At 38.0% G+C, this 144,179-nt stretch overlaps 1 protein-coding gene across 1 annotated transcript; it reads left to right on the top strand.

Annotated features, from left to right (window-relative positions):
- Positions 1 to 58,769: 58,769 nt before the first annotated feature.
- On the top strand, positions 58,770 to 142,635 carry UNC45B (unc-45 myosin chaperone B). Its single transcript, XM_053707426.1, has 20 exons — positions 58,770 to 58,921; positions 62,127 to 62,288; positions 62,993 to 63,029; positions 87,102 to 87,277; positions 88,702 to 88,791; positions 90,885 to 91,052; positions 92,282 to 92,447; positions 95,096 to 95,269; positions 96,315 to 96,486; positions 97,159 to 97,459; positions 98,917 to 99,011; positions 99,173 to 99,314; positions 99,453 to 99,593; positions 114,956 to 115,083; positions 116,991 to 117,057; positions 117,196 to 117,309; positions 130,949 to 131,064; positions 135,888 to 136,005; positions 138,410 to 138,568; positions 141,819 to 142,635. Exons 2-20 carry the CDS (start codon positions 62,127 to 62,129, stop codon positions 142,077 to 142,079), a joined length of 2,787 nt encoding a protein of 928 aa, XP_053563401.1. The 5' UTR covers positions 58,770 to 58,921; the 3' UTR covers positions 142,080 to 142,635.
- The last annotated feature ends 1,544 nt before the right edge of the window (positions 142,636 to 144,179 follow it).

The raw sequence follows: 144,179 nt of genomic DNA, 5'->3' as shown, positions 1-144,179 counted from the left end.
AAAATGTATTCATCCTTTTTAGATTTAAATCAGGGGTTTTAACCAAATTCATGATCTTGGGATGGACAAGGGCATTTCAGGTAGTAAACATATTCAGCAGCAGGCTTACTAGGGATTAATTCAGAAGATCTAGGATGATGGGTATCATCCAGGATCAAATAGGGCTTTTCCACCAAATCTTTAAATAGTAAATTATTAGAATGTTTTGTATTTAGAAAGTATTTTATGTTTTTCGATTCAATTTTATGATCATATTTTGCAAAATAATATGAGAAATTTATGATGTATTAGAATATTAGTCTGTCTACCAATAAATCTTCAATATTTAGCTTTTTTGAAAGCCTTTCAGGTTCTTGTCAAAGTAGGAATAAGGGTATCAGAATGTGAATGATGTATAAAGCTATTATCATTAAAACAGTATTTAAAAATATGTTAGAAGGAAGTAATAAAAGCCTTTTGCAAATGTTTTTTTTTGTGCAGCTGTACTTTAGAAAACTTAGAAGCCACAGACATAAATTAATTCTATTTATTGTCTAAATGAGATAAAATTGTAGAGTTGTCTATCATACTCAGTACCACCTGCTCAGAATTTGTATTTGTTTCTTGTTGAAACATAATATTAAAAATAAATTAAAGTAACCAAGAATAAAGTCAACTGACAGAAGAGGACACATTAAATTCAACTCACTGTCCTTTAAATCTGACAAATCAAAGACTTTGTGGTGTTAAGTATAGAGCAGTTTTGTTCATCCAGTGGAGACACATGGGTCAGAACTTCCTCACAAAGGAAAAAAATGATAAAAGTTGATGACAATAGATTCCAGATAAGTGGGAAAATATAGGTAACATTTATTGATAACCCCATTATACTCTTGTGGGTCTCTAGCCTACTTGTATTGTAGAGGCAACTTGAGCGCAGACTTAAGTAGTTTGGCCTTCATAATATCACAGCGGAGAAGCTTTGTTTATCTTTATAGCATGGATCAGCTTGGTGAATGAATTGATTTTCTGGGTAAGATCACACAAGCTATTAGCTTGTGTTGCTATGTTTTGTTTCCCCAGATCTTGAAGTTCTACTTTTGCTGAATCCATAGTATGTCCTTTGCAATCTCTGAGGCCTAGTTTACTTGTGCTTGCAGATAATAGAGTTAAATAGTTCATGGAACCTTAATGAATAGGAAGATAGAGTACATATGGTTAGGATTATGCTGATCACAATCGGTTTGAAGACTGCACTTCTGTTTAAGAGAAATTCAATTCAAATCCTAGAAAATACAAATAGATATCAGTACCAAGCCATACAGGGAGCCACGTTCCTAAACCTCACATGCCAGCCTGATTACAGCAATATAATAGCAGTGGGTTTACAGAAATGTGATATCTGAGAAATGTGTGACTGCATTTCTATAGTTCAAAGGAGAAAGCAACACGTCACCTTTAGAAGCATGAAGCGCAAAGCAGGGAAAGCACAAGCACATACACCAGACCCCATCAATTGAAGCATTGGAATACAAGACCCTCCTGAAGATTATTGGCATCATAGCCCTTCCTTGTTTCATCTCACTTATGGATGGCAGAGTTTTGTCAAATATGGGTCCATAACCCAGATTCTGAATAGGGGACTGTATAGAATACAATGTATATGCCAGTGTACAGTGTAACAAAATGTGGCATGTTGGGTGCTACAATCAAATAAGTTTCCACTGCAAAAAAGAAGCTAAGAGCCACAAAATAAATAGTTTGGAGCTGGAACAGTGATAAAATCTAGGCATAGGTAGAAACCACACACTAAGATATCAGCTTCTGGGAGAAGTATGTAGCAAACATCTGACTCCCCTATATACCTTCCCTATGCCAGTTCGCCAGATAAACTTCCAAAAGCAACATGAAAGGCCACTAAATGTTTGTACTACTCGCTGTGGAACTCTGTGTTTTTAACCCTTGCAAAGGAAGAACCTTGGTACTGTAAGTAGTAACTGGGGTATACTTGCTATATTTGTAGGACAATCATATCGGCTATAGTAATTAGCAAAATTAGTTATGTAAAATTATACTGGCGTTAAAGGGACATGAAACACAATTTTTATTTCATGATTCAGATAGAGCATGCAGTTTTATACAACCTTTTAATTTACTTCTATTGTCTAATTTGTTTCAATCTCTTGCATTGGTGAAATGCATACCTAGGTAGGCTTATGAGCAGCAATGCACTACTGGGAGCTAGCTGCTGATTGGTAGCTGCACATATATGACTCTTATTATTGGCTCATCCAATGTGGTCCCTGTAGAGCATTGCTGCTCCTTCAACAAAGGATATCAAGAGAATTAATCAAATAAGCTAATATAAGTAAAATAGATTATATAAAAGCAGTGTAGTGCATTGTTACAACACAAGAACAATGGCACCACTGGGGCTATTTCCCTATTATAATCGGTCAAGAGAATAATACTTTATAACTTATCACAAGTATGATTCAAAGGGAATGGTGCTAATGCATACAATATAATATATAATATATAATAATGCATATGTTCTCAATGTAGTGCATTGTGTTGTGTGTGCATATAAAGGGGCATATTTATTAAAGGACTGTCCGACATGATCCAATCAGCGGATCATGTCCGACAGACCTCGCTGAATGCGTAGAGCAATATGCTCTCCGTATTCAGCATTGCACCAGCAGAGTGCAACGCCGCCCCCTGCAGATTCGCGGCAGCAGGGGGTTGTCAATCAACCCGATCGTACTCGATCGGGTTGATTTGTGGCAATGTTTGTCCGCCACCTCAGAGCAGGCAGACAGGTTATGGAGCAGCTGCTCCATAACTTGTGTTTCTAGCGAGTCTGAAGGCTCGCCAGAAACACGGGGCTTCAAGCTCCATACGGAGCTTGATAGATATACCCCAAAATATAAATAAAATATGTGACCCATCAGTTGTGCACTTTCTGTTTGTTTCAGAGTCTAAATAAAAAGCTTTAACAATCTTTTTTCTAAAAAATAAACAAACAAAACAAACCTGTTGTAATGTAAAAATAGTGCTATTTCATATACGTTACAGAATTGTGTTCATCTTAAAGGGATTTTATACACTAGATTTTTCTTTGCATAAATGTTTTGTAGATGATCCATTTATATAGCCTATACAGCTTTTTTTTTTTTTTGAAGATATATAGTTTTGCTTATTTTTAAATAATATTGATTTGATTTTCAGACTCCTAACCAAGCCCTAAAGTTTTAGGAGAATACTGCTGTATACCTACTCCAGCTTGCTCCTGTTTGTGTAAAGAGTCTTTTCATATGCAGAGGAAGGGGGAAGGGGGAAGTGTCTGCTTTTTTTGCTATACAATCACTTGCAGTGGGTGTTCCAGGTAACATTTTCAACAGAGTTAAACTGGGAGCTTCTAAGTAAGTTCTTATACTGGATTTGTAGATCAGTATCTGAGCATATTATTCTTTATAGTAGTGTCTATTACATGCAGTTATATGAAAATTGGTGTATACTGTCCCTTTAATGTTTTATTTTAATTTATTTATTAGGCCTATAATTTACTCATTATGTCTTTGGATGACTCAGGCTGCCTCCCTGATGGTAAGTTTCAAAACATTTTATGTTAAAGTGACATTGTTATCAATGAGTATGTGCAACATCTTTTCTGGGGAATGAGGGCAGGGGCTAATATTCCCAAGCTGTAGACAGTAATAGCTAAGGATTTTAAGAATGGTTTATAACTAAAGCAAACTTAGTAAAGCCTATTTATAAAGATAATGGTAAACGATATTGTGCCTTATATAGAAAGTACAGAATGTTCATTTTCTTTGTTTAGTATATTTCTATATAGGAGGAAATGAGAGTGAGGATGAAGATGAAGGCTTTGAAAATGAAAAGTAAGTGATGCTACTGTAGCAATGAAAACATACAATCTTGTGTCAGGTTATTGCTTATTTAAAAGGACATTCTAATGCTGATTTTTTATTTAAATGCCCACAATGTCAATTTGGGAGCTACAACGTATGGCAGCTCCAGAGCAGGATGCTGCTTTGTGATTGGTGGCTGCTTATATACAGAGCATCGAACTGGATCACTAGCTGTGAGATTAAAACATAGTTAAATAAGGTACATTAGTACAAACACTTTTGCTCTAATGAATGTATTTTGTATTACTATGTTTCTTTAAAGGGACAGTTTACAATATAATTATTATGGTTTTAATATATAGATAATCCCTATATTACCCATTCCCCAGTTTTGCACAGCCAGCATGGTTATAGTAATACACTGTTTACCTCTGTGACTACCTTGTATCTAAGCATCTTCTGACAGCCCCCTGATCACATGACTTTGTATTTATTATCTATTGACTTGCATTTAGTACTGTGTTGTGCTGACTCAAATAACTCCTCAGGCATGAACACAATGTTATCTTTATGGCCCACTAGCGGTCTCTTGTTGTGAAAAGCTAATAAAAAAAGCATGTGATTAAGAGGCTGTCTGTCTATAGTGGCTTAGAAACAGGCAGACATTTAGAGGTTTCAATGTTATAAAGTATATTTAATATAACAATGTTGGTTGTGCAAAGCTGGATAATGTGTAGTAAAGGCGTTATCTATCTTTTTAAACAATAACAATTTTAGTGTAGACTGTCCCTTTAAGTTAAATATAAGTTATGTATTAGATTCAGGTTACATTAAACACAGGCAATCAATTCAGCAACAGAAAAATGCAAGGGAAATTGGCTAATTTTGCCGTACTTATGTAGATATTTTACATCTGAATGCACCATCACTTTTGTCCCAACAATCATGTTTATTAAACAATGCTTCTAGTGATACAGCACTAGCTTATTTTGCAGACAGAGAGTTTTTTGCAATCTGCCCTGTCTGAGAGAACTTTGTAAATGCTCCTTCTGTCCCTTTAAGTGATTTCTGACGTCACCCTATCTGGTAACATAGGGGACGTCTAGGCTCTGATGGTCTTCTTGCCTACCATTGAAGGCAACACCAGTGTGGTTCCTACCTCCTTTGTGAAAAAAATCAGTCACTTCTGAAGGGTAAGGTCAATTCCTTTCACCTTTTTAAGGACCAGAGAACTAAATTTGTTCCTAAAACTAAGTAGCTAGGTATTATTACCTCAGGTATTTTCCATTTCCGATACGAGTACAGAAACATGAGCAGGCCTTTTTCTTACTGTTAATTTTATTCATTTGGGACCATGTAATCAGGCTTCTCATTTCTGTGGCTTTTAAAATGTCACAAAGACAAAGTGCCACCATGTATAATAAGATTCATGGACCGCCACAAACATGCAAAATACCAATTCCTTTCTGTGCACAAGGCAATCTCTTTGTGGTATAAAGTTAGATGTCATGTGAGGCTCACTCTAATACCAATCAGTGGTCTCTCATAAAAAAATAATGTACTGTGGAAATGCATGTAAGCAGCTGTTGTGGTGCCTCATTCGCAAAATTCAGGTTTTAAATGTAACTGTTCTTTATGAGACATTTATTTATACAGCTTTGCTGAAAAACACATTTAAATCTAATTTTGGAACCTTTCCGGAAAAGTGATTTTAGCTTTAATTAAAATGTGAATTCTAATGCATTATGTTAAAGGGACAGTCAACACCAGAATTTTTGTTGTTTAAAAAGAAAGATAATCCCTTTATTACCCATTCCCCAGATTTGCATATCCAACACAGTTATAATAATACATGTTTTACCTCTGTAATTATCTTGTATCTGAGCCTCTGCTGACTGCCCCCTTATTTCAGTTCTTTTGACAGACATGCAGTTTAGGCAATCAGTGCTCACTCCTCGGTCACTTTACGTGCATGAGCTCAATGTTATCTATATGAAACATGTGAACTAATGCCCTCTAGTGGTCAAAATGTATTCAGATTAGAGGCAGTCTTCAAGGTCTAAGAAATTAGCATATGAACCTCCTAAATTTAGCTTTTAACTAAGAATACCAAGAGAACAAAGCAAAATTGGTGATAAAAGTAAATTGCTAAGTTGTTTAAAATTGCATGCCCTATTTAAATCATGAAAGTTTTTTTTGGACTTGAATGTCCCTTTAAGGATTTAAAAGGGTATGAAACCCAAAAAATGACTTTCATGATTCAGATAGAACATACAGTTTTAAGCATAACATTTGCTTCATTCTCTTGGTATCCTTTTTTGAAGGAGCAGCAATGCACTACAGGGATATAGCTGAACACATCTAGTAAGCCAATGACAAAAAGCAAATATGTATAGCTGCTTATCAGAAGCTAGCTCCCAGTAGTGCATTGCTACCTACCTAGGTATGATTTTAAACAAAGGATACCAAGAGAACAAAGCAAATTAGATAATAGAAGTAAATTTTAACGTTATTTAAAATTGCATACTCTATCTGATCTGTAAAAGCTTAATTTGACTTATATTGTCCCTTTAACATATATATTTATATTTTGTTATGTCACCGTTCATGTTTTAACCCACTGCACCTTGCAAACATATATATATATATATATATATATATATATATATATATATATATATATATATATATATATATATATATATATACATACTGTATATATAAAATCGTGTGTACCTTTTTTTAAAAAAACAAACAAAAAGCATGACTAGAGTACAATGGTTTAAATGCGCAGACCCATCTGACTGATGGGCTTTAATAAAGGGGTGTGGTCTAGTGCCCCACCATCTTTAAAATTCACCACCACTACCACCACTGCCTCTTACTTGTATAGCATTGTTATACATGTGTATGTATATTATTTCATGTAAGTGGCAAGAGTCCATGAGCTAGTGACGTATCGGATATACCTTCCTATCAGGAGGGGGCAAAGTCTCCCAAACCTCAAAATGCCTATAAATACACCTCCCACCTCACTCATACCTTAGTTTGAACAAACTTTGCCTTCATTGGAGGATGGTGAAGCAAGTCGTGCTTGATTTCTTCTGTGAAAGGCGCTTCTAAGCATTTTGAAGCCCAATTTCTCTCAAAGTACAGTGTTTGTCTGAGGGATGTGAAGGGAGTATTGCCTGATGATACCACGTTTTCACCTATGGGGAATCTATTCTAAGGCTCTCTGTAAATTCGGTCATGGGGATTCATCTGCCACCTCCCTTTACAGATCGACATTATACTCCTCTACCATTACCACTGCTGATATGTCTCAGTACTGGTTTGGCTGTCTGCTATATGTGGATGGGTGTCTTCAGGTAAGTATATATCTTTTTTAAGACACTCTCAGCTATGTTTGGCACTTTATATTTTAAAGTTGTAATATATATTGCATATATTTGCCATGAGTCAGGTCTATGTTTATTTCCCTTTGCAGACTAACAGTTTCAGCACGGAAATTATATTTTTGGTAGAAATGTAGTAATTTGTTCTTTCCTGGGGTTCCAGCTAGTTGTAACTTCAGATTTGTTTTTTTCAAATTTGGCTCCCGATTACGCAAAATGCTTCTATTTATTGCGTCATTCTAGGCATGAATATTTTTGGCGCGGAGGTTGTGTTTGTTGTGACGTGAGTCACGTCATTTCTTGCGTCTTTGATGACGCAATTTTTTTTGGTGCAGTCGCGCCTGTTATGAATTGAGTCGTGTCATTTCTTGTTAACTTTGAGATTTGGGAAACTTTGCCCCCTCCTGGTAGGAATGTATATCCCATACATCACTAGCTTATGGAATCTTGCCACTATGAAAGAAATGAATTTATCAGGTAAGTACTTACATAAATTATGTTATATATATATATATATATACACACACACTTTTGAGCCCTTCCAGCATATATTTAGACATCAATATACAGTACATATATATGTGTGTGTGGGAAATACTTTATTTTATTATATTATACATGTTTTGTTATACTTTATTCTAAACCTAACACTTCAGATCTCCAGATGCACTAAATTTTTCAGTGCTATTATATGTTGCACTTGCGCGCTACACATAACTCACCACTTGCAATATGAGCAATGTTAGCGCATTGAAAGTAAAGGGTATGCTGAAAAATGTGGTCCACACTAAAATTCTCTGGTTAATATCTTTGACTTATAATATTAGCTTGTGAGCTATTCTTAGTGCAGAGTTGCTGTATGGATAGCGCCAGTGGTGAGATTCTGAAATTTTATCAACAGGTTCTGGTGGAACCTTTATAGTTTCTACATGCGAGGAACAAGTTCTTAAGAACTGGTGAGAACTGTCTGAATCCCTCCACTGAACAGCGCACCCCGCTCTATCTAGCATTTGTAATCTTTCTCAGTATGGGAGAATTTATTTCACAAAAAGCAAACAAAATTCTCATACATTTTAAAACCTACAAGTTTTGCTGCAATAAAATAAAATTGCTTTTCTGTCCCTATACGTAACATACCCTTCTTTCTTGCCACAAGACCTTTCGCCACATGCCGCAGTCCTTTGCTGGCCAACATCTGGAGTATCATTGATAAATCAGAGGTGCAGGATATGCCACTTGAGCTTGCCATGGAAATGCTGAGAATCCTACAGGGAATGGGAAAAATGCCTCCCAAAAGCAAAGAAAGTCTAGCACATTACAACATGCACCTGGTAAGGATATAATTAGGTAAAAAGCACCAGTAGTGTGAAACAAATAGATAGATAGATAGATAGAAAGATAGAAAGATAGATAGATAGATAGATAGATAGATAAATAGATTAACAAAAAACTGTAATACATTTCAGTTATGACAAATTAAAAAAATTGCTTTAATGAATCTTCATTTATAGGTGAAAAATAATAAAATAATTTTAAAAGTGTTAATTATATTGACGTTTCTTAATTATTCCAGTTAAAAAATATAGGACACAAATTTTAGTGTTGGTAAATACATAGGGGCATATGTATCAAGCTCTGATTGGAGCTTGATGCCCCGTGTTTCTGGCGAGCCTGCAGGCTCGCCAGAAACAGCAGTTATGAAGCAGCGGTCACAAAGACCGCTGCTCCATAACCTGTCCGTCTGCTCTGAGCACACAATTCAACCCGATCGAGTACGATCGGGTTGATGACACCCCCCTGCTGGCGGCCTATTGGCCGCGAGTCTGCAGGGGGCGGCGTTGCACCAGCAGCTCTTGTGAGCTGCTGGTGCAATGCAAAATACGGTGAGCGTATTGCTCACCGTATTCAGCGAGGTCTGGCGGACCTGATCCGCACTGTCGGATCAGGTCCGCCAGACCTTGATAAATAGGGGCCATAGCATTTTTTCTGGTTATTTCTGTAAAACGTGTTTTCTATTTTTATTAATTTAATTATTGAATTATTTATTTTGTAGAAACAGAGAATCGTGAAAACTTCAGCTGCACTGCAAGATTATTTAGAGAAAATATGTACACAGGTACAGCATATATAATATTATTATATTATATTTGTCATTCATGATCCCTAGATAGAGCAAAATAATGTAATGAGATTTTCTGTTTCTATTTATTTATTTATTTTTCTTCTTCTCTAATTGGCTGTGACTCCCATAGACTAGGTTTGAGGGGAAAAAAGAAACTGCATGGGTAGAGTCAACAGAAGTAAATTGGATTTTTGTTAAATTTCCACGCTCTGGGAATGACCATTTCATTTCTATGAATCCTTTTCTGTGAATTTGCAGAACCTACCGGTGCAGCTTTAATAAATCTGACCCAATGACATTTGTCTCAGTTGAGATAATATTTTTCAGGTTATTTCCTAAAATTATGTTAACATTGGACAAGCACTGAAAAATAATTATTTTCCTGTATTTGATGAAGGTAGATTCCATTTTAGAGAAAACAGGACAGAATGATCTTAATGAGATGAGAGAAGAAATCCAAGTAATTAAGGTAAAGCATTTTTTAATATTTGTGTAGTTTGTATATAAATACTCTGTTTCAATGTTTGATACGCAGGAGATAAATCAGTGATATTGGCCCCAAGTTATCAAGGTCTGGCGGACCTGATCCGACACTGTGGATCAGGTCCGCCAGACCTGGCTGAATACGCGAGCAATATGCTCGCCGTATTCAGCATTGCACCAGCAGCTCACAAGAGCTGCTGGTGCAATTCCGCCCCCTGCTGACTCGCGGCCAATGGGCCGCCAGCAGGGGGTTGTCAATCAACCCGATCGTACTTGATTGGGTTGATTTCCGGCGATGTCTGTCCGCCTGCTCTGAGTCTTTGTGACCTGCTCTGAGTCTTTGTGACCGCTGCTTCATAACTGCTGTTTCTGGCGAGCCTGCAGGCTCGCCAGAAACACGGGGCATCAATGCCCCATTGTCTCCTCTTTACATATTTTTTCTACAGAGAAAATGTTTGTTATTCATATTTTCAGTGCAGGTGGTAGTTTCTACAGGCACAAACAGCTATTTTAAATGAAAAAGTGAAGGTAAAGGAACTGTTTGCAAACAATTCAATACACTCCAACAGGTAAAATGGACCATTAGGAACACATTAAAGTGAAGAAATGTCTCTTTAAACAGGTCCATGTAGGAGCAGGGGGTGCATGTTGGGGGGGGATGTGGAGAGGTAGGCAACATGACACATTTGGTGGAGGTGCGTGAAGTTGAAACCTCTATGGAATAAACTGAAAATATTAGGTACCACACTATTTAGTGTAGATTTTCACCCTTATAGCAGTAAATAACCAAAAACCCAAATCAAAATCCCAGCTTCAAACCCACCTTTAGGTTGGTGATAGCTCGAACTAGCAAAGCCCCAACAGTCCATGATTGGAGGCTATGGACTAACAAACTGATGACCCTGGAGGAATATGGGTTCTATCTCCAAAATAAGACTCAACACTTCCACATGTTGTCCTTTTACTGAGAACAATATACACAAACACCCTCCTTACCACACTAGGGGACATATTTAGGGTCTACTCTGCCTCAAACCCCTGACAACGGTCACTCTCTACTGCATTTCTGAAGGTGCTTCTCCTCTATTTCACTACATCCCTTAGTGTGCACTCCCTATAGTAATTTTGCAAGCCTTTTTAATTGTGCTGATATAACAAGTTAAGCAAAATTGCGCCAGTGCAATCGCGATTTATGCTTCAGTTCTTACCGTGATCTGTGGTTAACTGTTTTCCGAAACTAAAAAGTGTCACAAAACACATCAAAAATACATTACAGTTACACTCTTAATAACACTGTCTAATATAAATTACTAGTCCTAAAGCCCGTGTACACGGGCCAATTTTTGCAGTACAGCGGTTCCACCCCTTGCTCTCTCTCTCTCTATCCCCCCTCTCTTTTGCTCTCTCTCTCCCCCCTCTCTTTTGCTCTCTCTTTTCCTCCCTCTCTTTTCCTCCCTCTTTTGCACTCTCTCTCCCCCTCTCTTTGCACTCTCCCCCCTCTCTTTTGCTCTCTCTCTCCCCCTCCCTTTTGCTCTCTCTCTTCCTCTCTTTTGCTTTCTCTATCCCCCCCTCTTTTGCTCTCTCTCTCCCTCTCTTTTGCTCTCACTATCCCCCCTCTTTTGCTCTCTCTCTCCCCCTTTCTTTTGCTCTCTCCTCCCTCGCTTTTGCTGTCTCTCCTCCTCTCTTTTTCTGTCTCTATTCCCCCTATTGTGCTATCTCTCTCCCCCCCTCTTTTGCTCTCTCTCTCCTCTTTATTTTGCTCTCTTTCCCTCCTCTCTTTTGCTGTCTCTCTCTCCCCTTTCTTTTGCTCTCTTTCCCCCTCTCTTTTCCTCTTTCTCTCCACCCTCTCTTATGCTCTCTCTCTCCCCCTCTCCTTTGCTCTCTCTCTCCCTCCCTCTCTTTTGCTCTCTCTCACCCCTCTCTTTTGCTCTCTCTCCCCCTCTCTTTTGCTCTCTCTCCCCTCTCTTTTGCTCTCTCTCCCCTCTTTTGCTCTCTCTCTACCCCCTCTCTTTTGCTCTCTCTCCCCTCTCTTTTGCTGTCTCTCTCCCCTTTCTTTTGCTGTCTCCCCTTTTCTTTTGCTCTCTCTCTCCCTCTATTTTGCTCTCTCTCCCTCTATTTTGCTCTCTCTATCCCCCCTCTTTCGCTTTCTCTATCCCCCTCTTTTGCTCACTCTCTCCCCCTCTTTTGCTCTCTCTCCCCCTCCCTTTTGCTCTCTCTATCCCCCCTCTTTTTCTTTCTCTCTCCCCGCTCTTTTGCTCTCTCTCCCCCTCTCTTTTGCTCTCTCTATCCCCCCTCTCTTTTGCTCTCTCTCCCCTTTCTTTAACTCTCTTTCCCTCCTCTCTTTTGCTGTCTCTCTTTCCCCTTTATTTTGCTCTCTTTCCCCCCTCTCTTTGCTGTGCCTCTCTCCCTCTCTCTTTTGCTCTTTCTCTCCCCCCTCTCTTATGCTTTCTCTCTTCCCTCTTTCGCACTCTCCCCCTCTCTTTTGCTCTCTCTCTCCACTTTCTGCCCCCTCTCTTTTGCTGTCTCTCTCCCTCTCTTTTGCTATCTCTATCTCCCCTCTTTTGAGCTCTCTCTCCCTTTTCTTTGCTCTCCCTCCCCCTCTCTTTTGCTGTCTCTATCTCCCCTCTTTTGATCTCTCTCTCCCCTTGCTTTTGTTCTACCTCCCCCTCTCTTTTGCTCTCTCTATCTCCCCTCTTTGATCTCTTTCTCCCCTTTCTTTTGCTCTCCCTCCCCCTCTCTTTTGTTCTCTCTATCTCCCTCTTGATCTCTCGCTCCCCTTTCTCATGTTTACCCTACCCCCTCTCTCCACTCTTTTGAGCTCTCCACACGGCCTTTCACGGCTCCGCCTGGCCCCGCCCACACCCCACCCGGCACTGTCCACATCACATCCATGCCCCGCCCAGCAACGCCCGGTGGCCCGGCACGCTACTCAGTCACTCTGAGTCTGAAGTTCAGAAGGCCAGGTGTGTTTGTCCTCACGCGCAGTCTCTACTGTGCATGACAGCTTCGGACAAACACACTTGGTCTTTTATAGTACAGGATTCCCCCAAAAAATTGCACAAAAAAGTTAAAGGGTGGTTTAAAGATATGAGATCTCAGGTGTTTAAGGCTTTAAAATGAAGACACAGATACATGTCTAGTGATGTTTATGTATATATAGTATATATATATATATATATATATATATATATATATATATATATATATATATATATATATATATATATATATATTGATTGGAGTACCCGTGTTAGTCCAGAGACATGATACTTTTTTATTGGACTAACTATACATTTATAAGATGACAAGCTTTCGGAGGAGTGTCTTCATTTTTCAAGTCTGAAGTAATACTCATATATATATATGTGTGCGTACAATACATATGTATTTATATGTTTATATATGTATGTACAGACATATATAGACATATTTATAAGTGCATTGGAGCCTTTTGAAGTTAAGTAGATGAACACATGTAAAATAATATTTATGCAATATTCATGTTTAATAGAGGTTTTAACTATGTATTTACTGTAAATATTTCAGATTCTAATGTTCTGTACATAGGGAAATATGGTCTAAGTATTTCTAAATAGATATTCCTATATGAAGGTGCAAGTAGAATGTGTCCACTCAGTAAGCTGAGTGGATACAAGCGTTACTCTATAGTAGGCGCTAGTCAGGTGGTGTAGGGTATACAGGCAGCTATATAAGGCAGATACTGGATGAGGTGTGTACCCCAGGCAGTAGGAGTAAATGTGGGTACAAGGGTTATAACAGCGCCTATATATCCACTAAAGCATAGAGTATGTACAGCAAAGTGGGTAAAAAATAAAAATAAAAATAAACCATAAAAAATATATATATATGAAAAATAAAATAAAAAATATAAAATAAAGAACTTGGTAGTTCAATTTGAGTCTTTAGGATATATATAGTCCTTAGTGTGTGTCCAACATACAGATGATATGTAGTAATGGATGGTATATAATACCCTTACCAGATATTACCCCAATCTAATGAGGTAAGTATGCCGCACTGGGGGTATGTGTTGGTAGTTCAATCTTCTCCTTGTATCCAGTGAGATGGCTGTATCAGTTTTCGTTAGCCTCCTGGAGTATGCAGGGATGTGCTTCTGATGGTAGATGTATCCCTTGAGCTTCCTGGGGATTAGTGGTTGGCCTCTTGGAGTACTTTTTCTGTCTTGGTATGAACTTTCTCCGTCGTGAGTAATACCCAGGGAGACAAAAAAGTATATATAGTGTAATACAGTTTTATTTATAGTATAGAACAGTAATGCAATTCACATAGCACTCACATTTAGCATCCTCAAACAGTATGAGGTATGTAATTGGCATATAGGACCTAAGTTGGTCTCTCCACAGGTTAGTGTCAATTAAAATGCCCCAATCTTTGCTGAGAACTCCGTAATGAAGTTTCTCACAGATGTTGTTACATCCAGAATGGGGTTAATACAGTCACAGTTAATTGTAAAAATGGTGCTAGATATCTAGCCACAAGGAGGTATAATATCTAAAAGCAATATAAGAGTATAGCAATAAAAAAAAATATATATTAAAAGTATTTTAATATATATTTTTACCCACTTTGCTGTACATACTCTATGCTTTAGTGGATATATAGGCGCTGTTATAACCCTTGTACCCACAGATATTCCTATATATCTGTATACAGGTAGCCCTCAATTTACGCCGGGGTTAGGTTCCAGAAGGAATGGTTGTAAATTGAAACCGTTGTAAATTGAAACACAGTTTATAATGTAAGTCAATGGGAAGTGTGAGAGAGAGGTTCCAGGCCCCTCTCAAAATTGTCATAAGTAACACCTAATACATTATTTTAAAAGCTTTGAAATGAAGACGTTAAATGCTAGGCAGCATTATAAACCTAATAAAATAATCACACAACACAGAATATATAATTAAAAGAAGTTAAATGAACAAAAACATTTGCTAAACAGCATTATAAACCTAATAAAATAATCACACAACACAGACTTCACTTGCATTTTTCTGCAAACAGTTATTTCTATGCATTCCAATCTTGACTGAGTTATAGACAGGAAGATCTTGTTCCTTTGAAATCTGCTCGATAGCTCAGGTCTGGTTAAACTGATTAATTTCAGATTGCTTGGCTTTGCTGCAAACCAAGTGAACAGCTCCACCTACTGGCTATTTTAATAAATGCACTGCTTCTCACTGCTTCTCAATAGCAGTCACATGACTGGAAAAAAAGGTTTTTATTCTGAAATGGTGTAAATTGAACCGTTGTAAAACGAGGGCCACCTGTATATCTTTACCTATATATAATCATGTGTATATATAATAATAATATATATTTGTTTAATAAACCATCAGATATATGTAGAAATATTGTGGGGTGTTAAGTTATGGGTGAATGCATAAACGCAATCATGATTTTGATTACTGCTAGAGAAAAAACTGTTTACTTTCAACTTGTAATACAAGCGCAACCAGAGAAGCGCACAAATTAAAATCCTAGTGGAGATTTCGCTATAGCGAAAACGCAAAGTACCGCTCCACTTCTAATCTAGCCCTAAATGTGTTTGTTTAACTAGCAGAACATAACATGTAATAGCACATTATTCACAAACTATCAGCAAGAAGTATCTTTTTCGCTAATTATTAATAGGAGGTAAAAAAAAAAATCATACAGCTGTTTTAGTTTCAGTTGAAATTGTAAACATATTTTTCTTTACATTTCTTTTTACAGGCAAAAAACATTTGAACATATTTTAACAATGCTTCTTTCCTATGAATGCCAGTGGGATCTACTGGCTTATTGGTGTTTTTGTGGGTGGGACTGTGATGGAGCTAAGTTGGGAGGGTCAGTGTGTTGGCAGATCGATGTGTTCTGTAGGTGGGGTCAAGCGGAACTGTGAGGAACCTGGGCAAATTGATTGTTGGCAAATAAGGGCAGATTACTGTTGAGCGGGGACATACAGTGGGTATTGAAAATAATCAGCCCCCTTGAAAATAATCACATGTTGTTGATTTGCAGCCTGAAATAAAGACCGACACAAGTTTTGTTTATCCAGTTGTAATTACTCAGTGCAACTTATAAGATCCAAGTGAAAGATATAACACCAACATGTCAGACAAAAATAAAGACCATTAAAAAAACAGAATCACTGAGTTGGAAAAAGGATCACCCCCTTGTGACAGTATTCTGTTGAACCACCTTTTGCTTTAATTACAGCCTTTAGTCTGTTGGGATATGTCTCTACTAACTGTGCATATCTAGACTGTGCAATATTTGCACACTTTTCTTTGCAGAACTGCTCCAGTTCCATTACATTTGATGGTGACCGTTTGTGGACTGCAGTCTTCAAGTCATGCTACAGATATTCAGTGGGGTTTAAGTCTGGGCTCTGACTAGGCCATGCAAGGACATTCACCTTTTTCCTCCTTCAACCAGTGTGTGGTCATTTTTGCTGTGTGCTTTGGGTCATTGTCATGTTGGAAGGTAACCTTTTTTATCATTGACAACTTCCTGGCAGAGGGCAGCAGATTTTCCTCAAGAATTTGATGGTATTTTGTCCCATCCATTATTCCTTCTATCCTGACAAGTGCTTCAGTGCCTGCTGCAGAGAAACATCCCTATAACAGGATATTACCACCTCCATGCTTTACTGTAGGTATGGTGTTATTTGGATGGTGAGCTGTATTGGATTTCTTCCAAACATATTGTTTGGTGTTGAGGCCAAATAATTCAATTTTAGTCTCATCTGACCATAACACCTTTTTCCATGTGGCCTCAGAATCTCCTAGGTGTGTTATGGCAAAGCTCAGTCATTGCTGCATGTGGCCTATCTTGAGGAGTGGCTTTTTTTCTTGCAACCCTCCCATACAAGCTAAATTTGTGGAGAATTTGTAATATTGTTGTCACATGCACACAATGACCACTCTTTGTCATACATTTCTGGAACTGCTTCAGAGTTGCTGTGGGCCTCTTGGTAACCTCTCCGACAAGTTTCCTCCTGGCTCTTTCATCCAGTTTGGAGTGACTTCCTGATCCAGAGAGGGTCTGTGTTGTATCAAATACCTTCCACTTCTTAATAATAGACTTCACTGTGCTTCTAGGCATTGATAAAGCCTTTGATATTTTCTTGTATCTATCTCCTGACGTGCCTGTCCACAACTTTATCCTGGAAATCGTTTGACAGTGCCTTGCCACCCATAATTGATTGTTTGCTTCAGTTGCTCTACCAGGGACTGAGATGCTCCAGGAAAGCTCTTTTCATGCTAAGCTAATCAATATGCCCACAGCTGATCACAGTTGAAGGTCAAATGGCTTTGTGTGTGCCATTGAGAAGGTTATTAGCTACACCTGATTGAGTTTACAAGTAATTTTAGGAGGGGGTGATCCTTTTTCCAACTCAGTGATTCTGTTTTTTAATGGTCTTTATTTTTGCCTGACTTGTTGGTGTTATATCTTTCACTTGGATGTTATACGTTACACTGAGTAATTACAACTGGATAAACAAAAACTGTGTCTGTCTTTATTTCAGGCTGCAAAGCAACAAAATTTGATTATTTTCAAGGGGGGTGAGTCTTTTCAATACCCACTGTAGAGGGAATGACAGAAAATTTCCGAGTACAATATTCATTTAAAGGGACAATGTACACTAGATTTTTCTTTACATAAATGTTTTGTAGATGATTCATTTATATAGCTCATCTGGAAGTGTTTTTTGTAAAGGTGTAAAGTTTTACTTATTTTTAAATAACATTGTGCTGATTTTCAAACTCCTAACCAAACCCCAAAGTTTTAGATGTATACTGATTTCTAGCATTTTCCTGTTTGTATAATGAGTTTTTTTCATATGCAGGGGAGGGGGGGAAGTGTCTGCAATTCCTGCTTTCTCCGCCCATTTTAGTGGGTATCCCAGCCTAACCTCATCAACAGTGCTAAATTGGGAGCTTCTAAGTAAGTTGTTATATGAAAATAGGTGTGTACTTTCCCTTTAATAGAGTTTTTATATACACTTCATATAGCTCAGTTGTGCACTTGCCACAGAGAATTGGCAAACATTAAGATTGCGAGTGGAGCGCTATCTGAACGTGCGCCCATAAAGGGGCAAATTTGCCCCTTTACAGGTGCACTTTAATTAACCAGCCATTACAAGTGGCTGGGTAATGCTCCCGGGAGCTTGCAGTTTCACTTTGTGCTTAGCGCAATTAACCAGAGGTCAGACCTCTGGTTAAAAATAGAAAAAAGGCCCCAGTTGCCCCCAAAATAAAGAGGACAGTCCATTACCATTCAAAATAAAGATGAACATTTTTATTTTTTTAAAACAAAAACTGCACAAAGCAGTTATAAGAGGTTAAAGTGATGGGATGTTGGGTGTTTGAAAGGAGGTCAATGGGGGCTTGAGTTTTCACTATAAATACTGTATATATGTGTATGCTTATTTACATATATATTTACAGTGGGGCAAAAAGGTATTTAGTCAGCCACCAATTGTGCAAGTTCTCCCACTTAAGAAGATGAGAGAGGCCTGTAATTTTCATCATAGGTATACCTCAACTATGAGAGACAAAATGTGGAAACAAATCCAGACAATCACATTGTCTGATTTGGAAAGAATTTATTTGCAAATTATGGTGGAAAATAAGTATTTGGTCACTTACAAACAAGCAAGATTTCTGGCTCTCACAGACCTGTATCTTCTTCTTTAAGAGGCTCCTCTGTCCTCCACTCATTACCTGTATTAATGGCACCTGTTTGAACTTGTTATCAGTATAAAAAACACCTGTCCACAACCTCAAACAGTCACACGCCAAACTCCACTATGGTGAAGACCAAAGAGCTGTCGAAGGACACCAAAAACAAAATTGTAGACCTGCACCAGGCTGGGAAGACTGAATCTGCAATAGGCAAGCAGCTTGGTGTGAAGAAATCAACTGTGGGAGCATTAATTAGAAAATGGAAGACATACAAGACCACTGATAATCTCCCTCGATCTGGGGCTCCACGCAAGATTTCACCCCATGGGGTCAAAATGATCACAAGAACGGTGAGCAAACATTCCAGAACCACACGGGGGGACCTAGTGAATGACCTGCAGAGAGCTGGGATCAACGTAACAAAGGCTACCATCAGTAACACACTACGCCGCCAGGGACTCAGATCCTGCAGTGCCAGACGCGTCCCCCTGCTTAAGCCAGTACATGTCCGGGCCCGTCTGAAGTATGCTAAAAAGCATTTGGATGATCCAGAAGTGGATTGGGAGAATGTCATATGGTCAGATGAAACCAAAGTAGAACTGTTTGGTAGAAACACAACTCATCGTGTTTGGAGGAGAGAGAATGCTGAGTTGCAACCAAAGAACACCATACCTACTGTGAAGCATGGGGGTAACAACATCATGCTTTGGGGCTGTTTCTCTGCAAAGGGAACAGGATTACTGATCCATGTACATGAAAGAATGAATGGGGCCATGTATCGTGAGATTTTGAGTACAAACCTCCTTCCATCAGCAAGGGCATTGAAGATGCAACGTGGCTGGGTCTTTCAGCATGACAATGATCCCAAACACACCGCCGGGCAACGGAGTGGCTTTGTAAGAAGCATTTCAAGGTCCTGGAGTGGCCTAGCCAGTCTCCAGATCTCAACCCCATAAAAAACCTTTGGAGGGAGTTGAAAGTCCGTGTTTCCCAGCGACAGCCCCAAAACATCACTGCTCTAGAGGAGATCTGCATGCAGGAATGGGCCAACATACCAGCAACAGAGTGTGACGACCTTGTGAAGACTTACAGAAAACGTTTTACCTCTGTCATTGCCAACAAAGGATATATAACAAAGTATTGAGATGAACTTTTGATATTGACCAAATACTTATTTTCCATCATAATTTGCAAATAAATTCTTTCCAAATCGGACAATGTGATTGTCTGGATTTGTTTCTACATTTTGTCTCTCATAGTTGAGGTATACCTATGATGAAAATTACAGGCCTCTCTCATCTTCTGGGAGAGTGGGAGAACTTGCATAATTGGTGGCTGGCTAAATACTTTTTTGCCCCACTGTATTTTTTAATATGTGTATATAAGCATATACATATATATTTATTTATTGCTGCCCAAGGGCGCGATCCGATATAGATCGTAGTTTGCGGCGCAAGCGATGGAACCCCCGCCGCCCGTAGTTTCAGCTTGCAACTCGAGCTATCACATATACGGCGCCGTCAGAGGCTAAAGTGCCGTAAGTCGGATAAACCAGCGATGTCCAGAAATCTGCGTAAGTACAAATTTCTGGAATCGCCAGTGACTTACGGCACTTTAGAAACTGCCGGCGCCTACAAAACCTGACTAAGTTATAAAATCACCCGTACTGTCTAATACGCCTCTCAAACATAGCCCGACACGTCTAACCCTCTATCCTCTATCTCCCCTCACTATCCTAACAATAAAAAATGTATTAACCCCTAAACCGCCGCTCCCAGACCCCGCCGCCACCTACATTATCTATATTACCCCCTAATGTGAGCTCCTACCCCGCCACCACCTACATTAACTACCCCCTAATGTGAGCCCCTTACACCGCCGCAAGCTATATTAAAATTATTAACCCCTAATCTAATCCCCCTACCCCGCCGACAGCTATATTAAAATTATTAACTCCTAATTTAATCCCCTACCCCACCGCCAGCTATATTAAATTAATTAACCCCTAATCTAATCCCCCTATACCGCCGCCAGCTATATTAAATACATTAACCCCTAATCTAATCCCCCTATACTGCCGCCAGCTATATTAAATACATTAACCCCTAATCTAATCCCCCTACACCGCCGCCAGCTATATTAACTCTCGCCTAGATTTAGAGTTCTGCGTTAGCCGTCAAAACCAGCGTTAGGGGGTCCTAACGCTGGTTTTGTCCTACCGCTGGTATTTAGAGTCTTGTAGGTAAGGGTCTAATGCTCACTTTCCAGCCGCGACTTTTCCATACCACAGATCCCCTTACGTCAATTGCGTATCCTATATTTTCAATGGGATCTTTCTAACGCTGGTATTTAGAGTCTTGGCTGAAGTGAGCGTTAGAAATCTAACGACAAGACTCCAGCCGCAGAAAAAAGCCAGGAGTTAAGAGCTTTCTGGGCTAACGCTGGTTCATAAAGCTCTTAACTACTGTGCTCTAAAGTACACTAACACCCATAAACTACCTATGTACCAGTAAACCGAGGCCCCCCCACATCGCCGCCACTCTATAAAAAATTTTTAACCCCTAATCTGCCGACCGCACGCCGCCGCAACCTACATTATCCATATGTACCCCTAATCTGCTGCCCCTAATATCGCTGACCCCTACATAATATTTATTACCCCCTAATCTGCCCCCCCCCAACGTCGCCGCTACCTACCTACAATTATTAACCCCTAATCTGCCGACCGGACCTCACCGCTACTCTAATAAATGTATTAACCCCTAAAGCTAAGTCTAACCCTAACACTAACATCCCCCTAAATTAAATATAATTTTATTCTAACGAAATAAAATAATTCTTATTAAATAAATTAATCCTATTTAAAGCTAAATACTTACCTGTAAAATAAACCCTAATATAGCTACAATATAAATAATAATTATATTGTAGCTATTTTAGGATTAATATTTATTTTACAGGCAACTTTGTATTTATTTTAACCAGGTACAATAGCTATTAAATAGTTAATAACTATTTAATAGTTACCTAGTTAAATTAATTACAAAATTACCTGTAAAATAAATCCTAACCTAAGTTACAATTAAACCTAACACTACACTATCAATAAATTAATTAAATAAACTATCTACAATTATCTACAATTAAATCAACTAAACTAAATTACAAAAAAACAAACACTAAATTACAAAAAAAACAAACACTAAATTACAAAAAATAAAAAAAGATTACAAGATTTTTAAACTAATTACACCTAATCTAAGCCCCCCAAAATAAAAAAATGCCCTACCCTATTCTAAAATAAAAATTTTACAGCTCTTTTACCTTACCAGCCCTTAAAAGGGCATTTTGCGGGGCATGCCCCAAAGAAAACAGCTCTTTTGCCTGTAAAAAAACATACAATACCCCCCCAACATTACAACCCGCCACCACCCACATACCCCTAATCTAACCCAAACCCCCCTTAAAAAACCTAACACTAAGCCCCTGAAGATCTTCCTACCTTATCTTCACCACGCCGGGTATCACCGATCCGTCCAGAAGAGGGTCCGAAGTCTTCATCCTCTCCGGCAAGAAGAGGTCCAGAAGGGGGTCCAAAGTCTTCATCCTATCCGGCAAGAAGAGGGCATCCGGACCGGTAGACATCTTCATCCAGGCGGCATCTTCTATCTTCTTCCATCTGGCGCGGAGCGGGACCATCTTGAAGCAGCCGACGCGGATCCATCCTCTTCTAACGACGTCCTAAGTCCGAATGAAAGTTCCTTTAAATGACGTCATCCAAGATGGCGTTTCTCGAATTCCGATTGGCTGATAGGATTCTATCAGCCAATCAGATTGAGCTCGCATTCTATTGGCTATTCCGATCAGCCAATAGAATGCAAGCTCAATCTGATTGGCTGATTGGATCAGCCAATCGGATTGAACTTTAATCTGATTGGCTGATTCAATCAGCCAATCAGATTTTTCCTACCTTAATTCGAGGGACGCCATCTTGGATGACGTCATTTAAAGGAACCTTCATTTGGACTTAGGACGTTGTTAGAAGAGGATGGATCCACGTCGGCTGCTTCAAGATGGTCCCGCTCCGCGCCGGATGGAAGAAGATATAAGATGCCGCCTGGATGAAGATGTCTACCGGTCCGGATGCCCTCTTCTTGCTGGATAGGATGAAGACTTCGGACCCTCTTCTGGACCTCTTCTTGCCAGATAGGATGAAATCTTCGGACCCTCTTCTGGACGGATCGGTGATACCCGGCGTGGTGAAGATAAGGTAGGAAGATCTTCAGGGGCTTAGTGTTAGGTTTTTTAAGGGGGTTTGGGTTAGTTTAGGGGTATGTGGGTTGTAATGTTGGGGGGGGCGGGTATTGTATGTTTTTTTACAGGCAAAAGAGCTGTTTTCTTTGGGGCATGCCCCGCAAAAGGCAATTTTAAGGGCTGGTAAGGTAAAGAGCTGTAAAATTTTTATTTTAGAATAGGGTAGGGCATTTTTTTTTATTTTGGGGGGCTTTGTTATTTTTTTAGGGGGCTTAGAGTAGGTGTAATTAGTTTAAAAATCTTCTCCATTTTCGCCACGTAAGTCCTTACGTTGTATATTGGATACCAAACTGCGCGGGTTTGGTATACCTGTCTATGGCCCTAAAAACTACGGGCGAAGGCAGAAATATACGAGCGTAACTTCTAGGTTACGCCGTATATAGGATACCAAACCCGCGCAAATTTTGGCGTTGTCGGCTTCTGCGGGCGACGCTGCATATCGGATCGAGGCCCAATGCTGCCCAATTTGCCCACTGCACTAGGTGGTTTGCCATGTTTGTCGGCATGAAAACGAGACTCCCATTGAAGCCTATAGAAGTGTGCTCTCAACACATTGTGCCGCACTTGTAATACCAGCACACATTTACGTGCTCTGGTATTAATGAGTCAGAATGCATAGAAATATATAGAGCTGTGTTAATATTTATTATTATTAGCTTAACAAGAAACACTGCGTATTATTCTTAAACTTCTAGTTACTAATATGTTTCTTTACATAATGTGCATTTTTGTTTTTTAACAGAAGCAGATTCTAAATGGTGATAAACGTCCCTTTACACAGAAGGTTAGTACATTATTATTTGCTATGTAATTATTGAGACTATATTCCAGTATTCTGGTGTGGTGGATAGATTCTCACAAACAACACAGAGATTTGCACAAAATGTAAACATATTTCTTAGACAAGCAGCAAACATTTCCAATCTCAGGAATGGAAGTGTGACTGAGCTGAGGAGTTTTATATGGAGAAAATAACAGGGATGTGTTTTATGTAAGGGAACAAGTATATGTGCTGTGAGATACATTTTCTGCAGTTGACAGGGAGAGCTACAGGGAAATTTCCGAGAGTTACCAACTGCTGAGCTCAAAATTATCTGCATATTATATTCTAAATCAGAAAGGTTGTAGACTATAAAATTTAGCAGTGCAAAAGATGAGCACAATGCTTAATACTAAATACTAAGGGGATGATTTATCAAATGCCGGACGGACATAATTAACTGCAGCGAATCATGTACATCCGGCATCGCTAAATGCGGACAGCATACGCTGTCGGGATTTAACATTGCACAAGCATTTCTAGTGAAATGCTTGTGCAATTCTGCCCCCTGCACATTAACGGCCAAGGCCACTAGCAGGGGGAGTCAATCATCCCGATCGTATCTTATCGGGATGATTGCAGTCCGCCACCTGAGAGGGGGCGGACGAGTTAAGGAGCAGCAGTCTTACGACCGCAGCTTTTTAACTCTTGTTTCCAGCGAGCCGGAAACATCGGGGGTAGATTGCAGCATCCGCTGCTTGGTAAATCTACCCCTTAGTGTGGAAGGGGAGACCTTTTTATCGCATATTTTTATTTTTTATTTTCTTTTGTATAAATTGGACATTCCAACCAAAATTGATATGTGCATGAAATTTGTTTTATGCAGGAAGCTGTTTCAATGAGAGTCTTTACTGAGCAAAGCACATGAAACATATCTATATGATCTCCTTATACCAATATTGTATACAGCAAGTCTGCTCAGGGAGCTCATATTGAATTAGAATAGCTCAGACACAATTTACATGATATAAGCTACCACCAGCTCTCTGAGCAAACATGTTGTTACAAATATTTGTGCACAGAACATATCTAGATATGCTCCACATGCCTGTGCACAGTAAAATCACTCACTGAAGCAGTGTTATCATTTACAAGAAGCATTGTGTTAATAAAAATGTACTGCAAAAATGCTCCTATTCAAAATTAAAATTCCATTTTGTCTGGAATGCCCTTTTTCTCCTTGATTTAGCAGTATCTTTGCTCTGATTAGACTACTGGCCATGTAAACAATGATTTATCTTGTACAGGGCACCTGAGATTTGGGGGTACTATAGAAATTAATGAGGGTGCATAGAGCATTGCTAGATCTGCCCACTGTTCTGTTTTCACCAGAAACTTTCTTTTTTATTTAATCTAGGATATGTGGTTGTGAAAAATCAATGGAAAAGGGTAAGTGTGTTTGTAGATAAAAATGTTATAACCTAGAATCAGAACATCTCACAGATGAAACTAGAGTGTTGGATGCCATAACAATTATTCACTTCCTCTCTTAAAATTCCATCCACTGTATGCCATCCATTGCAAGCAAGAACTGTCTTGATCTACAATCTAGGTCATTTTTTTTTTTTGGCTAACAGCTACGCACAAGCCAAAAAGGGATTTATTGCGGGTGTTTTTGCGTGCATCGGGTGTAGCGCTCGTATTACAGGTTGAAAGTAAAAGCGATCGCAATTAAAGTTAATGCGCCTCGGGATAGCATGACTTTAGAGCTCTGGTTAACTGTTTCGTGGAACAAAAAATTGTCACAAAACACACAAAAAATACATTACAAAGTACAGTTACACTCATAATAATACCATTTAATAAGTTATTAAAAAAAATATTGCACAAAAAAGTTATAAGGGCTCAAAGATATGAGGTATTCAGGTGTTAGAAAAAAAGGAATGCGAAGGGCTTTAACATAGAGATACATACTGTACATACATACACGTCTATATATGTATATATGTGTGTACATATTTATGTATTTATATATATATATATACACACACACACATATAAACACATAAATACATATGTTTACATATATTATAGACATATATAAAAGTGCATTGGAGCCCTTTGCAATTAAGTTGATAAAAACATGTAAAAGCATATTTATACAATATTCATGTTTATTAAAATGTGTTATACTATGTACGGTATTTACTGTAAATACTTCACATTCCAATGTTCTGCACATAGCAGAATATGTTCTATGTATTTATAAATATATATTCCTATATATATATATATATATATATATATATATATATATACAGGGAGTGCAGAATTATTAGGCAAATTAGTATTTTGACCACATCATCCTCTTTATGCATGTTGTCTTACTCCAAGCTGTATAGGCTCGAAAGCCTACTACCAATTAAGCATATTAGGTGATGTGCATCTCTGTAATGAGAAGGGGTGTGGTCTAATGACATCAACACCCTATATCAGGTGTGCATAATTATTAGGCAACTTCCTTTCCTTTGGCAAAATGGGTCAAAAGAAGGACTTGACAGGCTCAGAAAAGTCAAAAATAGTGAGATATCTTGCAGAGGGATGCAGCACTCTTAAAATTGCAAAGCTTCTGAAGCGTGATCATTGAACAATCAAGCGTTTCATTCAAAATAGTCAACAGGGTCGCAAGAAGCGTGTGGAAAAACCAAGGCGCAAAATAACTGCCTATGAACTGAGAAAGGTCAAGCGTGCAGCTGCCAAGATGCCACTTGCCACCAGTTTGGCCATATTTCAGAGCTGCAACATCACTGGAGTGCCCAAAAGCACAAGGTGTGCAATACTCAGAGACATGGCCAAGGTAAGAAAGGCTGAAAGACGACCACCACTGAACAAGACACACAAGCTGAAACGTCAAGACTGGGCCAAGAAATATCTCAAGACTGATTTTTCTAAGGTTTTATGGACTGATGAAATGAGAGTGAGTCTTGATGGGCCAGATGGATGGGCCCGTGGCTGGATTGGTAAAGGGCAGAGAGCTCCAGTCCGACTCAGACGCCAGCAAGGTGGAGGTGGAGTACTGGCTTGGGCTGGTATCATCAAAGATGAACCTGTGGGGCCTTTTCGGGTTGAGGATGGAGTCAAGCTCAACTCCCAGTCCTACTGCCAGTTTCTGGAAGACACCTTCTTCAACAGTGGTACAGGAAGAAGTCTGCATCCTTCAAGAAAACATGATTTTCATGCAGGAAAAAGCTCCATCACACGCGTCCAAGTACTCCACAGCGTGGCTGGCAAGAAAGGGTATAAAAGAAGAAAATCTAATGACATGGCCTCCTTGTTCACCTGATCTGAACCCCATTGAGAACCTGTGGTCCATCATCAAATGTGAGATTTACAAGGAGGGAAAACAGTACACCTCTCTGAACAGTGTCTGGGAGGCTGTGGTTGCTGCTGCACGCAATGTTGATGGTGAACAGATCAAAACACTGACAGAATCCATGGATGGCAGGCTTTTGAGTGTCCTTGCAAAGAAAGGTGGCTATATTGGTCACTGATTTGTTTTTGTTTTGTTTTTGAATGTCAGAAATGTATATTTGTGAATGTTGAGATGTTATATTGGTTTCACTGGTAAAAATAAATAATTGAAATGGGTATATATTTGTTTTTTGTTAAGTTGCCTAATAATTATGCACAGTAATAGTCACCTGCACACACAGATATCCCCCTAAATTAGCTATAACTAAAAACAAACTAAAAACTACTTCCAAAACTATTCAGCTTTGATATTAATTAGTTTTTTGGGTTCATTGAGAACATGGTTGTTGTTCAATAATAAAATGAATCCTCAAAAATACAACTTGCCTAATAATTCTGCACTCCCTGTATATATATATCTATACCTATAGGTATTAGGTTTGATCCACTTTTTTTTGCTCCATTGACTTTGATTGGGCAAATATATTAACACGCTCGATTTCCTAACTTCGGCTTTTTGTGCGCATCAGGTTAGCGTGTAAGCGAAAACTTTTTACTTTCAACTTGTAATAGGAGCACTACCCGACGCACACAAAAAGCTTACTCCTAGCAAAGTTAGTGAGCGAGCTGGGTTCGTGAAAAACTGCCCCACTTGTAATATGGTCCTAAATAAATCGTAAATATTATAATGAAGTAATGATTGGCCTGAGAGTAATATACAGACGTATCTTTAAAATTATATTAGTTGTATAAATATTGAAGAAATATGTGTAAAGTTTTAGTCTTTATCAAGTATTGGGCACAACCATGGTATAATTAGACTTGTTAACCTCGCTGCCAGCAGTGCAATGCTGTTCCTTAAGCAAAGGATAACATGAGAATGAAGCAAATTGATCATGGAAATAAATTGGAGAGTTGTTTAAAATTGTATCTTTTATCCAAATTATGAAAGAAAATGTTGGGGTTTCCTGTTCCTTAAATGTTATATACTCTACTGAAGCCTGTTAAGGAAGGTTATAAATGAGCTGATAAAGTAACCATTTCACATTGTTTAGTATCTTTTAAAACATATATATATATATTTTTTTTCTTTGTTCCACACTCACTAGAGAGGCCAAAAAGCATAATTGGCACCCCTTAAAGGGATACGAAACACTGCTCCTTTAGTTAAAAAAGAGAATGTTAAATTGAAATAAACATAAAAAACAGCAAACAACCTACTTGTTTTTTCGCAAAATTTGCACTTGTATATTTTCAGTGTAGCCACTGCCTTCTTCTAGATAACAGAGCAGAGATGCTGACACATAAGTTGAATTCTGACTCTTCTGTAATAGCCAAGAAACTGATTACCTGTTTCTCTAGCATTCACTGAACAGTAATCTAGCTCTAATTGCTCTAGAAGATTTATGAATTCAAGCTATAAATACCTTCCTGTAGAAAACATAGCCCACTTGTGGGGCTGTGACAGGAAGTAATGTACCCTGCACACATGAAGTTTTTTTTTTTTAAAAATGAGATAAAAGGTAAATTCTTTAACCCCTTAAGGACCAAGGCCATTTTTCAATTTCTTTCCCTGAAGGACCAGGGCTATTTTTAAATTTCTGTGGTGTTTGTGTTTAGCTGTAATTTTCCTCTTACTCATTTACTGTACCCATACATATTATATACCGTTTTTCTCGCCATTAAATGGACTTTCTAAAGATACCATTATTTTCATCATATCTTATCATTTACTTTAAAAAAATGATAAAATATTAGGAAAAAATGGAAAAAAACACACTTTTTCTAACTTTGATCCCCACAATCTGTTACACATCTACAATCACCAAAAAACACCCATGCTAAATAGTTTCTAAATTTTGTCCTGAGTTTAGAAATACCCAATGTTTACATGTTCTTTGTTTTTTTTAAAAGTTATAGGGCCATAAATACAAGTAGCACTTTGCTATTTCCAAACCACTTTTTTTCAAAATTAGCGCTAGTTACATTGGAACACTGATATCTTTCAGGAATCCCTGATTAACCCTTGACATGTATATATTTTTTTTTTAGAAGACATCCCAAAGTATTGATGTAGGCCCATTTTGGTATATTTCATGCCACCATTTCACCACCCAATGCAATCAAATAAAAAAAATTGTTCACTTTTTCCCAAATATTTTCACAAACTTTAGGTTTCTCACTGAAATTATTTACAAACAACTTGTGCAATTATGGCATAAATGGTTGTAAATGCTTCTCTGGGATCCCCTTTGTTCAGAAATAGCAGACATATATGACTTTGACGTTGCTTTTTGGTAATTAGAAGGCCGCTAAATGCCACTGCGCATCACACGTGTATTATGCCCAGCAGTGAAGGGGTTAATTAGGGAGCATGTAGGGAGCGTCTAGGGTTAATTTTAGCTTTAGTGTAGTGTAGTGTAGTAGACAACCCCAAGTATTGATCTAGGCCCATCTTGGTATAGTTCATGCTACCATTTCACCGCTAAATGCGATCAAATAAAAAAAAACGTAACATTTTTCACAATTTTAGGTTTCTCACTGAAATTATTTACAAACAACTTTTGCAAGTATGGCATAAATGATTGTAAATGCTTCTCTGGGATCCCCTTTGTTCAGAAATAGCAGACATATATGGCTTTGGCATTGCTTTTTGGTAATTATAAGGCCGCTAAATGCCGCTACGCACCACACGTGTATTATGCCATCAGTGCAGGGGTTAATTAGGTCAATTGTAGGGAGCTTGCAGGGTTAATTTTAGCTTTACCGTAGAGATCAGCCTCCCACCTGACACATCACACCCCAGGATCCCTCCCAAACAGCTCTCTTCCCTCCCCCATCCCACAATTGTCCCCGCCATCTTAAGTACTGGCAGAAAGTCTGCCAGTACTAAAATAAAAGGTATATTTAAAAAAAAAAAATTAAAAAATTGTATAGCATATTTACATATGCAGCTGTGTAGGATCCCCCCTTAGCCCCCAAACTCCCTGATCCCCCCCCCCCCCCCAACAGCTCTCTAACCCTCCACCTCTACCTTACTGGGAACCATCTTGGGTATTGGTAGCTGCAAATAAACATTTTTTTTTCTCCTTTTTTTCTGTAGTGTAGCTTCCCACCCCCCCACAGACCAATCCCCCACCCGCTCCCAGATCCCTTAGATTTACTTTTGTTAGGGATTTTATCCCCCCTTACTGCCACATATATCAAATGTTTTTTCTGTAGTGTAGTGGTCCCCACCCGCTCCCTCGCACGCTCCCGACAACCCCGCCCCCCTCTCTCTTCAGTCTTTCATCGATGGCTGCCCACCCACCTCCCACGGTCAGCTCCCACCCACCAACGATTGCGGCCATCGATGCCGGTGCAGAGAGGGCCACAGAGTGGCTCTCTATGCATCGGATAGGGGAAAAATGTTATTGCAGGATGCCTCGATATCGAGGCATCACTGCAATAACCGTAAAGCGGCTGTAAGCGATCAGGATCGCTTCCAGCCGCTTTAATCCCCAAAGTCGTACAGGGTACGTCGCTGGTCTTTAAAGACTAGGTTGTGTGCGATGTACCCTGTACGACTCGTGTCGTTAAGGGGTTAAAAATAAATAATACGTAACATATTGTAATGATTTATATAAAGTATAACCCACTGCTTAGTGCTTTCTTTTCAAAGCCAGGGAGAGTCCACAACTTCATTAATTACTGTGGGGAATATCAAACATGGCCACCAGGAGGAGGCAAAGACACCCCAGCCAAAGGCTATAAATATCCCTCCCACTTCCCCCATCTCCTTTCGTCACTATAGGAGGATGGCAGAGAAGGTGCTAAGAAGAAAATCTGATTTAGTCCTTTAATGGATATTTTCCCTTTAAGACAGGACTGGGGTTAATTCAGTAACCATGTAAGTCTCTCAGTGAGAGTTATAGTGAAAGTTAGCTACTCGATGTCGCAGGGAATGTTCTCTGTTCTCCTTCTAGTACATAGGTGCTAACACCCCTTCAGGCAACCAGTGTTAAGTTTTTATACTGCTTTCCTTTATTCTCAGGTCCCTGTCAGATGTGGAATGGAGACGCTGTCAAACCTAGAGGTGCTGTGACTGCTCCACAGCACAGATCCTGGAGGGTAAGTCCTTTATTTTATTTTCTTTAGTGGGCAATCAGCCTAGTTGGGCTAAAGGGGCTCCTTTAGAGATTATCAGGACGTCTTTGGGTCACAGTGTGACTCCTTTCAGACCTCTAATGGATCTGCGGACATGCTTATACCTCAGTAGTTGAGGTTAAGAGCATTCTGAGCAGATGGGGCTGTAATAAGCTGCTTAGCTCCTTATGTAGTTGGAATATCCAACCATAGAGCTTTTTATGTGTGAATCTGTGTGAAACCTTGTTCAGAGATAGCGGTTATTGAGGGAAACTTTTTTGGAACTGTTAAGTGCTACGCTGCTGATAATTCAGCGTTGTGCGCATTCTTTGTGCATGGGGGCGGTCTTTTGCTTGCTTGCAGCATCTGTTCTGGCAGGCTCTCTAGACATCGGAAGCTTCCACTGCTCTCACGCTTCTGATTTCTCCTCAGCGTGACATTTCCTCCATCTCTGTTAGTTTTCTAAGAGGGGGTAAATGCCACAGCTAAGGCTGTAGGGTGGAGGTGCCACTTCAGGAGAGCAAAAAAAATGGAATAAAAACATCTTGTTTTTGTTTAGTCTATATTACTATTGTAATCATTCCGTTATGGAGGACAATATTATTAACCCCATGGAGGGTTCTAATTCTCCTATAATGATATGTAATAAGTGTTTATTCTGTGAAGAGTGCATTGTATGCCCCCCTGCACAATTCCAGTGGATTTTGCTTATTAGCTTCAGTCCGCTGTCTCTGCTGCGCTAAATGCTATTCCCATCTCTGGTAAATCCAAGAGAAAGGCTAAGCATATTTCTACTGATTCAGGAGTTAACCCAATTATTCAGTCTGAGTTGACGAGTTTATCTCATCCCTCTGAGAATGAACTGACATCTTTAGCATCTGAGGGAGAGCTCTCAGATGAAGACTCTTCTGAAGTTAAGTCTGTCATTCCTGAGCAATCTAGCTTCAGATTTAAGCTAGAACATCTCTGCGTCTTACTGAAGGAGGCTTTATCGACCTTGGATGTTCCTGATCCTAAGCAGCCTGAGGAACCCAAGATTCCTAAGTTAGATAACGTTTATGAAGTTGAAAAAACTCATGAGATCTTTCCAGTTCCTGCATGAATGGCAGATATTATTTCTAAAGAATGGGAGAAGCTTTGAAATCCTTTCTCCCCTTCTGCTACTTTTAAAAGGATGTTTCCAGTCCCTGAATCTCACTTAGAGTTATGGAGCACTATTCCCAAGGTGGATGGGGCTATCTCCACTCTTGCTAAACGTACTACTATTTTGTTAGAGGATAGTACCTCTTTTAAGGACCCCCATGGACAGAAAGTTAGAGGGTTATTTAAGGAGGATGTTCCATCAAATGGGTCTTCTTTTTCAACCAGTGGCAGCAGTCGCTGCTGTCGTAGGTGCTGCCACTTTTTGGTGCAACACTTTATCAGAGTTTATTGAAGTTGAATCTCGGTTAAAGGAGATCCAGGATTGGATAAAGACTCTCAAAATAGCCAATTCCTTTATTTGTGACGCAAACATGCAGATAATCCGCTTGAATGCCAAATCTTCAGGTTTTGCGGTTCTGTCATGCAGAGCCCTTTGGTTAAAGTCTTGCTCCGCAGATATGGTTTCCAAGACTAGACTCCTTTCCTTACCATTCAAGGGGAAGACCTTGTTCGGTCCGGGCTTGGATTCTATAATTTCCACAGTGACTGGAGCGAAGGGTACATTCCTTCCTTAGGATAAGAGAGCTAAAGCCAAGGGTCGTCAGTTCACAAATTTTCGTTCCTTTTTCGTTCAGACAAGACTCAGCAGAACCAGTCTTCTGCCAAGGCGTACAAGTCTAAGGGTATCTGGAAGCCTGGTCAGTCTTGGAACAAGTCCAAGCAGACTAAGAAGTCCTCCACAGATAACAAGTCAGCATGAAGGGTCAGCCCCTGATCCGGGACCAGATCAGGTAGGGGGCAGATTGTCTTTCTTTTTAGAGGCTTAGGTTTGAGATGTCCAAGACCCCTGGGTCTTAGACATAGTCTCTCAGGGATACAGAATAGGATTCAGATCTTGTCCTCCAAGAAGCAGATTCCTTCTTTCAAGACTCTCTATGAGACCAGAGAAGAGGGCAGCCTTCTTAGATTGTGTTAGAGATCTGTCCTCTTTAGGAGTAATTGTGACAGTGCCTCCTCTAGAACAAAGACTGGGGTTTTACTCAAACCTATTTGTGGTTCCTAAAAAGGAGGGATCCTTTTGACCAAAACTGGACTTAAAATGCCTCAACAAATTCCTCAGGGTCCCATCGTTCAAAATGAAGATTATTAGATCCATTCTCCCCTTGATACAAGAAGGACAATTCATGACTACTATAGATCTGAAGGATGCATACCTTCATGTCCAGATCAACAAGGATCATTTTCAATCTTTGCTGTTTGCATTTCTGGACCAACATTTCCAGTTTGTAGCTCTGCTCTTTGGTTTAGCTACTGCTCCCAGAATCTTTACGAAGGTATTAGGAGCTCTCCTTGCAGTTGCCAGATCACAGGGTATCACAGCTGCTCCTTATCTGAATGATATCTTGGTTCAGGCTCCATCTTTTCCTTTGGCAAAATCTCACACGGAGTCTCTTCTGTGTCTCCTTCGGACTCACGGATGGAAGATAAATCTAGAAAAGAGTTCCCTGGTTCCTTTCAATCCACTACAAATCCTTCTGTAGCTCAGTGCAATTGGTCTCTAGGTGGCTTCCATGGACATTATTCCTTTTGCTCGTTTCCATATTCGACCTCTACAGCTCTGCATGCTGAGACAATGGGACCTGTCTCAACAAATAGTTTTGAACAGTCTGACAAGAGATTCTCTCTCCTGGTGGCTCTGTCAAGATCATCTGTCTCAAGGCATGTGCTTTTTGAGACCATCCTGGGATATTGTGACTGTGACTATGGACGTCAGTCTTATTGGTTGTGGTGTGGTCTGGGGTCCCCGGAAAGGCTCAGGGGACTTAGTCCCAAGAGGAATCAGCACTTCCAATCAATATTCTAGGACTAAGGGCCATCTTCCATGCTCTAATGATGCAGCCCCAGCTTGGTTCTGTCCGATTTATAAGATTCCAATCAGACAACATAACTTCAGTTGCTTACATCAACCATCAAAGGGGAACAATAAGCTCCCTGGTGATCAGAAAAGTGTCTTGGATCCTACAGTGGGCGACAGCGCAAAGTTGTCAATTATCGGCTATTCACGTCCCGAGCTTGGACAATTGGGAAGAGGACTTCCTGAGCAGACAGTCTTTCCATCCCAGGGAGTGGCCTCTTCACCCTGAGGTGTTGTCCATGATAACTCTCTCTGCTAAACTTCCCAGATATGGGTCAAGATCGAGAGATCCTCAGGTGAAGTTGGTGGACGCCTTAGTGGTTCCATTGAGTCATTGCCTGTATCAAGCAGGAAAGAGCATCTGTAATTCTAATAGCTTCATCTTGGCCTTGCAAGACTTGGTTTGCAGACTTTGTGAGGATGTCCTCCTCCCCTCCAGGGAGGTTGCCTCTTCGAGTGGACCTTCTACATCAAGGTCCTTTCCTGCATCTAAATCTAGAGTCTCTGAGGCTGACTGCGTTGTGTTGTCAATGAGAGGGTTCTCTGTTATAGAGACCATTAATTCAAGCTCGTAAGCCAGTCACTCGTTGTATTTACTACAGGGTGTGTCGTACCTAACTATCCTGGTTTGAGGAACAATGTTTTCCCTGGCACAAGGGGAGGGTTCCTCGGATTCTTTTGTATCTCCAAGATGGTTTAGGGAAAGGGCTATCAGCAAGTTCTCTCAAGGGTCAGATCTCTGCCCTGTCTGTATTGCTGCACAAGAGATTGGCAGACCTTCCTGATGTGCAGTCCTTTGTTCAGGCTTTGGTTAGAATCAGGCCTGTGTTTTTAAGCTTGTTGCTCCTCTTTGGAGCCTTAATCTTGTTCTTCATGTTTTGCAGCAAGCTCTCTTTGAGCCTATGCCTTCTATTGATCTTAAACTTTTGTCCGGTAAATTTTGTTTTTGTTGGCTATTGCCTCTGCTCACAGAGTTTCTGAATTATCTGCTTTACAATGTGACCCTCCTTATCTTGTGTTCCATGCGGCTAAGGGGGTTTTACGTACTAGAGTAGGTTTTCTACCAAAGGTGGTATTGGATTGCAATTTCAATCAGGAGATTGTTGTTCCTTCCCTTTGTCCTAATCCTTCTTCTCCGAAGGAACGTTTGCTTCACAATCTGTATGTTGGCCGTGCTTTGAAGTGCTATCTTCATGCAACCAAGGATTTCAGACAGTCTTCCTCCTTGTTTGTGTTGTATGCCGGTAGACGCAGGGGCCAGAAGGCTACTGTGACTACCCTTTCCTTTTGGCTGAGAAGTATCATCCATTTGGCTTATGAGGAAGCTGGTCAACAGCCTCCTGAGAGGATTTCAGTTTATTCTACCCGGGCAGTATCCTCTTCTTCGGCTTTTAAGAACGAAGCTTCTATGGAACAGATCTGTAAGGCGGCCACTTGGTCCTCTCTACATTTTATTATTTGGAGAGTGCAAAGGTGAGAATGATATTAGTGAGGAGATAGATGGGGCAACTGTTAGGTAAGTGAAATTCATTTGTTACTGAGTCGGGTGATCAGCTTTCCTGAACAAAAAGGTCTTTAGGGAGCGCTTATAGGAGGACAGGTTAGGGGAAAGTCTGACAGCTTGAGGAAGTGCGTTCCAGAGGGTTGGTGTCACATGAGAGAAGTCCTGTAGTCTAGCATGGGAGGAGGTGATGGTAGAGGATGCAAGGAGCAGGTCATTGTTGGATCTTAAGGGGGCGGGCTGGAGTATATTTGTTGATGAGTGAGGACAGGTAGGGTGGGGCAGCATTGGTGAGGGCTTTGTAGGTCAGGGTGAGAATTTTGAATTTAACTCTGCTGTGAATGGGAAGCCAGTGAAGAGACACAGAGAGGTGCAAGAAATGAGCGCTAGGAGAGGTGGATTAGCCTGGTAGAGGCATTTAGGATGGATTGAAGGGGAGAATGGTGGGAGAGAGGGAGGTCAGTTAGTAGGTTGTTACAGTAGTCAATTCAGGAAATTACCACGGAGTGCATTAGTTGTTGACGAATTTTGGAGATATTGAGTAGGTGGGTGCGGCAGGATGAAGAGAGCAATTGGATGTGGGCAATGGAGGACATGTTTGAGTCAAGTGTGACTCCAAGGCAGTGGACTTGGGGTGATGGGGAGATAGTGGTGCCGCAAACAGTGATAGAAAAATTAGAAACTGGAGTAGATTTAGAGGGGGGATTAGAAGTAGTTCGGACTTGGACATGTTTATTTTTAGGTGGTGAGAGGCCATCCAGGAGGAAATTTCAGATAAGCAGTCGCTGATCTGAGAATTGACAGAAGGAGAGAGTGCAGGGGTGGATAGGTAGATCTGGGTATTATCAGCATAGAGGTAGTAGTTGAAGCCATAGCTGTTGATAAGTTTACCCAGTGAAGAAGTGTAAATTGTAAATTCTACAGGTTTTATTTTTTTGCCTCAGCTGAGGCTGCTTTTGGGAGAAAGGTTTTGCAAGCAGTGGTGCCTCCAGATTAAGGTCCGCCTTTCCTATTTTTTCCCACCCGTTTTCATCTGTTTCCTCTCTAGCTTGGGTATTGGTTCCCAACAGTAATTAATGAAGTTGTGGACTCTCCCTGCGTTTGGAAAGAAAACAACATTTATGCTTACCAGATAAATTCCTTTCTTTCCTGCCAGGGAGAGTCCACGACCCCGCCCGATTTTTCTTTTGGTGGGAGATTTTTTTTTAATCTTCTGGCATCTCCTGCTTTCCTTATTTCCTCGGCCGAATGAGTGGCGAGATGGGGGACGTGAGAGGGATCTTTATAGCCTTTGGATGGGGTGTCTTTGCCTCCTCCTGGTGGCCAGGTGTTGATATTCCCAACAACAAATAATGAAGTTGTGGACTCTCCCTGCCAGGAAAGAAAGGAATGTATCTGGTATGTATAATTTGCATGTTACAGAATTTGATTTTTGGCCTCTCTAGGGAGTGTGGGACAAACACAATTTTAAACAAAAGCAAGAGGTGTTTAATGTCCTTTTAAAGAGACATCATATCCAACATTTAATTCACATTTACTTATGTAAAGTTATAAAGAAGACACTTTAATATACTCTCAGCATTTGTTTTACATGTTTTCCTGCAGAAAATTGTGGTTTTCTTCCACTTCTCCCACGGAGGCTGGAGTGCATGATGATGGCTAATCAGTGCTGGAGTATATTTATATGTGTCCCTAATTGGCCACCAAAAGGGTGATAATAAAATATACTGACATGTTCACAGAAGGCAAAATAATGAACATTTGCTAACAAAATGACAAGATACAATACATTTAAAATATGTATTTTGTATGTAGATCTTTTGCTATGCAGTGAGTAATTGCTGAGAAATATTATGCAAATATAAAAATGACTTAAAGAGACATGAAACAAAGTTTTTAATTGACTTCGTTATTTTGGTATCCTTTGTTGAAAAGTAGGCAGGTAGGCTCAGGAGCATGAACATGCCTGGAGCACTTTATGGCAGCAGTTTTGCAAGAAGGGACACTCAGGTTTATTAAATTTTCATGATTCAGATACAGCATGTAATTTTAAACAACTTTTCAATTTACTTTCACTAAAAAAAATGTGCACATTCTTTTATATTTACACTTTTTGAGTCACCAGCTCCTACTGAGCATGTGCAAGAATTCACAGACTATACATTTATGCATTTGTGATTGGCTGATTGCTATCAGATGGTACAGGGGGAGTGGAAATTTACATAACTTTGAAATGTGTTAGAAAAGAATCTACTACTCATTTGGAATTCAGAGTAAATGCTACTGTATTGTCTTATCTTGCATTTGTTGATTATGCAAATCTACTGTGTTTACTGGTCCTTTAAACAATGTTATACATTGTTTGAACACTGCTGCCATCTAGTGATCAAAAGCATTCTTGCAAAACTGCTGCCATATACTGCTTTACAAACATGCATGCTACCAACCTAGTTATGCTCTCCAACAAAGAATAGCATGAGAACTAAGTAATTTCAATAATAGAAGTAAATAGGAAACTTTAGCATGTTATGCTCTATCTGAATCATGAAATAAAAAAATGTGTTTCATGTCCCTTTAAACATCCCTTTAGCAAGCAAATGTTTATTTAAAAACTGTTGTGCAAAAAGTTATCAAAAAAGCTGTCAAAAAGCCGCGCACCAAGTACGGGGCGATGAGCAGCGGACTGTGATAGTTATCACTCATCCGATCTCGCTGCTCTTCGGCTTTTTCCCAGCTTTATTGATAAGCTATCACTAAGCACCCACACTAAACTACACTGTTCTACCCCCTATACCGGCGCCTTCTACCCCCCATACCGGCGCCCCCAGAGCCCCCCGCAGCTAAATAAAGTTATTAACCCCTAAACCGCTGCTCCTAGACCCCGCCGCAGCTATAATAAATATGTTAACCCCTAAACCGCCGCTCCAGGACCCCGCCGCCACCTACATAATACCTATTAACCCCTATCCTGCTCCCCCTACACCGCCGCCACCTATAATAAATTTATTAACCCCTATCCTGCCCCCCCTACACCGCCGCCCCTATAATAAAATTATTAACCCGTAAACCTAAGTCTAACCCTAACACCCCCCCTAACTTAAATATTAATTAAATACATCTAAATAAATATTATTCTTATTAACTAAATTAATCCTATTTAAAGCTAAATACCTTTAAATTAAACCCTAATATAGCTACAATATTACTAATAATTATATTGTAGCTATTTTAGGATTTATTTTTATTTTACAGGCAAATTTCAATTTATTTTAACTAGGTACAAAAGCTATTAAATAGTTATTAACTATTTAATAGCTACCTAGATAAAATAAAGTCAAATTTACCTGTAAAATAAAAACTAACCTAAGTTACAATTACACCTAACACTACACTATCATTAAATAAATTATTCCTATTTAAAAATAAATACTTACCTGTAAAATAAACCCTAAGATATCTACAATGTAATTAATAATTACATTGTAGCTATTTTAGGGTTTATATTTATTTTACAGGTAACTTTGTATTTATTTTAACTAGGTAGAATAGTTATTAAATAGTTATTAACTATTTAATAACTACCTAGCTAAAAGAAATACAAATTTACCTGTAAAATAAATCCTAACCTAAGTTACAATTAAACCTAACACTACACTATCATTAAATTAATTAAATTAATTAACTACAAATACCTACAATTAAATACAATTAAATAAACTAACTAAAGTACAAAAAATAAAAAAAAATAAGTTACAAAAAATAAAAAAACATTACAAGATTTTTAATCTAATTACACCTAATCTAAGCCCCCTAATAAAATAACAAAGCCCCCCAAAATAAAAATTGCCCTACCCTATTCTAAATTACAAAAGTTAACAGCTCTATTACCTTACCAGCCCTTAAAAGGGCCTTTTGCGAGGCATGCCCAAAAGTAATCAGCTCTTTTGCATGTAAAAAAAAATACAACCCCCCCAACATTAAAACCCACCACCCACATACCACTACTCTAACCCACCCAAAACCCCCTTAAAAAAACCTAACACTAACCCCCTGAAGATCTCCCTACCTTGAGTCGTCTTCAGCTAGCCGACCACTGATGGAACAGAAGAGGACATCCACAGCGGCTGAAGTCATCATCCTAGGGGCGCTGAAGAGGTCTTCCATCCAATAGAAGTCTTCATCCATGCGGCGTCTTCAATCTTCATCCATCCGGAGCGGAGCCTTCTTCAAACCAGCCGACGCAGAGCCATCCTCTTCCAACGACGCCTACCCGACGAATGGATATTCCTTTAAGTGACGTCATCCAAGATGGCGTCCCTCAAATTCCGATTGGCTGATAGGATTCTATCAGCCAATCGGAATTAAGGTAGGAAAAATCTGATTGGCTGATGCAATCAGCCAATCAGATTCAAGTTCAATCCGATTGGCTGATCCAATCAGCCAATCAGATTGAGCTCGCATTCTATTGGCTGCTCCAATCAGCCAATAGAATGCAAGCTCAATCTGATTGGCTGATTGCATCAGCAAATCAGATTTTTCCTACCTTAATTCCGATTGGCTGATAGAATCCTATCAGCCAATCGGAATTCGAGGGACGCCATCTTGGATGACGTCACTTAAAGGAATATCCATTCGTCGGGTAGGCGTCGTTGGAAGAGGATGGCTCCGCGTCGGCTCGTTTGAAGAAGGCTCCGCTCCGGATGGATGAAGATTGAAGACGCCACATGGATGAAGACTTCTATCAAATGGAAGACCTCTTCAGCGCCCCTTGGATGATGACTTCGGCCGCTGTGGATGTCCTCTTCTGTTCCATTGGTGGTCGGCTGGCTGAAGACGACTCAAGGTAGGGAGATCTTCAGGGGGTTAGTGTTAGGTTTTTTTAAGGGGGGTTTGGGTGTGTTAGAGTAGGGGTATGTGGGTGATGGGTTTTAATGTTGGGGGGGGTTGTATTTTTTTTTACATGCAAAAGAGCTGATTACTTTGGGGCATGCCCCGCAAAAGGCCCTTTTAAGGGCTGGTAAGGTAATAGAGCTGTTAACTTTTGTAATTTAGAATAGGGTAGGGCATTTTTTTATTCTGGGGGGCTTTCTTATTTTATTAGGGGGCTTAGATTAGGTGTAATTAGATTAAAAATCTTGTAATATTTTTTTATTTTTTGTACTTTAGTTAGTTTATTTAATTGTAATTAATTGTAGGTATTTGTAGTTAATTTAATTAATTTAATGATAGTGTAGTGTTAGGTTTAATTGTAACTTAGGCTAGGATTTATTTTACAGGTAAATTTGTATTTCTTTTAGCTAGGTAGTTATTAAATAGTTAATAACTATTTAATAAATATTCTACCTAGTTAAAATAAATACAAAGTTACCTGTAAAATAAATATAAATCCTAAAATAGCTACAATGTAATTATTAATTACATTGTAGCTATCTTAGGGTTTATTTTACAGGTAAGTATTTATTTTTAAATATGAATAATTTATTTAATGATAGTATAGTGTTAGGTGTAATTGTAACTTAGGTTAGTTTTTATTTTACAGGTAAATTTGACTTTATTTTATCTAGGTAGCTATTAAATAGTTAATAACTATTTAATAGCTTTTGTACCTAGTTAAAATAAATTGAAATTTGCCTGTAAAATAAAATAAATCCTTTAATAGCTACAATATAATTTTTAGTATTATTGTAGCTATATTAGGGTTTATTTTAAAGGTAACTATTTAGTTTTAAATAGGATTTATTTAGTTAATAAGAATAATATTTATTTAGATGTATTTAATTAATATTTAAGTTGGGAGGGGTGTTAGGGTTAGGGTTAGACTTAGGTTTAGGGGTTAATAATTTTATTATAGTGGCGGCGGTGTAGGGGGGGCAGGATAGGGGTTAATAAATTTATTATAGGTGGCGGCGGTGTAGGGGGGGCAGGATAGGAGTTAATAGGTATTATGTAGGTGGCGGCGGGGTCCTGGAGCGGCGGTTTAGGGGTTAACATATTTATTATAGTTGCGGCGGAGTCCGGGAGCGGCGGTTTAGGGATTAACATATTTATTATAGTTGCGTTGGGCTCCAGGAGCGGCGGTTTAGGGGTTAATAAGTTTATTAGAGTGGTGGTGGGCTCCGGGAGCGGCGGTTTAGGGGGTTATACATTTATTTAGTTGCGGCGGTGTAGGGGGGGCAGATTAGGGGTGTTTAGACTCGGGGTACATGTTAGGGTGTTAGGTGTACACACTTCCCATAGGAATCAATGGGATGTCGGGCAGCAGCGAACATGAGCTTTCGCTATGGTCAGACTCCCATTGATTCCTATGGGATCCCCCACCTCCAGGGCGGCAGATTGAAAACCAGGTACGCTACCCCAGAATAGTGGCGAGCGTACCAGCTAGTTTTTTGAATATAAAAATAATTACAAGATTTTTACACCTAATCTAATCCCCCTAACAAAATTAAAAAGCCCCCCCAAAATTAAAAAAAAGCCCTATCCTACACAAAATTACAAATAGCCCTTAAAAGGGCCTTTTGCGGGGCATTGCCCCAAATTAATCAGCTCTTTTACCTGTAAAAAAAAAATATAATACCCCCCCCAACATTAAAACCCACCACCCACACAACCAACCCTACTCTAAAACCCACCCAATCCCCCCTTAAAAAAACCTAACACTAACCCCTTGAAGATCACCCTACCATGAGACATCTTCACCCAACCGGGCAGAAGTGGTCCTCCAGACGGACAGAAGTCTTCATCCAAGCCGGGCAGAAGAGGTCCTCCAGACGGGCAGAAGTCTTTATCCAGACGGCATCTTCTATCTTCATCCATCCGGCGCAGAGCAGGTCCATCTTCAAGACATCCGACGCGGAGCATCCTCTTCTTTCTTCGTCCGACGACTGAATGAAGGTTCCTTTAAATGACGTCATCCAAGATGGCGTCCCTTTAATTCCGATTGGCTGATAGAATTCTATCAGCCAATCGGAATTAAGGTAGAAAAAATGGCTTGGAACAGCCAATAGAATGCCAGCTCAATCCTATAGGATGCTCCGTGTCGGTTGTCTTGAAGATGGACCCGCTCCGCGCCGGATGGATGAAGATAGAAGATGCCGTCTGGATGAAGACTTCTGCCGTCTGGAGGACCACTTCTGCCCGGTTGGGTGAAGACGTCTCATGGTATGGTGATCTTCAAGGGGTTAGTGTTAGGTTTTTTTAAGGGGGGATTAGGTGGGTTTTAGAGTAGGGTTGGTTGTGTGGGTGGTGGGTTTTAATGTTGGGGGGGAATTGTACTTTTTTTTAACAGGTAAAAAAGCTGATTACTTTGGGGCAATGCCCCGCAAAAGGCCCTTTTAAGGGCTATTTGTAATTTAGTGTAGTGTAGGGTAGGGCTTTTTTTATTTTGGGGGGCTTTTTTATTTTGTTAGGGGGATTAGATTAGCTGTAATTAGTTTAAAATTCTTGTAATTATTTTATTATTTTCTGTAATTTAGTGTTGTTTTTTTCGTACTTTAGATATTTTTAAAAAATTGTAATTAATTGTATTTAGTTTAGGTAATTAATTTAATTATAGTGTAGTGTTAGGTGTAATTGTAACTTAGGTTAGGTTTTATTTTACAGGTAAATTTGTCTTTATTTTAACTAGGTAGTTATTAAATAGTTAATAACTATTTAATAACTATTGTACCTAGTTAAAATAAATACAAAGTTGCCTGTAAAATTAAAATAAACCCTAAGCTAGCTACATTGTAACTATAAGTTATATTGTAGCTAGCTTAAGGTTTATTTTATCGGTAAGTATTTAGTTTTAAATAGGAATAATTTAGCTAATTATAGTAATTTTATTTAGATTTATTGTAATTATATTTAAGTTAGGGGGTTAGGGTTAGGGTTAGACTTAGATTTAGGGGTTAATACATTTAATATAGTGGCGGCGACGTTGGGGTTGGCAGATTAGGGGTTAATAAATGTAGGTAGGTGTCGGCGATGTTAGGGCCGGCAGATTAGGGGTTAATAATATTTAAATAGTGTTTGCAATGCGGGAGTTCGGCGGTTTAGGGGTTAATATATTTATTATAGTGGCGGTGATGTCCGGTTCGGCAGATTAGGGGTTAAAAATGTTATTTTAGTGTTTGCGATGTGGGGGGGGGCCTCGGTTTAGGGGTTAATAGGTAGTTTATGGGTGTTAGTGTACTTTTTAGCACTTTAGTTAAGAGTTTTATGCTACGGTGTTGTAGTGTAAAACTCTTAACTACTGACTTTAAAATGCGGTACCAGTCTTGACAGGAGAGGGTCTACCGCTCACTTTTGGTTAGACTCGTAATACCGGCGCTATGCAAATCTCATTGAAAAAATAGGATACGCAATTGACGTAAGTGGATTTGCAGTATTTCCGAGTCTGGCCAAAAAAGTGAGCGGTGAGCCTGTCATTTCAAGACTCGTAATACCAGCGGGCGTTAAAAAGCAGTGTTGGGACGCTGCTTTTTAACCCTAACGCACAACTCGTAATCTAGCCATTTATTTTTTAATACTTTTTGCCCTAATTTAGCCCTCTCCTCTCATTGCAGTTAGTAGAGCACAGGACATAGAAAAAGGCACTGTCTTGTAATGTTGGGAAATTTGGCACTGTTGCATTTTGGGGTGCTACACTAATAAATGGGGGTAACTGCCACTGAACATGTAGCTATCTAATGCTTTCTAATGTCTTATATTATGTCTACTCTTTTGTCTCTTTCAGGATAGATCATAGACAGTGTGGGGAGGAATAAAATGCTACTGTAAACTGTCTGTTTGCACAAGTTACAAAACGTCAGGAGAAAGCAGAGTGTGAAATAAAATGTTTCCAGCTGTTCAAAGTATCACTCCGTGTCAGATCTTTATTTATAAACATTGTCTTTAGCAGTTTATTAAATTACATATATGTTCCCTCACCTCTTCCTATTACTCTTTGCACTTAGTAAGATTGTTACGTGTGGCTAAATGGGTCTTTGTCTGTGTTGTGTTTGTTAAAGTGTGTTAGAGAATGTGCAAGTAAGTTTGCCTGGTTAATTTTGCTAAAGAATGTTTGATACTATGCCGTTCATGAACAAATAAGTGCAAAATGCATTGTGTTTTAAAAAATGATGTGCTTAAATATGCTAGAGCATGACATTTTCCACTTCTTGCCGTGGAACTTTATGTATTTATCCTCCTAAAAGGGGTTAAATACATAGATAAAACCCTGCATGTAGCTACAGAACACAGCTTGTTCCAAACAGGAAAAAAAGATTTGAGTTCCAGCCACCAAATATCTTTAAAAAAGGACCTTTATTAAATCATGGCAGGGTCCAAAGTATAAAAAACAAAGAGGCAGAGCAATATCCTTTTAAGTAATACTTACGTTTATTATATCCAGATAGGAATTGTATTAAAAAGTCCAAATCCACACCACAATAAAAACAAACATCAAAGAACAGCTGTGTGCAGGAGTTTACGCGTTTCAGCTAAAGATCCTTAGTCATATCTTATCTTAGCAGTGAAAACCACACTACTTATACCCTAACTAACACAGCCATAAGTTAAGAACAAAGGTTACACAGCTGAATGATAATGATAAATTAAGCTTTAAGGGACAACTCACTAAGATATAAGGAAAATGCTTAGTGTAAAAGTACATGTCTTATTCATATAATAAAACATTCCAAGTCTCTATACAAATGCCAGATAATAAATAAATCTAGGGACTGTGTGAACTGTACATATTAATAAAGTTCAAGGCCAAAAGATTGGATACACGTTAACACAGATTGGGGTATTAGAGCATATATACACTTGATTACTAAGAAAATTATACTGACTGTGGTCTCTTAGGGTAAGCTAATAGTATAAATTTAGAGACCATGACTTCCCAGGAAAACCTCATAAAAGAAATAATAAATAAATATAAGGGATATGTACATATCTGAGATAATTAAAAAAAACCTTAATAGTAAAAGTGAAACCATAGGGGTATCGATCCTGGGACCTCGTGATGAAAGGGTACTATGCTAGCCACTCTGTCAGAAGGCATTTGCACGTCTAGGTGATAATAGGTTATTAACTAAATACGGTATATAGCCAAGTACTCATGGCAAATCCAGTGAACACGTCAAATTACAGACACGAGAAGGTTTCCCTCAACCTAATGCTCAGTTAGTTTAATAAAATACTACTAAATTAGGTAAAATATGTTAGAGCATTGAATGAACATTAATGAAGGTAATACAGATGTCAAAAATAAATAGTTGATAATTAGGTGATCCAGGGGTATTTCAACCCGGGTCTCCGGCATCAAGGGTGACAGAGCTGTCAGTGTACCATCTAGATTGATGTCTATAGTCAACAATAGAGTATATGTCACAACATACAAAGAATTGTCTACAATTTATGCCATAGCTATATAATTAGAAAAAGAGATGAGGATATTACTCATAATAATAGCTTATAACAATAATAAAATCTACAGAGGTACATCTAATTCTGCCAATAATTAATCAAATCATATTCTGAATTGAATCCCCGCGGAGTTCGGGTATCCAGTCTATATATCCAGTACATTTCATTTCTGCTCAAAATTTTATTTTTGTCACCTCCTCTCCTGGGCAGGATAGTTTTGTCTAATCTGCCACCTGAATGAATCCAAACATTTGTTATGGCAAAGAGCAAAGTGTTGGACAAGTGGGGTAGTAGATTTTCTTATAGAAATAGTTGAAAAATGTTCTCTTATTCTAGACCCCACTTCACGTGTTGTTTGTCCAACATACTGCTGATTGCACAGAACACATGTGATGACATATATGACATAGGTAGAATTGCAATTAAGGCAGTGTTTGATGTCAAAATTTTCCTGTGTTACTTCAGATTTAAATGTCTTGGAGATTAAGGCATAGTCACAGGGTTTCCATTTGTTTCTCCCACACCTGAACATACACAGATGGGTTAGCCACAAACTCTTGTTCGACTGAAGGGGGGCAGGTCAGAGGGAGAAACAATATTCCCAATAGTCTTGCCACGTCTGAATGAGCATATGATGCCGCTGTCTACACAATCAAAAAGTTTGTAGCCTGCAATGAGAAGTTTGAAATGCTTCTTAACAATCCCACAGACTTGTCTATATTGAGCACAGTGGCCTGTGACAAAATTCACTCCTGAAAACTGATTAGTATTCTCTTTAGATCTAGTCTCAACCACATCCTGTAAAAGATGTTCACGATCGATCCCATTCACCTCAGTACGGGCTCGATTAATGACTTTGTAGAGATAGCCTCTCTATTTCAAACGAGAGCTGAGTTCTCTCTCGGCTCTGGTGTGATATAGACCACTATTGCTACAATTTCTCTTAAGCCAAACGTATTGCCCCTTGGCTACTGCATAGGGTACAAAGTCAGGGTGGCAGGAATTAGCATGCAGTAAGGTATTACCTGCTATGGGCTTCCTGTATACATCTGTGGTAATTTTGCCATTCCCTCCTGCCCTTAAAGTCACGTCAAGATAATTGATTGATTCCTTTTGGAAATCAAAGGTGAATTTAAGATTAAGGTCATTAACATTAAGCCAATCCACAAAAGAACTAGCCATAAGATGATCTCCCCTAAAAATAAAAATGAGATCATCTATGTATCTCTTGTAAAAGAAAATATGATCTCTGAAGGGATTATTATCTCCAAATATGTGGGACAGCTCCCACCAACCTAAAAAAAGGTTCGCATAGGAAGGGGCGAATTTCGCCCCCATGGCTGTCCCACATATTTGGAGATAGAAAGTGCCCTCAAACTTAAAAAAATTATGCGTACGCAAAAAAATGGTAACCTCAGTTACAAATTCCTGGAACTCAGGGGTGTAGTCAGAGTAATCTTTAAGAAAACAATGTATAGCCTCCAACCCTCTCTGATGGGGTATGGAAGAATACAAAGCGACTACATCAATAGAGAGCCAGGAGTGCACTGATGGAACCCACCTAATGTCACTCACCAATTTCAAAATGTGCTTGGTATCTCTAAGGTAACTATTCAGCGAGATTACCAGGGGGCGAAGGATGGCATCAAGCCATTGAGACAGGTGCTTGAGTAGGGAGCCGATACTGTTCCCTATCGGGCATCCCTTCACCTCCCATAAGGATTTATGAACCTTAGGGAGGTGATGGAAAATCGGCACAATTGGGTTGGATACATATAGATACATATAGAAAATCCGCTGTCTCTCCATCAATAAAAACATTGTGTCAGGCATTGTCTAAAAGTTGTGACAGCCTCCTGTAGAGTCCTGTAGTTATTAATATCTTCAAGCTGACATTTATCTTCCTGGATGTAGGTACTCCTGTCCAAGACTACCACTGATCCCCCTTGTCCGAGGGTCCAAAGTATGTCATGTAGCCAACGTTTTGGGCCTACAATCAGCCCTTAGTCATGTCTGACTTGCCATACAGACATGACTAAGGGATGATTGTAGGCCTGAAACGTTGTCTACTTGACATACTTTGGGCCCTCCCATGTTTTAATAAAGGTCCCTTTTTAAAAAATATTTGGTGGCTGGAACTCAATTCTATTTTTACTATATACAAGTTGGAATTGGCTGATCCAGGGTTCCGTGTCCCACACGTGCTGTTTTCCAAACTTCCCGATTTCTAAACAGGAAAAAAAACAGTGGGTCAATTAGCAGTGTCAATTACACCACCCGTCATTCATTGACTGTGTGCAGAACTTTTCAGGGATTAAACACTTACCGCTAGATTTAGAGTTTTGTCGGTAAAAACCTGCGGCTCTAACGCTCCTTTTTTTTCCAGCGCTCCCTTAAGCCAATGCTGGTATTACGAGTTTTCTGAATGGCTGCGTTAGCTTCAGAAAAGTGAGCGTTGAGCCAAATTTAGCTCCACTTCAACCCTCAATACCAGCGTTGCTTACGGTAGCGGTAAGCTGGAAAAACGTGCTTGTGCACGATATCCCCATAGGAAACAATGGGGCTGAGCTGGCTGAAAAAAAACCTACACACCTGCAAAAAAGCAGCGTTCAGCTCCTAACGCAGCCCCATTGTTACCTATGGGGAAACAGTTTCTAAGTCTACACCTCACACCCTAACATGAACCCCCGAGTCTAAACACCCCTAACCTTACACTTATTAACCCCTAATCTGCCGCCCCGCTATCGCTGACACCTGCATTTTATTATTAACCCCTAATCTGCCGCTCCGGACACTGCCGCAACCTACATTATAGCTATGAACCCCTAATCTGCTGTCTCTAACATCGCTGACACCTATATTATATTTATTAACCCCTAATCTGTCCCCCCCCCAACGTCGCCGCCACCTACCTACACTTATTAACCCCTAATCTGCCGACCGGACATCGCCGCCACTATAATAAATGTATTAACCCCTAAACCGCCGCACTCCCGCCTCGCAAACACTATAATAAATTTTATTAACCCCTAATCTGCCCTCCCTAACATCGCCACCACCTACCTACAATTATTAACCCCTAATATGCCGCCCCCAATGTCGCCGCTACTATAATAAAGTTATTAACCCCTAAACCTAAGTATAACCCTAACCCTAACACCCCCCTAAGTTAAATATAATTTAAATAAAACGAACTAAAATTACTATAATTAAATAAATGAATCCTATTTAAAACTAAATACTTACCTATAAAATAATCCCTAATATAGCTACAATATAACTAATAGTTACATTGTAGCTATTTTAGGATTTATATTTATTTTACAGGCAACTTTGTATTTATTTTAACTAGGTACAATAGCTATTAAATAGTTATTAACTGTTTAATAGCTACCTAGTTAAAATAATTACAGAATTACCTGTAAAATAAATCCTAACCTAAGTTACAAATACACCTAACACTACACTATCAATAAATTAATTAAATAAACTACAATTATCTAAACTCAAATACAATTAAATAAACTAAACTATAATACAAAAACCCCCACTAAATTACAAAAAATTAAAAAATATTACAAGAATTTTAATCTAATTACACCTAATCTAAGCCCCCTAATAAAATAAAAAAGCCCCCCAAAATAATAAAAATTCCCTACCCTAAACTAAATTACAAAGTAATCAGTTCTTTTACCAGCCCTTAAAAGGGCTTTTTGCGGGGCATTGCCCCAAAGTAATCAGCTCTTTTACCTGTAAAAAAAAACCAATCCCCACCCAACATTACAACCCACCACCCACACACCCCTACTCTATAACCCACCCGATCCCCCCTTAAAAAACCTAACACTACCCCATTGAAGATCACCCTACCTTGAGCCATGTTCAGCCAGCCGGCCACCGATGGGACAGAAGAGGACATCCGGACCGGCAGAAGTCTTCATCCTATCTGGGCAGAAGAGGACATCCGGACCGGCAGACATCTTCATCCAGGCGCATCTTCTATCTTCATCCTTCTGGAGTGGAGTGGAGCCATCTTCTATCCAGCCGACACTGAGCCATCCTCTTCTTCCGACGGACTAACGACGAATGAAGGTTCCTTTAAATAACGCCATCCAAGATGGCGTCCCTCGAATTACGATTGGCTGATAGGATTCTATAAGACAATCGGAATTAAGGTAGGAAAAATCTGATTGGTTGATTTAATCAGCCAATCGGATTGAAGTTCAATCCGATTGGCTGATTGGATCAGCCAATAGAATGCGAGGTCAATTCTATTGGCTGATTCAATCAGCCAATCGGATTGAACTTCAATCCGATTGGCTGATTAAATCAACCAATCAAATTTTTCCTACCTTAATTCCGATTGGCTGATAGAATCCTATCAGCCAATCGGAATTCGAGGGACGCCATCTTGGATGACGTCATTTAAAGGAACCTTCATTCGTCGTTAGTACGTCGGAAGAAGAGGAAGACTCCGCATCAGCTGGATAGAAGATGGCTCCGCTCCGGAAGGATGAAGATAGAAGATGCCGCCTGGATGAAGATGTCTGCCGGTCCGGATGTCCTCTTCTGCCTGGATAGGATGAAGACTTCTGCTGGTCCGGATGTCCTCTTCTGTCCCATCGGTGGCCGGCTGGCTGAACACGGCTCAAGGTAGGGTGATCTTCAGGAAGATAGCGTTAGGTTTTTGTGGGTGGTGGGTTGTAATGTTGGGGGGGGGATTGTATTTTTTTTTACAGGTAAAAGAGCTGATTACTTTGGGGCAATGCCCCGCAAAAAGTCCTTTTATGGGCTGGTAAAAGAGCTGATTACTTTGTAATTTAGTTTAGGGTAGGGAATTTTTATTATTTTGGGGGGATTTTTTATTTTATTAGGGGGCTTAGATTAGGTCTAATTAGATTAAAATTCTTGTAATATTTTTTTATTTTTTGTAATTTAGTGTTTTGGTTTTTTTGAATTATAGTTTAGTTTATTTAATTGTATTTTAATTTAGATAATTGTAGTTAATTTATTTAATTAATTTATTGATAGTGTAGTGTTAGGTGTATTTGTAACTTAGGTTAGGATTTATTTTAAATGTAATTTTGTAATTATTTTAACTAGGTAGCTATTAAATAGTTAATAACTATTTAATAGCTATTGTACCTAGTTAAAATAAATACAAAGTTGCCTGTAAAATAAATATAAATCCTAAAATAGCTACAATGTAACTATTAGTTATATTGTAGCTATATTAGGGTTTATTTTATAGGTATTTAGTTTTAAATAGGATTAATTTATTAAATGATAGTAATTTTAGTTTGCTTTATTTAAATTATATTTAACTTGGGGGGGTGTTAGGGTTAGGGTTAGACTTAGGTTTAGGGGTTAATAACTTTATTATAGTAGCGGTGACGTTGGGGGCGGCAGATTAGGGGTTAATAATTGTAGGTAGGTGGCGGCGAGGGTGGGGGGGCAGATTAGGGGGTAATAAATATAATATAGGTGTCGGCGATGTTAGGGGCAGCAGATTAGAGGTTCATAGAGATAATGTAGGTGGCGGCGATGTCCGGTCGGAAGATTAGGGGTTAACAAAAATTATTATAGGCGATGTGGGGGGGCCTCGGTTTAGGGGTTCATAGGTAGTTTATGGGTGTTAGTGTACTTTATAGCACTGTAGTTAAGAACTTTATGTTCCGAGTTAGCCCATAAAACTCTTAACTACTGACTTTTTTTTGTGGTTGGAGTCTTGGCGGTAGAGGCTGTACCGCTCACTTCTTCCAAGACTCGTAATACCAGCGTTAGGCAAATCCCATAGAAAAGATAGGATACGCAATTGACGTAAGGGGATTAGAAGTAGCCTCGAGTCGCGGAAAAAAAGTGAGCGGTAGACCATTTCCTGCCTGACTCTAAGTTCCAGCGGGCGTTAAAAAGCAGCGTTAGGACCCCTTAACGCTGCTTTTTAAGGCTAGCGCAGAACTCTAAATCTAGGTGATAGAGTTCCACAACTAATAAGGCAAAAAAATTACATGATCTAGTCCACGGAATTGGTGCTTATAATTTTTCCATTTCAATCTCCCTTTAAAGTGTATTTGCGTTGAATCTCTCCTCTTTATAAAAACACATAGAAGTCCCTACATTATGTATCTATATATTAAATAAGATCCATTTAATATAAAATATCACCGCTATTAACGACTCTCACTATCGGATTGGTCTTTTGACACCCGCCCTCACATACACTGACTATGATAGGAAGAGGGTTTTTAGTATCAAGCTACGTCAGTTAGTTCACCCGCAATGCCAAAATACATTGTTACTTATGTAAGTATAAACAATATATCCAGGGTGATCGTACCTGGATTTGAATAGACGGTAAGACTTGTCTTCTGTGCTATACAGTGATTAGCAATTTGTAAATTAGACATTTCTTTTTATTATATTATTTCTTTAACCTCGCAGGCACCGAGTGACTCTGATATCACTTCTACAGCGTTTCCACACTGGGCCTGCGTATTTACCACAATAGAGCAAAATTAGAATTTAACGATGATTTGTTGTCCTTTGGTATTATCATGTTTAAAATCTGTTTTAAGATCTCAATAATATCGGTACGCCTTAGGAATACTATATGGAATATGTGACGATCAATTTATCTTTATCTTCTGCTATGTTTAGTTTAGTTTTTTTATTTCTTATGATGTTTTCACTTATATATGTTTTTTATCTGGAAATAAGTACAGTATATGTGTTTTTGATGTATATATATATATATATATATTACATAGCATATATGGAATCGATTGTTGACGAATGTTACCTTACCAATTAATTACTCACAGTTGTTAGTAATCAAATGTTCTAATTGTTTGACCTATCAGATTGGATGTCTATCATGCATTTCCTTTTATATAGCAAGTGTATTTTTAATGTGTGATTTTTTTAGCCTGATGAAACAGCTCTTTTGATAGCTGAGAAACGCGTCACATTTTAATAAAAGTTTTTATTATATACACTTGCTCTTTGTATGGTGTATTTTCAATTTTACATCTACCGGTTTTCTGGTAACTAGCTATCTGAGGAGACTGTGGTTTTTGCTTGGAGTGTTCAGTCTACTGGGCGACTGATTGGTCCCAGTCTGCTGTGAGTGCACCTGCAGGTACATTGGATCTTGTAACTGTTATCCCACACCAACCCTCTGTCCTGTCTCAAACGTTACTGGGCTATGTTTGTATGTCTTATGTCCATTTAGGAATATTACTGCAAGCACCTCCAAGGAACCTGACTGATTGCCAGAGTTCTTCAGTGAGCTGGACCACTGGGAGGCTCCAGTATGCATCAATAGCACCAGAGGGTGCACTCCATTTGTGAGTATATTTCTGTACTTGTTCCATTTGAAGTCTTTTGCTTTGGCTGTACTAGGCCATGTTGGCGCCTCTGTTTTCTTTTTTCAGTTACCCACATCACAGGATGACCATCCTATGACTGAGAGCTGCCATGCTGTGTCTGGATTTATCTGCTTTTGGAATTATCCTTCATAACCCATTTTTGGACACTATTTGGTATTTCTGATATCTTTGTTATATATACTGGATATATTATTTTGTGTCCTACAGCTACCTGTTGTGGATTCTTTGTTATTTGTATTATTATTTTGATAAGGAGGCACCCCCTTAGGGCGTGGTACACGGTGGTGTTCACCACACTCTCATTATTATTGTTAATATAAAATAGCATATGTATCTATAAAATAAACATGCTAAAGGCACCTCTGGCATTTTCTGCATGTATTTCACTACAGGAACCTCACAACCAATCCAATACCAATATTTAAGTGATTATATAAGCATGAATCAGGTTACCATGAATTCTAACAACCTTGGAAGAGCAGCCAAATGGGGTATAGTAGGGTACAATCAATGCTTGATCCATCTCTCACAGCCCAGCTATACCCATATGTACTCCTGTTGCAACTTTCTACAGATCATCAGGTGTTATAGTCTTTATTCCAGAAAAAATAGCAACACAGCGGCTCTAAACTCACCAACCCAGTATGCGGTCCATGGCTCCAGATGATGACGTCAGACACCAAAAAATAATAGTAGTTCACAAAGGCAGGGTGCAATGCTGAAAAAAACAGCAAACCAAGTTGCAAATCGATTGATGTAAAAATGTGACCGACTGCAATATTAAAAACAAGAATCATAGACTATCTATTAGTCTATGATTAAGCGCCGCTAGGTGGGTGCGAAACACGCCAGACCTTTTCTTTGTCCATTGCTTGTACCTGTATTTTAATATGTTTTTAATAAATTTCTTGTTTTTACTATCCACTGTTGTGCAGCCGGTACCATTTTTACATTGAGGTATAGGGGCCGAATTATCAAATGGCTGTAGCGAATCATGTCCGCCCGACATCGCTAAATGCCGACAACATACACTGTCTGCATTTAACATTGCACAAGTAGTTCTGGTCAACTGCTTGTGCAATGCCGCTCCTGCAGATTCACAGCCAATCAGCCGCTAGCAGGGGGTGTCAATTAACCTGATCGTATCCGATTGGGTTGATTGTTGTCTGCCGCCTCAGAGGCAGCAGACAAGTTAAGGAGCAGCTGTCTTAAGACCGCTGCTTCTTAACTCTTGTTTCAGGGTGATTAGGAGCCATTAAGCCCTTGTTAATTCGTCCCCATAGTCTTAGTCTATATTATTTGGATTTATGGGTCAATGTTTGCCTTCATATTATCTATTCATATACAGTGCGGTTTATGTATATCAGAAATAATTTACAGAGAATGGTGTAAAAATAAAAAAAAGATGATGAGGGAAGTTAGAGAAGAATGGTCAGACTTGTACAAGCTGACAGGAAGGCGGCAGTAACTAGATAGCCACGTGTTACAGTGCTCAGCAGAAGAGCATCTTTGAAAGTACAGCAGCTTGAACTTTAGCAGCAGAAAACCAGACTAGGTTCCATTCTTGTCAACTAGGAGCCAGTTACAGTGGGCACAGGCTCACCAAAACTGTACAGTAGGAGATTGGAAAATCTCCTGGTTATACGAATCTTGATATGTGATGCTTATTACAGAGAATTTGGTGTAAACCACATAAATCCATGTTTATGAATTCATAAGGTGGGTTTTTATGAGTTGCCAGAAGATTCATCATCATCATTATTATTATTATTATTATTATTACCTACTTCTTTGTAAAGAAGTTATAAAATTTCATAGCACTTGCCACATGAGCATGGCATGACTAAGGCTCCAGTATGGATGAAGACATCTCCCGGTAAGTCGATCTTCAGGGGGTTAGTGTTAGGTTTTTTTAAGGGTGGGTGGGTGGCTTTTTATTTTTTAGATTAGGGTTTGGGCGATGCCCATCCAAATGCCCTTTTCGGGGCAATGGGGAGCTTAGGTTTTTTTTTAGATAGTATTTTATTTGGGGGGTTGGTTGTGTTGGTGGTGGGTTTTACTGTTGGGGGGGCTTGTTTGTATTTTTTTTTACAGGTAAAAGAGCTGATTACTTTGGGGCAATGCCCCACAAAAGGCCCTTTTAAGGGCTATTGTTAGTTTAGTTTAGACTAGGGTTTTTTTATTTTGGGGGGCTTTTTTATTTTAATAGGGCTATTAGATTAGGTGTAATTCGTTTAAATTTCTTTAATTTGTTTATTATTTTCTGTAATTTAGTGGGGGTTTTTGTACTTTAGCTAATTTAATTTAATTTAGTTAATTTATTTAATTGTAGTGTAGTATTAGGTGTTAGTGTAACTTAGGTTAGGTTTTACTTTACAGGTAAATTTGTATTTATTTTAGCTAGGTAGTTATTAAATAGTTAATAACTATTTAATAGCTATTCTACCTAGTTAAAATAAATACAAACTTGCCTGTAAAATAAAAATAAACCCTAAGCTAGCTACAATGTAACTATTAGTTATATTGTAGCTAGCTTAGGTTTTATTTTACAGGTAAGTATTTAGTTTTAAATAGGAATAATTTTGTTAATGATAGGAATATTTATTTAGATTTATTTAAATTATATTTAAGTTAGTGGGTGTTAGGTTTAGGGTTAGACTTAGGTTTAGGGGTTAATAACTTTAATATAGTGGCGGCGACGTTAGGGGCGGCAGATTAGGGGTTATTAAATGTAGGTAGGTGGCGGTGATGTTAGGGCCGGCAGATTAGGGGTTAATAATATTTAACTAATGTTTGCGAGACGGGAGTGTGGTGGTTTAGGGGTTAATATGTTTATTATAGTGGTGGCGACGTTGGGGGTGGCAGATTAGGGGTTCAAATTTTTATTTTAGTATTTGCGATGCGGGAGGGCCTCAGTTTAGGGGTTAATAGGTAGTTGGGTGTTAGTGTACTTTTTAGCACTTTAGTTATGAGTTTTATGCTACCCCCATATTAGTTGTTTACATATTGAAGAAATTAGTGTATCATTTTAGTTTCTATAAATTACTTTGGTTTCTATAAATAAAATGGGAGCCACCATGTTGAAACCTAAGTTTCTCTTATCTAATATCTTCTGCTGAGGACAATTAGAGACAGATAACGCCTGCAAACAATGGCTGTGGAGAAATATAGTAATGTTAAAGGGACAGTTCACCTAAAAATGTTCTTCCCTTTAAATTGTTCACAATGATCCATTTTACCTGCTGTAGTATATTAAATTGTTTACAAGTAGCTCCTTTCCCCCTTTTTCAGCTTATGAAATAGCTGGTTTAGCCTGTGGTATCACAACCTATACTAAAAGTTTTGATACTGGAGTATATGCTATTGACAGACTATGTAAACACAGCCAGCAGAAGAGATTACAGTCTCAGTGGGTTACACCGTTACAGGATAGTTTAAGTAATAAAATGTTAATTTTCCATTGTCCTTTCTAAGTATTGAGCTTTGCTTTACACACAGATATAAGATAAGGAAGCAAGTCTGTGTGAATAAAAGTGATAACATAATGAGATCTGATATTAGCTTGAAGCTCAACCCATTGTAATAGGATATGATTAAAAAGCACAAAACTTGCTGATTCATATACATAAATAAACCTGAAAATGCGATTTCTCATACATTTTATACTCTGTAGCTGGTATAACAAGTCATTTAAAATACATTAATTGGAAAACAATTTTACGGTGTACTGTCCCTTTAAGGTAACTAACAGAGTTTAAAGTATTTAGCAGAATAGATTAGATAGGGAAACCTAGGTTTCAACATGGCTCTGCCACTTACTTTATAGCTACTCAGGAAAATTAGAAGCCAACTATTTTCATAGTTAAATAACTAGAAAAGGGAAAAAAATATGAAATAATATTATTGTTTTTTTACTTAAAGGGACATTCCAGTCAAAATTCAAATGCACATAGATGAATTACACTATTGAATAGACATATAGAGGCCAAATTATCAAAGATCTTGCAGACCTGATCCGACCTGAAGACCTCACTGAATGCGGAGAGCAATACGCTCTCCATATTCAGCATTGCACAAGCAGCTCACAAGAGCTGCTGGTGCAACGCCGCCCCCTGCAGACTCGCGGTCAATGGGCCGCCAGCAGGGGGTGTCAATCAACCTGATCGTACTTGATCGGGTTGAATTGCGGCGATTCCTGTCTGCTTGCTCAGAGCAGGCGGACAGGGTTATGGAGCAGCGGTCTGAAGACTCGCCAGAAACACAGGCCCACAAGCTCCGTACGGAGCTTGATAAATAGGTCTCATATTTGCAATATACATTTATTAGCAAAAATGCTTCTAGTAAAAGTTATCACTGTTTTAGTGTTAACATTTTTCTCTGCACGTGCATGTGATGTATAGCTAGATATTCTCAGTGCACCAGCATTTAAATACTGAAGCTGTCCAGATCTCCAGTGGGGCTTGTATCATGTCAGCAATTAGCAAATGTAGTCATTACCAGATGGCACAAGCACCTTAGGCACTCAGAGCAAGTGCTGTGTATAAAATGCTGGTGCACGGTGCATACTTAAATACACATTTGAAACAGCTATAGCTTTTATTAGAAGCAGTTTTACTAATAAATGTATATTACAAAAATGCTTCTATTCAAAACTCAAATGCATCCATGTGGATTCCAGTGTTGGCTGGGATGTCCTTTTAACATATTTAAACACTTTATATTGCAATTGTAAAGTATAATGCCTCTTTAAAGTACCAATGACTGTATAAGAAATGCACACTTAATATAATACTTTACACTTTACCTAACTTTAATTGCAGCCCTACAACAAAATGATGAAACAAAGCCTACTGGCATGAATATATTTGTGTACATATTCCAGAAGCTACTGGACACTTCCAGCTATGACAGCTGCTCTGGAACATCTCCCACTATCAGGGCTCCATGTGCACTAGTTTTCCAATGGTCATCTGTCTATCACATCCCTATATGGTAGGACAGGTGGGTTCAGCCATTGAAGGAGGGGGGGTCTCAGAATACTTTAAACAGAGTAACAACTGTGCATAGTGTATATATGAAGTGCACATTTAACATTAGTGACCTTTTTTATTATTTTGCTAATTGCTTTATTTAAAGGCCCGTGTATCTAAATGGTGATAGATTTTATAGTTTGTTTGTTAAGAAACACCCCCTTATCTTTTTAGTTGCCCAGCATTCCACAGACCTGGACCATTTCATTGAGATCTATATATAACACAGAGGGGACGCTGCTTGCCAGAGCAACACAAGTCTAGCAGCACAGGAAAAGGATTATACAGAAAGATAAAGTTTCTCTGTTCACAAATTCAAGGTAAATTCTACTATATTTTTTAGACGTATATAAATCACAGCAGAATTAATTTGGGGATTTTATCTGATACTACATTAAACTAGGTTGATGTCTGCACTTGCCTATTTAATCACACATATAAGCACAGTGATCTTATATGCACAGTGATCTTATATGCACAGTGATCTACAGTGATCTTATATGCACAGTGATCTTATATGCACAGTGATCTACAGTGATCTTATATGCACAGTGATATTGTATGCACAGTGATCTACAGTGATCTTATATGCACAGTGATCTTATATGCACAGTGATCTACAGTGATCTTATATGCACAGTGATCTTATATGCACAGTGATATTATATGCACAGTGATCTACAGTGATCTTATATGCACAGTGATCTTATATGCACAGTGATCTACAGTGATCTTATATGCACAGTGATCTCATTTATTTAAATGCTTAAACGTTAGGCTAATAGGCTCCATACAAATGTACTTCAGTGTTAATCATTTCTGTGTAAAGTTGTGCGTGCAAGGAGGTCTTTTATTTAACACATTTGTTAATGTTCACCCACAGACACAAAGATGAAAATGCATGGTGTGTTTTATTATACTGCATAATGTGTTCTGCATTGTAATGTTCAAAGTAGCAGTTCATGTCATTTCTCTTTTACAATTCAAGTAAAAAAAACCACAGAGAAATAGTGATTTCAGTTATATGCATATTGTAAAAATTACACAAAAGAATTTAATACCATTTTTTACTAACAGATATTTATATTATTTCTCATAAGATTAAAAACATTGCTAGATAATATTGAGGCAGGTAAATCTGATTTAATATTTATTATTTCAGGCTACTCTTATTGACTAAAAATGTGGAGATTAAGAAATGGAATAAAAAGTAAAAAAGTGTAAGGCCGTGAGGCTGAATGGAGGAGGGGAATTTGATGTGTCATTTCAGTGTGCCCTGTAGCTGTGACAGGTGACAACAACACATGGCACAGAGAAACCAACTGGTTTCCATATATGGTCAGGAGAATTTCAGCTTGATAGATACAACTGTCCGGCCTTTATGCCATATGTAAAAGAAAATATCCTAAACTAAATGTTCTTGTCATATAAAAACAACTATTCTGTTTACTTTACTGTAGTGATTTCTAACCCTTATTTCTAGTTTCCTCCACCATAATATCATGCTAGGACTAGTTGACTAATAAGAGATTTCCAGCTTTGTATTATATATATATATATTAATATATTATAAATCTCAGCATTTTTTAAATGACCCAGTCTACAAGAGCACACGTGACATTATCAGGCAATCATGTATATCTACTTTCATTTATTGGATAAACTATACAAATGAGATTTAAAAAAAAAAAAGCTTGATTTCATAAGTGGTTGGATGTGTCAGCTTTTCCTTATGCCAAGTCAATGAAACATGTGGTTTCAAATACATTTAATAGCATTATATATATATTGTATTTAGTTCACACCAACCTATGATTTAAATTTTTCTTCATGTACATTTGATCAATCAAGTGGCAATTGTTTTGCTTATATATTTGTGGACAATGTATAGAATCACTAGTTACTGTTTTTATTCGTCCAAATAATTTATTTGTCAAATATTTTTTACAATAACATTTTATAAAAGTAGCTATATTCATTTTTATCTTTTCACACTGTAAAAAAGTTTGCAGAGTTTACTTGCAGAAAATTACATAGAAATGGGCAAAATCTGTGGAAATTACTTTATAGAAATGGCTCAAATATAACTAATTTTGAAAAATAAAATAAAAAACCTGTATGTTATGATAAATGTGAAGGCCCTTTAGAAACATTTGGATATCCCCCTATTAATATTGCATATTTATCTACCTATCTATCTATCTATCTACCTATCTATTTATCTCTCTATCATCTATCTATCATTTATCTATCTACCATCTATCTATTTATCTATCTATTTATCTATCTATCAATACTGTATAAAATATTTTACCAGGAAGGATACATTGAGATTTCTCTCGTTTTCAAGTATGTCCTGGGTCCACAAAACATTGCATTGATACAGTAGGGTACAATAAAATACAAAAACAATAATAATACACAATATATGCAAAAAATTTAACCTAGAACAGGTAGGAAATATATAATCAACCATGACAGGTGCATTCTGTTTTGATAAGTGTGTGTGTAAATAAACAAGCCATTTGTCTAATTATAAAGATGCAAATATATTTGTTTTTCATACTTTTTTCCCATATATACTGTATGTGTAGTTGTTTGTACAGTTGTATGTCTTTAGATGTCTGTACGTAAGACTCTGCTCTAAAAGTGTTTATTCAGTCTCTTGCCTGTGTTTTGTTTTGTTTTACACTTACACTGATCACACTCATACAGACACATTTGTGACAACTCCTCCCCCTCTCATCTAGTATCTCTGTATCACTTTATTTCCTTTTACTTTTGTCTCATCTTACTGACCGTTATTGCTTTTAACCTGGACAAGAGAGGGTACTCTATGGTTTGTTTTTTTAGTTTGCAAAATGATCTCAATAGAAAACTATCAATACTTTATTACTTCAGTAGTTTATATTTGTATTCATATGTCCTTATTCAGACTCAATATAAAGTATGATTATACAGTGATACAGAATTGTATAGCACATGTGCACTTTCAAACAACTAACTTTTACCACCAAAATCTTCAGCAACTAGTGTCACTGCAACTACATTTGCCGGTGTGCAGGTTTTATGTAATACAGTTGATAAATTGTGATAACTAGTGTGTGACCTGTTCTTTCCTTATATATTAGCACAGGTAATGCCCCCATCAACTAATGTAAACTATATATCTATATGTTAAACATGTAACAAATAGTGCATGAAAAGTAATATGTACAAACTGTTAAAGCTGTATTGTAACTGTCAGGAAATGGAATTGTATGCACAATTCATACTCTAGTATCAGGTGCTTACTGGCTGACAAAAACAATTCCATCAGCTCTATTATAAGACAGTGACTCATCTCTTCAAACATAAAAATAAAAGTTGTATTCAAGAAAGTCACATGGAAATAGTACATATGCTTTACCAGATCTGAGTTGTTCTGCTACTTTATGTTTCACTTATAGTATATGCAATTAACAGTTTCTAAAATCAAACATATAAAATGTACATCTTTAATTTAAATTGTTTGTTTATTTGCAGATGGAAGATCCCATTCAGCTAAAGGAAGAGGGCAACAAATATTTCAAGGCTAATGATTATGACCAGGCTATAGACTGCTACAGTAAAGCCCTGAAACTTATAACAGACAAGAAGATACAGGCTCTGCTGTACAGAAACAGGGCAGCCTGTTACCTTAAAAAGGTGAGAACAGAGATGTATGGACCTTTGTAGCTTTATAATGCAGAAATAAACTGAAGGTCATGCAGTCTCACTTATATCATTTCCTAATTAGGGTGGAGGGTTGTCAATATGGATTAGTCAAAGGAAAGCAGAACCTTCACAAGGTGCTCACTTCAGGGGCATACTGCAGTAAATTTATACATATAACATTTTATTATTATTGGCTAGAAGTAAAGGGACATGAAACCCTATTTTTTTCTTTCATGATTCAGATACACCATACACTGTTAAACAACTTTCCAATTTACTTCTATTTTCTAATTTGCTTCATTCTCTTGGTATCATTTGTAAAAGGAGCAGAAATATACTACTGAAAGTTACCTGAAAGCCAATGACAATAGGCATATATGTGCAACCACCAATAAGCAGCTTTTAAAAAGCCTGGTTTTCATGTCCCTTTAATAAACCCAATGCTATTCAAGTGAGCTCCAGAGTTGGGTCCTACTCCTAACGCTAACGGTACCATGCTAAAGAGGCTATACCTTAAAAACTCTAGTACTCTGTAAATCTATCTATCTATCTATCTATCTATCTATCTATCTATCTGTCTGTCTGTCTGTCTGTCTGTCTGCCTGTCTGTCTGTTTGTCTGCCTGTCAATAATATTATGCTAATCTACAATTTTAAATCTAAAACTTAAAATACATCTCTCTTTTGTTCAAACAGGAAAATTATGTGCAGGCTGTGACAGATTCAACAAAAGGTAAGCATGAGGAACACAGACATATTAGCCACAGGGAGATAGTCCCGCTAAGGAAACGAAGTCAAGTAACATGAAAAACATATAATTTGATGGTAGAAAAAAACTCAAAGGCTCTATTCTACCCATATTAATTAAACATACTTATTTCTTAGGATAGCCTTATACATGTCCCAGGCATTTTTTAATTATTTTGTGTGTCTGCCACCTCTATTGGAAGTCTAATCCATGCATACACCACCCTTTCTATAAAAAAAAAAAACCTTCCTTACATTTCTCCTGAACCTGCTACCCTCTAACTTATGATTGTGACCTTTTGTTTTGGTATTTTATTTTATTTTTGTGGAAAATGCTTTCAGCTTTCACTTTATTAAGTTCCTTCATATATTTGAAGGTCTCTATAATGTCACCTTTTACCCTTATCTCCTCTATACTATACATATTTAAATAATATAATTTTTTAGACAATGCCCCTGTTTCGGCAGGGGGCGGCATTGCACAAGCAATTCACAAGAACTGCTTGTGCAATTATAATGCTGTCGGCATTTATTGATGTGCGGCGGACATGACACGCTACATCGTATCATGTCCGTTCGCACTTTCATAAATCGGCCGCCATGTATCATTTAATAGCCCTCAGTTTATTTATTTATATCTTTCTGGAGATAAGGGGCAAGATTACATATGCATTGTTGCCCGCAAAAGCCAGCAACGCCGTTTTTTACGCGGTTTTGGTAATCACATATACGGCGCCGCATATAAATGCAGCACCTATGTTTCACCCGTCGCCCACAATTTTTACTCCCATAAGCTAACATAGAACCGTGTCGCAAATCGGTATCACATATTCAGCGCAAGGACTTATGCATAGGCAGGCACAGCAACCCTTGCACTAAAAATATGAGCACCGTAACTCCCGTAACTACCTGAAAATATTAACTAACAGCTAACGCATGTGCAATCTATCTACCTGTCAACCGCAATCCCCCACCGCAATAACTAATAAAGTAAATTAACTTCTAATCCGCCATTAACCCACATCGCAATACACCTAATAAAACTATTAACCCCTAATCCGCCATTAACCCACAACGCAATAAACCTAATAAAACTACCCTAAATAACCTATTAACCCCTAATCCGCCAAACCCCCACAATGCTAATAACTAATTAAATTACTAAGCCCCCCTAACCTAACACCCCCTAAATTAACCACAATTACCTAAATTAAAAAATACTAAGTTACAATTAAAATAAAAAAGCTAACATTACTTAAAAAAAAACAAAACTAAAATTAAATAAATCTAAGATTAAAAAAAATAAAAAAGTTTAACATTACATAAAATAATAAACCAAATTATCAAAAATAAAAAAATGAAACCTAATCGCTATCAAAATAAAAAAGCCCCCCCAAAATAAAAACACCCCCTAATCTAATACTAAACTACCAATAGCCCTTAAAGGGCCACTAAACCCAAAATCTTTCTTTCATGATTCAGATAGAACATACAAATTTAAACAACATTACAATTTACTTCTATTATTTATTTTGCTTCATTTTTTAGATATCCTTAGATGAAGAAAAAGCAATGCACACGATGAGCCAATCACACGAGGCTTCTATGTGCAGCAACCAATCAGCAGCTACTGAGCATATCTAGATATGCTTTTCAGCCAAGAATATCAAAAGAATAAAACAAATTAGATAATAGAAGTAAATTAGAAAGATGTTTAAAACTGCATTCTCTTTCTAAATCATGAAAGAAAAAATGTGGGTTTCATGTCCCTTTAAAAGGGCCTTTTGTAGGGCATTGCCCTAAGTTAAACAGCTCTTTTATCTTAAAAAATACTTAGTCCCCTCTCTAACAGTAAAACCCACCACCCACCAAACCCCCAAAATAAAAAAACCTAACACAAAAAAATCCTAAACTACCCATTGCCCCTAAAGGGGCATTTGTATAGGCATTGCCCTTAAAAGGCAAAAATCAGTCAATAGGATTTCAGTAGCTCTCATCCTATTGGCTGATTTGAATTTGAAGAATCAAATCAACCAATAGGAATGCAAAGGATGCCATATTTAAACGCGTACCTTGAATTCACTATTCAGTGTACGGCGGCGTTCGTACAAAGAGGATCCTCCACGCTCCATGGCTCTGCGGTCACCGGTCCTGCTCTGCGCTCATCTCCGCTCTGCGCCGGCTTGGTCCTGGATGAAGAAGGAAGTGGTCCCCGCTTGGAAGTAGATGTCGGCCGCTTGGAAGAAGACGTCACCGCCTGGAACAGGACCTTCTCCGCCGGACTTCAGGAATGGTGAGTACCTATTTGGGGGTTAGACTTAGGCTTTTTTTAATTTTTGGGGGGTTTGTTTTTTTTAGATTAGGGCTGAATGCCCTTTTAATGGCAGTAAAAGAGCTGAATGCCCTTTTAAGGACAATGCCCATACAAATGCCCCTTTAGGGGCAATTGGTAGTTTAGGATTTTTTAGTGTTTTTTTATTTTGGGGGTTTGTTGGGTGGTGGGTTTTACTGTTAGAGGGGGACTTAATATTTTTTAAGGTAAAAGAGCTGTTTAACTTAGGGCAATGCCCTACAAAAGGCCATTTTAAGGGCTATTGGTAGTTTAGTATTAGATTAGGGGGTGCTTTTATTTGGGGGGGGGGGGTTATTTTCATAGGGATTAGGCTTAATTTTTTATTTTAGATAATTTGGTTTATTATTTTATGTAATGTTAGCTTTTTTATTTTAATTGTAAATTAGTATTTTTTAATTTAGGCAATTGGGGTTAATTTAGAGGGTGTTTGGTTAGGGTTTGTTAGGTTAGGGGGCGTAGTAATTTAAATACGCCTAGATTTAGAGTTCTGCGTTAGCCGTCCAAACCAGCGTTCGGGGGTCTTAACGCTGGTTTTGGCCGCCCGCTGGTATTTAGAGTCAGTCAGGAAAGGGTCTAACGCTCACTTTCCAGCCGCGACTTTTCCATACCGCAGATCCCCTTACGTCAATTGCGTATCCTATCTTTTCAATGGGATCTTTCTAACGCTGGTATTTAGAGTCTTGGCTGAAGTGAGCGTTAGAACTCTAACGACAAGACTCCAGCCGCAGAAAAAAGTCAGGAGTTAAGAGCTTTCTGGGCTAACACCGGTTCATAAAGCTCTTAACTACTGTGCTCTAAAGTACACTAACACCCATAAACTGCCTATGTACCCCTAAACCGAGGTCCCCCCACATCACCGCCACTATAATTAATTTTTTTAAACCCTAATCTGCCGAACGTACACCGCCGCAACCTACATTATCCATATGTACCCCTAATCTGCTGCCCCTAACATCCCCGACACCTACATAATATTTATTAACCCCTAATCTGCCCCCCCCAACGTCGCCGCTACCTACCTACACTAATTAACCCCTAATCTGCCGACCGGACCTCGCCGCCACTATAATAAATGAATTAACCCCTAAACCGCCTCACTCCCGCCTCAAAAACCCTATAATAAATAGTATTAACCCCTAATCTGCCCCCCCTAACATCGCTGACACCTAACTTCAAGTATTAACCCCTAATCTGCCGACCGGACCTCACCGCTACTATAATAAATGTATTAACCCCTAAAGCTAAGTCTAACCCTAACACTAACACCCCCCTAAGTTAAATATAATTTAAATCTAACGAAATAAAATAAATCTTATTAAATAAATTATTCCTATTTAAAGCTAAATACTTACCTGTAAAATAAACCCTAATATAGCTAAAATATAAATAATAATTACATTGTAGCTATTTTAGGATTTATATTTATTTTACAGGCAACTTTGTATTTATTTTAACCAGGTACAATAGCTATTAAATAGTTAATAACTATTTAATAGCTACCTAGTTAAAATAATTACAAAATTACCAGTAAAATAAATCCTAACCTAAGTTGCAATTAAACATAACACTACACTATCAATAAATTAATTAAATAAACTACCTACAATTATCTACAATTAAATCAACTAAACTAAATTACAAAAACAAACACTAAATTACAAAAACAAACACTAAATTACAAAAAATAAAAAAGATTACAAGAATTTTAAACTAATTACACCTACTCTAAGCCCCCTAAAAAAATAACAAAGCCCCCCAAAATAAAAAAATGCCCTACCCTATTCTAAAATAAAAAGTTTACAGCTCTTTTACCTTACCAGCCCTTAAAAGGGCCTTTTGCGGGGCATGCCCCAAAGAATTCTGCTCTTTTGCCTGTAAAAAAAACATACAATACCCCCCCAACATTACAACCCACCACCCACATACCCCTAATCTAACCCAAACCCCCCTTAAAAAACCTAACACTAAGCCCCTGAAGATCTCCCTACCTTATCTTCACCACGCCGGGTATCACCGATCCGTCCAGAAGAGGCTCCGAAGTCTTCATCCTATCCGGCAAGAAGAGGTCCAGAAGAGGCTCCGAAGTCTTCATCCTATCCGGCAAGAAGAGGACATCCGGACCGGCAAACATCTTCATCCAAGCGGCATCTTCTATCTTCATCCATCCGACGAGGAGCGGCTCCATCTTCAAGACCTTTGGCGCGGAACATCCTCTTCTCCCGACGACTAGACGACGAATGAAGGTTCCTTTAAGGGACGTCATCCAAGATGGCGTCCCTCGAATTCCGATTGGCTGATAGGATTCTATCAGCCAATCGGAATTAAGGTAGGAAAAATCTAATTGGCTGATTGAATCAGGCAATCAGATTCAAGTTCAATCCGATTGGCTGATCCAGATTAAATCAGCCAATCAGATTTTTCCTACCTTAATTCCGATTGGCTGAAAGAATCCTATCAGCCAATCGGAATTCGAGGGACGCCATCTTGGATGACGTTCCTTAAAGGAACCTTCATTCGTCGTCTAGTCGTCGGGAGAAGAGGATGTTCCGCGCCGGAGGTCTTGAAGATGAGCCGCTCCTCGTCGGATGGATGAAGATAGAAGATGCCGCTTGGATGAAGATGTTTGCCGGTCCGGATGTCCTCTTCTTGCCGGATAGGATGAAGATTTCGGAGCCTCTCCTGGACCTCTTCTTGCCGGATAGGATGAAGACTTTGGAGCCCCTTCTGGACGGATCGGTGATACCCGGCGTGGTGAAGATAAGGTAGGGAGATCTTCAGGGGCTTAGTGTTAGGTTTTTTAAGGGGGGTTTGGGTTAGATTAGGGGTATGTGGGTGGTGGGTTGTAATGTTGGGGGGGTATTGTATGTTTATTTAAATGCAAAAGAGCTGTTTTCTTTGGGGCATGCCCCGCAAAAGGCCCTTTTAAGGGCTGGTAAGGTAAAAGAGCTGTAAACTTTTTATTTTAGAATAGGGTAGGGCATTTTTTAATTTTGAGGGCTTTGTTATTTTTTAGGGGGCTTAGAGATAAATTACTTTCTCTTACATGGTGTATCCAGTCCACGGATTCATCATTACTTGTGGGATATTCTCAATCCCTACAGGAAGTGGCAAAGAGAGCACACAGCAAAGCTGTCCATATAGCTCCCCTCAGGCTCCGCCCCCCCAGTCATTCTCTTTGCCGCTCTAACAAGTAGCAGCTCCACGGGAGGGTAAAGAGTATGTGGTGTTAGATTTGTAGTTTTTTTATTTCTTCAATCAAGAGTTTGTTATTTTAAAATAGTGCCGGTTTGTACTATTTACTCTGAGGCAGAAAGTGATGAAGATTTCTGCTGAGAGGAAAAAGATTTTAGCATGTTGTAACTAAAATCCATTGCTGTTCTCACACAGGACTGTTGAGTACCGGAGAACTTCAGTTGGGGGGAACAGTTTGCAGGCTTAACTGCTTAAGGTATACTCAGTCATTTTTCTAACAATACCTGGTAATGCTAGAAGACTGATAGAAATCCCCATGTGGGAAGGTAAGCCATTTTCTGAGATGCAGTATAGAAGGATGGCTTCAGTTAAGGGCTTAAATACTGGTAGACACTGTGATGGGCTAAATCGATTACTTTATTAGGGTAATCTTATATTTGTTGAAGTGTTTTAGACGTTGGGAACACTTTTGGGGTTTTTATTACGCCTGGCATATTGTAAGACACCTAATCTGATTCAGGAAGGCCCCATAACTCCGGAATGAAGAGGGAGGGGGCCTCATTTTCACGCCTCAGTTGTTTTGCAAGGCAGCTTCATGAAGCTTCACGTGTAGAGTCCTGAGAGTACAGGAGGACTTCAGGGAGGCTTATTTTCTTCTACAAATAACCCTAAAGGAAGGTAGGGCCAGAGCAAAGACTGTGGCACCGTGCTGTAGTGTGTTAAACCGGTAGTTTACTTAAATTTGCTCCGGTTTGGGCAATAAGGGGTTAATTGATTTGAAAATTTGTGTGCAATCATTTCAAAGCATTGGAATCATGTGGTGAAAATTTCATAAAGATCGGATGTTTTTTGGTGATTTGGTAAAAAAGTGTGTGCTTTTTATTATTTAAAGACACAGTAACGTTTTTTCAAAAAGTGACTTTTACTGTATTGTAGTGCTGTCTAAGTCTGTCAAACATGTCTGAGCCTTCAGATAGACCTTGTTCTTTATGTTTAAAAGCCATGGCGGTACCCCCATTGCATTTGTGTTTAAAGTGTGCTAAAACATCTAAGCATTTTAAAGACCATGCAGTGACACTTAAAAATGTAGCCCAAGATGATTCTTTAACGGAAGGTAATGAGGATAGCCCTCCTTCCTCTCCCCATGTGTCAACACCAGTTACGCCCGCACAAGCGATGCCTAGTACCTCTAGCGCATCGGCCCCTATTACTTTACAACAATTAGCAGCAGTAATGGATAATTCCCTTGCAGCATTTTTATCCAAACTGACAGTTTTTCCAAGAAAGCGCGATAGCTCAGTTTTAAATACAGAGGATGAGCAATCAGAAGCTTTGGATTATTTATCTGTAGTACCCTCACAACACTCAGAGGTAGCAGTGAGGGACGGTCTGTCTGAGGGAGAAATTTCTGACACAGGAAAAGTTTCTCAGCGGGCAGAGTCAGATTCCTTAGCGTTTAAATTTAAGCTGGAACACCTCCGCGTCCTGCTTAAGGAGGTTTTAGCTACGCTGGATGATTGTGACCCCATGGTGGTCCCAGAAAAACTGTGTAAAATGGACAGGTTTTTAGAGGTCCCTGTATACACCGAGGCATTTCCGATCCCAAAGAGGGTGGCGGATATTGTGACTAGGGAGTGGGAGAGACCAGGTGTACCCTTTGTCCCCCCCTATCTTTAAGAAAATGTTCCCCATAAACGACCCCAGGCGGGACGCGTGGCAGACGGTCCCTAAGGTAGAGGGAGCTGTTTCAACACTTGCGAAGCGTACAACTATACCAATAGAGGACAGTTGTGCTTTCAAAGATCCTATGGATAAAAAATTGGAAGGATTGCTGAAGAAAATATTTGTTCAGCAAGGTTTTCTTCTTCAACCAATTGCCTGCATTATTCCGGTTACTACTGCAGCGGCTTTTTGGTTTGAGGCTCTGGAGGAGTCGCTCCAGAGGGAGACTTCATACAACGAGGTCATGGATAGAATTCATGCTCTAAAGCTGGCTAATTCTTTTATCACTGATGCCGCTTTACAATTAGCTAAGTTAGCAGCGAAAAACTCAGGTTTTGCTATTGTGGCGCGAAGAGCGCTTTGGCTCAAATCGTGGTCGGCGGATGTGTCGTCCAAAACGAAACTGTTAAATATTCCTTTCAAGGGGAAAACCCTGTTTGGCCCAGAGCTGAAAGAAATTATTTCGGATATCACTGGGGGAAAGGGCCATGCCCTTCCACAAGATAGGCCGTTTAAGGCCAAAAACAAGGCTAATTTTCACTCCTTTCGTAACTTCAGGAGCGGACCTGCTGCAACCTCTGCTGCTGCAAAGCAAGATAACGCTTCACAGCCCAAAGCAACCTGGAAACCCTTGCAGGGCTGGAATAAGGGTAAACAGGCCAAGAAGCCTGCTCCTGCTACCAAGACAGCACCCGATCCGGGATCGGATCTAGTAGGGGGCAGACTTTCTCTCTTTGCTCAGGCTTGGGCAAGAGATTTTCCAGATCCCTGGGCATTAGAAATAGTTGCTCAGGGGTACCTTCTAGAATTCAAGGATTCTCCCCCAAGGGGAAGGTTCCACATTTCTCGTTTGTCTTCAGACCAAACAAAGAAACAGGCGTTCTTACCCTGTGTAGAAGATCTACTAAAAATGGGAGTGATACACCCAGTTCCAATTGCCGAACAAGGACTGGGATTTTACTCAAACCTGTTCGTAGTTCCCAAAAAGGAAGGAACTTTCAGGCCAATCCTGGATCTAAGAATTCTAAACAAATTCCTCAGAGTTCCATCTTTCAAGATGGAAACCATTCGGACAATCTTGCCGATGATCCAGGAAGGTCAATATATGACTACCGTGGATCTAAAGGATGCGTACCTACATATTCCTATCCACAAAGATCACCATCAGTTCCTAAGGTTCGCCTTTCTGTACAAACATTACCAGTTCGTGGCCCTTCCTTTCGGGTTGGCCACTGCTCCCAGAATTTTCACAAAGGTGCTAGGGTCCCTTCTAGCGGTACTAAGACCGCGGGGCATTGCAGTAGCACCTTACCTAGACGACATCTTAATACAGGCGTCGTCTTTTCACAGAGCCAAGGCTCATACGGACATTGTTCTGGCCTTTCTAAGGTCTCACGGGTGGAAGGTGAACGTAGAAAAAAGTTCTCTGTCCCCGCTCACAAGGGTTCCCTTCCTGGGAACACTAATAGACTCGGTAGAAATGAAAATCTTTCTGACAGGTCAGAAAGTCAGGAAGTCAAAACTTTTGAATACTTGCCGAGTTCTTCATTCCATTCCTCGGCCTTCTGTGGCTCAGTGCATGGAGGTAATCGGTCTAATGGTTGCGGCAATGGACGTAGTCCCCTTTGCCCGAATTCATCTCAGACCACTGCAACTGTGCATGCTCAAACAGTGGAATGGGGATTATGCAGATTTGTCTCCTCAAATACAAATGGACCAGAAAACCAGAGACTCTCTTCTCTGGTGGTTGTCTCAGGATCACCTGTCTCAGGGAATGAGTTTCCGCAGGCCGGAGTGGATCATTGTTAAGACCGATGCCAGTCTGTTAGGCTGAGGTGCGGTCTGGGACTCCCTGAAAGCTCAGGGTCTATGGTCTCGGGAAGAATCTCTTCTCCCAATAAACATTTGGAGCTGAGAGCGATATTCAATACGCTCCAGGCGTGGCCTCCACTAGCGAAGGCCAAATTCATCAGATTTCGTCGGACAACATCACGACTGTAGCGTACATCAATCATCAGGGAGGAACAAAGAGTTCCCTAGCGATGAAGGAAGTATCCAAGATCATCAAATGGGCGGAGGATCACTCCTGCCATCTATCCGCAATTCACATCCCAGGGGTAGACAACTGGGAGGCGGATTTTCTAAGTCGTCAGACTTTCCATCCGGGGGAGTGGGAACTCCACCCGGAGGTTTTTGCTCAGCTGACCCAGCTATGGGGCACTCCAGAATTTGATTTGATGGTGTCCCGTCAGAACGCCAAACTTCCCCTTTACGGATCCAGATCCAGGGATCCCAAGGCGGCATTGATAGATTGATAGATGCATTGATAGCGCCTTGGTCATTCAGTCTAGCTTATGTCTTCCACCGTTTCCTCTTCTTCCTCGGCTAGTAGCCAGAATAAAACAGGAGAAGGCTTCGGTAATTTTGATAGCACCTGCGTGGCCACGCAGGACTTGGTATGCAGACCTAGTGGACATGTCATCGGTCCCACCATGGAAACTGCCATCGAGGCAGGATCTTCTAATTCAAGGTCCTTTCAAGCATCCAAATCTAGTTTCTCTGCAACTGACTGCTTGGAGATTGAACGCTTAATTCTAGCTAAGCGTGGTTTCTCTGAATCAGTTATAGATACTCTGATACAGGCCAGAAAGCCTGTCACCAGGAAGATTTACCATAAGATATGGCGGAAATATCTTTGTTGGTGTGAATCCAAGGGTTACTCGTGGAGTAAGGTTAGGATTCCAAGGATATTGTCTTTTCTCCAAGAAGGTTTGGAGAAAGGTCTGTCAGCTAGTTCCTTAAAGGGACAGATATCTGCTCTGTCTATCCTGTTACACAAGCGTCTGGCAGCTGTACCAGACGTTCAGGCATTTGCACAGGCCCTAGTTAGAATCAAGCCTGTCTACAGACCTGTGGCTCCTCCATGGAGTCTAAATTTAGTTCTTTCAGTTCTTCAAGGGGTTCCGTTTGAACCTTTGCATTCCATAGATATTAAGTTATTATCTTGGAAAGTTTTGTTTTTAGTAGCTTTATCCTCTGCTCGAAGAGTTTCTGAATTGTCTGCTTTGCAGTGTAATTCACCCTATCTGGTGTTCCATGCAGATAAGGTTGTTTTGCGTACCAAACCTGATTTCCTTCCAAAAGTGGTTTCTAATAAGAATATTAACCAGGAAATCATTGTTCCTTCTCTGTGCCCTAATCCAGTTTCTAAGACGGAACGACTGTTGCACAATCTTGATGTGGTTCGTGCTTTAAAATTCTATTTAAAAGCAACTAAAGATTTCAGGCAAACATCATCCTTGTTTGTTGTGTATTCTGGTAAGAGGAGAGGTCAGAAAGCGACTGCTACCTCTCTTTCCTTCTGGCTGAAAAGCATCATCCGATTGGCTTATGAGACTGCTGGACGGCAGCCTCCTGAACGAATTACAGCTCATTCCACCAGAGCTGTGGCTTCCACATGGGCTTTCAAGAATGAGGCTTCTGTTGAACAGATTTGTAAGGCAGCGACTTGGTCTTCACTGCATACATTTGCCAAATTTTACAAATTCGATACTTTTGCTTCTTCGGAGACTTTTTTTGGGAGAAAGGTTTTGCAAGCAGTGGTGCCTTCCGTTTAGGTTACCTGACTTGTTCCCTCCCTTCATCCGTGTCCTAAAGCTTTGGTATTGGTATCCCACAAGTAAGGATGAATCCGTGGACTGGATACACCATGTAAGAGAAAATAGAATTTATGCTTACCTGATAAATTACTTTCTCTTACGGTTTATCCAGTCCACGGCCCGCCCTGGCAATTAAGTCAGGTTCAAATTTATTTTAGTAAACTACAGTCACCACTGCACCCTATAGTTTCTCCTTTTTCTCCTAACCGTCGGTCGAATGACTGGGGGGGCGGAGCCTGAGGGGAGCTATATGGACAGCTTTGCTGTGTGCTCTCTTTGCCACTTCCTGTAGGGATTGAGAATATCCCACAAGTAAGGATGAATCCGTGGACTGGATACACCGTAAGAGAAAGTAATTTATCAGGTAAGCATAAATTCTGTTTTTTAGGGGCCTTAGAGTAGGTGTAATTAGTTTAAAATTCTTGTAATCTTTTTTTATTTTTTGTAATTTAGTGTTTGTTTTTTGTAATTTAGTGTTTGTTTGTTTTTGTAATTTAGTTTAGTTGATTTAATTGTAGATAATTGTAGGTAGTTAATTAATTTATTTATTGATAGTGTAGTGTTAGGTTTAATTGTCACTTAGGTTAGGATTTATTTTACTGGTAATTTTGTAATTATTTTAACTAGGTAGCTATTAAATAGTTATTAACTATTTAATAGCTATTGTACCTGGTTAAAATAAATACAAAGTTGCCTGTAAAATAAATATTAATCCTAAAATAGCTACAATATAATTATTATTTATATTGTAGCTATATTAGGGTTTATTTTACAGGTAAGTATTTAGCTTTAAATAGGAATAATTTATTTAATAAGATTTATTTTATTTCGTTAGATTTAAATTATATTTAACTTAGGGGGGTGTTAGGGTTAGGGTTAGACTTAGCTTTAGGGGTTAATACATTTATTATAATAGCGGTGAGGTCCGGTCGGCAGATTAGGGGTTAATAAGTGTAGGTAGGTAGCGGCGACGTTGGGGGGGGCAGACTAGGGGTTAATAAATATAATATAGGTGTCGGCGATGTTAGGGGCAGCAGATTAGGGGTACATAGGGACAATGTAGGTTGCGGCGGTGTCCGGAGCGGCAGATTTGGGGTAAATAATATAATGCAGGGGTCAGCGATAGCGGGGGCGGCAGATTAGCGGTTAATAAGTGTAAGGTTAGGGGTGTTTAGACTCGGGGTACATGTTAGGTGCAGATTTAGGAAGTGTTTCCCCATAGGAAACAATGGGGCTGCGTTAGGAGCTGAACGCTGCTTTTTTGCAGGTGTTAGGTTTTTTTTCAGCTCAAACTGCCCCATTGTTTCCTATGGGGGAATCGTGCACGAGCACGTTTTTGAAGGTGGCCGTGTCCGTAAGCAACGCTGGTATTGAGGGTTGAAGTGGCGGTAAATATGCCTGTACGCTCCCTTTTTGGAGCCTAACGCAGCCCTTCAGAGAACTCTCAATACCAGCGTTGTATAAAAGGTGCGGGGGGAAAAAAACACGCGTAGCTAACGCACCCCTTCTAACGCAAAACTCTAAATCTAGGCGTTAGTTATTTGCGTTGTGGGAGTTTTGCGGATTATTATTTTTATTATTATCGGTTATTTGTAGAGCGCCAACAGATTTAACGGATTAGGGGTTAATAGGCTAATTAGGGTATTTGCGTTGTGTGGGTTTGGCGGATTAGGGTTTAATGTATTTATTAGGATTATTGTGTTGTGTATGTTTGGCAGATTACGGATAATAGGTTTATTAGGTTTATTGCGTTGTGGGTTAATGGCGGATTAGAGATTAATACATTTATTAGGTTTATTGCGAAGTGGGTTAATGGCAGATTAGGGGTTAATATACTTGATTAGTTATTGTGATGGGGGATTGCGATGGGGGGTTGATAGGTAGATAGATATTGCGCATGCGTTGGGTGGTAGTTAATACAGTATTTACACGCAGTTACGTGAGTTACGGTGCTCACGTATTCAGCGTAAGGCTTGCTGTGCCTGCCTATGTGTGGCGAGGTGAAAATGGAGTAAAATGTCTCCATTTTTGCCACGTAAGTCCTTGCGCTGAATATGTAATTCCAATTTGCGACGCGGTTCTATGTTAGCTTATGGGAGTAAAAATTGCGGGCAACAGGTGAAATTTACATATATGTGATACCAAAACCACGTAAAAACGATGTCGCCGACTTTTGTGGGCAAAGCCGCATATGTAATCTTGCCCGTGGTCTCTAGAAGTCTACACAATACTCAAGATATGGCCTAACGTATGATCTGTAAAGTGGCATAAGATAAGAACTTTGCTATTTCTACTACTAATACATTTCCAAATGCAACCAATTATTCGACTGGCCTTACCAGCTGCACTGCTGCACTGTTTATCAAATTTTAAATAATCAGAAATAATAATTCAAATATCAATGAATATCTATATCTATCTATATATATATATATATATATATATATATATATATATAATAGTTTTTTTTATATCAGACTGTACTTTGTTTTGACATACAGAAACAGAAAAGATTGCACCTTTTCACATACAGTACATGTAGACACTACTCTCTTCTTGCCAATATAGGTAAAAAAAAGACTAAACATAGAAAAAAAAGACCCTTGCATAGTTAATGTTTGTTCTACACTTAGTTGAATCCTTTATGAAAACATCTATTTAAATTAGCTTTAGATCCTGTTTGGTTAAATAATTGTTTACGTTACTGTAGCCAATATTATTATTATTATTTTTTTCCAAAAGAGGGGACAACTCTGTGCATATGTGCATGTATCCAAAGTTCTAGGGTCATTTATGAACTTTCACGGCTCACAAATCTTGTGTTTTTTTTTTAGCTTTTATCAAGACATGTTTTTTTTTCTTTTTAGAAGAGGGAATTTAATTTATTTTTAACATGTATTTCTATTTTTAATTCCTTACTTAATTCTGCAAACTCTTCTTGTGTTTGTAGAAGCTTAAATTATTAACTACAAGAAAACTACAAAATTAAAATGCATAATAAAAAGACAATGCAAGGACACTTTTCAAATGAGCAGTAGATTGTTTTGGAAAATTTCAGATATTTTTTTAATTTCCTTGTCCCCTGTATCATGTAACAGTCATCAGCCAATCACAGACTTATATACATACAGTATGTCCAAAAGTATGTTGACACCCTTACTAATTATTGAGTTTAAGTGTTTCAGCCACACTCATTGCTAACAAGTGCATAGAATCCAGCACATAACCATGATATCTACTTTCCATTGGCACTACAATGGGTCATGGCTTTAAATGGGGAACTGTCATAGGATGCCAACTTTGCTATAAGTTAGTTCATGAAATTTCTACTCTAGGGACTAACTCACGAGTGTCGTGACTCATGCTAACTGTAGTGCACAAGTGAAAAGGGATCTATCTGGAGTCTGATTTTTTCAACAATTTCGTGGGCTTAGGCTCGCTATAAAGCAGAATGTTACTTTTTATTGCGACATTTTTGGCTTGAAAAATTTTGCCGCAAAGTCACGTCTGCTGTGACGTTATTTCTTGCGACTTTCGTGACGCAAGTTTTTTTGGCACGAAGCGTCATTTAATTTGTTAAGCTTTGGTGCCAAAAGTGTTTTTCTCTGCATTTGCACAATTTTTGGCGTCAAAATTTGTTTGCTTTTGATTTTACTTTTGTATACATTTTTTTATCATAATAATTTTTTCCCATTTCTGAAACTGCTATTTTGAGGAAATTGGATATTTTGTTTAAATTTTTTTTTTGTTACATTTTGCAAGATGTCTCAAACTGATCCTGCCTCTGATGTTACTGTAGGAACCAAGCTGCCTGAACACATTCTACCAAAGCGTGTATATTGTAAATTAGCTGATCTTACTTCTTCAGCTCAAATATGTGGCACTTGTTATGAAAAATTATTGCATGCTGATAATGTTTCTATAAGTACAAATACATCTACTGTTAAACCTTCAAAGTCTAATGTACATGATATCCCTGTAGATATAAAAGATTATATTGCTGTAGCCATAGAGAAGGCTATGACTGCTATTCCACCTTCAAATAAACATAAAAGGTCTCTCCTAACTTCTCTTAAATCTGATGAAGTTTGTATTGATAGACAGCATAGTGAAGTATCTTCTGCTGATGAGGATTTCTCTGGCTCAGACAATCCTACTTCAGACTGAAAGTGATAAATCAACTTTTCTTTTTAAGATTGAATATATTAGTTCTTTATTAAAGGAAGTATTGTTTACTTTGGGTATTGAGGAATCTAGTCCTCTTGATAACAAGAATAGCAACTGTTTGAATTCTGTTTTTAGAACTTTTGAGGTTACTCCTGAAGTTTTTCCTATTCCAGATGCTATCTCTTCTATGTTTACTAAGGAATGGTCTAAACTTGGTGCTTCTTTTAACCCTTCTTCTAGGTTTAAGCAACTATATCCTTTACCTGTGACTAATTTAGAGTTTTGGGAAAAAGTCCATAAGGTTGATGGGGCTATTTCTACTCTTGCCAAACGTACTACTATTCCTATGGAAAATAGTACTTCCTTTAAGGATCATTTAGATAGGAAGATTGATACTGGCTAAATTCTTAGGCCTGCCATTTCTATGGCTGATGTTGCTGCTGCCTTAACTTTTTGGTTGGACAGTTTAGCTCAACAGTTAACAGATCCTGAATTGTCTAGCATTGTTCTTTTACTTCAACATGCAAATCATTTAATTTGTGATGCTATATTTGATGTCATTAAGATTGATATTAAATCTATGTCTTTAGTTATTCTTACTAGAAGAGCTTTATGGCTTAAATCTTAGAATGCTGATATGGTGTCTAAATCTAGATTATTATCTTTATCATTTCAGGGTAGTAATTTATTTGGTTCTCAATTGGATTCTACTATCTCTACTATCACCGGGGGAAAGGGAGTTTTTTTGCCCCAAAATAAGAAATCTAAGGGTAAATTTAAAGCTCCCAATCATTTTCGTTCCTTTCGTCAGAATAGAGAACAAGATCTCTCCTTCCCCTAAGGCCTCTGGCTCTAATTGGAGACCATCTCCGAATTGGAATAAATCCAAGCCTTATGAAAAAAAAACAAATCCAGCCCCTAGGTGCGGTCCTCAAACCAGTTCAACTGGTGGGGGGAAGATTGAAATTATTTCAACACATTTGGACAGTTTCTGTTCAAAGTCAGTGGATTTAGAATATTGTTTCTCAGGGGTATCGAATAGGTTTCAGAATAAGACCTCCCATGGGAAGATTTTTTCTTTCTCATGTTCCAACAAACCCTGTGAAAGCTCAGGCTTTTTGGAAATGTGTTTGAGACCTAGCGCTTTCAGGGGTGATTGTTCCAGTTCTTCTGCAGGAATGGGGTTTGGGTTTTTATTCAAATCTATTAATTGTCCCAAAGAAAGAAGATTCGTTCAGACCAATTCTGGATCTGAAATGTTTAAATCGTTTTGTAAGAGTCCCAACTTTCAAGATGGTGACTATAAGGACTATTCTGCTTTTTGTTCAGCAAGGTCATTTCATGTCCACAATAGACTTACAGGATGCTTATCTTCATATTCCAATTCATCCAGACCACTATCGGTTTCTGAGATTCTTTTTTCTAGACAAGCATTACCAATTTGTCGCTCTTCCGTTTGGCCTAGCAACAGCTCTGAGAATCTTTTCAAAGGTTCTCGGTTCCCTTCTATCTGTAATCAGAGAGAAGGGTATTGTGGTGTTTCCTTATTTGGACGATATGTTGGTACTAGCTCAATTTTTTCATTTAGCAGAATCTCACACGAAACAACTAGTGTGGTTTCTTCAAATACATGGTTGGAGGATCAATTTACTAAAGAGTTTCTTGATTCCTCAGACAAGGGTCACCTTTTTAGGTTTCCAGATAGATTCAGTGTCCATAACTCTTTCTCTAACAGACAAGACACGAATTAAGTTAGTTTTAGCTTGTCTAAACCTTCAGTCTTTATCATTCCTTTCAGTGGCTATGTGCATGGAAGTTTTAGGTCTCATGACTGCAGCATCGGACGTGATCCCCTTTGCTCGTTTTCATATGAGGCCTCTACAGCTTTGCATGTTGCACCAATGGTGCAGGGATTATACTCACAACTGATATACTTAAATCCCAACATTCAACTCTCTCTGAATTGGTGGTTAGACCATCACCTTATTGTTCAAGGGGCCTCATTTGTTTATCCTACCTGGACTGTGATCACAACAGATGCAAGTCTTACAAGTTGGAGAGCTGTCTGGGGGTTTCTGACAGCACAAGGGGTTTGGAAACCTCAAGAGGCAAGGTTACCAATCAATATTTTAGAACTCCGTACTATTTTCAGGACTCTTCAGGCATGGCCTCTATTGAAGTAAAAACTTTACATTAATTTTCAAACAGACAATATCACAACAGTAGCATATGTCAATCATCAAGGAAGGAAGTATCTCGGATACTTTCTTGGGCGGAATCCAACTCTCAATTTCTGCGATTCATATCCCAGGTGTAGACAATTGGGAAGCGGGTTATCTCAGCCGTCAGACTTTACATTTGGGGGAATGGTCTCTCCATCCAGATGTGTTTTTTCATCTTGTACAGATGTGGGGGTCTTCCAGAAATAGATCTGATGGCCTCTCATCTAAACAAGAAGCTTCCCAGATACCTTTCCAGGTCCAGGGATCCTCAGGCGGAGATGGTGGATGCCTTAGCAGTTCCTTGGTTTTACCAACCTGCTTATATTTTTCCACCTTTGGTTCTTCTTCCAAGGGTGATCTCCAAGATCATAATGGAACAATCTCATGTGTTTCTGATAGCACCTGCATGGCCTCACAGGTTTTGGTATGTCTGGATGTCCAGTTGCCAGCCTTGGCCACTTCCTTTAAGGCCAGACCTTCTGTCTCAAGGCCTGTTTTTCCATCAGGATCTCAAATCTCTACATTTGAAGGCATGGAAATTGAACGCTTAGTACTTAGTCATAGAGGTTTCTCTGATTCAGTGATTAGCACTATGATATAGGCTCGTAAGTCTGTTTATGGTGTTCCACTCATAATTATTCTTGGCATTCTTTCAGAATTCCTAGGATTTTACAGTTTCTTCAGGATGTTTTGGATAAGGGTTTGTCTGCAAATACTTTGAAAGGACACATTTCTGCTCTTTCTATCTTATTTCATAGAAAGATTGCTAAACTTCCTGATATTCACTGTTTTGTTCAGGCTTTGATTCATATCAAATCTGTTATTAAATCTATTTCTCCTTCTTGGAGTCTTAATTTGGTTTTGAAATTTTTACAGGCTCCTCCTTTTGAGCCTATGCATTCTCTGGATATTAAATTACTTTCTTGGAAAGTGTTATTTCGTTTGGCTATCTCTTCTGCTAGAAGAGTTTCTGAATTGTGTGCTCTCTCTTGTGAGTCTCCTTATCTGATTTTCCATCAAGATAAAGCTGTTTTGCGGACTTCTTTTAAATTTTTGCCTAAAGTTGTGAATTCTAACAACATCAATAGGGAAATTGTTGTTCCTTCTTTGTATCCTAATCCTATAAATACTCTTGAAGGTCTTTACATTCTTTGGATGTGGTAAGAGCTTTGAAATAATATGTTGAGGCTACTAAAGGTTTCAGAAAGACTTCTAGTCTATTTGTTATTTTGTCTGGCTCTAGGAAAGGTCAGAAAGCCTCTACTTTTTCTCTGGCATCTTTTGATTCACAAAGCTTATTTGGAGGTGGTGCAGTCTCTGCCTCAGATAATTACAGCTCATTCTACTAAATCAGTTGCCACTTATTGGGCTTTCAAGAATGAAGCTACCGTTGATCAAATTTGCAAAGCAGCAACTTGGTCTTCTTTGCATACTTTTACTAAATTTTACCATTTTGATGTGTTTGCTTCTTTGGAAGCAGCCTTTGGTAGAAAGGTTCTTCAGGCAGTTGTCTCAGTTTGATTCTAGTACCTTTGATTTGAGTTTTTTGGAATTTTTTAAAGAAAACATAATTATTATTTTTGGATTTCATTTCTCAGCGGATTTAGCTGTTGTTATTTTATCCCTCCCTCTCTAGTGAATCTTGGGTATTATATCCCATACGTCACTAGCTCATGGACTCTTGCCACTTACATGAAAGAAAACATAATTTATGTAAGAACTTACCTGATAAATTCTTTTTTTTCATAGTGGCACTATGAAGTTTTTTGTTTTTGATAAAGTCCTGTCTCAAGGGCGAAACGCGTTAACACTCTACCACGATTGGAGCATTTGCACCTCTACCCCAACCTGAGGAATATCTGGACGGAGGCATTTGGGACTAGGAGAAACTTTTTTGAACGGCCGTTCATACATTTGCTCTCATGCTTCCAACCTTTAGTGTACTACAGGATCAACCACTGATGAATAGGAAAGCCAGACATCATAGACGTCATAGCACTGTCCGTGCTGGAATCAACGGTCGAAGTAAGGACGCCGAGTGAAGCCGCGACTGTGGCTGAGGGTTCATAAGTAATCTCTGACATCTCAGATAGATCTGAGACTTTCACATCCTCTAAAGTAGACGCTAACTAATAGAGAACACCCGGGTAAGCTGCGATAGTAGCGAGGGGTCTCTCAAACTTTTTCTGATTACGCCTGCATCAAAAACATTTCTACTAAAGACTTGGCTCTATCGATTCATAATCTTTGTATTCTGAGGTCTATTCACCCCTATTAAATTTGTGGATATTATAAAGGCACTTTAAGACACTCCGTATTATTTCAATTAACCCAGTACTGTTGCTAGCCATATTGTTTAGGCTTTCTTATGTTTCACTATTTTGTTTTAATTTTATGTTTTGGTCTACTTATTTATTTTTTTTATTTATTTTTTTAAATTTTTTTATTGATTTCTTAAACATGTTGACAACAATGAGAAAAAGGGAATCCACATTACAGTATTAATATTGCATTCTGCAAAATCATATATTACAGCTCGTATATCTCTATCATAACCATTTGATTCCCTTATCCCAATTACAACAATATGCCTTTTAAATTCTAACCCACTGATTCAGGTTTCATTGATAAAACTCAAAACAAATTAAATGTGTCATCAAAACTTAAATATATTAAATTAAGTGCTGCTGCGCTGCATACCCCTATCTATTTCATTCCTCTCTACCCCGACTTTACAATAAGTGTCTGGAGTAATTATGCTTACGTGAAGTGCTTAAACTGACCCTTGATACTCTTCCCACAAAAACACCATAGAGTGATAATCATCAATGCGGTTAGTGTGCTGATAGTGATATTTTTCCAGTGATAGCACCCTAGTGACCTGTTCTCTCCAATCTTGTACACTAGGTACCCTTGTCTGTTTCCAAAGTCTAGGGATCAGTTGTCTAGCACAATTTAACATAATATATAGTAGCATTGCTCTCAGTTTGCATTTTATTTTAGGTGTCTTATTTAACAAGAGTACAAACGGGCTGCATTCTATGGTCTACTTATTTATGCATTGTTCTTTATTTATATAACTCTTTACTTGAATTAGATTGATTCACAAATATAATTAGCGATATAGCACTTCCCCAGCACTTTATTAGCACTTATCACTTTATATCCAGGTTTGTAGATTAATCGAGCATTGTGAATTCTTATGTTTAGCCTTAAATTGTTTTAATGAGTTATTATATCTTCGTGTGAGATTCACTTATATATGATCTGAGATCGATTTAGAGAACCATTTATGTCATTTAAGCGTTTGCTGATATATTGTTAACCATGGATATACAAATCCAACGTATAAAAAAAAAATGCATAATCTGTTTTTTAATCATCTGTCCACCTAGTAGGCCGTGGCCAGAGATATAATTTCTTTAGAGGGAGACCTCCCTTTTTTTATATATTGTTGTTTAATTAGAATTTTAGTTATCTGATCGCCATCCTTTGTATGAAATAAACTGTTGTTATATTTGTATATACATTTGTCTTGTGGTTTCACCCTCCAGTCTTTTACTGCTCACTTGTTTAATGCTCCTTATCTATATATTTTTTGAAGTTACAAAGTCAATTACCTGTATGTCTATACGGTACTGCCATCTAGTGATAGAAAACTATACCTCTTGCAATCTCTCACTATTAATATTATATGTGGATTGTGAATGACAATCTTTATACCTGTTTGCTTTTGTATACACACAGCTATAGACAAGAGCTGCTGGTGCAACGCCGCCCCCTGTAGACTCTGTCAATCAACCCGATTGTATTTGATCGGGTTGAATTGCGGCGATTCCTGTCCGCCTCATCAGAGCAGGCGGACAGGGTTATGGAGCAGCGGTCTTTAGACCGCTGCTTCATAACTGTTGTTTCTGGCAAGTCTGAAGACTCTCCAGAAACACGGGCCCACAAGCTCCGTTTGGAGCTTGATAAATGGGCCCCTTGTTCTTTATATTGCTCTACTAAGTATTCCTATGATAAGTATACCTACTTTACTGGTATTATATTGTAACCACCATATATTACCAAGCCAATGATGTAAAACAAATCTCAACATGTAGTTGTAGATAGGTGTGTAGTAATCCACTTTACTATTATCATGTAATACAAGCAAGGTCAATGAGTGTCCCTTTAACACATATTAAATGGTCTAAACTCTATACAGTTGGTGGAAACACTAATAGTCACCTGTGATAATATACAGATCTGTTATGTATCGTTTAACATGTATTATTGAATTTAAAATAATCTCATTAGTTTGATATTCGAACCAGACAGGTATATATCTCACTGTATGGTTATAGTAATGTTTATATTAATTTTGCAAAATCAAGGGTCAATATACCATATAAACAAAGTATTGCTTACTTTGCACATTTATTTTTATTTCAAAGCTTGAATTAATTGTGAATATAATAAACTATTACCAATTAATCACTTGTGCAAAGAAGCATGTGCTGTTTGATACACTAAGTAATTATCGACCCGGTATTTATGCAGGACACGGTGTGTTTGTATTGCACTTCAGGGGGTCTCCCTACAAATTCACATAGTATGTTTACTTCTATAGCTAAAATTAATATTGGTGTGGTGAATTACCACTATTCACACAGTAATGTCCGAGTAACTCCCCTCTTAAGTCAGGCACACCACATACACCCTCCGATTCCAGTGACCGGTAAGGTATCCGGTTGTAATTATTAGTTAATAAGGGCTCCCGTTATCCCTCTTCCCCCCTTTTTGAAGTAAATTCACAGAGCGGGGCTGCTGAGTGCTGAAGCTCGTAGAAGAGGAAAAAAAATAGTGAAAATCATCTGTTGCATCTCACTACCTAGTTCCAAACTTCCTTTGGAAGCAATATCAGCACAAGAACTGCACGTTGGGAACTTCATGAAATGTATTTCCATGGCTGAGCATCTGTACACAAGCCTCACATCAATATGTGCAATATCATGCGTTAGCTGGAGTGGTGTAAAGCACATTGGGACCAGTGAAAATGTGTCCTCTGGAGTGATGAATCATGCTTTACTATCTGGCATTGTGATGGAAGAATCTGGGAGTGGCAGAATGTATAATGCTTACTATAAAGTTTGGGGGAAGGCATAATGGCCGGCACTGCTTTTCAGGGTTTGGGCTAGATCCTTTAGTTTTAGTGAAGAGTCATCTTGTTGCTTTATGATATAAATACATTTTAGACAATTAGGTGCTTCCAAATTTGTGGCAAGAGTTTGGGGAAGGCTCTTTCCTGTTCTAGCATGACTCTGCCCCTGTGCTCAGAGTTTAGTGTGGAGGAACTTAAGTAGCCTGGCTTCAATCCCATTGAATACCTTTAGGATGAATTGGAATGCCTATTGCAAGCCAGAACTCACAAATATATTTTTGGATGATCACACATTCCCACGGACAGACTCCAAATTCTTGTGAAAAGCCTTCCCAGAAGAGTTGTGGGGGGCAACTCCATATTAATGTCCATGGTTTTGCAATGGGATGTCATAGAGGTGGACATGATGGCCAGGCACCACATACTTTTGGCATATAGTGTATACTGTGAACTCTTGCACATTACCAGTAGGAGCTAGATCCATTATAGTGAATTTCTCCAACATTGGTGTGTCCGGTCCACGGCGTCATCCTTACTTGTGGGATATCTCTTCCCCAACAGGAAATGGCAAAGAGTCCCAGCAAAGCTGGCCATATAGTCCCTCCTAGGCTCCGCCCACCCCAGTCATTCTCTTTGCCGTTGCACAGGCAACATCTCCACGGAGATGGTTAAGGTTGTTTCTAACAAAAATATTAACCAGGAGATAGTTGTACCTTCTTTATGTCCGAATCCAGTTTCAAAGAAGGAACGTTTGTTACACAATTTGGACGTAGTCCGTGCTCTAAAATTCTATTTAGAGGCTACAAAAGATTTCAGACAAACATCTTCTTTGTTTGTTGTTTATTCTGGTAAAAGGAGAGGTCAAAAAGCGACTTCTACCTCTCTTTCCTTTTGGCTTAAAAGCATCATCCGATTGGCTTATGAGACTGCCGGACGGCAGCCTCCTGAAAGAATCACAGCTCACTCCACTAGGGCTGTGGCTTCCACATGGGCCTTCAAGAACGAGGCTTCTGTTGACCAGATATGTAAGGCAGCGACTTGGTCTTCACTGCACACTTTTGCCAAATTTTACAAATTTGATACTTTTGCTTCTTCGGAGGCTATTTTTGGGAGAAAGGTTTTGCAAGCCGTGGTGCCTTCCGTTTAGGTAACCTGATTTGCTCCCTCCCTTCATCCGTGTCCTAAAGCTTTGGTATTGGTTCCCACAAGTAAGGATGACGCCGTGGACCGGACACAACAATGTTGGAGAAAACAGAATTTATGCTTACCTGATAAATTACTTTCTCCAACAGTGTGTCCGGTCCACGGCCCGCCCTGGTTTTTTAATCAGGTCTGATGAATTATTTTCTCTAACTACAGTCACCACGGTACCATATGGTTTCTCCTATATATTTCCTCCTGTCCGTCGGTCGAATGACTGGGGTGGGCGGAGCCTAGGAGGGACTATATGGCCAGCTTTGCTGGGACTCTTTGCCATTTCCTGTTGGGGAAGAGATATCCCACAAGTAAGGATGACGCCGTGGACCGGACACACCGTTGGAGAAAGTAATTTATCAGGTAAGCATAAATTCTGTTTTTTTTACTTTTATGTTGATTTTAGCTATTGATGTGGATGCATCAGATGTCAAAGCTCTGTTCAGACGCTGCCAGGCACTGGAGAAACTTGGGAAACTGGATCAAGCATTTAAGGATGTTCAAAGATGTTCAACAATTGAACCAAAGAATAGGACATTCCTGGAGACACTACACCGTCTTGGGTCTGAAATACAGGAGAAGGTAATCATTCTTGATTTATATGTATTTTCTCATACCATAGCTGTGGCTGTGTATTAATATTAGCCAAGAAAGATTGGTATTTACTATCTTGTACATACAGTATAATTTTTCATTGCATATATGATATTTGCTTTAATTTCCAAGTACTACATTTTGTGAGTTCTGCTTATCATTCCCCAAGTGACACACACACACACATATATATATATATATATATGTAGATATATATATACTGTATGTATTTTAATATATATATATATATATATATATATATATATATATATATATATATATATATATATATACTGTATGTATGTATGTATGTATGTGTATGTATATATATATATATATATATATATATCTTGAAATTTCCCCTAATCCTCTAGTCCTGGTCGATTGCAGCGGATAAATAAAATATTTACATTTTTTCTAGTAGCTTTTAACCCTTGACTATTTTTCCACACGAAAAAAGTGGAAAAAAATCCCATAATAATACCCATACTCACGCGCAAACCTAATTGTGTTTACTCAAGTGCGCCAACCTGACATGAAATATTAATATTTTCCATTCCATTGTTCTTCTCATAAAATAATATGTTCTGTTTATTTATATATATATATATATATATAAAATGTTTTGTTAAAATATCTATCTATCTATCTATCTATCTATATATATATATATATGATTATATATAGGTATACATATATACAGGTATATGTAAGATATATTTATAAACACTTAGAAGAACATATTTCCCTATGTGAAGAACATTGGAATGTGAAATATTTACAGTAAACACACACTATAACACTTTATTAAATTTGGATATTGCATAAATATGAAATTACATGTTTTCAGCTACTTGACTGCAAAGGGCTCCAATGCACTTCTTTAAAAGTCCATATGTGTGTACATATGTTTTTATGTGTTTATTTGTTTGTATATATGTCTGTATATACATATATACACATATAAATACATATGTACACACATATAAACATATATATGCATGCATCTATGTGTTAAAACCCTTTGCAGCCCTTTATTTTCTAATGCTTGAGACCTCATATCTTTGAGCTTTTATAACATTTTTATGCAATTTTTTTAAAAATAATTTTTATCAGACAGTATTATTATGAGTGTAACTGTACTGCTAAATGTAATTTTGATGTTTTGTTGTGCAACTTTTTAGTTGAGCGCAACACTTAACCAAAGCTCTGAACTTGCGCTATCCCAACGCACGTTAAATTCAATTGCGCTCAAACGAACACGCTTACTTTCAACTTGCAATAAAGAGCCACGATATACCCCTTATCACTTGTAATCTAGCCCTAAACGTGTAGAGAGATATAGCTGTAGTGCCAGGCACTGTTACATACCTATCCTCCCCAAACTGATGATGTCCTGGATTCTCTTGTAGCTACGTGTTCAGTTTTCCACCGACTCCAGAGTTCAGCAGATGTTTGACATCTTGCTTGATCAGAACAGTGATAAAGAAAAGAGAGAGAAGGTGAGTGGTGAAAATGAATTACTTGTATTTTCTGAAGTTTCTTTTTTCTTAAAACTCTTGGGCATTTGTTTCAGAGAAATCATGACAACTAGTGAAACAATGAAATTATATTGAAGATGTGGTTTGGGGATTATTAACATTTATTTTCAATCTAATACCACTTTACAGTTATTGGATGACCATTTGGGGGGAGGGCAACATTAAGTACAATCTCTTTTCTTTTATTAAATACATGTTAAAAGCACATCATAATATATAGTATACTGCAAGGATTTACCATTATCACACCCGCTTAGTGCATTCATAGTGCATTATCCACATGGAATATAGTGGTTTATAATATTAAAACTAATCATAGAAGAAGTTCAAATACTAAAATGTGGAATTGTAAGAAATATATAATAGCCTTATAAAGAGATAAAATGTGTGAATATACAAAATACATGTAAATAAAGAAGATATAACCAAGTAAGGGCATGAGTCACAAATTGAAGCAAGCAGGCTGAGAGTAATAAGAATACTCATGTCCGAGATCTGAATCACCTATAACTGGAGGTAGCGCAAAGAACCCACCTGGTACATTCCAGAAATCACTCATACTACTTACTATCTCCCAGTTCCAGGGTCATCCCCTTACTGAAGCAATAGGGCATGATACACAGGAATAGTATTATCATATTTCTTCTGCTTTTTCCCAAGCATTCAAATGGGGAAAGCATAGATAGTCCAACCATTGCTGTACTTCTTAACCATTTGTAAAACTATTTTATTTTTTTAAATGCATATAAGTGTACTAAAGAATCCAAAGAAATGAAAGGATATGTACCTAGAGTTCTTATGCAATTTGGTGGCAAGGAAATAATAAACATTTTCTTAATTATCATTTAGACTTTCTAAAAGAAAAGAAAAGTGGCCTGTACTTTCATGTTTTTTTTAAAGGAAATTATTTAATTTCGAATTTTATTAGACATTACTTTCCAAAGACCAATTTCTGTTTAAATATATGTAAGTCTTTTATAAACTCAGACTTATAAAGACCTGATGTAGAATAAAAAGTAAGCCAAAATTCATATTTTATGGGAAAGAAATAAATGATTTCAGGTGCAGAGTTTTCCTCTGTTAGTGTGTTAGTGGGCTGAACAGGGGCGTTCCATGGGAGTAGCTGAAATTTCTCTACCAAGTCTAGCGTATTCAGTAATCATTTCCCCCCTTGCGGATCTTACGTTGTTTTCTTGCAGATTGTTTCAAAATACGCAATGCACTTATTTCCCTCATAGCAAAACACTTGCATATGAAAATAGAGGAAATTGTAAGATACTATGGGGCCAATTTATCATAGTGCAAGCGGACATGATACAATGTAGTGCATCATGTCCGCCGCACATCGATAAATGCCGACAGCATACACTGTCGGCATTTATCATTGCACAAGCAGTTCTTGTGAACTCCTTGTGCAATGCTGCCCCCTGCAGTTTCGCAGCCAATTGGCCACTAGCAGGGGGTGTCAATCAGCCCAATCGTATAGGATCAGGCAGACCTGTAGACCGTAGCCTCAGAGGCAGCAGACAAGTTATGGAGCAGCGGTCTCTATAGACCGCTGCTTCATAACCTCTGTTTCCGGCGAGCCTGAAGGCTCGCACAGAAACAGGGGCATCAAGCTCCATTTGGCGCTTGATAATTCGGCCCCTATATGTGGAAAGCAGAGTAATCTGATTTGTATTGGCTGCAATATTTCATTTTTAATGTGTGCTCCTGCTAACTCCCATCAAAGTTTCCCTTTCTAGCAAGCTCCATTACTTTCTATGAGAGACAGCTTGCCACTCGCAGGTACAGCCCCATTTTTATAGAATTCACTGAGGGAACTCCCTGCTAGTGTCACAGTGGTTTTTCATGTCTGGCTAGGGGAAGTTTTAACAATTGGACCCTAAGTATTAGCTTTTGTTCATACAGGGAGAGATAAGATAAGGAGGCATTTCATAGAGAGAAGGGCATACGATAAGAAGGTCTGTTCTTACTGAAAGCTCAGCCCATTTGTGTGACACTATTATAAGTAGGAAAACATTATCTAATCCCCTACCATTTTCATGTACCAGGCAGCCAACAATCTCATAGTCCTGGGAAGAGAAGATGCTGGTGCTGAACGGATTTTCCAGAATAATGGTGTGAATCTTCTCATGCAATTGGTGGATACCAAAGATCCAGAGCTGATCTTGTCTGCAGTAAGAACTCTTTCTGGCATGTGCACTGGGCATAAGGCACGGGTAAGTCCATTTGTTTATATATATACAAAAAATCATTTCACAGATATCGTAAAATTGTTTATCAGTCGGCAATTGCAACAGAGGCTTGTAAATGTCTATTATTTCATGTTACATATTATTATAGTGTGAGTTAAAATATGAGTGTTACTATTTTGATTTAAGGGAGGATATAAAATATACAGTAATGAAATTAGTTAAAAAAATCAAGTCTTTCACATTAAACCATAATTTGCTCTGTGACCCAATAGTCATGTTTGTTAAACAGTAAAATCACAAACAACATTGTCATCGGACCAAGTTGGCTTCAGCTTATTTCTTTATAGTTCATCTTTTCACATATTATATGCTGTTTAGTCAGTTTTGTATCTTTAATAGTAAAAGTTTTTTTTTCCTTTTAACTTCTGAGATAAGTAAAGAGGCAATCAGTAAACTTTTAAAGTTAATACAATTTTATTGTGAAGATTTTGTGACTTAAAGGATCACTCAATGCAGTAGAATTACATAATTAACAAGTACTGTACATAATAAAAAGACAATGCAATAGAACTTGCTCTGAATTTCAAATAAACAGTAGATTTTTTTTCTGACAAATTTATTTTTTCTCCAATTTTCCGGCCACCTGTATCATGTGACAGACATCAGCCAATCACGGACTAGTATACGTATACCCTGTGAGCTTGTGCACATGCTCAGTAGGATGTTGTTCTCCAAAAAGTGTGAATATAAAAAGACTGAGCAAAATTTGATAATGGAAGTAAATTGGAAAGTGTCTTAAAACCACATGCTCTATATGAATCATAGAAGTTTATTTTGACTTGAGTGTACATTTAATAACCTTCTATAAACATCAAAAACAAAAGAAAGTAAAAAGGAAAGTGTACAGCATGTACATATGTTAAGTAAACCTGGCCAACCGTGCATTGTGTATACTTCCTTGAGAAATGTATGGATCAAATCTTCCATTCAATACACATGCATAGTTGCCAGGGCAACCTAAAATGTAAACAAACCACTGATAGTAACCACTCACAATAAGCAAAATATGTATATGTACCTATATCCCAAAAACACACTAAACTATAATGAACCCAGTGACATAACATCAAAGGCAGAAACTAAGGTTCCTATTTAAATACTTAGAGCTACACCATAAAAAAATGCAACTCAATTTAAGACATGTTATGTTTATTCTGTTAAATCTAAACAAAGTTGTGCTTTCTCTGCTATAGGCAACAGCTATTCTGCATGTAGTGGGTTTTGACAAAATCTGCAGTATTATGGCTGTAGACCATGAAGAGATAGCCCTTGCGACATGTAACCTGGTGCAGAACATTGTGGATTCTTTAACTGGCGAGGATAAGAGGGAGCATGGAAAAGAAGAAGCTTTGGTTTTGGGTAAGGAAAGCTTTCTATACAAAGTAATCAATTATTGTTTAAAATATAAAAAAAAATAATTGAAGACTTCTTTAAAAAGCTGGTGCAGATGTGTTTTTTGAAGAGTCACATATACATATGTAGTGAGCAGTGCTCCCTCTAAGGACAGTTTTGTGTGCAGCTAACAAGAGAACCATACCTTGCCATCTGCATTGTGCAGTGTTTGCTAATTGCAGGGTGTGGTTACCTAATTAACTGTTTCGCTGCTGGGCCGCACACAAAACTGGCCTTAGAGGGAACACTGGTAGTGAGCATATTGATGACAATTAAGTCTCATCCTTTCTGAAGTCACTTAAACTCAACTGCTTGCACAAGGGTTTGAGAGGACTTATTTTGAAAACATTCACCATTTTCAAATTAAGAGAATTTTACCTGAATTTTAAAACAGCCAAGTTTAACTGAATATCTAAGGGAATACTTCAAACTGGAATCTGCTTGATTTTTACCATTTTACATAGTACAAAGTCTTTTGTAAGACAATAAATGCTCATTTAATTTATAATGAATACTGGGCAAGATTACGAGTGGAACGCTCCAGCTTCATCCCAGTGGCACTTCATCCTATTGGCTGATTTTAAATTCAAAATTAAATCAGCCAATAGAATGAAAGATTTTTCTAGCCAATTGGAATGCAAGAGTACCCCTATATAAAAGGGGTACCTTGCATTAAACATTCAATGTGTGGCTGATGATCGCAAGAAGAGCACCGCCAGGATGAAAATAAGGAAATGGTTTTTTTTCAGTCGGGTTTTATAATAGGCATAATTTTTTTATTTTTTTTCATTTGTTTGTTATTTTTGTATTGGTAGGTTTTACATTTTTTGTAATAATAGGTGTTTTATTTTTTGTAATGGTAGTGTTTTTAACCAATGTAAGTATTTTTTTAAGTAACTGAGGGTTGTGGTGGTTTAGGGGTTAATAGTGCAGTTGATTACTTTGAGATAGTGGTGTGGCATTTAGGGGTTAATAGTGTAGTTGGCTACTTTGCGATGGGGTGTGGTGGTTTAGGGGTTAATAGTGTAGTGGGTTACTTTGTGATGGGGGTGTGGCGGTTTAGGGGTTAATAGTGTAGTGGGGACTTTATGATGGGCTATGGAGTGGTTTATGGGTTATTAGAGTAGGGGGCTTATGGCGATTCAGGTTAGCGCGCAAGCATAGTTTTTTTCCACACTGTTCTCTCTCCATTGCCCTTGGCGCATGTTGGGTTAGTGCGCAATAAATATTTACTTTCAACTTGTAACTTACGGACTCGCACAAAGAGCAGAATTTGAGCAGAGTTAGTATGGGAGCGGTAATTACCACTCCACTTGTAATCTAGCCCACCACTGACAATCCAATGATTTATTTTAAAGCATACCAAGTACTGTTAAAAAATAGTGTGTGTGCCTTAAAATTAATAGTGTGTTACATCTGGGACTTAAAAACCTAGTTATAACAAGTCTCAGGTATAAAATGGTTAGAATCAGCTATTCTGATTTTGCATTTTATACCTGAGTGTATAATTAGACTTTTATTTTTTTCTATAAAACGCCAGCAGGTGACTAGTACAAGTGCCAAATTTAGCTTTAAAGTCATCGGAATGTGACAAGTCTGTCATGTGTGGATAGCCGGCCTGATATACCTATAAATAGCAAGTTGACTATTTTTGTTTAAAAATAACGAACATGTTTTAACTGTGCAGGACAGTTGCAAATGGTGTCTTTGAAAAAGAGTAACTTCCAAACTGGCTTGTGTTTCTGGAATAGGCAAATTATACATTTTCTTACATTTCTTATATTTGTCTAGTGTACCTGAGTTTAGAAAGTTGGGTCATAGTTGGTTTATAATCATACCACCCCTTTATATCTAATACTAACGTACATTCATACTCGTTCTGACTTACTGTATGTAGCCTAACTTTTATTTACTTCCTTAAAATTACTCTTTTTTCATGTCTTCTTAGAATTCTTAAAAGTTTAGGAACACCATGCTTTTTGATGTAAATCCATCATTCTTCTGAGTTGTTCTTAAGTTACAGTTGAGTTTGTAATATTACTAGAATAACTGTTGATATATGACATTACCATTTCACTAATAATTACGTGTTGCTAAAAAAAATATGTAAGACTCATTTTCAACCACAAACAGATAATAGCAGTACTGATACATTGTATGGGAGTAGCAAAACACATTTACAGACTGCAGTCGGTCACAATTGTCAAAAATGCTTGCATAAGCCATAAGAGTTGAGCCGCCTGTGATACACTGTTCCTGTAAGTCACCATTACATTAGATGGCTTGTTTTCTTTGTTCTTTAATGAATATCAGCTTTGGTTCCTAAAAATTTGCACTGTAGATGGTTTATAACAATGTAATACTCAGTGAAGATGTTAAAGTCACTACTCAAACGTATGTGAGAAATCTGTCCACAATCAGGTTTGTGGAACCATCATCAAATGCATAAAAAGGACATAGCATCAACCTGGAAAGAGGAAGAATAGTCATCTTATTAAATTGTCATTGAAATAGTTGTTTTTAATATATACACAGGTCAAAAAAAATAAATGTTTTTTTTAAGTATATAAATCCATTAAATTGGTTCCTAAATACTTATTAACATTATTTTTCAGACACAAAAAAAGACTTGAAAATGATCACAACCCTTCTGTTGGATATGCTCTCCAGTAAGAAAGTATCTGGGCATGGCAGGGATCAAGCGCTGAATCTGCTGAACAAAAATATCCCTCGTAAAGTCTTACATAGGAATACAGACAACTCCAAAACACTTTTTGTGGTTGACACAGGTGAGCACTAGAGAAAAGAAAAATTATAATGAGGAGCCTTTGATAAGGAACCTATTGGGGATTTATGAGAAAGATCTACTTATATTTAAACTATTTACAGATATACAGAATATCCATGTAAACAATTTTAATATGCTCTGTGATACCACTGTGGCTTTTCTTTAATCATAAGTGAATGGCTTCATTTGCTTTAGGACACATATCGGTAGCTTTTGATAAATATGTTTTAACATCTGGAACCAGGTGACTGGAGAAGCAGAGTCTGGTGCTGTTAAATTGAGATGGCAGGTGGAATCCATGTTTTTGATCTCTTTAGCTAATAGCTATGACCAAGTAGGGACACATACAAATGAGGTTGTGCTCTGAGCTAACCAACCACTGTGTAGATTGCTGCTGGCTTTGGTAAATGTATTTTACTTAAGTATGATGGAGACAGCTTAGACTCTCTGGAGGAAGTGGAACAAGTACACTTTCAGAGTTATTTTACAGCAAAAAGAAGAAATAAAACTAATGACTATATATTGTAATATTGATTTATTTTCCTTAATGAATCATTTTACTGAGAGGTTAAATGTTGAGTTTAGTGTCCCTTTAAAACTGTCACCTATTAAGCCTTATGGTTTTGTAAACCACTTGAAAAACTTGGTGTGCTAACATTTTTGCTGACTGTGACTAAATAAGGCTAGCTGTTAGTAGATTAATGTGCAATATGTTGTCAGGTCTGGCAAACTACAACATTTTGCAGCATATTCGGGTTACAAAAACGTGAGCACCAGCCTTTCTAGGAAGAATAGAACATTTTAGAGGTATTTTACAGCAACAGATAGCATAATAAATTATTCATGAATACTGTGCTGTTGTTTTATTTTCATAAATTGCATTAATTAATTAATGAGGAATTACATTTTAAAGTTTTTGTAAGTACACTTTTTGTAACTCCACTTTCATATCTACTGTATTTGGTAATTGCTGTCTTCTTTGTTGAAGTCTGAAGCTAATGTACAGCACAAAGGAAGACCATGATACATTCTGTTCTCTCTTCTAGGTTTGAAGAAGATTCTAAAGGTTTTGAGTCAAATACCAGAACTACCTAATTGTCTTCCTTTGACTGCGAACACACGAATAAATGCCTCTATTCTGCTGAATAAGCTTTATGATGACTTAAGGTGTGACCCTGAGAGAGACAACTTCAGAATAATCTGTGAGGAATATATAACGTAAGTTATATTGTTTTACAGATATTAGCTTTTTTCCACCTTAATTATAACACTGAAGGTTAAACTGCTAGAAAAATTAGATCTGTGATTCCCAGTATCATGAACCCCTTTAAATGGTTAATGACAGACAAACAATTTGTACATTGATCTACAGAATGTGTCCATCTGGAGCTTGAGGAGATATGATTTACCTTATAGTATAAATCAGGGATGATCAACCTTGGTGCTCTAGAGGTTTTGGAACTACATTACTTATGATGCCAGCTGATATGTTGGTTGAACATCATGGGAAATGTAGTTCCAAAACCTCTGGAGGGCCAAGGTTGATCACCCCTGGTATAAATGCTGAGCCATCCCTTGTATTTCAGGCTAGAAAACAAATACAGCAATGCTTCATATATATGCATTTTATAAAGATCTAAATCTAACATACTGTTCACATGTTAAATTGTTTCTATTTACCGACTTTTATCATTTCCAAAAACAAAAACCACTATCTCCAGATTACTGTAACTGGTACAAATAATGCATACATACTGTATATAGTTGCAGCTATTTTCAATGTTGAACCTGGTTTCTAATATATATCAATCATACTGATTGATTTATAAGAATGAATGTTAACATTGGATTAATCAAAGTCTGTAACACAATGTTATTGATTTCGTAAAGAGGCAGTTTTGACCCAAAGAATATGGAGAAGAACTTGCATGCCATACAGACCATATCTGGTATCTTGCAAGGGCCCTTTGATCTTGGAAACAAGCTCCTTGGTATGCAGGGAGTAATGGAGATGATGGTTGCATTGACTGCATCAGATAAAGAAATAGATCAACTTGTGGCTGTAGAAGCTCTGATTCATGCCTCCACAAAGCTCAGCCGGGCCTCCTTTATCATCACCAATGGCGTGTCGTTATTGAAAGAGATCTACAAAAAGACAAAGAATGAAAAGATTAAGATTCGTGCTCTGGTGGTGAGTTTGCTATTATTAAGAACACTATATACAGATTTTTTTTTGGCATAATTGCTATTATATTACATAAAGTACCCATAAAAAGCCTAATTTTACTAATGCTTTTAATTCTGTATTGTTGAAAATCAATATGGCTGAAATTTCAATAGTATCTTTAGTTCAGTAATTGTCATAGCTATGATAAATGTTAGACTTGTTTACAGATCCGAGGTTGGACTGTTTTTCATTAAATTGGGTAGGAAGATTTTTTCCCCACAAAGCAAGTAAATACAACATTATTAGCATAGATATTTAGCTACAAATTGGCACAAATAAAATGTGTACATACAAAGCATAATAGGTGTCTTGTATCCAAACTTATATTTCCTTAAAGGGACAGTGCACACCAATTTTCATATAACTGCATGTAATAGACACTACTATAAAGAAGAATATGTGCAAGTACTGATCTAAAAATCCAGTAAAAAACCTTTTAAAAAAAAACGTACTTAGAAGCTCCCACTTTAGCACTGTTGATGAGGTTGACTGGTACACCCACTGAAAGGGGCTGGAAAAACAAGAAGAGCAGACACCCCCAACCCCTAATTCCTTGCATATGAAAAGACAGATAGCATAAACAGGAGCCAGCAGTAGTCTGTAAACACACATATACATCTGGCACTGTGGGGCTTGGTTAGTAGTCTGAAATCAGCACAATGTTATTAAAAATAAGCAAAACTATACATTTTAATAAAAATACTACCAGATGGGCTATATAAATGGATCATGTACAAAACATTTATGCAAAGAAAAATCTAGTGTACAATGTCCCTTCAATGAAGGAGAGGCATTGTCATGTAATTCTTGCAGCTAGAGTAATAAAATATTTTAAATTATCAATGACTCACCCTATAATATTTAAAACATAGTTTGCTTTCTTAACATGAAGGTATCTTTCACCTTACTGACAATCTTTTACATTTCACCGGAAGAAGAAATTTGAGAAATAAAAGAGTGAAATGGGAATAAAAACTGATCTTGTAAGCACATAAATAAATCTCTCTGCATAAGATGGTGGGTGCAAATAGCTACTTGTAGATTCCTTATCCTAATGAAATGGAAGACAGGTTCAGAGCAAACAATGAGATAGCTATGGGAATAGGTTTACTGACCTTTGTTGCCAGTGTCATGGATTAAAATCACTTTTTTGATGTATCAATATTTTCCAGTCTTATAGCAATGGGTCCTCCTTGATTTTGTTCCTCACCATGGTTGTCTTTTAGGTTCCTTCTTTTATACAGAAAAAAACTCAATCAAAAGTCAATGCTGTTTGCTAATCAAATGAAATAATTAGGATTGTTGTGGCCTAGTTAAGATGGCACAGATATGTAGTTAGATGAAAATAGCATGAGAACACACATACATCTGTATATAAAGTAGGGGTAACAAAATTCTCATATCTTGTTTTTTCACTGTAGGGACTCTGTAAACTCGGTTCCGCTGGTGGTACGGATTATGCATTAAGGCAGTTTGCTGAGGGTTCTACAGATAAACTTGCTAAGCAGTGCAGAAAGTAAGTATCGCAGAACATTTCTATATGTTTCTTATGTGTTTCTATATATGAAAACTTTTTACATTAAGTTGGAATCTTTTTTTGAATAAATATAAATAAAGGAATTATTTATGTGACCTACATGAGTACACAGCACTAACGTATATGCTCACTTTTACCAGGTGGTTATGCAACCCAGAAATTGACATACAAACCAGAAAGTGGGCAGTGGAAGGCCTGGCTTACCTGACCTTAGATGCTGATGTAAAGGATGACTTTGTAGAAGATGAGCAATCTCTGAAAGCCATGTTTGAACTATCAAAGGTATCTGGTATTGCAACACAACATCTGACTTTATATAGTTGCACAGTGAAGTAGACTATACAGTTTCTTTTATAGTAAGCTGCAGGGATATCAAAAGAATAATGTGTTATTTACAGATGTGCTTTTTTCTCTAATCAGACAGCTGATAAGACCGTCCTTTATTCTGTGGCAACCACTCTGGTGAACTGCACCAACAGCTATGATGTGAAAGAGGTCTTACCCGAGCTGGTACAGCTGGCAAAGTTTTCTAAGCAGCACGTTCCTGAACAACACCCAAAGGTTTGTGACGGCAAAACAGTTCTCTATAACGGCACTAGGAAACTTTATTTCTTGAGTGAATTCCTGGAGACTAAAACGGGTCTCATTATTATGTAATGCCCAAAATAAGATAATAATTATTGTTTTTAGCTTATTTAATTATTTACTATTAATATGATTAAATAAACACAAAACCCAATTTTTTTCCTTTCATGATTTGGATAGTGCATGCAATTTTAATCAACTTTCTAATTTACTCCTATTGTAAATTTTTCTTTGTTCCTCTTGCTATGTTTATTTGAAAAAGCATAGGAGCCGGCCCATTTTGGGTTCAGCACCTGGGTAGTGCCTGCTGATTGGTGACTAAATGTAATTTTCTTAAAACTGCATGCTCTATTTGAATCATGAAAGAAAAAAATTGGGTTTTGTTTCCATTTAATTTCTTAAATATGCAAAGTTTGTTACAAATACACATGCATTTATTTTTTGTTATTTTTTTTAAATTAGTTTTCTCCAACATTGGTGTGTCCGGTCCACGGCGTCATCCATAACTTGTGGGAATATTCTCTTCCCCAACAGGAAAAGGCAAAGAGCACAGCAAAAGCTGTCGATATAGTCCCTCCTAGGCTCCGCCCACCCCAGTCATTCTCTTTGCCGTTGAACGAGCAGCATCTCCACGGAGATGGTGAAGAGTATGTGGTGATTAGTTGTAGTTTTTTATTCTACTATCAAGAGTTTGTTATTTTTAAAATAGTGCTGGTATGTACTATTTACTCTGAAACCGAAAAAGATGAAGAGTTCTGTTTGTGAGAGGAATATGATTTTAGCAGCAGTAACTAAAATCGTTTGCTGTTTCCACATAGGACTGTTTGGATGAGATAACTTCAGTTGGGGGAGACAGTTGGCAGACTTTTCTGTTTAAGGTATGACTAGCCATATTTCTAACAAAACTGTGTAATGCTGGAAGGCTGTCATTTGCCTCATGGGGACCGGTAAGCCATTTTCTTAGTCTCAAACAGAATAAAGGGCTTAATATGGGCTATAAAACTTTTATGGGCTAGATCGATTGCTTTATTTGGGCATTTTATACAGCTTTATGTTGAAATTCACACTTTATAAACTTTGGGGAACGTTTTTTTACGTCAGGCACTGGTTTAGACACCTTCCCAGTCAGGAAGGGCCTTCTCTGTAGTAGGCAGAGCCTCATTTTCGCGCCATTACTGCGCAGTTACTTTTGAGACAGGACATGCAGCTGCATGTGTGTGGGTCTGAAAGTAGTTGAAAAGGTTCCTAGAAGGCTTCATTTGGTATCGTATACCCCTTGGGTTTGTTAAAGTCGCAGCAAAGACTGTAGCTGGGACTGTAGAGGGGTTAAAACTGTAACCGGCTCCGGTTTCCTCATTTTAAGGGTTAAAAAATTTGGGGTGCAATGCTTTGAATGCTTTAAGACACTGTGGTGAAAATTTGGTTAAATTTGAACAATTCCTTCATAGTTTTTCACATATTCAGTAATAAAGTGTGCCCTGTTTAAAATTTAAAGAGACAGTAACGGTTTTGTTTTAAAACGGTTTTTGTACTTTATTGACAAGTTTAAGCCTGTTTAACATGTCTGTGCCTTCAGATATGTATGGAAGCCAATGTGTCTCCCCCTTCAAAATTGTGTGATAATTGTGCCATAGCGTCCAAACAAAGTAAGGACAGTACTGCCACAGATAATAAAGTTGCCCAAGATGATTAATCAGATGAAGGGAGTAGACATAGTTCTACATCATCTCCTTCTGTGTCTACACCAGTTTTGCCCACGCAGGAGACCCCTAGTACTTCTAGCGCGCCAATGCTTGTTACTATGCAACAATTGACGGCAGTAATGGATAACTCCATAGCAAATATTTTATCCAAAATGTCTGCATTTCAGAGAAAGCGCGATTGCTCTGTTTTAAACACTGTAGAGCAGGAGGGCGCTGATGATAATTGCTCTGTCATACCCTCACACCAATCTGAAGTGGCCATGAGGGAGGTTTTGTCAGATGGGGAAATTTCTGATTCAGGTAGAATTTCTCAACAGGCAGAACCTGATGTTGTGACATTTAAATTTAAATTAGAGCATCTCCGCGCACTGCTTAAGGAGGTGCTATCTACTCTGGATGATTGTGACAACCTGGTCATTCCAGAAAAATTGTGCAAGATGGACAAGTTCCTAGAGGTTCCGGTGCACCCCAACGCTTTTCCTATACCCAAGCGGGTGGCGTTCATAGTGAATAAGGAGTGGGAGAAGCCCGGCATACCTTTTGTCCCCCCTCCTATATTTAAGAAATTATTTCCTATGGTTGACCCTAGAAAGGACTTATGGCAGACAGTCCCTAAGGTCGAGGGGGCAGTTTCTACACTAGCCAAGCGCACTACTATTCCTATCGAGGATAATTGCGCTTTCAAAGATCCTATGGATAAAAAATTGGAGGGTTTGCTTAAAAAGATTTTTGTACAGCAAGGTTACCTCCTGCAACCTATTTCGTGCATTATTCCTGTCACTACAGCAGCATGGTTCTGGTTCGAGGAACTAGAAAAGTCGCTCAGTAGAGAGACTCCGTATGAGGAGGTTATGGACAGAATTCACGCACTTAAGTTAGCTAATTCCTTTATTTTAGATGCCGCTTTACAGTTAGCAAGATTAGCGGCAAAAAATTCAGGGTTTGCAATTGTGGCGCGCAGAGCGCTCTGGCTAAAGTCTTGGTCAGCGGATGTATCTTCCAAGACAAAATTGCTTAATATCCCTTTCAAGGGTAAAACCCTTTTTGGGCCAGAATTGAAAGAGATTATCTCAGACATCACTGGGTGTAAGAGCCACGCCCTTCCACAAGATAGGCCTTTCAAGGCCAAGAATAAGTCTAATTTTCGTTCCTTTTGCAATTTCAGGAACGGACCTCCAACTCTGCAGCCTCTAGACAAGAGGGTAATGCTTCACAAACCAAACCAGCTTGGAAACCGATGCAAGGCTGGAACAAGGGTAAACAGGCCAAGAAGCCTGCTGCTGCTACCAAAACAGCATGAAGGAGTAGCCCCCGATCCGGGACCGGTTCTAGTAGGGGGCAGACTCTCTCTCTTTGCTCAGGCTTGGGCAAGAGATGTTCAGGACCCCTGGGCACTAGAAATAGTTTCTCAGGGTTATCTTCTGGAATTCAAGGAACTACCCCTAAGGGGAAGGTTCCACATGTCTCACTTATCTTCAAACCAAATAAAGAGACAGGCATTCTTACATTGTGTAGATAGAAGACCTGTTAAAAATGGGAGTGATACACCCAGTTCCAACCGTGGAACAAGGAATGGGTTTTTACTCAAATCTGTTTGTAGTTCCCAAAAAAGAGGGAACTTTCAGACCAATTCTGGATTTAAAGATCCTAAACAAATTTCTCAGAGTGCCATCGTTCAAAATGGAAACTATTCGATTTTACCCACAATCCAGGAGGGTCAATTTATGACTACCGTGGATCTAAAGGATGCGTATCTACATATTCCTATCCACAAAGATCATCATCAGTTCCTAAGGTTTGCCTTTCTGGACAAACATTACCAGTTTTGTGGCTCTACCATTCGGGCTAGCCACTGCTCCAAGGATTTTCACAAAGGTACTCGGGTCCCTTCTAGTGGTTCTAAGACCAAGGGGCATTGCAGTGGCACCTTACTTGGACGACATTCTAATACAAGCGTCGTCTCTTTCAAAGGCAAAGGCTCACACAGACATCGTTCTGGCCTTTCTCAGATCTCACGGATGGAAAGTGAACATAGAAAAAAGTTCCCTGTCTCCGTCGACAAGAGTTCCTTTCTTGGGGACAATAATAGATTCTTTAGAAATGAAGATTTTCCTGACAGAGGTCAGAAAGTCAAAACTTCTAAACGCTTGTCAAGTTCTTCACTTTGTTCCACGACCTTCCATAGCTCAGTGCATGGAAGTAGTAGGGTTGATGGTTGCAGCAATGGACATAGTTCCTTTTGCGCAAATTCATCTAAGACCATTACAACTGTGCATGCTGAAACAGTGGAATGGGGACTATACAGACTTGTCTCCAGTGATTCAAGTAGATCAGAAGACCAGAGACTCACTCCGTTGGTGGCTAACCCCGGATCACCTGTCCCAGGGAATGAGCTTCCGCAGACCAGAGTGGGTCATCGTCACGACCGACGCCAGTCTAGTGGGCTGGGGCACGGTCTGGGACTCCCTGAAAGCTCAGGGGCTATGGTCTCGGGAAGAGTCTCTTCTCCCGATAAACATTCTGGAACTGAGAGCGATATTCAATACTCTCAGGGCTTGGCCTCAACTAGCAAAGGCCAGATTCATAAGATTCCAATCAGACAACATGACGACTGTTGCTTACATCAACCATCAGGGGGGAACAAGGAGTTCCCTGACGATGAGAGAAGTGACCAAAATCATAAAATGGGCGGAGGATCACTCCTGCCACCTATCTGCGATCCACATCCCAGGAGTGGAAAACTGTGAGGCGGATTATCTGAGTCGTCAGACATTCCATCCGGGGGAGTGGGAACTCCACCCGGAGATATTTGCCCAGTTGACTCAATTATGGGGCATTCCAGACATGGATCTGATGGCGTCTCGTCAGAACTTCAAGGTTCCTTGCTACGGGTCCAGATCCAGGGATCCCAAGGCGACTCTAGTGGATGCATTAGTAGCGCCTTGGACCTTCAACCTAGCTTATGTGTTTCCACCATTTCCTCTCATTCCCAGGCTGGTAGCCAGGATCAAGCAGGAGAGGGCCTCGGTGATCTTGATAGCTCCTGCGTGGCCACGCAGGACTTGGTATGCAGACCTGGTGAATATGTCATCGGCTCCACCATGGAAGCTACCTTTGAGACAGGATCTTCTAGTACAAGGTCCATTCGAACATCGAAATCTAGTTTCCCTCCAGCTAACGGCTTGGAAATTGAACGCTTGATTTTATCTAAGCGTGGGTTTTCGGATTCTGTAATAGATACTCTGGTACAAGCCAGAAAACCTGTAACTAGAAAAATTTACCATAAAATATGGAAAAGATATATCTGTTGGTGTGAATCCAAGGGATTCTCATGGAGTAAGATCAAAATTCCTAGGATCCTTTCCTTTCTACAAGAAGGTTTGGATAAGGGATTATCAGCGAGTTCTCTAAAGGGACAGATTTCTGCTTTATCTGTCTTGTTACACAAACGACTGGCAGCTGTGCCTGATGTTCAAGCTTTTGTTCAAGCTTTGGTCAGGATCAAGCCTGTTTACAGACCTTTGACTCCTCCCTGGAGTCTGAATTTAGTTCTTTCAGTTCTTCAAGGGGTTCCGTTTGAACCTCTACATTCCATAGATATCAAGATGTTATCTTGGAAAGTTCTGTTTTTGGTTGCTATTTCTTCTGCTAGAAGAGTTTCTGAGTTATCTGCTTTGCAGTGTAATCCGCCCTATCTGATGTTCCATTCAGATAAGGTTGTTTTGCGTACTAAACCTGGTTTCCTTTCCAACAAGAATATTAACCAGGAAATAGTTGTGCCTTCTTTGTGTCCGAATCCAGTTTCAAAGAAGGAACGTTTGTTACACAATTTAGATGTAGTTCGTTCTTTAAAGTTCTATTTAGAAGCAACAAAGGATTTCAGACAAACGTCTTCTCTGTTTGTCGTTTATTCTGGCAAGAGGAGAGGTCAAAAAGCTACTGCTACCTCTCTTTCCTTTTGGCTGAAAAGCATCATCCGATTGGCTTACGAGACTGCCGGACGGCAGCCTCCTGAATGCATCACAGCTCACTCTACTAGGGCTGTGGCTTCCACATGGGCCTTCAAGAACGAGGCTTCTGTTGATCAGATATGTAAGGCAGCGACTTGGTCTTCCCTGCACACTTTTGCCAAATTCTACAAATTTGATACTTTTGCTTCTTCGGAGGCTATTTTTGGGAGAAAGGTTTTGCAAGCTGTGGTGCCTTCTGTTTAGGTAACCTGATTGGCTCCCTCCCTTCATCCGTGTCCTAAAGCTTTGGTATTGGTTCCCACAAGTTATGGATGACGCCGTGGACCAGACACACCAATGTTGGAGAAAACAGAATTTATGCTTACCTGATAAATTACTTTCTCCAACGGTGTGTCCGGTCCACGGCCCGCCCTGGTTTTTTAATCAGGTTTGATGAATTTCTTTCTTTAACTACAGTCACCACGGCACCTTATGGTTTCTCCTGTTTTTTCTCCTGTCCGTCGGTCGAATGACTGGGGTGGGTGGAGCCTAGGAGGGACTATATGGACAGCTTTTGCTGTGCTCTTTGCCATTTCCTGTTGGGGAAGAGAATATTCCCACAAGTTATGGATGACGCCGTGGACCGGACACACCGTTGGAGAAAGTAATTTATCAGGTAAGCATAAATTCTGTTTTATACATAAATAATCACAGAAAAACTATAAAGCATCATAATTAGTTACATAAACCATTGCAGCCTAATCAAGTCAGCTCTCACACTATAAAGTATTTCTGTTCCTTCTCTACTTATTTTTGGACCTTTTGATCCTAACATGTAAGCTAATACAAGTAGCCCTTGGCTGAATAATTCAACCATCTCAGGTATAGCTATTACTAATGAGGGTAACACAAAAAGACCTGTGGCTTACAGGCTATAATTTGAGCGGATCTCACCAAGCATATTGTAGTAGGCCTCATACACAAGCATCCTTGCATTGCACATGTTCTAAGCAGAGATGATGTCAATTAACTTATCAAGTCTGGCTCTGGGAACATTCACTAGACAGGGATGTGATTAGCACATGAGCTAGCACTGTATGCCCAGCAGATTATGTGTAAAATAAACCTTCAATAACTCTTACTGCAAGCAGATTTACAAACTTGTGCATATTTGCAAAAAAAATTATCTTATTGCTCAATGTGCTTCTGTATATGAGTATAGTACACTGAAATTTCTATCAAACTTTTAAGGATCTATGTAGTTTTTTGTAATGACAGTGAACTCAATCAGGCCCATTTATCAAGCTCCGTACAGAGCTTGAAGGGCCGTGTTTCTGGCGAGTCTTCAGACTCGCCAGAAGCACAACTTATGAAGCAAGCGCTCCATAACCCTGTCCGCCTGCTCTGAGCAGGCGGAGAGGAATCGCCGGAAATCAACCCGATCGAATACGATCGGGTTGATTGACACCTCCCTGCTGGCGGCCGATTGCCCGCGAGTCAGCAGGGGGCGGCATTGCACCAGCAGCTCTTGTGAGCTGCTGGTGCAATGTTAAATGCGGAGAGCGTATTGCTCTCCGCATTTAGCGAGGTCATGCGGACCTGATCCGCAGTGTCGGATCAGGTTCGCAAGACCTTTGATAAATTGGGGCCCATAAGTGGATATCAGTAGATAGTAACTAAATATCTGCAAGACTAAACATGGCTCCATTTGAATTCTACACTATATACAGTACACAATGACATTTTTGATGTATAATTATAACATTTAAATATGATTTTATGTGTAATTTGTTTTAGACATAATTTTGTTATCAATCACACTGCTGTTAAATAAAGGGGCAGTAAACTGAACATATCCAATCATGCATATGACACTATTTTCACGTTAGAAATATTTTTTTTCAAGAAAAAGATTTATTTTAAAGTTGCTTATTTCAATTCTGAAACCAATCAGAGCATCTACTGCTGTATTGGTGAAATGTTTTCTTTCTCAGTACAGGAACATCAGTTTTACAAAAACTGTAATACATTTTACAACTGATCCTTTTTTAGATAAACCAAACTAAAATTACTTTAAGGGATATGAAACCCAACAATTTTCTTTAGTGATGCAGACAGATCATACAATGTTTAAAAAGTTTCCATTTGACTTCTATTATCAACTGTTATTCATTCATATGGCATTATTTGTTGAAGAACACTACATGACAGAAAATAGTGCTGCCATTTAGCGCTCTAGCAAATAGATAAGATTCTTGAAAAACTGCTGCCATATAGTTTTCCAGACACATGCACACTCCTGAGTTTACATTCCTGTTTACAAAAGATACCAAGAGAACGAAGACTCATTTAAGTTTCATGTCCCTTTAACTGTCCCTTTAAGCTCACTTTGGAAATACATTTAAAGTTTAAAAAAGCAGAAAATGAAAGAATTATAGAACCTCAATTAGTAAACTTTATTTATATTAAGAACACAAGCTTTACATTAAGAACACAAGCCTTACATTAAGAACACAAGACTTACACTAAGAACACAAGCCTTACATTAAGAACACAAGCCTTACATTAAGAACACAAGCCTTACATTAAGAACACAAGCCTTACATTAAGAACACAAGACACACTAAGAACACAAGCCTTACATTAAGAACACAAGACTTACACTAAGAACACAACCCTTACATTAAGAACACAAGCCTTACATTAAGAACACAAGCCTTACATTAAGAACACAAGCCTTACATTAAGAACACAAGACTTACACTAAGAACACAAGCCTTACATTAAGAACACAAGACTTAAACTAAGAACACAAGCCTTACATTAAGAACACAAGCCTTACATTAAGAACACAAGCCTTACATTAAGAACACAAGACTTACACTAAGAACACAAGCCTTACATTAAGAACACAAGCCTTACATTAAGAACACAAGCCTTACATTAAGAACACAAGCCTTACATTAAGAACACAAGACTTACACTAAGAACACAAGCCTTACATTAAGAACACAAGACTTACACTAAGAACACAAGCCTTACATTAAGAACACAAGCCTTACATTAAGAACACAATACTTACACTAAGAACACAAGCCTTACATTAAGAACACAAGCCTTACATTAAGAACACAAGACTTACACTAAGAACACAAGCCTTACATTAAGAACACAAGCCTTACACTAAGAACACAAGCCTTACATTAAGAACACAAGCCTTACATTAAGAACACAAGACTTACACTAAGAACACAACCCTTACATTAAGAACACAACCCTTACATTAAGAACACAACCCTTACATTAAGAACACAAGCCTTACATTAAGAACACAAGACTTACACTAAGAACACACGCCTTACATTAAGAACACAAGCCTTCAGGGGCGTATTTAGGTTTTGTGCTGCCCTAGGCACTCAAAATTCTTCTGTAAAAGAGTGAAGAAAAAATGATACTAAATGTAAATTAGAAAGTTATTTAAAACTGGATGTTCTATATCTGAATCATGAAATAAAGATTGGGGGTTTCATGTCCCTTTTATATTATTTAACCCAGTGCTTATCCCAGAGTTAGTTTATAGGACTCTCCTTTTTTTCTCATTTTCTTAAAGAGAACTGTCCATTATCACCATACTCTCTTTCCTTTATATCATCTTCCTTTTCTTTCTCACACTAAGAAAACCATTACTGAAGCAAGCATCTAATGAATCATAGATTTGCTGCTGAGATTCTCTCTCTGTATTACAGTGCCTGTATAGGTTATGCCATAGGCTATACTCCCTAACAATCATAATGAATGACTGTTTCAACTTGTACTTTGCATTTAAAGGGATAATAAGCACCCTGTAATCATAAGACATTTCTGATGTCTTTCTATAGAATAAACATTCAGCCAAGTCTAAACATTTTTTAAACAAATTAACATCTTGTGGGCTGCAATTGTTTTTAAATAGCCAAACTTCCCCCACCACTTGCCTTATTTCAAAGAGACTTGCATCTGCAGACAACAAGGCTAGCCATGATCAATATGTTCATATAAACTGAATCATTTTGCTGTTACTGTCTGCTAAAGTAAATAAGGAAAATATATGTGGCAGGGTTAGCCTTGACATGTCTGCACTGTGCATTTCCAGTCCAGGGAATTAGAAAATCCAACATTTTCAAATCTTAATTACACTGAAAGGAGGCAAAATGAATAATTAAAGTATATTACAAAGTTGTTTTACTATACATAACTAAAAAATTTACATTAAAACCTCAAGGTTTTTATCATTCTCCCTCACCAAGTCATGATCAGATTCTCACTGTGAAGGCAACTCAATTGACCCGGTCTTCACCAATCTCTGTGCCATTTCCAGCTTCTCTAACTTGCCCTTTTCACTCTCTGACCACAATCTACTAAGATTCATACTTACTCTACTTGCATCCTCCTCATAAGCCCCCCAAAAACTGCTACCTTACGGGGATTTAAATGACTTGGATCTCACAGACATTTCTGCCCAGCTAAAACCTCTACTCTCCAACATATTATCCCTCTCTTGCCCAGACATTGTGGCCTCACAGTATAATTCTGCAATAAAATCAACACTAAGCTGCAACTGTTTGCCATGTATTATGCATTCAACGACAACCATGGCACACCAAACAGACCTGCTATCTTCAGCGATGTTCACAGACTGCTGAACGTCAGTGGAGAAAATCACACATCCATGCTGATTTCCTGCATTATAAATCATCCTCAGGCAGTGGCATATTTAGCTTTTGTGCTGCCCTAGGCACTCCAAATCATGCTGCCCCCAAAACCACCCAACAGCCCCCACAATTAAAGCCATTTTTGGCCATAACATTTTTTGGTCATGGAGTAATGTGACTTTTCCCCCCTGCATTTCTAAATTAAATGTTCACAAGCCAAGGCTTGTAAAAATATTGCATACTTTCAGGTAGGCTTAATTAGAACATGTGTACACACTACACAGTATACATAGTCATATTCATAATGATAGATATGTGTCATACTGTCATATGATCATCATATATTGTTATTTTTATCACACCACAGTGCACTGTGCAGGAACCAACATCATCAATACATGCCAGCATATTAATCACAATAATGCACAAAATAACCAGCCTTTTACATGAATCCCTCTTAATTCCTGTTTGCTTTACAGAACTTTCTGTGTACTGAGCAAACATTGCTTCCCACCAGAATTGATTTTACATCCATTGTTCTGTTCATGACACACACACATAAATATATATATATATATATATATACATACACACACACACATATATATATATATATATATATATATATATACACACACACATATATATATATATACACACACACACATATATATATACACACACACACACATATATATATATATATACACACACACACACACATATATATATATATATATATATATATATACACACACACACATATATATATATATATATATATATATATATATATATATACACACACACATATATATAAACACACACATACACACATATATATACGCACACACACATATGCACACATGCACATACACATTGAACCTTGCACTGTGCTGTTGAACACATAAATAGTAATTATTTGAGGTCCCTCAGATTAGAACTGAATCATTTCAACCCCTGCTCTTGGCAAATTAATATTGGATTCTACTATGGTTGTAAACTTTGCTGTCTAGTAGTATTAACAAAAATAATGTTTATAGACACTTGTTATTGCAAGGGAGTAAAATTCCAGTTTCAATATAATTAAGCCACATCACTTACGTACTTACTGTTCAAGTCGACTATAGTTAATGTCCCCAGTCAACACCTAATACTGATATTTGTCAGCCGTGAGTAATTTTGGTTATATTTTTGTGCTACTGAATTTTCCAGCACTTTTAATAGACGGAAGAGCAGCAGCTTTGTAAGACAAGTCTAATAAAATTGATGGGGACGAAGCTCAGTCCCAGAAATCCTTTCACCATTTAAGTAATAATATACATGAAACCGAACAGCATTCAAGATAAAACCATATATTGCTGCACTGTGATGCCACATCTGCATGGCAGGAGTGATATTCTGTAATTTAATTGAACATAGTTGTTTAAGTATTAATAACTGTTTTTAAATACATTGAGTGATAAAGCAACATCTTTACACGGTTTACACAGAATAACTGAAAGTTAACCGTTATTAAACAATTATGTACATTTAAATTACAGAATTGCATTCCTGCCATGCAGATGTTGCGTCACAGCTGATAGCTGTGAGTGTGAAGACTTTGCCTAACACGTCAGATCACGTGTACACGTGCAACTGGTGGAAAACGCCACGTAATGTCGGCGGTAAGCCGCCCAGAAAAAATAAAAATATTTTTTTAAAATCCACACAGTCAATGCAGCGGCAAGTGCCGCCCCCCAAAATTTGCCGCCCTAGGCACGGGCCTTGTAGGTCTAGGCCTTAATACGCCCCTGTCCTCAGGTCATACAACTCTGCCCTCAGCCGGGCCAAACTATTTCTCCTCCCTTGTGTCAACTCACGCATCTACCCCCAGAAGGCTGTTCTCAGCCCTTAACTGCCTACTATGTCTGCCTGTACCTGTGCCCACTACCAATCTTACTGCTCAGATTATTGCTGACCACTTCAAAAATTAAAATCGACACAATTAGAAAATAAATCTCTCCCTCAAACCCAGCCCTCCTACTCATGCCTTCTATTAACAAAACTCTCTGCTACTTTCCTCCTGTAACAGAGGAAGAAGTCTTCATACTCCTTTCTTCTGCTCATCTCATAACCTACCAATTTGACCCTACCCCTTCATGATGTCTTCTCTCTCTGCTTCTCTTACCCCTACTCTAACAGCTCTCTTCAACCAGTCTCTCACCACTGGTACATTTCCTGATACATTTAAGTATGCATCAATCACACCAATCTTAAAAAAAGCCCTCACTTGACCCCTCCACCCCTTCTAACTATCAGCCGGGCTCCTTACTTCCCTTTGCCTCCAAGTTATTGGAATGACTAGTCTATAATTGCCTAACTCATTTTTTTCTCAACTAACTCCTTAATTTGATCCACTACAATCTTGCTCCCGCCCTAAACACTCAACTGAATCTGCCCTCACTAAAGTAGCAAATAATCTGTTGTCAGCTAAAGCAAAGGGACACTACTCCTTACTAATTCTTTTAGATCTATCTGCTGCTTTTGACACAGTTGACCATCCTCTCCTTTTAAAAATCATACATTAATTATTTTGTATTCTAAACACAGCACTCTCCTGGTTTGCTTCATATCTCTCAAACTGCCTATTTACAGTTTCCTTTAACAGTATATCCTCTGACCCTTTTGCTCTCTCAGTTGGAAAACCATAAAGCTCTGTCTTGGGTCCCTTGCTTTTTTTCTCTCAATACATTCCTCCTACACTGATGATACCCAAATCTATCTTTCTTCTTCTGATATCTCTTTCTCTTTACTCAACCAGATTATCAACTATCTCTCTGCTATGTTCTCTTGGATGTCCCCACACTACCTCCAACTCAATCTGTATAAAACTGAGCTGCTTCTTATTTTCCCCTCTTCAAGACGTCCAACACCTGACATTTCTCTTGTAGTTAGGGACTCTATTTTCAACACCTCAGCCCAGGTTTACTGTCTTTAAGGCCACACTTGACTCTGAACTCACATTCACTCCACATATAGAAGAGCTCACAAAATCCTGTGGTGCACACCTATGCAGAATATCAGAATTTAAACTTTCCTTACTCAGGAAACTACAAAAGAATAATGAATTCCCTCATTTGTTCAGGCATTGACCACTGCAACCTGCTTCTAAATGGCCTCCCAAACACTGCCTGTAAGATAAATTGTATCTTTTAGAATTGTAGTGTGTTGCTAGTTGCAAACGCCAAGAGATACAAATTATAACCTGGCAATATGCTTCAAGCGTTTTGCTAAGAGTGAACTCACAGGAAATGCTGCTAGACAAATATGATTCTATTCAGACAAACAAGTGTGCAAGTCTGATAAATTCACAGAGGCAAATATGGATAGCTAGATCAAAAATAGAGTTCTTTAGCATAAGATCAATTGTTAATATAAAGACTGAGTAAGTACGGTTGATAATATGAACTAGAAACAACTTGAGAGAATCTGATTAGCAGAGTTATACTTGCGGTAGCCTGTGCTTGGCTTTCCCTTGCAGCATGGAACGCTGTAATGGCGGAGTGAGACTGGAGTTCTTCCTGAGAGCTGAGTGGCTAGTTGCAGTACTGGTCAGGCTGAGAGATTGTTCTGTAGCTTCCGGAAGGAAGGTGAGTTGAAGTCCTAGCGAAGCAGGTGAATGAATCAGCTGCAGCTGGAGATGTGAGAAAATCCTCTGTAATACTGTGGTGGAGCTGCACTTTAGGAGAGAGACTGACAGGCAATCTATGAAATGGATTCAGATGGCTGTGCAGATTAAGTGTCTTTAGTAGAAATCAGCAATTAGTTAGAAAGTTCCTTTTTGAGGGTTAAATTCAAATAAGCAAAAGTTCAATATCACTCAGTTTGAGATGATAGCAGGAGTGACTTGATTTCTGTGAAGTATTCCAATCAGAACAAACAAAATAATCAAGCAAAGTAGATCTCAGGAAGTGAGGTTTTATAGGCAGGTGAAAAGGTGGAAGTGGAATGTCTTAAAGGGACATTACACTGCCTCTCCCCCATCCAATCTATTATAAATACTTTATCTAGACTTATCCACCTAAACCTCTGATCTACATCAGCTGGTTTGCTCTGCTAGTCTCTAAACTGGCCACCCATACACTCTAGAATACTTTCAAAATATTAACCCTAACCTATAAAGCATTCAACAGCTTCACTCCCAACTACATTTCCTCTCTCATCTCCAAATTTACCCGACCTCTTTGATCATCCTCTGACCTATGTCTCACAACTTCTTTTATCTCTACGTCCTTCTCCCGGCTCCAAGGCTGCTCCTTTCCTCTGGAACTCTCAACCCCAGACTGTCTTCTTGTATAGCTTCAGACACTTTTTGAAAACCCACCTATTCAGAGAGACTTACCATCTCTCCTCTGCTTTTCATCCTACCCAAAATAAATCTTGAACTGCCTTGACTCACTTCTTCAACTACAATCCATGTGACAAGCTACACCAAACCTTGTGTTTCTGCACCCTCAACCTGCAGACTGTAAGCTCTTCGAAACAGGGCTGTGCTGTAATATAATGTGCTTTTGAACTAACACATTCATGGATGCTTGGTACTAACTGCTGCTATTGATGTTTGGAACTTTGTGATATAAAAAGCTTTTTTACATCTATTAGTGCTACTATGTACTTTTTTAGATACCTAATTTGGGAGATTTCTAATCACGGTTTGGGACCATCTGTAAGGGTTGATGATCGCCCTGCTATTTGCCTTAACTTATATATATATATATATATATATATATATATAAATATATATATTAGATGGTTATAATAAAGTTATGATTATTTATACCTATGTCTAATCTACTTATGTGGGATGTATTTGGTTATACTTTTATATAAACAGGATATGAGTAGATGCTGGATAGGGTCTTCTGTTTGCTTTTGCTTTTTTGAGATATATATATATATTCTAATGAATCTTTTATACTAATGATAAAATATATTCTATTTTCCTCTCTTAGGACAAGAAAGATTTTGTAGTGAAACGTGTGAAAAGGCTACTAAAAGCAGATGTGATTTCTGCCCTTGCTTGCATGGTGAAAGCAGATAGTGCTATACTTACAGATCAGACCAAAGAGCAACTTGCCAGGTAAGTACACAAATCATAAAATATATGCATACAGGAAGATAAGTCATGCTTAACCAAGAGGGAATGCACTTCCCTATGAGAGGCAAAATTTGGCCATATTTTTTGTATTTAATAATTCTATTTTCACTATACATTTCTTCAAGGACCATTAAATACAGTATAATTGCATAGTCAACAAGTGCATAATAAAACGACAATGCAACGGCAGTTACTGTGAATTTTAAATGAGCAATAGATTTATTTCTGACAAATTTAAAAATGTACTTTAATTTGTCTCCTGTATCATGTGACAGCAATCAGCCAACCAAAGACTCATATACGTATGCGCAATAAATTCTTGCACATGCTCACTAGTAGCTGGTGCCTCAGAAAGTGTGCATATAGAAAGACTGTGCGCAATTTGATAATGAAAGTAAATTAGAAAGTCTCTTAAAACGTAGTGCATCATATGTAAAAACATGTCAATTTTTGTTTATCACTTCAATAGTGCATAGCAGGTGTTTGCATCTAAACATAAATAATTATGTTGTGTTTTACTACTCATAATTAACACTTCATATTATAATCTCAAGGTCTTTGCTTTCAATTTAAATGTAAGTACACACTTTTTAAAAAAAATCTTTTTTATTACATTGTTCCCTTTTGATTACAGAAAACACAAATAAATACTAAAATAGCCTCCTCACTTTCATGGCATTTTTACAATGGTTATTTAAAGGGACAGTAAACACCTTGAGATTTGTATAAAAAATGTTTACTTATGTATAATGAAACAACTCTACAATATATTTTCATTGTTGGTTTTTCAAACTTTTCACATAATTTAGCTCTGAAAATTGAGCAATTTCTAATTATCAGAACTTAAACTGCACCCTGCTGACTTTTCAAGGCTAACTCTGTTACATATATGCCCCTAATTGGCTTTATCAGATAACAACTGCAAAGCAATGCACTCTATACTGACATTACAACAGTGACTAGCCTTGTTGTCTGTGGGCTAAAGCCCAGATTGGCTACTCCAAATAAGGCAAAACGGTGGTTTGAGTTTTGATATTTATAAATAATTGCAGTAAAAAGGATGTTAATGTGTTTTAAATAAGTTAAGACTAGGGATGGCAAATGTTTCTAAAAATTCGAAATTCAAAACGAATTTTGATACATTCGTTTGTTCGAATCGAATTTCGAATGTTTATATAACATTCTATTTTCTAATTTTCGTTTTCTAATTTTTCAATAACATTCGAAAATATTCGTTCGAGTAATAGAATGTTTAGCTATGTATTTTATATCACATTCCAAATAGTATTTCTAGTCTACAACTGTGTTTTATAAATGTAATATTCGAATTTGAATGTGACATTCGAAAACTGTAAATAATATTCGATAATAGAATTTTTATGAATATTCATGCTTATCAAAATTTGATTATGTAAATCAACATTCAAATTTGAATATAAACACATTCACCCATCCCTAGTTAAGACTTGGCTAGTATGTTAATCAATAGCAACACAACAGAAATCTCTTGTAATTACAAGGTGTTTACTGTCCCTTTAAAGGGTCGCTTGCCCAAAAATTGCTATCATGCAAATAAAAGAGAAATATTTAAAAATGTAGAAAATATTTTTACATAAAAATGTGAAAAAGAAGTTGCTGAAATTAAATGGAATTAAAACAGCAGTATAAGTCATTTACTTCTCACTCATAGCTCCACGTCCTACTCTTTTTTAAGATAACGTATAGAGAAAAAAACACCACAGTGTCCCATTAATAGTATTTATAAAAAAAATCTTTCTCGCTAATGTACATAATGAATAAAACATTGCTTTATTTTATTGTTTATTTGGTATAACTAAATACTCTATGAAAGCCAGTAACATACCCAGCACACTGTTTCTATCTTTAAGGGTTTTCCTGGCTTTGTGTGAAGATCCCAAGGATCGTGGCATTATTGTTGCCCAGGGAGGAGGCAAGGTAATAATGACAGATTTGCTGCAAGACCAATAGAGCATTTAATACAGAGTGCACCGCTAACCAGCTGGTATGCAACAAACGATGTTGTCATTTAATATATTAAATTCCAAATATAATTAATCATTCTGTATGTTTTAGGCCATGATTCCTCTGGCTTTAGAAGGTACAGATGTTGGGAAAGCAAGAGCCTCTCATGGTCTGGCTAAAATTGCAGCTGTATCAAACCCAGATATGGCATTCCCAGGAGAAAGGGTAAGAAATATTACGTATTAAGTATATTTCTGGTCTTTATATAAGATATTGCAGTAATTATTGAAATGTGCCGTAGATTCTGTTCCAGATGAAAAGCTTATTAGTTTTTTTTTTTATAAAAGATTGTCCTTTGAAGTCTATGGGGTATTGTAAATAAATGATCACAATGACACCCAAACATAATTTGCCTATCTATCTATTTATTTGTTTGTTTGTTTGTAGTGTCTGCTTATTATGAAGGTGATCTCTCACCTCTTATTTTCTTACTTCTTACTATATTGTTTGGATTTCTTGCATATTGTGATTGATATTTTTTTTTTGTGGGGAGTCAGTGTAGGCTTCTGTTCCTTTGTTATATGTACATATTTCATCTCCTGTGTTTGAGTATTTACTACCTTTTTGTAAAATAAGAAAGTTGTCATATTTTTTTACACCATCCATAGTATATTTAGCAATGACTGGGTGCTTATAAAAAGATTATTGTTTATAATCACTGATGATCATGGGCTTTCCGTTTCTATTCTTTTTGTGTTCAAGAGGTCCAAGATGTGACCATCATAAGTCTCAACACAGTTTTTAGATTGTCCTTGTTTTGATGCTTGTAGCAGGTGTACTGTGTTCACTACATTTTGGGCATCTGATGGTCCTTAATTCTTTCAATTCATTGGATTAGCCAATCTGTCTGTAGCCATTTGTGTGGGAGGAGCTACAGCAGATCTGGCAGTTGTAAGCAATTTCCTCCATCTGTACTTGATCGTTAAAGGGACAGTAAACCATAAAAAAAAAATGTTATATAATTCTGCACATAGTGCAGAATTATATAACATTATAATAGCGCAAACATTGTAAAACCAAATTTTCCCTTTGAATTTAAAAAATAACTGCTGTTTTACAGACCCGCTCTCTGTGATCTTCTAAGCGGGTCTGTTTTTTTCAAACAGCGCATCGGGCCAGCTGTATAGTCACAGCCCGGCCCGACCGCGCCATAGCACTAAGTGCAGCTCGCTCCTGCTCTGTCAGACAGCAGGAGCGAGCTGCACTTAGTGCTATGTCTACATATATCTGATGGTATTTTGGTACAATATATATCTATATATATGCTCAAAAAACAAAGTATTGCAGTATGCAGTGATACCTTTTTTATTGGACTAACATAATATTTAAAAGACAAGCTTTCAATAGTTTTCCTCTCTTCCTCAGGTATTGCTTCAGACCTGAGGAAGAGAGGAAAACTCTCGAAAGCTTGTCTTTTAAATATTATGTTACTCCAATAAAAAAGGTATCACTGCATACTGCAATACTTTGTTTTTTGAGCATCTATCTACTGGACTAACACGGCTACTCCAATCTTCACTATATATATATATATATATATATATATATATATATATAGATGATTATATATAGGTATAGATATATAAAGATATATATACGGAATATCTATTTATAAATACATAGAACATATTCTGCTATGTGCAGAACATTGGAATACGAAATATTTACAGTAAATACACACACATATATATATACATATCCATCGTTAGACATGCATATGTATGTAGGTCTATGTTAAAGCCCTTTGCCTGCCTTTTTTATCAGATGGTGTTATTTTGAGTGTAACTATACTATGTAATGTATTTTTTATGTGTTTTCTGACACTTTTAAGCTTTTCAAAACAGCTAACCAGAGCTCTAAAGTCTCGTTAATCATTCTAGCATAAATTGCGATTGCACTCAAGCGATCGAGTTTACTTTCAACTTGTAATATAATTGGTAAACCCGACGCGTGCAAACCCTTGAGATAAACCGCTTATCGCTTGGACGCACCACTCGTAATCTAGTCCTTAGTATTTTAAATAATAACTATCTGGTAACCTCTGTTGATGCTTTAGGGAGTTTAAATCAGTTTTAGAGTGTTCTGGCCTCGAGTAAATGAGAAAATGTATGTAAGATAATAATTATGAAGAGTATCTAACCTGCTTGATTTTTTTTTACACTCATAGCCTTCTATGCACAAATATGGTGGATAGTGACAAATCTAGGAAGTTGTTCTGCTGTTTTAAAGAAAGACTCAAACAAACAGTTAAAAGATAAATAGATACATTAGATCAGATTACAAGTGGAACACTATTTAATGCTTTTTGCATCAGTTGGGTTGCGCTCATATTATGAGTTGAAAGTAAACTGCTAACCCGACGAGCGAAAAAAGCCAAACTTAAAATATCATGTGCTCTTTAATGTACTCCCCCGTGGGAGTCAATGGTGCAAAAAAGGTAGAAAAAGCACCCTACTCGTGGGCAAACACAATAGAATATTCTGATGTGCGATAACCCAACATGAAAATATAAATATATTTTACATCCCAATATTCTTCACATAACAAAATATGAATATATATTTATACCTATATATATACACATGATTATATATAGGTATAGATATATACATATATACAGGTATATGAATATCTATCTATTGTACAAGTTGGGTTGCGCTCGTATTATGAGTTGAAAGTAAACTGTTGACCCAACAAGCGCAAAAAGCAGAACTTAGAATATTGTGTGTGTGTTCACGTATTCCCCCATAGAAGTCAATGGAGCAAAAAAAGTCGGAAAAAACCTAGCACCCAACTCAAGTGCAAACCTGATTGCTAGCCCGACATGAAAATATGAATATTTCACATTCCAATGTTCTTCACATAGAAGAATATGTTCTATTTATTAATAAATACACATATATATATATATATATATATATATATACATTATCTCACAAAAGTGAGTACACCCCTCATATTTTTGTAAATATTTTATTATATCTTTTCATGTGACAACAATGAAGAAATTATAATTTGCTACAATGTAAAGTAGTGAGTGTACAGCCTGTATAACAGTGTAAATTTGCTGTCCCCTCAAAATACCGTTGGCAACAAAAGTGAGTACACCCCTAAGTGGAAATGTCCAAATTGGGCCCAATTAGCCATTTTCCCTCTCCGGTGTCATGTGACTTGTTTGTGTTACAAGGTCTCAGGTGTGAATGGGGAGCAGGTGTGTTTTTTCGCTCTCACACTCTCTAATACTGGTCACTGGAAGTTCAACATGGCACCTCATGGCAAAGAACTCTCTGAGGATCTGGAAAAAAAATTGTTGCTCTACATAAAGACAGCCTAGGCTATAAGAAGATTGCCAAGACCCTGAAACTGAGCTGCAGCATGATGGACAAGACCATACAGCGGTTTCAAAGGACAGGTTCCCCTCAGAACAGGCCTTGCCATGCTCGACCAAATAAGTTGAGTGCACGTGCTCAGCGTCATATCCAGAGGTTGTCTTGGGGAAATAGACGTTTGAGTGCTGCCAGCATTGCTGCAGAGGTTTAAGGGGTGGGGGGTCAGCCTGTCAGTGCTCAGACCATACGCTGCACACTGCATCAAATTGGTCTGCATGGCTGTCGTCCCAGGAGGAAGCCTCTTCTAGGGATGATGCACAAGAAAGTCCATAAACAGTTTGCTGAAGACAAGCTGACTAAGGACATGGATTACTGGAAACATGTCCTGTGGTCCGATGAGACCAAGATAAACTTATTTGGTTCAGATGGTGTCAAGCGTGTGTGGCGGCAAACAGGTGAGGAGTACAAATACAAGTGTGTCTTGACTACAGTCAAGCTTGGTGGTGGGAGTGTCATGGTCTGGGCCTGCATGAGTGCTGCCGGCACTGGGCACTGGGGAGCTACAGTTCATTGAGGGATCCATGAATACCAACATGTACTGTGACATACTGAAGCAGAGCATGATCCCCTCCCTTCGGAGACTGGGCCACAGGGGAGTATTCCAACATGATAACAACCCCAAACACACCTCCAAGATGACCACTGCCTTGCTAAAGAAGCTGAGGGTAAAGGTGATGGACTGGCCAAGCATGTCTCCGGACCTAAACTCTATTGAGCATCTGTGGGGCATCCTCAAATGGAAGGTGGGGGAGCGCAAGGTTTCTAACATCCACCAGCTCTATGATTTCGTCATGGAGGAGTGGAAGAGGACTCCAGTGGCAACCTGCAAAGCTCTGATGAACTCCATGCCCAAGAGGGTTAAGGCAGTGCTGGATAATAATGGTGGCCACTCAAAATATTGACACTTTGGGCCCAATTTGGACATTTCCACTTAGGGGTGTACTTACTTTTGTTGCCAACGGTTTAGACATTAATGGCTATGTGTTGAGTTATTTTGAGGGGACAGCAAATTTATACTGTTATACAGGCTATACACTCACTACTTTATATTGTAGCAAAGTGTAATTTCTTCATTGTTGTCACATGAAAAGATATAATAAAATATTTACAAAAATGTGAGCTGTGTACTCACTTTTGTGAGATACTGTATATCTGATAGTATTTTGGTACAATATATTTCTATACCTATATATAAATGATCCAGCATTGTGAGTTACTATTCCCTGTTACCTATAACAGAAAGAGGATATGATAACCGTGAATTAGACACAGTTTTTTTCGACGGACATTTCTACCTACTCTTTGAGTACACTATTTGATGATATAGAGAAACTACTCATCAAGGAACACAAGCTACAGTTTGAGATCTGGACCTTTGAAAAATATATTAAATTGAACATTATTCCCAGGGGTCTCAGATTAAATAAATACCCCACCTTTGATGTCTCTGATAAGGAATTCATTGAGACTTGGAATACTGTATTGACTGAATGTTCTGTCAGATTGATGCATTTGTTAATTCTGTACAAAACTAAACTGATAACTAATGTCAAAAGTGAAATTGATCTATTACAGGTAGAACTGAACAACAGGAAGCTAGAATTGGATTACCCTAAGTTTGATGGTATTTTAAGACTAGCATTGTCTGAGTCTAAGAAAGAGATTTTAAACATTAAACATTCAAAATATCTCAGGGACAAGGCTGATTATGATAATCAAATGGTTTATGTATGGCATCATTCTAGGAGTGGCTCTAACAATAGGAAAGGTAGATCTAGGAGTAAAGGTAGAGGTAGGGGTAGAGGTAGAGGACAACATTAGCAAACATCATCTCACAATACAGGTACATACAGGTCTTCTGGCAGTGAGGGAGACTCAGGTGATGATACTGGGGCCTCAGGAGGTGAGGAATCTATAGTGGTACCTAGGGGTATTTTGAAGAATACACAAAGTACACAAAAACAAGTGAGTATTAATGGTTCTACTAATATGACTGATACAGGGGCTGCGAGATCAAAGGAATATAACACACAAAGTTCAAGTATTCCTAAAAAAGCACAAAATAAGTCACATACTATGAAAGGTACTAAATATATAAGTAACACCAATCAGACATCTAGCAATAATGAGATGAGTACCACAGGGGAAGATCGTAGGGCTTTTGAATAGGTTTTTCACCAGGTACAAGACAAAACAGGGATAGGACAGGAGAAGAGGTACCCCCAGAGGTTGAACAAGAACACCAAATATCAGTAATGGATTCATGTGACAACATTTATAATGTGATTAATTTATCTTCTGTAACCTTGTCAGATACCCAATTAAAGGTTCTCAGCTACGGTTTGAATTTTGCCCCTACTACCTCATTTAACCTCTTTAACACTATGTTAGATGTGAATAGGTTAATTAGGAATTTAACTTTAAAAAAATTCTTTCATAGTGCGGATATTCATATTGACACTGACACTAGTCATAATTCAGGCCACAGACATACATCTACACAAGAGGCTGTCTCTTTATCTTTTTCTGAGTCATGTGATGTTTTGTCCTTAAGTAAGCTGAGGAGGCAAGGGACCACTGAAATAGGGACGCGTACTATCAGAAGTTTTAGCAGTTTTAAAAAATCTTCTGATTTTTATCCTATACAATATCGTGGGCCCGTCCTGGAGACTTTTTTCAAAAGGATAGAAAGAGATCTTACGTCACTATCCTCAGTAAAGAATGAGACTAGCAACCGCAGGTTGAACTTATCCTATCGTGAAAGACAGGCATTACTTGAGTTACAACAGAATGACAGTTTGGTCATTCGCTCAGCTGATAAAGGTGGCTCTATGGTTGTACTAGATAAATCTGAGTATATTAGGGAAGCTCATAGACAATTGCATAATGATACTAACTATCAAAAGCTTGACAGAGATCCTACTTTGTTTTTTTCAGAGAGAACTCAGGACACTTCTGGATGATGGTTTGGAAGATGGGTTTTTTGATCAGGATACACATGACTTTTTGTTTGTAGAACATCCAGTGGTACCCATCTTTCACCATCTTCCAAAAGTGCACAAGACTTTAACTGAGGTACAGGGGTGTCCTATAGTGAGTGGGATAGGCTCCTTATTGGAACACCTATCCCAGTGGCTTGATACCATCTTGTATCCATTGGTGACTTCTTTACAATGTTACCTGAAGGATACTAAAGACTTACTTAACCTTATGGATACTTTTTGTTGGGATGCTCACGGCCATATGTGGTTGACTGTGGACGTGGTGGCTTTATACTCCTCAATTCCACACAAGGAAGGTCTTAAGGCTTTGTCCTTTATTTTGCAGAATTTTTCTGAATTGGATACAGACTTGGTGGAGTTTGTAGTGAGAGCTACCGGTTTCACACTCACAACTATTTTCGGTTTGGGGAGCATTATTATCTCCAGAGGTGTGGGACAGCCATGGGGGCCAAATTTGCGCCCTCATATGCCAACATCTTTATGGGTTGGTGGGAGCTGTCCCACATCTATGGAGATAATAATAGGTTCAGAGAAAATATTACCTTTTATAGGCGCTATATTGACGACCTGCTCTTTATTTGGCAGGGCTCTGAGATTGCATTGATTGGTTTTGTTAATGCTTTAAATACTAATACGGTGGGTCTGAGATTCACGTTTGAGAAAAATCTGAAGACTATTAATTACTTGGATTTGACATTAACTGCAGGTGGACGGATCCATAGCAATATGTACAGGGAGTGCAGAATTATTAGGCAAATGAGTATTTTGACCACATCATCCTCTTTATGCATGTTGTCTTACTCCAAGCTGTATAGGCTCGAAAGCCTACTACCAATTAAGCATATTAGGTGATCTGCATCTCTGTAATGAGAAGGGGTGTGGTCTAATGACATCAACACCCTATATCAGGTGTGCATAATTATTAGGCAACTTCCTTTCCTTTGGCAAAATGGGTCAAAAGAAGGACTTGACAGGCTCAGAAAAGTAAAAAATAGTGAGATATCTTGCAGAGGGATGCAGCACTCTTAAAATTGCAAAGCTTCTGAAGCGTGATCATCAAACAATCAAGCGTTTCATTCAAAATAGTCAACAGGGTTGCAAGAAGTGTGTGGAAAAACCAAGGCGCAAAATAACTGCCCATGAACTGAGAAAAGTCAAGCGTGCAGCTGCCAAGATGCCACTTGCCATCAGTTTGGCCATATTTCAGAGCTGCAACATAACTGGAGTGCCCAAAAGCACAAGGTGTGCAATACTCAGAGACATGGCCAAGGTAAGAAAGGCTGAAAGATGACCACCACTGAACAAGACACACAAGCTGAAACGTCAAGACTGGGCCAAGAAATATCTCAAGACTGATTTTTCTAAGGTTTTATGGACTGATGAAATGAGAGTGAGTCTTGATGGGCAAGATGGATGGGCCCGTGGCTGGATTGTTAAAGGGCAGAGAGCTCCAGTCCGACTCAGACGCCAGCAAGGTGGGGGTGGAGTACTGGTTTGGGATGCTATCATCAAAGATGAGCTTGTGGGGCCTTTTCGGGTTGAGGATGGAGGCAAGCTCAACTGCCAGTCCTACTGCCAGTTTCTGGAAGACACCTTCTTCAAGCAGTGGTACAGGAAGAAGTCTGCATCCTTCAAGAAAAACATGATTTTCATGCAGGACAATGCTCCATCACACGCGTCCAAGTACTCCACAGCGTGGCTGGCAAGAAAGGGTATAAAAGAAGAAAATTTAATGACATGGCCTCCTTGTTCACCTGATCTAAACCCCATTGAGAACCTGTGGTTCATCATCAAATGTGAGATTTACAAGGAGGGAAAACAGTGCACCTCTCTGAACAGTGTCTGGGAGGCTGTGGTTGCTGCTGCACGCAATGTTGATGGTGAACAGATCAAAACACTGACAGAATCCATGGATGGCAGGCTTTTGAGTGTCCTTGCAAAGAAAGGTGGCTATATTGGTCACTGATTTGTTTTTGTTTTGTTTTTGAATGTCAGAAATGTATATTTGTGAATGTTGAGATGTTATATTGGTTTCACTGGTAAAAATAAATAATTGAAATGGGTATATATTTGTTTTTTGTTAAGTTGCCTAATAATTATGCACAGTAATAGTCACCTGCACACACAGATATCCCCCTAAAATAGCTATAACTAAAAACAAACTAAAAACTACTTCCAAAACTATTCAGCTTTGATATTAATGAGTTTTTTGGGTTCATTGAGAACATGGTTGTTGTTCAATAATAAAATTAATCCTCAAAAATACAACTTGCCTAATAATTCTGCACTCCCTGTATAGGAAGCCTATTTCTAAGAATACTTTGCTTCATGCAAAGAGTTGTCACCCAGTACATGTCCCTATGGCGGTAGCCAAGGGACAGCTGATTAGAGTTAAACGTAATTGTAGTGAAACAGACATTTGCAGAGAACAGATAAGGAAATGCGAAATAGACTCAGAGAGAGAGGCTACCCTGGCCATGTAATAAATAGAGCACAGAGACAGGTTGATCTCTTGGACGATGCTCACTTTTGAAGGGGTCCAATAGACAAAATGAGACATTGGCCAGTAATGCCCAAAACAGAGTCACTTTTGTGACAGACTACAGCTCGCAATACAGGGATATCTGTAGGATTGTTAACAAACATTTTAGTTTGTTGTCAGCCGACGATAACCTTGCAAACTGTGTAGAGGGAGGACTGTGCTGCTCCTATAGGAAGAGCAGGACATTGGGGAATATTTTGGCCCCGTCAGAGGTATTGGTCAACAATTCAAATAGACAGAGTTCCTGGTTGCATCATAGGGGGATGTACAGGTGCGGCAGGACAAGGTGCAGGCCTTGTGAATTTATCACTGTTTCTGATGAGTTCAGGTCGGAAGTGACTGGGGAGACTTTTAAGATCTCCTCCTGCCTAAACTGTACATCCTCCTATGTAATCTATCTTATCTCCTGTATAGAGTGTCACCTTCAGTACGTAGGTCTTACCACGACTGAGGTGAATACTAGGATCAGGCACCATTTATCCACTATTAAATTGGGTGAAGCCAGTACTCCCCTGGTCAAGCATTTTAAGGACATTCACAAAAAAAGTAATGCCACATTCAGGTGGCAAGCTATTGAATATGTCAAGCTGCCCCCTAGAGGAGGAGACAGGAATCAGTTGCTCGGCAAGCGTGAGATGTTTTGGATTTTTAAGTTAAGGACTAGAGTACCAGGGGGACTCAACTCTGAATATGATTTGATTAATTATTGGAAATTATTTTGTATTTTGATATCAACAAGATTTGACCCCTGGTTACTATTAACGTTATGGTGCTAAAATTAAAAAAGGGGGTAACTGGCGCTAATGGTTAAATTAGCTAGGATAACACTACCAGAATGGTGACTGTTATATTAATAGACGGCTGTCCGTCAGAGTGAAGATTTAAACAAGTGATACGGGTATCTAATATTGTCCTACTAATGACTTAAAAAAACTATATAGTGTTACAATTCTTAATTTGATATAGTGTCAGCGAGTTTTAGTAAACAAAAATTGTGATGAAGGTATTTACCTATTTGACATCGTCAATACTAATGTGAGTGAAATATAAGATAATGTGAAAATGTTGAAATAGTTACGTGTATTCGTCAGATATGGTGGACAATTGAGGTCTATATGTATAGAGAATAAGTGACAGATTGTGTAGTAAAAAAATGAATATCTATGGCTGTTAATGCATAAAATATTAATTCCTAAAAAAGATAATAAGTGACAGATTGTGTAGTAAAAAATGAATTTCTATGGCTGTTACTGCATAAAATATTTATTCCTAAAAAATCAATAAAACAACATCAATATAATTAAAATGGTTCAAATATTATATTCGGGACGTCTCCCTTGTAATCAGTGATATCTGTCGACAAGAAGTTTGCTCAGCCGCAGTTAACTGGGCATATTTGGTGGTATGTGATACAGTGTTACTGCAAATCGTAAGGTACCTTACAGTTAGAGATGTTTATGAAGGCTGACAGACCGGGCGTGCGTTTATTCTGTCCTTGCACCGGGTCTCAGTATGGTGGTGTATTTCGCGGCTTCAAAGACAAAACAGCTCGCTGATATCGTGATTGGCGGTTTGGGTTACACACCCCTTTTCTGATAAGTAGAACGTCTGGTGTTCCGTAGAAATATATCGGCCAATATATTAATAATGATGACTTGTTTCTTTTACTGAAATGATGGTAGTTGAACAAAGGTCAGACAAATTTGTGCCTGCTGTAGCCGTATTTAAAAACGGTTGTAGTAGTAAACGTGGATACTCGCTATTTGCTGATCAGATCCCTGGTCCTTGCAGCGGTTTTATCTCCTAAATCAAAAAATTAGAGAGTCCACAGGAGGGGCTGGATCGCAGCTTTTGCGTGTATTTCAATCTTTGGTGGGTTCCACATAAAAACAAGCTTTCTGGAGTAAATTCTACGCGTTTCACCCTGAGAGGGCTTTATCAAGATACTCCAGGTGTATATTACAGACTTTTTAAAGGTGTACTTTGGATATCATTGGTTGATTGCTTCTTGATTCCTATTGGATCCGGTACACAACACCCCTTTTCATAAAGGTGGACTATAGGTGTTGCTTATGCATATACATAAGGTGGTATATAACCATTATCTCCTATCACCTTATGTATATGCATAAGCAACACCTATAGTCCACCTTTATGAAAAGGGGTGTTGTGTACCGGATCCAATAGGAATCAAGAAGCAATCAACCAATGATATCCAAAGTACACCTTTAAAAAGTCTGTAATATACACCTGGAGTATCTTGATAAAGCCCTCTCAGGGTGAAACGCGTAGAATTTACTCCAGAAAGCTTGTTTTTATGTGGAACCCACCAAAGATTGAAATACACGCAAAAGCTGCGATCCAGCCCCTCCTGTGGACTCTCTAATTTTTTGATTTAGGAGATAAAACCGCTGCAAGGACCAGGGATCTGATCAGCAAATAGCGAGTATCCACGTTTACTACTACAACCGTTTTTAAATACGGCTACAGCAGGCACAAATTTGTCTGACCTTTGTTCAACTACCATCATTTCAGTAAAAGAAACAAGTCATCATTATTAATATATTGGCCGATATATTTCTACGGAACACCAGACGTTCTACTTATCAGAAAAGGGGTGTGTAACCCAAACCGCCAATCACGATATCAGCGAGCTGTTTTGTCTTTGAAGCCGCGAAATACACCACCATACTGAGACCCGGTGCAAGGACAGAATAAACGCACGCCCGGTCTGTCAGCCTTCATAAACATCTCTAACTGTAAGGTACCTTACGATTTGCAGTAACACTGTATCACATACCACCAAATATGCCCAGTTAACTGCGGCTGAGCAAACTTCTTGTCGACAGATATCACTGATTACAAGGGAGACGTCCCGAATATAATATTTGAACCATTTTAATTATATTGATGTTGTTTTATTGATTTTTTAGGAATAAATATTTTATGCAGTAACAGCCATAGAAATTCATTTTTTACTACACAATCTGTCACTTATTATCTTTTTTAGGAATTAATATTTTATGCATTAACAGCCATAGATATTCATTTTTTTACTACACAATCTGTCACTTATTCTCTATACATATAGACCTCAATTGTCCACCATATCTGACGTATACACGTAACTATTTCAACATTTTCACATTATCTTATATTTCACTCACATTAGTATTGACGATGTCAAATAGGTAAATACCTTCATCACAATTTTTGTTTACTAAAACTCGCTGACACTATATCAAATTAAGAATTGTAACACTATATAGTTTTTTTAAGTCATTAGTAGGACAATATTAGATACCCGTATCACTTGTTTAAATCTTCACTCTGACGGACAGCCGTCTATTAATATAACAGTCACCATTCTGGTAGTGTTATCCTAGCTAATTTAACCATTAGCGCCAGTTACCCCCTTTTTTAATTTTAGCACCTACACTTTTTTAAACTACTAAGGAGGAGTAGTTTATCCTTTAACCAGGCATTTAGGATAACAGTTAACGCCAACACTCAATTCTATACACTTGATTACTATTAACGTTATGCCGAGCAACATTACTCTCTTTTTGTCTGATTTATCTATCTATCTAGCATGAACCTCCTTTTTGGCACCCAGCTATGGATATATATGTATATATATATATATATATATGTGTATATGTATGTTCTTTAATTGGACTTCCCTTTTGTTACTGATGTATACATATATATATATCTTTTAGCCTATATGACACATTTACTCATACAAGCGCATATGACTTTTCCCTAACTAAATACACATATAATGGTCACTGCTCTCATTATTTTGAACAGTTTACTTACATTGTATTCATAGTCTGTTCTAATGGTATAATTCCATGGCATATATATTATGTTTGATATATATTTTAGTTTTAGGGGATCCTTTTTAATGTTAGTCAGTATGTAGTGGATTTATCTGCTTACATATATTAGATTATTATATTATGCTATATCATCTAACAAGTCAGGGCAGAATTGTACATATGTGTATATCAGATTTTTTGCTTAAGGATGTGCTATATGTATATCGGTTTATTTAGCCATATATATTTCTAATTTCCATTTTCTACTTTTTTCTAATGTAATTTCTGTGTCAATTATTATATGTAAATACTTTGGTAATTACCATGACATGACAACTGTACCATGACAACTGTTGGTCTGATGAAGGGGTGAACACCCCGAAATAAAATTGTGCTTCGTCCTTCAGCTCTATCTACTACTGTTAGCACCCTGGGATATGAAGCTTGTTAGTGGGAGTGCACCTATCTCTACATGTTTGTATATGTATATATATATATACATTTTTAGACATTTATAAGAATGTATCTCTATGTTAAAGCCCTTTGCCTTCCTTTTTATTTATTTCTCTTACGCCTGAGACCTCAAATCTTTGAGCACTTACAACTTTTTTTGTGCAATATTTATTTAATATTTTTTTGTTAGATGGTATTATTATGAGTGTAACTGTACTTTGTAATATATTTTTTATTTGATTTGTGCAACTTTTTTGTTTGTTAAAACAATTAACCAGAGCTCTGAGGATGTAGTAATCATTCAAGCGTAAATCACGATTGTGCTCAAGCGATCGCGTTTACTTTTGACTTGTTATATGAGTGGAAAAACCGACTTTGCGCAAACACCAGCGAAAAAACCCTTATCTCTTGCATATAACTGTTAGCGCTCCTTTCATAATCTGGCTCATTATGTGAGAAGCTTTTCTACCACTATATACCCTCTCTCTTAGTTTGTTATTTAGCAAATGTAATTATTTGAAATCCACATGCACATTTCAGTTTTGACCATTATGTTCCTTGAAATACTTTGCATTCCTACCCTTTCCTGTGCAGGTGTATGAAGTTGTCCGTCCTTTGGTCAGTTTACTGAACACAGAGAGAGATGGCATCCAGAACTTTGAAGGACTCCTTGGCCTTACTAATTTAGCTGGAAAGAGTGACAAGCTGAGGTTTGTACTGTGAACAGTAAATTACTATTAATAGTTTAACTTATGTTTTTGAATAAAATACATATTTTGGAAATTAAGACGTTAGTGAAACTTAGCTTAATAGGAAATCCAATTGAAAAAAGTAAACTGTTTTGTGTCAGAGTAGGTTATTTTGAGTTATTTTGTTTAACTGTGCATACATGCATATTCTCAAGTGGAGTGGTACAGAGGGTGCAGGGTACTCTGCTTTGACTATGTATTTATGCCTTAGAATGGGTTAAAATATATACAGCTAGATTACGAGTTTTCAGCGCTATAGGGAAATTAACGAGTGCCACAAAAGCGTCATTAATTCACCTCCCTATAGCGCTGCTATTACAAGTTTTTAAAAACCCGGCTTGCGTGGGCGATATGGTGACATTGAGCTCCATACCTCACCCAAATACAAGCATTTTTTTTTTACATGCTCGTGCACGATTTCCCCATAGACATCAATGTGGATAGCCGGCAAAAAAAAAAAGCCTAACACCTGCGATCGCGGAAACAAAAGCTCTGTAACGCAGCCCTATTGATGTCTATGGGGAAAGAAAAAGTTATGTTTAAACCTAACACCCTAACATAAAAACCACGTCTAAACACCCCTAATCTGCTGCCCCTAACATCGCCGCAACCTACATAATGTTATTAACCCCTAATCTTCTGCCCCTAGCATCGGCACCACCTAAATAAAACTATTTACCCCTAATCTGCCGCTCCCGATATCACCGCCACTTAAATACACTTATTAACCTCTAATCTGCCGCTCCCGATATAGCCGCCACCTACATTACAGTTATTAACCCCTAATCAGCCGCCCCCAATGTCGCCGCCACTATACTACAGTTATTAACCCCTAAACCTCTGGCCTCCCACATCACTAACACTAAATAAATATATTAACCGCTAAACCTAACCCTAAATTTAACCCTAACACCCCTAACTTAAATATAATTAAAATAAATCTAAATTAAACTTACAATTATTACCTAAATAATTCCTATTTAAAACTAAATACTTACCTGTAAAAAAAAAACTAAGCTAGCTAAAAATAAATAATAGTTACATTGTAGCTAGCTTAGGTTTTATTTTTATTTCACAGGTAAGTTTGTATTTATTTTAACTAGGTAGACTAGTTAGTAAATAGTTATTAACTATTTACTAACTAACTAGTTAAAATAAATACAAACTTACCTGTGAAATAAAACCTAACCTGCCTTACACTAAAACCTAACATTACAATAAAATAAATTAAATTAAATTAATAAAATACAATTATCTAAATTATAAAAAACAAATAAACACTAAATTACACAAAATAAAAAACGAAATTATCAAACATAAAAATGAATTACTCCTAATCTAATAGCCCTATCAAAATAAAAAAGCCCTCCCCCCCCAAAAAAAAACCAAAAACCTAGCCTACACTAAACTGACAATGGCCCTTAAAAGGGCCTTTTGTGGAGCATTGCCCCAAAGAAATCAGCTCTTTTACCTGTAAAAAAAAATACAAACAACCCCCAACAGTAAAACCCACCACCCACACAACCAAACCCCCCAACTAAAATTCTATCTAAATAAACCTAAGCTAACCATTGCCCTGAAAAGGGCATTTAGCTCTTTTACATTGCCCAAACCCTAAGCTAAAAATAAAACCCACCCAATAAACCCTTAAAAAAAACTAACACTAACCCCCGATGATCCACTTACAGTTTTCGAAGACCGGACATCCATCCTCATCTAGGCGGCAGAAGTCTTCATCCAAGCAGGCAGAAGTCCTCATCGAAGCCGGCAGAAGTCTTCATCCAAGCGGCCAGAAGTCTTCATCCCGATGGCATCTTCTATCTTTATCCATCCGGCGCAGAGCGGATCCATCTTAAAGACATTCGGTGCAGAGCAGCCTCTTCTTCCAATGGTCACTGAAGTTTCCCTTTAAGTGACGTTTTTCAAGATGGCATCCCTTACATTCCGATTGGTTGATAGAATTCTATCAGCCAATAGAAATTAAAGGGGAAAAATCCTATTGGCTGTTGCTATCAGCCAATAGGATTGAGCTTTCATCCTATTGGCTGATCCAATTAGCCAATAGGATTAAGCTTGCATTCTATTGGCTATTCCAATCAGCCAATAGAATGCAAGCTCAATCCTATTGGCTGATTGCAACAGCCAATAGGATTTTTTCCCCTCTAATTCCTATTGGCTGATAGAATTCTATCAGCCGATCGGAATGTAAGGGACACCATCTTGGATGATGTCACTTAAAGGGAAACTTCATTCTTCAGCGACCATCGGAAGAAGAGGATGCTCTGCGCCGGATGTCTTGAAGATGGACCCGCTCCACGCCGGATGGATGAAGATAGAAGATGCCGTCTGGATGAAGACTGCTGGCTTCAAAGAGGATTTCTGCCCGCTTGGATGTAGACTTATGCCGCCTGGATGAGGATGGATGTCCGGTCTTCGAAAACTGTAAGTGGATCGTCGGGGGTTAGCGTTAGGTTTTTTAAGAGTTTATTGGGTGGGTTTTATTTTTAGCTTAGGGTTTGGGCAATGTAAAAGAACTAAATGCCCTTTTTAAGGGCAATGCCCATTCAAATGCCCTTTTCAGGGCAATGGTTAGCTTATGTTTATTTAGATAGAATTTTATTTGGGGGGTTTGGTTGTGTGGGTGGTGGGTTTTATGGTTGGGGGTTGTTTGTATTTTTTTTACACGTAAAGGAGCTGATTTCTTTGGGGCAATGCCCTGCAAAGGGCCCTTTTAAGGGCCATTGGTAGTTTAGTGTAGGCTAGGTTTTTATTTTTTTATTTTTTGGGGGGGGCTTTTAATTTTGATAGGGCTATTAGATTAGCAGTAATTCGTTTTTATTTTTGATCATTTTATTTTTTATTTTGTGTAATTTAGTGTTTGTTTTTTTTGTAATGTAGATAATTGTATTTTATTAATTTATTTTATTTTATTGTAATGTTAGGTTTTAGTGTAAGGCAGGTTAGGTTTTATTTTACACGTAAATTTGTATTTATTTTAGCTAGGTAGTTAGTAAATAGTTAATAACTATTTCCTAACTAGTCTACCTAGTTAAAATAAATACAAACTTACCTATGAAATAAAAATAAAACTTAAGATAGCTACAATGTAACTATTATTTATTTTGTAGCTAGCATAGGTTTTATTTTATAGGTAAGTTTTTATATTTAAATAAGAATTATTTAGGTAATAATTGTAAGTTTAATTTAGATTTATTTTAATTATATTTAAGTTAGGGGGTGTTAGGGTTAGACTTAGGCTTAGGGTTACGTTAGGATTAGGTTTAGGGGTTAATATATATTATGTAGTGATGTAGGAGGCCAGAGGTTTAGGGGTTAATAGTTTATTTTAGTATATTTCGTTGTGGGGGGCTTGCGGTTTAGTGGTTAATAGGTTTATTATTGCGGCGGTGTGGGCCGATGGCAGATTAGGGGTTAATCTTTCAATAGTGTTTGCGATGCTGGAGGGCGGCGCTTTAGGGGTTAATAGGTTTATTATAGTGGCGACGATGTCGGGGAGCGACAGAATAGGGGTTAATACATTTTTTAAGTGGCAGCGATATCTGGAGCGGCAGATTAGGGGTTAATAATTTTATTTTAGTATTTGTGATGTGGGAGGGCCTCGGTTTAGGGGTTAATAGGTAGTTTATAGGTGTTAGTGTACTTTTTAACAGTTTAGTTATGAGTTTTATTCTACAGCTTTTGCCATTTATATAGCCCATCCTGGGGTGTTTTTGTAAAAATATATAGACTATTTTTTAATAACATTGTGATGATTTTGAGACTCCTAACCAAGTCCCAAAGTTTTAGATGTATACTCATGTCTAAGTTTCCTGCGGCTCCTTTTTGTATAATCTGCCTTTTCATATGCAAGGAAGGGGGTAGTGGGGTGTATGCAGTTCTTGTTTTCCAAGTCCCTTTCACTGGGTGTCCCAGGCTAACCTCATCAACGGTGCTAAACTGGGAGTACGTTTTTAAAAGGTTTTATACTGGATATTTAGATCATTATCTGTACATATTTTTCTTTATAGCAGTGTTTATTACCTGTAGTATTATGAAAGTTGGTGTATACTGTCCCTTTAAGTAAAGCATTTTCTCCCCACTGAAATACCCTTTTAATGCAATTAAAAAATTAAGGAAAGTGTGAAGTTTTTGTAATACCTCACCTAGACAGTAAGATATATAGTAATCTTAGGAGCCGACCCATTTTTGGTTCAGCATCTGGGTAGCGCTTGCTGATTGGATGGCTACATTTAGACACCAATCAGCAAGTGCTACCCATGTTCTGAACCATAAATGGGCTGGCTCCTAAGCTTATACATTCCTGCTTTTTAAATAAAGATACCAAGAGAATGAAGAAAAAATGCTAATAGGAGTAAAGTAGAAAGTTGCTTAAAATTGCATGCTCTATCTTTATCATGAAAGTTTATTTTTGACTAGACTATCCCTTTAAGGCCATCTCTTGCCAGTACAAGTGTGCAGTGATGTTAGTGCTTTAGTTTAGACCTCCCCTTGTAATTCAATCATTGCCTTTGTTTTTGATTATAGTCATATTTGTTCAAATTTGTTGTCTATTACAAGAAAACTTATAAAGTAGTGTTAGTGAGGGTAACCAATGCATATACAAGCTGGAATAAATCTAAATGTAAAAAATAGATGGTGTCAAAGACAATTGTTTTCACTGTCCTTTCTCAAAACATACCGGTCTACATTATTACTTTATAGTGCCACTTATGATATTAATTTATATGTAATTAATACTTTGCATTCATATCTATATCTTGAAGGAGTAAAATTGTAAAGGAAAAGGCTCTTCCTGAAATTGAAAACTACATGTTTGAGAATCATGAGCAGATTCAGCAAGCTGCCACTGAGTGCATGTGTAACATGGCGACAAACAAAGAGGTGAGTGGAGCATGTGACCTGCTATATACTCGAGAACAATTGGGGAGGAGATATTGGTAAAACAGCCGCATTATAGAACTCATGTATGAGCCAATAGTGAACCCACATGAAATACACGATGAGTATGAGGGAAGAAATGGTCTACATTTTATGAAAAAGGGATCACCATCCAAATAGACCTAAGACAAAAATAAATGTAAAAAAAATAATAAAATACAAAATGGGGATACAGAGGGTGAAACATTAACCAGGTAACTTGGAGAAGCTTCATACTATGCATTGCAGCAAATGCCTCAGTTGTATAAATGACTTCAGCATTCATTATTTTTCTATATGACTTAATATCAGTAACAATGATAGGGGGTGCTGTACAGTGCTATGTATCCCCATTCATTACTGCAGCATTCCCAAATCTGAACTGGCAAAGTGATATATTACCTGTTCATAGCTCGCATAGAGCAAGCAGATGGGTAAAGGAGGCAAAATGGGGTAAAAAATAAAAATAAATAAAGATAGGGACAGGAAGAAGAAGACAAAGTTTCTCACCAGTAACACCTGCACCCTTGATATTTAGATTTGTAGTCAACCTTTTTGCACCCCTAGAACCACCCATGTTTGATATTACAGAATAACATATAAATCTTCTAATTAATGACTACCTAGAATCAGAACACAACTATTAGCTGTTAGTAGATTTGGATCTGCACATTATATTTTCTTTTCTATAAGAATAGATAATTAATATTATTCTTTTTCATCACTTTACAATTGGTTGCACTATGTAACCATTATCCATACAGTGTGTACCTGACAAAATACATAGGAATACATTACTGTAATTTACTAGAGTTTTCTAAGATATATATTTATGCCGGCTAGTTTCCTATTTGCAGATAAGGGGGCCGATTTATGAATGTGCAAGCGGACATGATACAATGTAGCGTATCATGTCCGCCGCACATCGATAAATGCCGACAGCATAGGCTGTCGGCATTTATCATTGCATAAGCAGTTCTTGTGAACTGCTTCTGCAATGCCGCCCCCTGCAGATTCGCGGCCAACCACTAGCAGGGGGTGTCAATCAACCCGATCGTATAGGATCGGGTGAATTGATGTCTGCAGCCTCAGAGCAGGCGGACAAGTTATGGAGCAGTGGTCTTTAGACTGCTGCTTCATAACTGCTCCAATCGTAGCTTTTAGGGAGATGGCATTTGTCAAGATGTCAGTAGCCATTCATTAGTATTAATGATTGGAATTTGCCTAATAAAATAAAATCAATGTAAATATTTGCATAGGAAATTAGCACATATAGGCAAGTATCCCCGCTTGCTTTTCCCCAGAAATTCTTAATATACAATATTACCAATGCATAAGAGAATTGTGGGTAAGATATGCAAATTACATATGCAAATTCTCAGTTTTTTTGCTTCAAAAATACTGTTTTGACACAGCGATCCTTTTAACAGGATTATGACAGCAAACCAGAAATCACTCACTAGACAAGCCTGTTTCGTTCTTTTTGGAACTCATCAGTAGGAGATAATCCTGTTAAAAGGATCGCTTTGTCAAAACAGTATTTTTGAAGCAAAAAAACTGAGAATTTGCATATCTAATTTGCATATCTTACCCACAATTCTCTTATGCAATGGTAATATTGTATATTAAGAATTTCTGGGGAAAAGCAAGCGGGGATACTTGCCTATATGTGCTAATTTCCTATGCAAATATTTACATTGATTTTATTTTGAGACATGGAGGATTTTAATTTCCCCCCATAATTTTAATGAATTTTGGAATAATAAAATAGAAATTTAATGTAGAAGTGTGCTCTTTGAACATTCTGTTGAAGTGGTTAGAAATATAAACACCGCTATTCACTTTTTAAGGTGGGAAATATTTTTTAGCACCTGCGTTATTTTAAATATTTAAATATAATATTATCTGATGCGCGACTGAACACTTTAATTTACTAGAGAAACTCTGTTTTGTTTGTATTCCATATGTAAACTTTATGAACTGGTAGAAGCAACAAATATCTCTGTTAAAGTCTATGGAGACTTTTCAACTTACTAAAATAAGAATGTGAACTTGTCCTCTGTTGGGAACAACCAATTAGCAAGGTTCAATAATATAGCTTTCTTCTAACCTATCATATATAGATATACAGAGAGGAAATCAGCACTCCATCCAGTAGAGTGTGTTCAAAATACATGCATTATTCTGTTCTTAAGCAAGGGCTTTGTTAAAAGCAGATAATAATATTGGGTATATTTAATTTCCTACATTTAAAAAAAAAAAAAAAAAAAAGAAGCATAGTAGAACATTAATTTAACTAAACAGCGTGTTGAAATATAGTTAATATATTTTTCCTGTTTCTGTGTATTCTTATTCAACTTCCATTCAGGTTCAAGAGAGGTTCATAGCAGAAGGAAATGACCGACTGAAGCTGGTTGTCTTGCTGTGTGGAGAAGATGATGAAGTAAAACTGCAACGAGCTGCAGCAGGAACCCTGGCAATACTTACATCTGCCCACAAAAGGCTGTGTCACAAAATGACAGAAGTGGTAAGCTTATGTGTCTAAAGTGCCAGAATAAAGAACGCTATAAATATTGTTTTAGTAAAATCATAGTTCTTTACAGCAAAGCTGTTTACACTTTACAGATCGCAAGTTAGGCTGTATTTTGAATATTGTTTGCAGTTCTGGACACCATATCTCCAGATGGATATAAGCAAACTAGAATCTGGTCAAAGGAGGTCTACTAAAATGGTACATGGTGTAAAAAAAATAAACTTACAAAGAAAGGCGCAATGACTTAAAGCTTAGAGAAAGTGATATGATAGAAATCTTCAAGTACATTAAAGTGACTGTATACTTTATCAAATTAAACCCCAGTATCAAATAATACTCATAAAAACAGGGGCACTTTAATTCATTCAATTTTACAATGATGCTTATTTTTTTAAAATACTTACCTTTGTGTTACGGTAAACATAACACTGATCCTCCTCCTGTATCTGCTGCTTTCATTAGCATATTGATGAGAAATCCGGCTTCCTTAAATCGTTGTATGCCCCCTTTGGCGTCCAGCTTGTGGGGCAAAACAACAGTGTTTACCATAACGCAAAGGTATTTTAAAAATAAGCATCATTGTAAACTTTAATGAATTAAAGTGACCTAGTTTTTATTATTATTATTCGATACTGGCCTTTAATTCGTTAAAGTTTACAATCACTTTAAGGGGCTTACTAAAGCTGACACTGAAAATGTTTTCCACAAAAAGATCAACAACAGAATAAGGGTTCATACACTCAAGTCGAAGGAAAGTAGAGTCAGGAGTCATTTGCGTACGCACTTCTTTACAAAAAAAGTGGTTGATTCATGGAGAAAAAAAACTTGAGGTGGTACAAACACTGTGTGTACTTTAAAGGGACAGTCTACACCAGAATTTTTATTGTTTTAAAAGATAGATAATCCCTTTATTACCCATTCCCCAGTTTTGCTTAACCAACACAGTTATAATAATATAATTTTAACCTCTGTGATTATCTTGTATCTAAGCCTCTGCAAACTGCCCCTTTTTTCAGTTCTTTTGACAGACTTGCAGTCTAGCCAATCAGTGCCTGCTCCCAGATTACTTCATGTCCACGAGCACAGTGTTATCTATGTGAAATATGTGAACTAACACCCTCTAGTGGTGAAAAACTGTTAAAATGCAATCTGAAAGAGGTGGGCTTCAAGGTCTAAGAAATTAGCATATGAACCTCCTAGGTTAAGCTTTCAACTAAGAATACCAAGGGAACAAAGCAAAATTGGTGATAAAAGTAAATTGGAAAATTGTTTAAAATTACATGCGCTATCTGAATCATGAAAGTTTATTTTGGCCTAGACTGTCCCTTTAAGAATGACTGGGATAGGCACAAATCTATCCTATAGACTAGTTAAAGGGATATAAAGGTCAAAATTAAAATGTGCGTGAACACATTTCAGTTTTAAAAAGAAGTATTTTTGCAGTATACTTCCATAAGCAAAAATACTTCTAGTAAAAGGTATTACTGTTTCAGCAGCATATGCTCGTATGCTATGTGTGACTAGATCATCAGGATATAAACACCAATTCAATGTTAACTCGGAGAGCTGGTGTTGCTTTGTATTGCTTCAGTGGACTTCAATTGTTTCATACAAGCCACTGCAGACTCTCTGAGGTGTGGTGTTTCAATACTCACAGCATATGTGTGTACACAGCTGAAAAACAAAAATTACTTTTACTAGAAGCATTGTTGCTAATGGAATATTTCTGTTTAAAAGTTAAATGCATTCATGAACATTTCAATTTTGTACTTTCTGCCCCTTGAAGCTTACTCTATATAAAAACTATGGACAGAGACGTTGGTCCTACATTTCTTATCTGCAGAATCTCTTTCTATGTCTGTATAAAAACCATTCACATGGAATCATCTATAGATTAATGTGCATTATGGAGCATAAATAATAAATCAATATTTCAACAAATGTGGGCCAGGTTACAAGTGGTGAGCTACTAAGTGCTCCCACTAGAGTGTAGACTTTGCTAGAAGTAAGCTTTTTGCACGCAAGCAATGTACACTAACCAAATGTCACAACCGTGTATTCTCTCCATAGAAGACAATGGAGAGTGCAGAAGAAGAAAAAACAACAGCAGTTATGAATATTTCACATTACATGTTCTTCACATACAAAATAGAATAGAAAATAATTATTTATTCGCCAAGTATAAAAAAATGCTCTTTATGGTGGAAAAGGTATCAGATGACAATGAACAAACAAATACAATCAGCAGAAAAAAAATCTCATATTCATCTTTGAAAAGTAAATGTCCTTAAGAGAAATAAGTTGAATCCCAATGATTTTTTCCCAGGTCTAACAATTTGGTGTTTCTCCTTTAATGATAATGTAGGATGATGGTTGAGTAAAAATAAGTAAACAGTTTTTGAGACAGGCCACTTTTTTAAGCTGCCTTAAGAAGAACAAACATTTTTGTGAGCTGCTGGTGCAATGTTAAATGCGGAGAGCGTATTGCTCTCTGCATTTAGCGAGGTCTTGCGGACCTGATCCGCAGTGTCGGATCAGGTCCGCAACACCTTTGATAAATTGGGGCCCATGTTACCAGCCATGTAAAATATGCGTAACGCGATTCATGTTTTAAAATTTCTAATGCGGTGTCGGGCTAGCACACATGAAGAATTACTAATCATACATCGCTTTATTAACATATTATATATAAAACATTTTATGTCATATTTCAATAACTTGATGTAAGATTAGTAATTCTTCATGTGCGCTAACCCAACACCGCAAAACATGAATTGTGTATATTTATAATCGCATATTTTACATTTATATGTTCTTCAAAAACAAAAATAATTTTTATTATTAAATATATATTCCTATATGTATGTTATACTGTTAATGTAAAATGTAATGTAAAAAAACACACCTCTCTCTCTCTCTCTCTCTCTTGTATCGGTATATACACACACACACACACACACACATACATATATATACATATATGTATATATATATATATATATAGTATCAGTATATACACACACACACACACACACATATATATATATATATATATATATATATATATTTACAATAAAAAATACATTATCCTGTATGTGAAGAACATTGGAATGTTAAATATGTACAGTAAATATACAGTAAAACACATAAATACATCTATACACACATCTATAAATATAACAAATTAAGACATAAATCTGATATCTATTTGTTATTATACATGAATGCGTCTCTTATCTTCTAGACTACTCAGTGGATGGAGATCCTGCAGAGACTGTGTCTGAATGATGACTTGCAGGTCCAGCACCGTGGAGTTGTGATTGCATGCAATCTTATCTCTGCTGACAAAGACCTGGCCAAGAAACTGGTGGAGTCTGAGATGCTTGAGATTCTGACAGTACTTGGCAAGCAAAAGGATAACCAAAAGAACCAGCATATTATCAATGTGGCACGTGAGGCTCTGATTAAATGCCTGGATTATGGCTTGATTAAGCCTTTCTCTTGAGTGGCACAGAGTAACTGCTAACATGGCTGCCACTATTACGTCTCATGTGAGGTTAGAGTGGATGCAAGGGTTACATTCCCACCCATAGATCTGTAACAACACTATTGTAGAAGCAACAGAAGAATTATTGGATGGTTTACAGCTAAGCTTCTTTGTAATTTGAAGACACAGATGGTATCAGGGCAAAGTCAAAGAGAATTTTCTGGATTTGCATAATAAAAAATAATCCATCTCCGTTTTTCACCTGTTACTGAATCAATCTGCATCAATCTGTACTTAAATCTTTTATTTTTAGATATCATACATAGGAATATATATGCATTGTTAGAAATGCATTCAACAGCTATTTGTTTTGGCAACTGTGTCCCCTTCCCCTCAAATCATCATTTATTATATATTTTAGGGGCACTGTATTAGTACAATGAGAAAAATAAAACATAGTATTTTCAATTGTTTTTATTATTGTATGACATGGAGAAAAAGAAAATGCATTTGTATTTTTTTCTGACTGTTTTCTGTTTTTTTTTTACTAAAATAAAGTTGCTCATACTCTAAAGATCTGTCTTTTTTACACCTTTCTGATGTATAACACAAGTTCTCTAAAATATAAAATGATGTGTGAAGTGCATGTGACAACTAAGAAGGTGAATATACATCTGACTGTATAGCAGTATGGAATGCAATATTTATGTAGTTGATAATTTGCTTAACATTTCAATAAAACCATAACTGTCTTTCACTTTAAGGGATATGATGACACCCAAAAATTTTCTAACACAATTCAGATAGAGCATGTCATTTTAAACAACTTAATAATTTAATTCTATTGTCACATTTTCTTTGTTCTCCTGGTATCTTTTGTTGATAAACAGGGACGTATGCTTAGGAGCTGGCCCATTTTTTGAGCACTATATGGCAGCAGTTTTGCAAGAATGTTATCCATTTGCAAGAGCACTGCTCCAGATGCCTACCTAGGTATGTCTTCAACGCAAAATATCATATGAATGAAGCAAATTTGATAATAGAAGTAAATTGGAAACCTTTTTTTAAAATGGTGTGCTCTGTCTGAGTCACAAAAGAAAAACATTTGGGTTTCATATCCCTTTAAAGGCTACAATTAGAAAGAAATCTGCAGTTGGATTTCATGATGATGACTCCCTTCTCATCCCTAAGGATATGTAAATGATCACTGGCTAAAGAAACAGAAAAGCAAAGATTACTGGGAAATAGGGTGGATAGAAAAAATAACCTCTACATAGTAAACAAAGGTCTGTAGAGGAATATAGTGTATCTCTATCATAATGGTTATATTATTTGTATGTAACAAAATTAATTCTGTTAAAATACATGATATATGCCTCGCAGTCCATCAGTCTGTCGAGATTTTCTAAAAAGGGGGTGTGGCTGAGCAGTGCCACTCGTCTACATTTTTCTGCGGCCCGGTGGGCCCTATTTTAAATGGAGAATTCAATAAAGAAAAGTTACGCTGGAACTTGTAGAGTCTTATAAGCAAAAATAAGGTTTATTGGATAGATCCAGGCCAGTGTAGGCCAGTGTAGGCTACAGGTCACAGTCAGTGTATGCCTGACGCGTTTCACTCATGCGTAAATGCGCTTCTTCGGAGCCTACTTAGAATCTTACAACACTGAGTTATGTATATGTGTTAGACCAATCAACATTGATGTTACAGCATCCAATAATAATGTCCCTTTCATATAGAGAGCACAAATGAGATAGAAGGACTGTAATGTCATTCATAAATAAATATCATCAAAGTTTGTTGCGCTCTAGATGGAAAACATACGAGAATACATTAGTTTGTACATTGTGTAAAGTTGTCAAAATAACAGTATATTGTACAACTAATACTGATAGCTGGATAAGCTTAGGTTCATATTACAATTAACCATTCAATGTTAACATATAGCATAATGACAACAGAAGTGATGAAGTACATAAGAAAAGAAAAATTCAAGAATCCAAAATTCCAAATTCGTTACAAGGGAAATTAAAAATAAATAAGAATAAAAGATGAAGCAATGTAAATAAAATAATAAATATAAAAAATAATAATGAAAATAAGGATAAAGATAAAAAATG

Source organism: Bombina bombina, chromosome 3, assembly GCF_027579735.1.
Source record: "Bombina bombina isolate aBomBom1 chromosome 3, aBomBom1.pri, whole genome shotgun sequence".
Lineage (NCBI taxonomy): Eukaryota > Metazoa > Chordata > Amphibia > Anura > Bombinatoridae > Bombina > Bombina bombina.
The sequence above is the reverse complement of the archived record's forward strand: the minus strand, read 5'-3'. Positions and strand labels throughout refer to the sequence as shown.

Coding starts and splice junctions, on each gene's coding strand:
- UNC45B (XM_053707426.1), top strand. CDS start 62,127: ATGGAAGATCCCATTCAGCTAAAGGAAGAGGGCAACAAATATTTCAAG. Junction 91,053..92,281: donor GCACTGGGCATAAGGCACGG/GTAAGTCCATTT, acceptor TCTCTGCTATAG/GCAACAGCTATTCTGCATGT. Junction 115,084..116,990: donor ACCAAAGAGCAACTTGCCAG/GTAAGTACACAA, acceptor TCTATCTTTAAG/GGTTTTCCTGGCTTTGTGTG.